At 38.6% G+C, this 144,179-nt stretch overlaps 6 protein-coding genes and 1 non-coding gene across 14 annotated transcripts in view; 1 reads left to right on the top strand and 6 right to left on the bottom strand.

Moving 5' to 3' along the window:
• LOC131937729 (3'-5' RNA helicase YTHDC2) overlaps nucleotides 1–6,154 on the bottom strand; it is a 19,511-nt gene extending 13,357 nt beyond the window's left edge. The window contains exons 1-14 of one of the 5 annotated variants that reach the window (XM_059295339.1): nucleotides 5,943–6,140; nucleotides 5,609–5,795; nucleotides 3,431–3,578; nucleotides 3,241–3,334; nucleotides 2,940–3,130; nucleotides 2,496–2,692; nucleotides 2,191–2,357; nucleotides 1,838–1,940; nucleotides 1,471–1,627; nucleotides 1,244–1,298; nucleotides 1,062–1,114; nucleotides 662–780; nucleotides 387–522; nucleotides 66–258 (exon numbers count right to left, since the gene is read on the bottom strand). In XM_059295339.1, the coding sequence (XP_059151322.1) occupies nucleotides 66–258; nucleotides 387–522; nucleotides 662–780; nucleotides 1,062–1,114; nucleotides 1,244–1,298; nucleotides 1,471–1,627; nucleotides 1,838–1,940; nucleotides 2,191–2,357; nucleotides 2,496–2,692; nucleotides 2,940–3,130; nucleotides 3,241–3,334; nucleotides 3,431–3,560 (1,595 nt within the window). In that variant the 5' untranslated portion in view covers nucleotides 3,561–3,578; nucleotides 5,609–5,795; nucleotides 5,943–6,140. Of the gene's footprint in view, nucleotides 1–65; nucleotides 259–386; nucleotides 523–661; nucleotides 781–1,061; nucleotides 1,115–1,243; nucleotides 1,299–1,470; nucleotides 1,628–1,837; nucleotides 1,941–2,190; nucleotides 2,358–2,495; nucleotides 2,693–2,939; nucleotides 3,131–3,240; nucleotides 3,335–3,430; nucleotides 3,579–4,829; nucleotides 4,906–5,608; nucleotides 5,796–5,942 lie in introns of those variants that run through there. The other 4 variants (XM_059295342.1, XM_059295338.1, XM_059295340.1 and 1 more) reach the window with 4 other exon arrangements.
• Nucleotides 6,155–7,018: 864 nt separating this feature from the next.
• LOC131937746 (exonuclease 3'-5' domain-containing protein 2) lies at nucleotides 7,019–16,153 on the top strand. Of its 3 annotated transcripts, XM_059295365.1 has the most exons (13): nucleotides 7,019–7,063; nucleotides 7,259–7,378; nucleotides 10,647–10,807; nucleotides 10,966–11,114; nucleotides 11,383–11,508; nucleotides 11,714–11,825; nucleotides 12,395–12,587; nucleotides 12,942–13,024; nucleotides 13,110–13,272; nucleotides 14,619–14,784; nucleotides 15,084–15,281; nucleotides 15,507–15,638; nucleotides 15,866–16,153. In XM_059295365.1, exons 2-13 carry the CDS (start codon nucleotides 7,312–7,314, stop codon nucleotides 16,056–16,058), a joined length of 1,743 nt encoding a protein of 580 aa, XP_059151348.1. In that variant the 5' UTR covers nucleotides 7,019–7,063; nucleotides 7,259–7,311; the 3' UTR covers nucleotides 16,059–16,153. The 3 variants fall into 3 exon arrangements, with proteins under 3 accessions (XP_059151348.1, XP_059151347.1, XP_059151349.1); XM_059295364.1 differs by having other exon boundaries at nucleotides 7,028–7,378; XM_059295366.1 differs by lacking the exons at nucleotides 7,019–7,063; nucleotides 7,259–7,378 and adding an exon at nucleotides 9,520–9,929.
• A 952-nt stretch (nucleotides 16,154–17,105) lies between these two features.
• On the bottom strand, nucleotides 17,106–20,595 carry LOC131937742 (uncharacterized). Its single transcript, XM_059295358.1, has 2 exons — nucleotides 20,536–20,595; nucleotides 17,106–19,362 (listed from the first exon to the last, which is right to left on the bottom strand). Exon 2 carries the CDS (start codon nucleotides 19,274–19,276, stop codon nucleotides 17,219–17,221), a length of 2,058 nt encoding a protein of 685 aa, XP_059151341.1. The 5' UTR covers nucleotides 19,277–19,362; nucleotides 20,536–20,595; the 3' UTR covers nucleotides 17,106–17,218.
• A 6,584-nt stretch (nucleotides 20,596–27,179) lies between these two features.
• On the bottom strand, nucleotides 27,180–34,232 carry LOC131937735 (uncharacterized). The gene is made up of 3 exons (XM_059295351.1): nucleotides 34,129–34,232; nucleotides 28,244–29,594; nucleotides 27,180–27,370 (listed from the first exon to the last, which is right to left on the bottom strand). The coding sequence occupies exons 2-3, from the start codon at nucleotides 29,529–29,531 to the stop codon at nucleotides 27,180–27,182; spliced, it is 1,479 nt and encodes a 492-aa protein (XP_059151334.1). The 5' UTR covers nucleotides 29,532–29,594; nucleotides 34,129–34,232.
• Nucleotides 30,954–31,589, bottom strand: LOC131937743 (uncharacterized). Its single transcript, XM_059295359.1, has one exon. It carries the CDS (start codon nucleotides 31,481–31,483, stop codon nucleotides 31,088–31,090), a length of 396 nt encoding a protein of 131 aa, XP_059151342.1. The 5' UTR covers nucleotides 31,484–31,589; the 3' UTR covers nucleotides 30,954–31,087.
• A 40,730-nt stretch (nucleotides 34,233–74,962) lies between the features above and the next one.
• On the bottom strand, nucleotides 74,963–123,462 carry LOC131937744 (transcription factor COE3). Of its 2 annotated transcripts, none has more exons than XM_059295360.1 (16): nucleotides 123,362–123,462; nucleotides 118,700–119,266; nucleotides 115,316–115,475; nucleotides 113,369–113,432; nucleotides 111,811–111,866; nucleotides 111,512–111,585; nucleotides 111,227–111,295; nucleotides 95,179–95,260; nucleotides 94,624–94,744; nucleotides 91,391–91,521; nucleotides 90,177–90,303; nucleotides 81,689–81,777; nucleotides 81,002–81,194; nucleotides 80,374–80,520; nucleotides 80,124–80,168; nucleotides 74,963–77,203 (listed from the first exon to the last, which is right to left on the bottom strand). In XM_059295360.1, the coding sequence occupies exons 2-16, from the start codon at nucleotides 118,882–118,884 to the stop codon at nucleotides 77,094–77,096; spliced, it is 1,653 nt and encodes a 550-aa protein (XP_059151343.1). In that variant the 5' UTR covers nucleotides 118,885–119,266; nucleotides 123,362–123,462; the 3' UTR covers nucleotides 74,963–77,093. The 2 variants fall into 2 exon arrangements, with proteins under 2 accessions (XP_059151343.1, XP_059151344.1); XM_059295361.1 differs by having other exon boundaries at nucleotides 115,322–115,475.
• A 4,573-nt stretch (nucleotides 123,463–128,035) lies between these two features.
• Trnak-cuu (transfer RNA lysine (anticodon CUU)) lies at nucleotides 128,036–128,108 on the bottom strand. The gene has a single exon. It is a non-coding gene; the product is annotated as a tRNA-Lys (tRNA).
• Nucleotides 128,109–144,179: the final 16,071 nt, after the last annotated feature.

Genomic DNA, 144,179 nt, shown 5'->3' with positions numbered 1-144,179 from the left:
AACATTAAATATTACAAATTTTAATTAGTTCGACAAAATAATTTTTTTGATTGTTGAACACTTACAAATAAGCTTCAAGAAGCGCTTCAATATTATTTCTCTCAAATTTTCTAGCAAAGTCCAGTGCAGTCCAGTTATTAGCAGTTTTAAAATTAGCATCTGCACCTAGAGTGAGCAGATGTTCCACCACATTGATAAATCCCCTAGCAGAGGCAATCATTAATGGGGTTGTGCTGGTTTCTGACTGAATATAATCAACTGTAGAAAAAAGTAAGCAGTTGATTTAGTTGCAATACACATGCAATAAACACAGCCAGAAAATTAGTTTAAAAATCATGCTTTAATTATCTAATATTATAACAGATGGTTTAGGAAACTGAACCTACCACTAACATTCTCATTGGAAATCAAATAAAGGATCTGGTGAAACAGCTCTTCGTTGCCAGTCAACCAAACCTCCCGGAGCAGCCTGTCCATCTCCTCAACAACCCATGGTTCAAGGTCTTCTTTTTCTTCACCCAACTTACACAAATAAATCAATTTTAAATGTAACAATTAATTTAATTAAAAAGCAGAGTATATTCTCATTTTAAAAAAAAAGTATTAGTGACTAAAAGAATTAAATGGTATTAAGGGCAATCTGCAGAATCTAAGCCATTACCTCAGCATTATCAGAAGTGGTAACATCAGAGTCTTCTTCTGTTCCACTTCCAGGTGCTGAGTCTGATATAGTTAGCTGCTTAGAGCACCATTCCGTTAACTGCTCTTCTTGATTCTTGACTGAAAAAAGGGAATGAGAAATATTTCAAAGCTGTTTGACACTTCATGAAAAGACAATTTTGTTTAAAAAAAAGTGCAATGAGTTAGATTATTAAAACCTTTTTAAAGCTTTATTTATAATTGAGCAAAATCTTTAATTCATTATAAAAAATTTCAATTGATAAACCAGGTTTGTTGGAGGTTTTTGTAAATCTTTAAGATGCTAAAAACTAAATCATGAACAACACTCAGAGTATTTCACTTTGAGTAACCAGTTTGCATTCTATAAACACCTGACTTACATTTCTGTTTCTTCAATAAATCTTTATCCATCTTTTTATTTCTATATCCAGTCCTGTGGGTAAAATATTTATGTACTTTTATAACAATTATATGAGAAATTGTTTTATTAAGCGATCAATAGCTAAAACGTTGAGCAGCAGCAAATCATTAAATTTGCTGTTTACTAACATGCAATACTAACCACTTTAAAATGTCTTCTAGGAAGAATTCTTCTACTGAGAACAAGCTTCCAGGTACTGATGAGAAAAAATAAAATCTATTTAAAAATAAATAGATAACAAGCAACATAAACCTTACTTATTTCTAAATCAATACTCTTTAGAACTCAAAATCTTATTATAACATTTAAAAATGACGTTTCTCTTATTTTGCTAGCAATAAAAACTAGAAATATTTTTAAAAATCCACCTGCAACAACAGGGCAGTTGTTAAAATATCCTGAAAATAAATCCATATTTAATGTTGCACTCATCAAAATCACATGGAGATTAGGATACTTTGGCAAAGCTTCCTTCAGGCAGAGTAAAAGAAAATCTGAAAATCTATCACGCTCATGTACTTCATCCTAAAAACAAAATTAATAAAAAACATTTAAGCAAATTTAAAAAACTAAGCAAAAATATAAAAACACATTCTTGTTCTCAACTTAAACTTATTAAGTAAAAAATGAATATATTCAATAAATCAAAAAGATACATTTTAGATATTTATTAAACAATCAAATTTACAAGATTAAAAATCTTTAATGAGCAGTAATTTTTTTGTGCATACTAACCACAATAACATGAGTAATATTGCTGAGACAAGAGTCACTTCCCATTAAGGTTCTCAAAAGCACACCAGTGGTGCAAAATGTGAGAACAGTTTTAGCTGAAATTCTAAACAAACATGCAAAAATTTCAAAATTTAGATATATATATATATAACTTTCTAAAATTGATAAAATATCATGATAAAAACTTTACTTATATAATAAAGGTATTTCTTAAATATTATATTAATGTAAATGTAGCTTAAAATGAGGCATAAATAAAAAAAATTATAAATAAAACTGTAGAGAGTTAATATAAATGTATCACTTAAATAACTTGTGAACTGACATCAATGAACTGCTTAAAGAAAACTTACTTGCTCTCCAGCCGTATTTGGTAACCTACTGTATGCCCCAGCCTTTCCCCCCTTTCAAGTGCCACTCTCTCTGCAATACTGACTGCAGCAATTCTCCTAGGTTGTGTACACAAAATTCTACATACTTGTCTCTTGTCACAATAGTCATCCAAAATCAATTGGGGAACCTTGAGACAAAGAAAATAAATCAAATGCTCAACATTTCCAGAAAGTTAAGACTCCTTCATGAATAGAACTTTTATAGTCATTTATAATTATGGTAAGAGATCCATAGTGACTAATACAGTAGAAAAAATTGTAATTACCTGAGTAGTCTTACCGGAACCTGTTTCACCTGCAACTAGGACCACCTGATTGGCATTGATGGTTTCCACAATACTAGAGGCCATGTTATAAACAGGGAGAGATTCTCTAAATTTCTGCAAGTCAGAGGCACCACGCTTTTGGGGAACTTGCGGTACATTGTAAGTTAAGCGGCCAAAATTAGATTTCTCCTTGTCTTCTGTTGATAACAATGCCTTCATAAAAATTGGAGTATACTACAGAATAATTATTTTTAGTCTAGTATTTGGGGGTCCCAACAAAAATGCAATACAGCGTAAAGTTTTTTCCATCTGGAAGTAATTTTGTTAGTGTAAAGTTAATGTAGCAATGCCAGCAAAAAAATGGCTAAAAAAAGTCCTCAGGCAGTTTTTACAAGCACAGTGCCTATGTAGACTTTTGAAATATGTAGAAAATTATAAACTTACTCTCACTAGCATTTGGAGACTGAACCAGAATTGGTGTTAAGTCCTGTTTTTCTTTAGTAGTGACAGGATATTTATTAAGAAGTACATTCACTTGAGATGCGCTATGCAACAGTGTAAACAGATAAGGAAAGGTTTTTGCATTTTTTCCACCTTCCACCTTCTTAACTGTAATGTAGCGATTTTGACCATTTCTGTGAGAGGGAAACGTAAATGACAACATTTTATATTTAGTGAAGTAGTGGGTGAAGTGATAACTTTTGTATTTCACAAAAGCTAGTCCAAAATATGGTTTAACATTTACCCTCTACTCCAGGTCTTCAAATTTCCAAGCTGAGTGCAGTAACGATGGACATAAGCCCTTTCAGTGGTTGACAATGAAGATGGAAAACACAACTCTATATAAATTTAAAAAAGATATTTTATTGAAAAAAAAAAAGTGAAATCTAGATGCCAACATTAGCAGATACAAATTGCTTTATTTCTAATTTTACCTTCTTGTTCTGGATCTAATCTGAACCTCTGAACTGCTAAGTGGATTCCTATTTTCACCTCTTCACCAATGCATACAGCTTCATTAAGTTTAGGACCTCTTTCAGTCCTAGTAGGATCTTTACGAGGCATTTCTCAAAATTTTGTTTTCTGATAGAATGGAAGTCAATGATTACAGTAATGATTGATACAAGTTTACAGTAATTTTTTAAATGCTGTTGGCACCCCATATGCCCTAGCAGCAATCTTAGCACTGACGGTTCGCTGACTGGGCAACCGGCACAGGATATTAGTCTGGGTCTGTACTTCAATCAACAGTCAAAGTACACCACTTCACGTTCACCTCCAGTTGAGCATATTTTATTATAATCTTCTATATATATAATTCTCTTCTTCGAGCCGTTAGAAAATAAGCTGCAAACGCTCTCCCTACCTCCCCACCCCTACATGGTTTTAGTGAGCTGTGTTCACTCTAAATGTTTACAAGCAGAGCCAACGATTTTAAACGTAGGGGGGGGGGGGGGAGGAGGGGGGGAGGGAAGGAAAGGGGGGGGGGGGGTTATGGTCCTTAACGAGCTACTTATAGTGTTTTAAAGAAATATTTTCAATGTCAGCGTTGGTACTGTCGAATTCACAAATTATGAATTATTGAAAATTAGAAACAACTAAATAGCGGCGTATGTTATGCCGCGGGCCGGCTCGTATTTATAAACACAACCGAAACACACAAAAACATTAGGAAAACATTGGGCTTATTTCTTTATGAATTTTTGTTTTAGTTTTTGATAATTTACTTTTGTCAAAACTTGAGAAAAATCCAAATTTGGAATATTGAATGTGCTATGACAATGTTCAAGACGTATGCTGATAATTAAAGTCAATGTGAACTCATGGTGAACCCTCGACCGTGTAGGGATTTTTTTCACGATATTCAATTTGAACGATCCTACTGCTTTTTAATGTTTTTTTTACCTTTTCTAATTAAAACTCACATTCATAAAAAAAAGCTCTAATCTTAGTGTTTTTCTAACGTTTTTGAGTGTTTTGGTTGGGTTGATAATTTAAATACGCTCAACCGGAGGTGAATGTGAAGCAGCGAATAAAATACGCTAAAATAAAGTTTTACCTCGCAATATACTTCTATTAATGCCATAACAATGAGGCAACTTTTTTTTCACATTACTACTATTAGGCTCGGATTATTATACGGTACGCACCCTAAAACGTACAATAGCGGAGATAGATTACCAATGATAATCTATCGTTTTAGGTATGTAAAATTGCCAGCAACTAATAATGTGAAAAACAGGTGACTCTTTAAATTTTAATAATTATTTCACATTTTGAGGAGGATTTATGTTTTGAAAAATACAAAAATGTTTTCTCGTTTCATTTATGTACCTGTTTTTAAACAATTGAATTAAAAATTTTCAGCAATAAATGAAGACTAGCAATGTTTCCAACAGATGCAACCATGCTCATTTACTATTGCAGCCATCTTTGTTTAAGTTTTTTTTTGTAAACTTACAGCGAGATTCAGGGGAAGCCACTCTATTTTTCAAATGGCTGTTGTTTATATAGCAAATCTTGCTAGCAAACACTGCTGTTTAAAGTAAATTTCTGGCCTATAGTGATATATTATTTTAGCCAAAATTGATTTAGGTTTATTATTCATTTATCTATATTTGTGAAGTGACTACTCGGAAGATTTTTCTCCCCAACGTCTCCACTTAGTCTGCAAAAGATAGCTCTGCGCATGCGCAGTGACCTATGGCTAGGCTTAGAATTAGGGCTAGGGATAGGATTAGGGTTAGGATTATGGATAGGATTAGGTTAGGGAAAGGATTAGGTTAAGGAAATGATTAGGGATAGGGTTAGGATTAGGATTAGGGTTGGTGTTAGGCGTTAGGGTTCTGCAGTTGTAAACACACACATGCGCAGTACCATCGAAAACATCGCCGCGATGGCAAGTCGTAGTTTCTCTCCATTGCGCATGCGTATCTTTTTCCGGCTAGCATCGGCCTAATATTTGACACAAATATATCACAATATACTATTATACTTCTATCTATTAAACTTCTTTACTTTAAAGCCTTGACAATGAGGTAACTTTTTTCGTACATTACTAGCCGCAGGCGATTTTACGTACCTAGAACGCTAACAAATATTAATAAGATTACCTAAAAAAATATCTATATATATAATTCTCTTCTGGGAGCCGTTAGAAAACAAGCTGCAAGCGCCTCCTTGCAGTCCCCTCTCTTTCTCTCTATCACTATCACTACCACTCCCACATTGTCTGGTGAGCTGTGGTCACTGCTAAAGTGTTTACAAAGCTAAATGTTTACAAATCGTAGAGCCGGGTTTCTGTCGAATTCACAAATTATGAATTACTGAAAAGTAGAAAATAAAACCACTAAATAGCGACGTATGATACGCTGCGGGTCGGCTCGTATTTAATAAAATTATAAAAATATTATTTGAGACTAAAAAAATAATTGAATTGAGACCTACACGAACAAAATCTACTGGTCACAGCTTGCATATTCTTTTTGTAACGTTGAACAAGCTTAACGACAATCTAAGTCAATTACTATTAGGCCTAATTTCTTTAAATCAATCCGACCCTTGATTGTTTTAAAATTAATGTGTTCGTCTATTAATTCACACTGTGACTGAACTGATTATTTATTTATTATTACTGTTTTCAGTTTCCAAGATCTGGTACATCTAAGTGCTGAAAGAAAAAAAAACAGCAGAGAAGTTTCTTTAACTAAAAAAAAAAACACAAAAAAAAAGCAACCACACGAGCAAATATATAACGAATCTTAGGAATCTTTACTTAACATCCAAAGTCACTCTCTGTCGGAAAAAAACTCTTAAAATTACTCACTCACTCCAACAAATGACCATCATTCTTACAAAAATAAAGTATTTTTTATCATTTTTAAGAAACCCACTTAATATAAAATATACACCACATTTGCCATGTGTCTTTTCTTGACATTACTGTATAATTAAAATTAATTATATCAGTCTTTAATTCTAAAATTTAATATTGAACAATTTTACTTTCTCCCCCATTTCCAACACCCCTCATCAACAATAACATTATATATACATAACTTAATTATTTTTTGAAACAGCAATTTCTTCCTAAAATATCGGAGACGGGCCACCTTTAGTACTATTGGTACTTCTTCTCTTTCAATTTAAAAAAGTATTTTTTAAAATCCTAAAATGCAAGTAGATTCTAAATCTAGATCTATAACATCACAATTTCGGCTTAGGATCCTGCCTCCCCCTTGTCACCAAGACCAAGTCAGCTAAGTCAAACCACCCTCACACCCCAAAAGACTTGGGCGGTTCAGATTGCTTTTCGTTTAAGCGAACCATAATTAACCCCAAGATTCTATATATTACGTTGTTTATTCTCTTCAAACAACATAAGAAATAGATCTAACTGTTTTAATAAATCGTCCATTAATAAAATAGAGCTAATTTGATCTAATTACTAGATTCTAACTAATTAATAAGATACTAGAATCTATTTTTGGTTTCGCATTTTTTAGATTTAGTAATGATCAGATTCGCGTGTTTGCTTACACTCCCCATCCACCCCATCTACTTGCCAAGTAGGATTATGTTTAAACTAGAATTACTCGATCTATACTTACTAGGCCTACAGCCTAGCCTACAGTATATCGACTAGATTCTAGATCTAGATCTAGTTATTCCCACATTACCATTATGCCTACATACTAGATCTACCTACATGATTATTATTTGGTAGATCTAGCGCTAGCCTAAACTGAAATTAATCCATTCAGCAGAACAGATGAGTGTATGATGACCAAGATAAGTCGTCACTAAAAGGAGTAGAATGATGTCAATGTCTCAAAAAAGTGTTAAGTTATCATTTGTCGCTGGTTTAGCCTTGGGATTGGGTTGTAAGTACTAGATCTAAGTAATAAAAGTATTCTTTAGAAATTCTAGAATCTATTCTTTACTATTACTATGCATTAATAAATAATAAATTAATAATAGTTATTAGGGGGGGGGGGGGCTAATTTTAGACTTATGTTATTTTATTTTTTTACTTTTTACTATAGAAATAGATAAGATAGTAGGCTAATAGTAATACATTTAAAATTTAAAGTTGATTGGGCCGAATAAGCCTACCTCATCATACCTGACCTAACGATAGGCCTATTACTAATAACTAATAGGCTAATTAATGACGCCTAATCTATATAAAAATCGATTGTAGGAAAAAAAGTCACAGAAAAAAAAAACACAGGAAAAAAAACAACAGAAAAAAGTCACAGGAAAAAGTCACAATTATATATTGCATCGAATTTTTTAATACTTTTATGTGTTAAATATTCAGCAAATGCAAATCAAATTAGATTAATTAACTGTAATGTAGTGTGTAGGTTGTATATATATATATATATATGATAGTAATATTTATAGTAATCGTGTGTAGGCTTTAATTCCGCTATACATATAATATTTAATAGAATGTTCCAGCCTTTCGGTTTTCATCGTGCCTTTAAAATTAGCGTGAAATGGCATAAAGACGTTGCAAATCTGACTTGCTGTCCTCAACTCACTGCAACAATAGTTCAACCACCTTTTCTGACCACATTCATCACGCTCATTACGTAACAAAGCATAGGATCAAAACAGAAAACCGACACTGTTCAAAGGCTGGCTTTGACGCAAAATTGTCAATGACACACATTATGGACAGACAATGCCGACTTAAGAGAAGCCGGCCAAGGCATGGCCAATGGCAAAAACAAATATGCGAAACACAAGGATGTGCCAAAATTTCTTTTGTAATTAATTTTTCTACAGTGTATTTAACTACATACGTAACAAAAGTTGAGGTTGCTGTGTAAATTACGTCGTATTATTTTTTATGTATTATTGTTATAAACCATAATGCTTTTACGTTTATAAATATGTTACTAAAACAAAAACTACCCACACCAATAAACACCCACAATTTTACACTTCTTAACAATTAAATCAAAATATTTCTTAAAATATTTTTGTGACTTTTCTTCTGTGACTTTTCTTCTGTGACATTTTTCCGATAAAAATTTTCCTTTGTGACTTTTTTTCTGTGACTTTTTTTCCTAGCAAAAACTGACTTTTTTCTGTTTTTTTTCCTGTGACTTTTTTCCGTTCACCATAAAAATCAACCCCTCTTTGACCCCAAAGGATTTGGGCAGTTCAGATTCAGATTGCTTTTCCTTAAAAAAATCATTTAAGCGCATTTTTAAAGATGATAAGGCCTATAATTATAATAAGCACATTTTTAGCTAATTATATTATATATTAGATTGGAGGAGTGGGGTAATGTTACAAATGGTATTTATTGCAAGGGTACAAGAGTATTGAATATGTGTTGTGAAAGGTTTTTGTGTAAATAGAAGATGATTTTATGACGAGCTAAGCAAGAACATAACGTTTTAGTTTAGTATTGCTGTTGCTGGAGAAAAAGGTTAGGCAGTGTTAGTCATTTTGTTTTAGGAACTATGGAGAGGATATCGGCCACTATAATCCTTTACTAAATTGAATCAGGTGTGTTCTCCTATGCCACAGCATATGTGCTAATTGGGGGTGTTTTAATTTTACAACTTACCATTTAATTAACGTAAAGTGCAAAATCAACCTTAAGTTATGATCCTTTACAGAAATTGTAATTTTATCTGAACAAATTGTCCAAATTACTTCCCTTATGAGGTAGGTGATTTACAAAAAATAAAGTTATTTAATTCAAATTGCTGTTTTTGTTAGTGTTTATGCTTGTGTTTATGTTTATATTTATGTTAGTGTTTGTGTTCATGTTTGTGGTTAGGATTAGTTTTTATAATTATATGTTTGTGTTGAGGTGAGAGTTAGGTTTTATGTTTATTTTTGTGGTTGTGGTTGATTTTGGTTAGGTTTATAGTTAACTTTAGGATTATATATATATAAATATATATAAATACCAGGTATATGATGATTGATGAACACATCTTAGTCTGTTACAAGTATTACAGATAAGTTTTTGACAAAAGCCAGTGCAGAGCCTGGCCAGGACAGCAGTTTTTAATACATTTTTAGAACTGTCTGATTGAATCCCTCTTACTCTTAATGTTTTAGGGCTTCAAAGGAAAATCAGATAGAGATGTACTGATATATAGAAAAAAAAGTTGCAGGAAAAAGTCACAAATTTGTATTTGTATGGAATTAATAATAGGCCTACATTTAATGTAATGTTTTCAGAAAGTAAAAATCAACATGCATTCAACTCATATATTAACGATAATGTCAATATTTTAGATTTTGTAAGTAAGTTGTTAGTTGTGTTAGTACAGTTGAATTTATAACACATGTAAAAACAATGATTAATCTTAATTAAGTAACCTGTGTAGGTTTATAATATAATTTGATTGTTTCCAACACTTAATCAGATGTTCCAACTACACAGTTTGTTATTATCAGGTATTTTATAACTAGCATTGAATTTTAACTTAAAATAGGAGTAAGACATAGTTAATATGATTTTTTCTATCCACCTGGTTGCAACAATATTTCAACCATTTTGTAATGAAAATATTTTCTAATTTTAATAATTTCACATACTTTTCCATTGCTCAGTTATGAATAATGAGAGTATATTTCCTAATTTTAAAAAAGATTTTAAAAGTGTCAAGCTGCTCCTATAACAAAAATTGACAATAACAAGTTTTTGGTTCATGTCAGCAATACTGGTCTCTCAACCAATTGAGCTGATGATTTTTGTCAGGATTTCTTCAATAATTAAAAATAGATTCAATCTTTTCTAATATCTTATTACATTATTTTTAATAATAAAAAAGACTTACCTATAGGAAACAAATCAATTCTCTTTGCAATTAATACTTTTTTTTATTCGGTTTTCTTTTACAAAAAATAGAAATTGACTTATTTTATTTTGACATTTTGGTTGATAAGGACCCAAATGTGTATGGCCTTTAGACCATTACATTTGTTAACCTAGCCACCCAATACTGATTTTATTTATATTTGTAACAATTTTGTTAATTCAAACAATTTTAATTCTAGCCATGAAAATATTCAGTCTAAAGATTAGGCAATACCTAGGCTTATAGTTATAGCTTCTAATGTAATCATAATATATTGTATTATAATGTCTAATCATTCTTGCATATTTTGCAGGTAGCTGTTTAGCTGTATGGACAGTTTGGAAATTACTGAAAAAGCAGCATAAGCTACATAAAGACTATTTTGTTACAAAGAAAGATGTGATTATTGTAGATACACAAGACCAGTGGGAGGAAGCTTATTTAAGGCTTAAGAATGATTTAAATTATTGCAAGGTTGCTACATCAGTTTTATATGTTTCTAAAAAATAAAATAAAACTCAGAAGATTTGACTAAACCTTCAAAAACCAAATAATTGTTGAACAGTGTTTATTCACTTATTGTCTATACAATAGTTTTAACTCTTTTTTAAAAAAAATTAAATTTGCTTTAGGTAGTTGGTCTTGACTGTGAGTGGGTGCGGACATGTAAAGTAGCTTGTCTTCAGTTGGCTTGTGCCTCTGGCCCATGTGTAATCATTCGATTATTTAAGCTCAACCCATCTTTTCCACAAACATTGAAATCACTGCTAGCAGATAAAAGGTACCATTTTTTAGAAACAAAAATTATTTTTTCTATATACCTAGTTTATTTGGATTCAATCTTTATCATTTTCACTATATGGTGTCTTGCTGTTGTGTGTTATCTTTTTTGCAATAATTCATATGAATTCTTTCTATCTTTCATCTTGCTGATACTGGTGATAATGCTTTCTTGATTTTATTGTTATATTACCTTTAGAAGCCGAACAGCCTACTTAACTTGTAAAAGATATATATTCTTTATTTTCATTTTACATAAATATTTTCAGCATTTTAAAGATTGGAGTGGCGGTCACAGATGACAGTAAAAAACTGTTGTTTGATTACGGCCTGCAAGTGTCTGGTTGTGTAGATCTTAGAAATATATTGAACAGAGTAAGAGGTGTTTTTAATTGGTAATTTATAATTTTTATCTTCTTATATTTTTAAAAATTAATTGCTAGTGGCTCCATCAACTTTTAGAATGGTCTGGCCATTTATATATTATGGCTTTATTAAAGTCAACTTTAAAGTACATCATTGCTTTTATAACTTACTGTATTTTGTACCCACAATCTGACTTTTCATAACTTATGAATCATGCTTTTATCTTTCATGAAGTCCTTCACAAGGTCTTGGTGGATTAGCTAGGTGCATCTTAGGAGTAGAACTTAGTAAAGATAAAAAAGTTCGCTGTGGTAATTGGGAGTCTGAAATCTATTCTAGAGAACAGGTATTTATCTATTACTCATGTTATATGTTAACTGGTATCAGATAAGAACAAGACATAAAGCCATCTGTATAGGACATAATCCACCAAGTGGAATGACAAGTCCATCATTCTCCCAACTATTGGTCCATAGCCCTCAATAGCCTACATTCTGCCTCATAGTTTAGCCCACATAAAATGTCCCGCTGTTATTCAGACGCCTTTTTTTCACTCATTGCTTTTGGGTAACAATTTACAACACTTGGAGGCAAACTCAATACAACTCACTATCACACAGGTGAACGGAACATTTTAAATAAATATAACACACACCATCCCTCTCCCACCCAAAAGTTTGTAGTGAACTGTAAAGACTAACAAACACTAACAAAAACACATGCTGCACACATTTAAAAAAAAAAGATGCTAGTTAACATATATATTAGATTTATTGTCACCTTAGAATAACAAGCTAGGATCCACCTATATGAAACCCATCACATTTAACCTTATTATTCTAGGGTGATGAAATTATTGAAATGTAAATATTTGCTTGAGGTACTACATGGAATATTTTCTTCCTTGATCATCAGATTAATTATGCAGCTACAGATGCTGCAGTGGCTGTTGACATTTTCCTTACACTAATAATGACAAAGCTCCAAATGACAGAAAAGGTTAAGATTAACACCAACAATGAGGAGGAGGAGGATGCAAATTGTTCAACATTAGTGACTGATCTAGATAGCAGACCTCTGTACAAAGTGAATCAATCATGGGAGAGCAGTAGGTTTATTCTCACTACTGTTTTTTTTTATTATTTAGGAATAGGTTTTAATTGTTTTATATAACAAAAAAGCTAACTGGTTTATCTGAATTGTTTTTAATCACATTTTCAAAAGAAAGTTAAATTGATTCATTTTGTACTTCTCAATTTTTAAAATTTTGTTTTATAATAATGGGAGTCTTGTTTAATATATTTAGTGAAATTAAAGTGTAACATTTTACCACTTCAAAACTTGTTAGATTACAGCATGAGAAAAAATCAAGGATTGTGTAGTTGTTACTGTATCATTTCATATTAGCACTTGGCTTAGACAGTGTTTAACTACATGTAGCCTTTTTGTTCTTTTATTGTAGCTATTCAAAATCCTCAATTTTGGAATACTGCTTCTTCCTTGTGCCAGGGACTAGTAGATAATTATACCTCAACAAACAAATTGGTATGTTGATTCAAAAATAAAAACAAATTGAAAGTTAGAAAATTGAAACTTTTTTTTACAATTAAATGGTTTTGTTTTGTTACAGAGTTCTAGTAATAAAAGTTCAGTAGAGAAGAAAGGCACTAATGCCTACAGCAGTCGCAAAAGACCTTTGTGGGATAACTGTCGGCTGGAGGCGCCTGATGGAACTCTTCTCTGCACATGTGACCTGAAGAAAGCTCAGTGGTATCTGAATAAAAATTTGGGTGGTATGTCAAGGCACTTTATGTATATATGAATTTAAGGGAATCTAATTAAGTTAAAATCATCAATATAAGATATCTTGGCAACTCATGTGATGTCATCATTTAATGATGCTATATCATATTTATACATAGAGCACTTACTTTACTATTGATATATTGATTTAAACTAGCAATTCCATGGTAGTTTAATGGGTAAGCTCACGATATAGCACTGGTTATTATTCTGGGATGGTTTAGCAGTAAAAATTGTAAACAATGGCAGACATTCTACTACACCGTTCTGAAATACATACTGGACGTGCTTTATTTATACCAGAAGTGATGTAAGCCCTAGTTTATTTGGTGCTGAATTTTTAAAATACAAATTCATCGCTATGTTTTTTAAAAATACAGAGCGTTTTAAAACTTAGTAAACACTTTCCTTTTGTAACTACCTGTTTAAATTACTTTATTCGATATTTTATGATAAGTATTTACTTAGATTATACTGGATTTGTTGTTCTACATTCTTTCTTGTAATTATTTCTTGTGTATTGCTAATATTTAATTTAGTTTTAATTTATTTAAAAAAAATTTGAACCATGGCTGGCAGACCAAAATGACACCTTCAATTGTACTGGAGAATGAGGTAATGCCTGTGTGCAACATACCCACAGAAGTTAGGCTTCTGCAAACTCACTCTCAACATTTGAAGGTGCCATACAGTTTTGCAGTGGATTGATTCAAAAATTTTTTTTGTGTACATGGCAATCAACGTTGCACTTCAAATCATTACTAATAAGGTGTTGATGTCATGAGATGGTCGTGTGATGGTTGCAACTACCGCAAGTCTGTAAAAGACAAGTCATTTTTTGTGCACAGCCATCTGTCGCTCCAGAAAATTGTCAGTGTTTACTGTTTTGCACACAGTATGTTACAAATTGTACATCAGGCTGATGTTACAGATAATTTTGTAGTTGACTGGTGCAAATACATGAGAGATGAACATACAAATTTGCTGCAGAGGAATGGCTTAAAAAATCGGCATTTGGATGAACAAGAGCCCATTGTGGTGGAAATTGACTGTCAAAGTTTTTCCATCAGAAATATCGCAGATTTTCTTACTGCTGGTTTATGATGCATCTTTGGAGGCAACAAATAGGAACTCGACTAACAAGAAGTTGAAATATACTTATGGTTTATGAAAAACATGTTCTGCTTATACTAAACCTGCTAACTAGTATAACTATATTTGTATTTCACTAAATGAAACATTTTGCTCTTATGTTAGCATGTGCTATGATTAACTTAAACAAGATACTACCTGATGTAGTTAGTATTTTTAAAAATCTCTCCAATTAAAATCTTAGATGAAGTCTGTAGTGACCCTTTAACAGTGCGTCTTCACTTTGAGCCAGCTAATCGACCACAGTCCAGTGAAAACTATTATCTCCAGGAGAAAGAGAATGTTTGTGCTGTGTGTGGAACAAACAAAGATTATGTGCGCAAATTTGTTGTTCCTTTTGAGTACAGGAAGTGAGTTACGGTTTATCTTTTTACAGTACCTAATATCAATTTTAAGACAATTTTTTAGACTAAGACAACAGTTATTGTTAAAACAAGATGAAAATTTAAAAAAAATACAAAAGACAAACAGGGCTGCTGGTGTAACATCTTTATGCTAACAGCTGAGATATTTTCACATTTTATCATTAGACAAACAGATATTTCCCAAGTGGTCGAAGGATAACTGCTCATATTTTATCATTACACAAACAGATATTTCCCAAGTGGTTTGAAGGACCACTGCTCACATTTTATCATTACACAAACAGATATTTCCCAAGTGGTCTGAAGGATCACTGCTCACACGATGTACTCTTGCTGTGCACGCCCTGTCACAGAGTGAGCTGTAACTATGACTCTGATTTACGGAATCAGCTGGCCCAGGAGTGTGACGCCCCATTAGAGTCAGGACCAACAGCTAAAACTGTTTTAGATCATGACCTTCAAAAGGTCAGATCTGCTGCTAGGTAACTTAATTGCTTGAAACTAAATTATGTAAGCATGTTTATTTTATCCTTTGATTATTGTCTAGCTTCTTCAGCATTTGCTACATTGTTAAGTAAATGACAAAGCAACTTCACTTAGTAAAGGCAAACAGATCACTCATTCAATTTAAGACCTGTATGACAATAATTATTTTGCTTGCTTAATATTTGTCCTATTTTAATTGAACAATTCCATTTCATTTATAGAGCTTTAAAAAAAAGCAAGGAAACCATCCCTGAACACAGAGTTATTGAACTTGAAAATATACTGAAAAAATTTTTTGGTGTTGAAAGTTTAACGGAAGATCTTTTAAATCAGGCAGCAGATATTAACGACAGGTAAGTCTGCTATTTATTTTTCTTATAGTGTGGTTAGTGCAGAGTAACATAAACAGTTGCTGTGTCACGAGCATTTGCTGAAACTAATTTTTTAAAGTTTTTTAAAAAAGAATTAGCCCGAATCTTTATATTTGTCATTCTACTAATTACATCTGTTTTAAATAGCCATATAACATGTTTAGTATTTTATCAGTCCATTTCACTTTTCTGTTTTGAATGATGATCAGATGCACAGTTGATGGATTTGTCCCCCATGGAAAACGAGTGGTCCAGTTCATGTCTGAGAATGGTGGACTTCTACAGTTTCAATCACGATGGCGTCAGCATTTTGTGGACACAATGAACCCACAGTACCTGCCATCTCATTGGTCAGTTGACTACATTCCAGAGAACTGGAATCAAACACAGCAGGCAGATTAGACATCTGTTTTGAATGAATTTCTTTCAAAGCTGTTTACATTCTAGTTCATGCAAAATTAACAGAATTTTTAGATATAAATAAATAATTTGAAGAAGATTTGAGCTTGTTTAAACTGGTGTGTGTAAGAAAAAAACTATCTATTGTAGTCCAGGCATGCCTACACCTGGTGACCAAAAGTAGGATCAGTCATACCAAAAAGAGGAATTTGAAGCAAAAAAAGAGGAACACGCATATGGATGCTACTTTGCCAAGTAGAAAATAAATACTTAAAATAGGTCCCTCAGAAAAAGCCATTATGCCCTATTTATAATGAATAAGTTTAGTTTTATACTAAGTGAATATTTAGTCAGCATCTTGATCTATATATGCTACTGCTAAATTTCATCTCACTTTTAAATTTGAACACCACGCTCTCCGCCCTCCATTGAACTATAATAATTGTAGATGTTACAACAATATTAGATTCAACACAATAGAGAAGTTGATGCTACAACTACAACAATCTGCAACTATTTTGGATTCTTTGCTTTCCAAGCTCATGTGTTCCTGGCTCGAGATGTACTAGAATTGTATTAGTAGTAGGCCATATGAACAACGAATTCTTAAGTTCCTTGTCGTATGGCGGAACAAGATGCCATTTTTTTGTAAAAAAAAGCGGAACTTCTGCTTTTGGCGGGACAGTAGGCATATCTGGTAGTCTCTTCCATTTGATAGATAGTAATTACTAATATACGCTATTGAATTTCACCACTGTTTACCTCTTGTTAACAATCAGTTGTTAAATAAACAGAAGACTTCACTAGCAGCAAAAAAGTGAGATTAAACTGAACCTAATTCTTAAATTAGTGTTAAAAAAAAATAGAAAGGTATACAAATTATGAAAAGAAGGTGTTTAACAAATCGATATTCTCTTCTATACTGGAAATTTAATTGTTAATTACTTTTGTAAATTTAAAATGACATAAGGGTAACATGTCTTTAAATTATCATAAACAAGAAAGGGAAAAAATTCAACATAAATATAAATTTAAAATAAGTTGAAATATTAATATTTAATTCAAGGCTTATTTAGATGAACTTTACTACAAGGCACACATATTTATATGATTGTATTTATGATGACTAATTACATATGTAGCTGTACTTTATTTTTAGTTCTTTACTTGTGTGAATTTCGTGTTGAAGTCTTTGTGTTGGAAGCTGCAAACATTTCTGTCAAATTTTTGGTTGAAGTGTTTTGCATTGTAGTGCTTGCGTGTTTCATGCTGACAGATATAAGTCCATGTGGATCACTGTTAGAATCTTGGTTGCTTGGGCTGTCTTTGGCTAAGTCATTCTTATTCAAATCCCATTGTTGTAGGGAGCTTGTTGAGCTCTGACTTTCTTCTAGCGGAACATCTTTCTTATTTTGATTATCTTGCTCTGTTTGCTTAGAGCTCAGTTTCTTAGCTGTACGACTGTTGGTTGGGATCCAAGAAAACAAAGAGGATTTGATGTCCTGTAGTTTGGGGATGTTGTGTTTCACTGTTTTTAAATTGTTTTTCTTCTCTTTAGTTTTGGCGTGTTTTTTCTTCCCGGTTTTGCCATCAACTTTGTCATTTAGTGACTCTGAGCTTTTGTTCATGTCAGTGTTTGATGTAGCTATGGTCCAGGAGAGAGAACTCTGTTTAGGTTTAGCCTCCTCAGGTGAAGATATATCCGAGTGCTCATCCTTCTCTGTAATCTCATCATATTTCTCTACAATAGGTTTATGCTTATTTCCCTTGGAAGACTTGACAGCACCAGACATCTCTTCAGTCCTTTCATTTATAGTTTTAACTTTTTTGTTTTCATCCTTTTTCTTTACTAGTTCTGTATCTTTAGGAAAATCATTCTTCTGAACTTCATCTTTGGCTATTTTATTATCTTTTTTCTTCTCTACAACTGTATCCCTGGGGACATCATCCCACTGAACTTCATCTTCTACATTTGTATGAAAGCTTGTTACCTGTGTAGGAATCAGTTTGTCCAGGGGGCTTAACTCTGACAATCCAGTTAAGGTTTTCCTCTCATCTGTATGTAAACTTCTAACTGGCGTTGTTGGAGAGCTCCATGCTAGTCTAGGTTTGGATGTGGGAGCAGACACAAAGTCTGGCACCTGCCTGTGCAGCTTGGCATTGTTGCTTGGAAGTTTAATCCTGCGGTCAGGGAATGTGTCATCACAGTGGATACCCTCTGGAGAGATATTCAGCTTTAACACTTGCGTGTCTTCTTTGACGTCACTCAGACTCTGAGCAGTTCCACTCTCCTGTACATTGTTGTTGGTGTGGTCTTCTGTTTCATCACTGACTTCCTCCTCTGAATCACTGGATGTGTCCACGCTTGAGTCAGTTGGCCCCAGGTTTTTCACATGGTAGGTCAGTGGCCTTGGATTACAATCACCTGAGTTGGGTGTGGTCACTACACCTGATGGGGTCAATGTACCCTTGCCATCTACGCTCTCATGTTTATGCAGCATGTCGCCTGAACTTTGACCTTCATCATCTTCGTTATCATCATGCATCTCATCACTGTTGCTAGGCAAGGTGGGGTCCATATCCCCCAGTATTGCCTGTATTTTTACCTTCTTTTGACCCATGTATTTCCTCATCTTGTTTTTAGCTTTTTTAAAAGGGGCGTTCAACTTTTGTAAATGTTTGTGCTTGGTATGAATGTCTATGCTGGTCACCTTTTTCTCCCCTTTACCCTTGGACTTTGCATGTTCATTATTTCTGTCAGGATCTGGTACAGATTCACCTGGCTTAGGATCTTTAAGATCAGGATCACAAAGCTTGATGATATTGTCAGTACTCTGTGATGCCAGCTTGTCATCATTCAAGCTGCTCTCTTGACAATCCTTTGTTTTGTTTTTAACTTTGGTGTCTGAGAGTTCAGCAGTTTTCTCATTAAGATCAAGCTCAGTTGTTTTGTTAAATCCAAGGTCAGTAGTTTTGTCAATGCTAAGGTCAGTAGTTCTGCCGAGGCCCAAGTTTCCAGGTGATTCCAGTAGACCGGTCGGTTGATTTGTTTTACATGTAAACACCTTGTAGGTTCTACGAACTCTGGCTTGGTCATTCTCTTTGGCAGTTGACTTGTGCCTGGCTTCCTTGGTGGCACTCATCTCCACTGTAGGCTGTACTGATGTCTGTGTGGTGGGGTTCATCATTTTGTTATCTGGCAAACTTGACTTGTCGTTCATGGCTTGGAGAAAACAGAAAGCATCCAGTTTTTTTGTGTTATTATCCTTTAGCCTTGAAGCATGGATGTCGCCCAATTTATTCTCATCTGTAAAGAATAAAAAAAGTTTTATAAAAATTAAGATGTGCATGATCATGCATGCTAAAGTCAGCTATAGATTAGGCCAACATTTTCTAACGTCTCAGCTTATATGTCAAGAAGTGGAGGTCAATTAGATCATGATTAGACTCTTAAATTCCATAAGTGTAACCTTTATAATCAATTACTCATGAATAGGACCTAATTGTCAATTACCCATTAATAGGATCTGATTGTCAATTATCCATGTGGAGGACCTGATAGTCAAATATCCACAGATAGGACCTTTTAATTAATTACCCATGAGTAAGACCTTATAGTCAATTATCTATGATTAGGACAAATACACCTTAGATCTAGTTACTACTATTACTTCTAATCAAGTTTATAGTCATAAAGTCAAATATTTAAAATATTTGGGCAGATATCTTACATCAGGTCTCATATATAAAGCCCACTAAATGTCCTTAATAAAACCTACAATAACTTTTAAATAGGATATTAACAAAATAAAAACTTCTTAGAGAAGCACCCATTGGAGTAAATTGATAATGTTATATTATTAAGGACAAGTATAACTCAATGGTTCTGATAAAGTAATTTGGCAATGACCGGTAATTACACAACAAATACTTAACATTGGTCAATAAAGACTTGAACGTCAAGCAGCTACCACTTCCATTGAAATATTAAGACAAGTGGGATTTATCTAGAACCTGTATAAATTGCCTTTTTCATTTTCGGAAATGAAATAGAATCTATTTAATTTAGGTTCATGTTTTACTCTTGTGTGAGAATAAAAAGTTGTTTATAAACTGCAAATCAACACTGTTTTGCACGGAATCAAGATAGCAGACATTTCTCAGTTTCAAAGGTAGGCAACAGTTTTAAGTTTTTTTAATTTATTTGGTTATTTCCCTTTGCCCACTTTTGCTACAAATTGAAAGGCTTATGCCTGTGGTAGTGTTACTTGCCGCCTGTAGGCGAACAATAGACCTTCACAATACATTGTCCTAGATTCATGTTTCGTTTATTAATATTTTTTATAAAGGCGTCTTCAAATTAATATAAAATTGCAAATTCACATGTTTTGTTGTTTTACAGAGCTCACTTAAAATAGCGCGATAGACATTGAATGTTAAAATAAAGTTCAATAAAAATCTATTTTTAATAATTTAATACCTTATAGTTTAGACCATATGTCTGACTGATGCCATCTAAATTTAGAGAGAAACACAAAGGGAATAAAATGGTGTGTTTTCACGAAGAAGCTTTTGGTGCGTGAGGTTAAAAAATTTAAGGGAATTCCCAGTCTAAAAAAGTGGCTAACCCATGAGTTAGTCCTATAGGGCTGGTAAGTAGGCCAATAAACAGTTCTACGGCTCAATAAAACCTGCATGAGCCATAAAACTGTTAATTGACCTACTTACCAGCCTTATAGGAGCCACTTGTTATAATTTATTTGTTTATTTCTTATTCCACTAGAATTTTAAAAATTCTTACCAGATTTATATGCCTTTATTTTTGTGACAATAAAACGATGTGGACATTTTATTCTTCGCAAATTAATTTTTTAACTGCCATAGAGATAGAATGGTTCAATGGTTCATAAATTAGCTGGCGTTAATTAGATTGCCGATTAAAAAAAACTTTGTCCTTATTCTATAAAGAATGTAATCGTAAGGCGATTTTTTTCTTATTTTTTTTTCCTAGCCTCGCGTTCGTGTGTAGCCTAATTTTGTAGCGTTTTCCTTTTTGTAAATTATTTGTGTATAAGTAATTGCAGATATTAGTATTAGACAGCTCGCGAGCTTAAATCTTTTTATAAAAAAAAACTCAGGCTCCGTCATCCCCATAACTTTTCACAGAACCGGCTTACTTGGGTCCAAGGGGCCCGATTAGGTAGACTAGACCAGAGGCGTAGCGACCCTTCCCGGCGCCCGGGGACAAACTTTTCGATTTGCACCCCCCTCAAACTTTCGATCTGCACCCCCCCCCCCCCTCAAACTTTCGATTTTCACCCCCCTCAACCTTTCAATTTATTTTTCCAACTCATTTTGGCGCCCCCTAAGGTCGGCACCCGGGGACATATGCCCCCCCCCCTACGCTACTGGACTAGACTCAAGGTCCCTTGTCCATTTACAGTCAGCCTCAGTGACCAACAAGTAAGACTAAAACCAGGGCCCCATGCCAGTTCACAGAGTGGGTCCTAATGGGACATATTTTAGACTAGAATCAGGGCCCCGTTGTCTGTTCATAAAGTCGGGTTGCATGGACCCCAGTGGCTTATGTTAGGGCCCCATGTCAGTTTACTTAGTCCCCTTTTATTACAAGCATTTATTTCACTTGCTTCCTCTGTCTTCATATATCGAAACGGGCAAGCGAAGTTTCGAGCACTTCTAACTGACCGATTCGCTTCAAACTTGGCACTTGGGTCAAAGACCCAATGACAATGCAATCTGACATCAAATTTGACTTAATTGATGACTAATTAATTTTTTATGAATTAATTAATTTTTTCTCCATTTTCCAAAAGAACAACATAAAAAGTGGGACTTACCTTTGTAACGTAGACGCGATGGCAAAAAAATTAAAAATAACTGCAGCTTTTTCGAATTGCATTTTCAGTGAAACTAAAGACTAGATCTATTTATGACTTGAGCAGTTCTCTTTCTCTTAAACCAGGCATTTCATGGCTTCGGTATGATTCCACAGTCTACGAGGCTACTGCAAGATCTTTTGTTCAGAGTTTCTTCCAGGCACCTCTTCGGGAGGGGGGGGGGACGGGGATTTACATAGAAAATATAAACTTTTAACAGTGTCCACCCCCCCCCCCCCCCCGCGGAAATCTTAGTCCCCCTTCGCCCCTCCACCGGAGAAATAAGTCTGGAAGAAACACTACTTTTGTTCGTTCCATCTTTACTTAATTGACTTCATTAACTATAAAAAAAAATTTTGTCTGTAGGCCTAATTTATATTCTCTTGAAATTTTTTTGTCCCGATGTAATTTTGTTGTTGAGATAACATGTTGGCTTGAGATAATACTATGTCCATGGAGACACATCTTCTTATTCATATGAACATCTCACCGATTTCTAAAAAAAAAAATAACTTGATCTGGCTAGTGTATTGGCTAAGGTGAGTATCAGAGATCCTACCTCCTGCCAAAATCAAGGTTATTGTTTGCGGGTATTGCTATCCTAACCCATGTCCAAACTCTAACCTTACCCTTTATATCGAAACTTTACTAAAAAGCGCCATGTCGAGATTCCAAACAAAAATAAAATAATTTCGATCTCCATTTCCCGTATTACAAATTCTTTACTCTTATAAAATTTTAATTTCTCCTGTCATTTGATCTGGTATTTCTGGGTCATTAGCCTTCCTTCTGATCCAGCAAGTATTGATTGTTTCATAATTTACCACGTACAATAGAGTCGACTTCACCACTCTCCTAGACTAGACTAGATAAGCAAACAACAGCTCGTGTTACTTTTGTTTTTACATGATAATATAGAGATTTTTGTCTACTTCTGGAGACAAAGTTTGTGTCAGATCGATGATTAAGGTCAAGGTCCATTCTAGGAACAGGGGCTAGCGTTATAAGGTACTATGTTTAAAAATAAACCGGTAGTGATCTCCCCTAAACTTTCTCGAATATTCTTATATAAAACAACAGGGGATGGTAACTGGGGATATAGTTATGATTTTTAATCCATTTTAAATACTTAAACTTTTAAAAATAGAATAGAATCTCAGTAAAAAACAATTGCGCACCAAGCGAACGCCTAATAAAGGTGTGTATAATAGTGCGCAATAGTATTAGTACTTAATAAATTTACATTAGTTTTTTGAGAAATCGGAAGTAGCGTAAATTACTACTTCCGGTCAACGGAAATTATTCAAAATTTAACAGAAGGTAGAGAATTAGATCTTTTACTTACATGTGAAATTTCATTTATCTATCTGAAATAGTACTCAAGTTATAGGCTTTTGAAAAATTCAAAGTAGGAAAAGTACCACTTCCGGTTATCCGAAATCGCTCAAAAGTTGATACGGATCTACGATTTTGATAAAATACTTAAATATGAAATTTCATCATTCTAGCTCTAACGGTACTCAAGTTATCGTGTTTACACACGGACAGACACACAGACACAGACAAGATTGCAAAATTATGTTTTTCCTTATCAGTGAGGTGTAAAACGTCGAGATTTGTAAAAATCTCGATTTTTTTTTTGCACGATTACAATACTTTCTCTATACTACGTATATACGAGAAAGTAAAAATACAAGTGCATTATATTTAAAGCACTTCTAAATAGGCAAGATTGACATCCCTTATCAAGTACTGACTAGTAAGGTTTAGGTTTAATTAATAGGTCATTAAGGTCTAGGATAGATAGGCTAAAGTTTGTTGTATGTTATATCTAGGTTATTTAGGAAAACAGGTTATTCTATGTAAGGTTATACACAGGCAAAACTTTGTTCTATGTACGGTCTAAGTTATAGAGGCAAATTTTTTTTTCTCTTCAAGGTCTAGGTTACATAGGAAAAAGTTTGTTCTATGTTAGGTCTAGGTTATATAGGCAGATGTTTCTATATATAAGGTCTAGGTTATATAGGCAGATGTTTCTATATATAAGGTCTAGGTTATATAGGCAAATGTTTCTATATATAAGGTCTAGGTTATATAGGCAAAAGTTTTTTCTATTTAAGGTCTAGGTTATATAGGCAAAAGTTTGTCCTTCGTAAGGTCAGACCTTGTATATAGAAACATTTGCCTATATAACCCAGACCTCACATAGAACACTTTTTCCTCTATAACCCAGACCCTATATATAGAAACATTTGCCTATATAACCTAGACCTAACAGAACAAACTTTTTTCTATATAACCCAGACCTTACATATAACCCAATGTTATATAGGCAAATGTTTCTCCATATAAAGGTCTAGGTTATATAGCCAAACGTCAGACCTTACACAAACATGTATTACAACCAAGATGAGACCTGACCCAATCGATCGCGCGTTCTGTTAGCGTTGGTTTTTACGTCACGAATATGGAGTCGCCCGCTAAATTATTAAAGGGAAGCAACAAAGGGTACGGTCATACAGATCAGCTCATTCATTATGCAACAGTTACGGAACGACACCTGCGAAGAAAGCGGGGCGGAATAGAATCGACATATGTGTTAATTAGCGGGGTCTGGCGCTACAAAGCCCTGCACGCGAACAGCCAGTGTCTACGCAACGCCCTGCCGTATTTTTGACAGTTTGCTGGATGGGAGAATTTTATTTATTCAACATCAGAGGGAAACTGAGAGTCATTGCATGTCTTTGAGTCGTGGTGTTGATGGCTGGTTGTTTTTTTTTACATTTTATAGCAGGCCGGATAAGGTTGCTTGTAGACGGTTGGCGACGATGGTTGTCAGAGGGTGGTTGGTGTTGTATGTTTATTTGACAAAAGCTTTAACTTGATAAATGTAAAAAAAAGTGAACTCTATAACTTCATAAATCTTTTCTTCACGCTGCTTTAGTAATGTGGGGAGGGTATGTCATAGAGGTAAATGGGAACAGAGGCGTAGCGAGAGGGGGGGGGGGGGGGGGCTGAACTTATGTCCCCAATCGCCGACCTTAGGGGGCGCCAAATTAAAAGTTTGAGGGGGGGGGGGTGCAAATCGAAAATTTGTTCCCGGGAAGGGTCGCTATGCCTCTGAATGGGAAAAGGGGCTGGGTAAACATTTTGAAACGTTAAAACGGTTTTGTGGGTTTCCTAAAGGTTTTAAAAAATTATTTCAATGGTTTGTTAGACTATTGCTTCTTGTTTTACATTACAGCAGGTAGTAGGCTACATGCAACACTTTCTAAACACTTAAGTGGGGCATCTCTTCGGGGTGCGAAGCCCCCCCCCCCCCCGAACGAAATTTATATAGAAAATATACACTTTAAACAGTCTACCGACCCCCCGAAAATTTCAAGTGCCCCCCCCCCCCCCCCCCCGAGAAAAAAGCCTGGAAGAAACACTGAACATATTTAGTTGGAATCTTCTGCCACTTCTGGTGTAGTTAGTTCAGGTGGTAGAATTTTTTTTTTCCTACACTCGTCTACTACCTAATCTCCAGCATGCTGTTAATGTTTGAGTTGTCTAGTAGCTGTAATAACAATAGGTAATCTTGGTGTTCAACCGAAGCCAAATATTTCTATAAATTTACCACGAAGACTTGTATGTCTAAATCTTCTCGATGGTGTTGTGAAATTTCGACCCATCTTTCGTTGACCCAACCAAAGTACACATTGTTTACTTACATAACATAACAATGTAAAATGTTAATCCCAGCATCTTAATCAGAGTTCATTTGGTGCTGTTTAATATTTAATACCTGACCTACGAGCATGCCAAGTAAAGTATTCATACGATTTGTCTTATCAACGTTTCTCAATTTAGCCTGCATGTCAAAGTTGTAGTTTGGTCAATGTAGCCTACGTGTCAAAGTTGTACATTAATTAGGTCAATGTTGCCTGATAAGGCTTTTCAGACAGTTTTTAGAAGTAGTGGGGTGGTCAAGTGCCAGAGGTCAGCAACGCTAACATGTAACACAAAAGTCTTTAAGGTTGAGTTCCAGCATTATGTGTGTACAAAGTCACTGAGTTCACCCAGCTTTGATGAGTACCTGAATAAAGTTAGGGATAGTAATAACTAATGAACAGAATGATGACTGCACAATATTTTCTTCACCCAACACAAGTGAAGGCTGCTATTTCACCTGCCTCTCAGTGGTTTCCAAGCTGGAGTGAGTGGCTGAATGGAAAGTTTCTGAGCTGAGATTATCATACCTTAGACTTGAGTGATCCGTCAGTGTAAAATAAACGACTGAAAATGTGTACACAAATTCAAACGTCTCTGCAAACTAACACCATACATAAAAATACACTAGCAACAACAGTTATAAAATAACTAAGCTTTAATATAAAAAAATAGTAGAACAAACACCAATCAACACAATTAAAATTTAAAAAGAAAAACTCTACTGTGTAACTTTCATAGAGTAGATACTTTACAATCTAATAAAAGTGACATTTTGTTTGATGTGACAGTGAACTGGGCTGATCAGACAAGGAACATGTTACACGATTAGAAAGAACATGATGCACGATTAGAAAGAACACGTTGCATGATCAGAAAGAACATGTATGACAAGAAAGAATATGTTGCACGATTAGAAAGAACACGTTGCATGATCAGAAAGAACATGTATGACAAGAAAGAACATGCTGTATGATAAAAAAGAACATGTTGCATGATAAGAAAGAACGTGTTGCACGATTAGAAAGAACATGTTGCACGATAAGAAACAACATGTTGTATGATTAGAAAGAATATGTTGCACGATTTGAAAGAACATGTTGTATGATAAGAAAGAACATGTTGCACGATTAGAAAGAACATGTTGCATGATCTGACAGGGGACCTGTAGCGTGCTAATACATTAGAAACATTTTGTGCAGATAGGTCAAAGGGTACATTTAGCATAAACCAAGGTTAGTCTGTTGACAAAATGTCCAAACAATACAGCTGATAATCTACAATGTCCCAACAAGACTGCTGATAATCTGCAATGCTCCAACAAGACAGCCGATAATCTGCAATCCAGAACATCAAAACGTGTTGCTGAAAACTTGATACTGACACAAATATGACGGCCCCACAAGAGCTCCAGTTAGCGAAGTCTAAAGTATTGTTCACTCTCAAATTTTTTATGTTGCGCATAGAATGAGAAGCGAGCGAAAAAGCTGCACTTCTTTTGTTCCAGCTCAGTCTTCTAGAGAAGTTGACATTTACTGGGGCGTCCCTCTAAAGCAGCAATTTCTGCAGATATTTTCTCATAAGCAGCATCAAAATGTTTGCTGCTACATCCCAAATAATCAAAGTTACTCTCAGTCAACAAGGACTTAGCTTTCAACAGCTGCAACCTCCGGCTAAGTTCTTGGTGTGAAGTGTGATACAATGGCACTGGATTTTTTGTGATCAGAGCCAAGGGTAAACTATAGGACAACAACAAGTTTACCTTTTGCTCTAGTAGTGCTATAGACATGTTTTCTAATGATGGATGCTTTGCTAGAATTGATTTAACTTCATCTTGACTGCACTGAAATATTTGAGCAATACGTTCAGACTTATCGGCACATCCTTCTAGTGCACCAGGCTCATTACACATTTTCTTATAGGCTACATCAAATGCCTTGCTGTTACGTCCCAAATAGTGGAACACTTTTGCATGACTTAAGACCTGATTGTCAGTCAATAAGGACCTATCCTGTAACAGCTCCAACCTCCTGCTAAGTTCCTTGTGTGAAAATAGCAATGGCGTTGGGTTTTCTATGATTAGAGCCAAAGGTAAACTATAGGACAACAACAAGTTTACTTTTTGTTCAAGTAGTGGTACAGACATGTTTTCTAATGATGGATGTTTTGCTAGAATTGATTTAACGTCATCTTGACTGCACTGAAATATTTGAGCAATACGTTCAGATTTATTGGCACATCCTTCTAGTGCATCAAGCTCATCACACATATTCTTGTAGGCGACATCAAATGTGCTGCCACTCTGTACCAAAAAATTAAAAACTTTGTCCTGACTTCTGACAGGATTGTCAGTCAACAAGGAACTAGCCTGTAACAGCTCCAACCTCCTGCTGAGTTCCTCGTGTGAAGTGTGACACAGTGACTTTACATTTTTTGTGATCAGAGACAATGGTAAATTGTAGGACAAAAACAAGTTTACTTTTTGCTCTAGCAGTGGTATAGACATGGTTTCTAATTTTGGATGTTGAGTAATAAGTGAATCAACATCCTTTTGATTGCAACGAAATATTTGCGCAATACGTTCAGATTTATTTGCACATCCTTCTAGTGCATCAAGATCATCACACATGTTCTTGTATCCAATATCAAATTGCTTGACACTCTGTACCAAATAATTAAAAACTTTGTCTTGACTTCTGACAGGATTGTCAGTCAACAAGGACCTAGCCTGTAACAGCTCCAACCTCCTGCTAAGTTCCTCGTGTGAAATGCAGTACAGTGGCTTTACATTTTTTGTGATCAGAGACAAAGGTAAATTGAAGGACAGCAATAAGTTTACTTTTTGCTCTAGCAGCGGTATAGACATGGTTTCCAAACGTGGATGTTGAGCAATAAGTGAATCAACATCCTTTTGATTGCAACGAAATATTTGAGCAATACGTTCAGATTTATTGGCACATCCTTCGAGTGCATCAAGGTCATCACACATATTCTTGTAGGCGACATCAAATGTGCTGCCACTCTGTACCAAAAAATTAAAAACTTTGTCCTGACTTCTGACAGGATTGTCAGTCAACAAGGACCTAGCCTGTAACAGCTCCAACCTCCTGCTGAGTTCCTCGTGTGAAGTTTGATACAGTGACTTTACATTTTTTGTGATCAGAGACAATGGTAAATTGTAAGACAACAACAAGTTTACTTTTTGCTCTAGCAGGGGTATAGACATGGTTTCCAAACGTGGATGTTGAGCAATAAGTGAATCAACATCCTTTTGATTGCAACGAAATATTTGAGCAATACGTTCAGATTTATTGGCACATCCTTCGAGTGCATCAAGCTCATCACACATATTCTTGTAGGCGACATCAAATGTGCTTCCACTCTGTACCAAATAATTAAAAACTTTGTCCTGACTTCTGACAGGATTGTCAGTCAACAAGGACCTAGCCTGTAACAGCTCCAACCTCCTGCTGAGTTCCTCGTGTGAAGTGTGACACAATGGCGCTGGATTTTTTGTGATCAGAGACAAAGGTAAATTGTAGGACAACAGCAAGTTTACTTTTTGCTCTAGCAGTGGTATAGACATGGTTTTTAAACGTGGATGTTTTGTTACTATTAATTCGACAGCTTCTTGACTGCAGTTGAATATTTCTCTAAGTAAAAGTTGATGTTCCTTTGACACTGGGACTGTTTGTTGCACATTGAAACTGTTTTCCTCCTGTTGAGCTCTTGTTTGTGAGCAAAGAGCTTTACTTTGTTGAAATCTGCTATAAACATGTCCTTTAACGGATGGTATGGACGTGCCACACCTAGTCAACAGAAGCACAGGACCGGTTTTTACAACTCCTTTAAAAAGTAATGCAGCCATTATGCTTGAATATGGTTGACAGTCTAGTACTTTTTTTCTAGTGATCTCCTATGATAAAAGGATCTGCAAATGAAGTTTTAAAAGTTTCAAATTATGAACGTTTTTAGTTTCAATTCAAACAAAAATGTAAGGCTGCATCATATATAGTTTAAACAGTGATCTGTAGAATTACTGGTTATATTTAACGTTTTTCTTCTCCCTCCCTCCCTTTCTCTCCATTTATATATATATATATATATATATATATATATATATATATATATATATATATATATATATATATATATATATATATATATGTATATATATATGTGTGTGTGTATGCAAATGAGATTTTTAAATAAATTATTTTCCGGATATATGCTATTATTTCAGTGAAGCGAGTTGGACGACCACCCCCCCCAACTTGCAGATGCCTATTTGTGACGTCTATTCTCCTTTGTAACCCTATACAAGTAAGTTATCGTTTTCTAACAATCATGCCAATACTCTATTTACCTACCGAAATCATTTATGGACCCCATGTAATAGAAGGTTTAGTTGCTTCGTTAAAATTTGTTAGGCAAGAATTAATGGATGGGATTTAGTTTAAAATGTTAACGCCTCATTAAAGTATTAAAAAACTGTGACCTCAAACCTCCGCATGTTAAAAAAAGTTCTAAAAAAAAAAAAAAAAAAAAGAAAAAAAAAAGAAAAAAAAAACCCAACTAACGTCTGAATCCGATGAATTATAAAAAAATAAGAGTGACATTTTCTTTGTGCCAGTGAACGGGGTTAATCAGACAAGGAACATGTTGCACGATCAGCAGAAAGAACATGTTGCACGATTAGAAAGAACATGTTACACGATCAGAAAGAACATGTTACACGATTAGAAAGAACATGTTACACGATTAGAACGAACATGTTACACGATTAGAAAGAATATGTTGCACAAGAAAGAACATGTTGCACGATCAGAAAAAACATGTTACACGATCAGAAAAAACATGTTGCACGATTTGAAAGAACGTGTTGCATGATAAGAAAAAACATGTTGCATGATCTGACAGGGGACCTGTAGCGTGCTAATACATAAGAAACATTTTGTGCAGATAGGTCAAATGGTACATTTAGCATAAACCAACGTTAGTCTGTTGACAAAATGTCCAAACAAGACAGCTGATAATCTACATTGTCCCAATAAGACAGCTGATAATCTGCTATGTCCCAATAAGACAGCTGATAATCTGAATTGTCCCAATAAAACAGCTGATAATCTGAATTGTCCCAATAAAACAGCTGATAATCTGAATTGTCCCAATAAAACAGCTGATAATCTGAATTGTCCCAATAAAACAGCTGATAATCTGAATTGTCCCAATAAAACAGCTGATAATCTGAAATCCAGAACATCAAAACGTGTTGCTGAAAACTTGATACTGACACAAATGTGACGGGCTCCACATGGGCCCCAGTTAGCGAAGTCTAAAGTATTGTTCACTCTCAAAATTTTAAGTTGCAGAGATTGAGAAGCGAGCGAAAAAGCTGCACTTCTTTTGTCCCAGCTCAGTCTTCTAGAGAAGTTGACATTTACTGGGGCGTCCCTCTGAAGCAGCAATTTCTGCAGATATTTTCTCATAAGCAGCATCAAAATGTTTGCTGCTACATCCCAAATAATCAAAGTTACTCTCAGTCAACAAGGACTTAGCTTTCAACAGCTGCAACCTCCGGCTAAGTTCTTGGTGTGAAGTGTGATACAATGGCACTGGATTTTTTGTGATCAGAGCCAAGGGTAAACTATAGGACAACAACAAGTTTACCTTTTGCTCTAGTAGTGCTATAGACATGTTTTCTAATGATGGATGCTTTGCTAGAATTGATTTAACTTCATCTTGACTGCACTGAAATATTTGAGCAATACGTTCAGACTTATCGGCACATCCTTCTAGTGCACCAGGCTCATTACACATTTTCTTATAGGCTACATCAAATGCCTTGCTGTTACGTCCCAAATAGTGGAACACTTTTGCATGACTTAAGACCTGATTGTCAGTCAATAAGGACCTATCCTGTAACAGCTCCAACCTCCGGGTAAGTTCCTTGTGTGAAAACAGCAATGGCGTTGGGTTTTCTATGATTAGAGCCAAAGGTAAACTATAGGACAACAACAAGTTTACTTTTTGCTCAAGTAGTGATAAAGACATGTTTTCTAATGATGGATGTTTTGCTAGAATTGATTTAACGTCATCTTGACTGCACTGAAATATTTGAGCAATACGTTCAGATTTACTGGCACATCCTTCTAGTGCATCAAGCTCATCACACATATTCTTGTAGGCGACATCAAATCTGCTGCTACCCTGTTCCAAAAAATTAAAAACTTTGTCCTGACTTCTGACAGGATTGTCAGTCAACAAGGACCTAGCCTGTAACAGCTCCAACCTCCTGCTGAGTTCCTCGTGTGAAGTGTGACACAGTGACTTTACATTTTTTGTGATCAGAGACAATGGTAAATTGTAGGACAAAAACAAGTTTACTTTTTGCTCTAGCAGTGGTATAGACATGGTTTCTAATTTTGGATGTTGAGTAATAAGTGAATCAACATCCTTTTGATTGCAACGAAATATTTGCGCAATACGTTCAGATTTATTTGCACATCCTTCTAGTGCATCAAGATCATCACACATGTTCTTGTATCCAATATCAAATTGCTTGACACTCCACCCCAAATAATTAAAAACTTTGTCCTGACTTCTGACAGGATTGTCAGTCAACAAGGACCTAGCCTGTAACAGCTCCAACCTCCTGGTAAGTTCCTCGTGTGAAAAGTAGTGGCCTTACATTTTTTGTGATCAGAGACAAAGGTAAATTGAAAGATAACAGCAAGTTTACTTTTTGCTCTAGCAGTGGTATAGACATGTTTTTTAAACGTGGATGTTTTGTTACTATTAATTCGACAGCTTCTTGACTGCAGTTGAATATTTCTCTAAGTAAAAGTTGATGTTCCTTTGACACTGGGACTGTTTGTTGCACATTGAAACTGTTTTCCTCCTGTTGAGCTCTTGTTTGTGAGCAAAGAGCTTTACTTTGTTGAAATCTGCTATAAACCTGTCCTTTAACAGATGGTATGGACGTGCCACACCTAGTCAACAGAAGCACTGGACCGGTTTTTACAACCCCTTTAAAAAGTAATGCAGCCATTACGCTTGAATATGGTTGATAGTCTAGTAAGATATACGGATCTGCAAATGAAGTTTTTTAAGTTTAGAATTATGAACGTTTTTAGTTGCAAATCAAACAAAAAAGTCCGACTGCATCATATACAGTCTAAACAGTGGTATGTAGTGTTAATGGTTATATTTAACACAACAGTTTTCTTCTCCCTCTCTATTTATATATACATATGTATGTGTGTGTGTACAAATGAGATTTTAAATAAATAATTTTCCATGTATATGTTATTATTCCATTGAAGCGAGTTGGACGACCCCCCCCCCCCTCCCCCAACTTGCAGATGCCTATGTGTGACGTCTATTCTACTTTGTAACCCTATACAAGAAAGTTATCGTTATCTAAAAATCATGCCACTTCTTTATTTCTCAACCGAAATCATTTATGGACTTCATGTAATAGAAGGTTAAGTTGCTACATTAAAAGTTATACAGCAAGAATGTATTGATGTAATTTAGTTTAAAAAATGTTTAACACCTCATTAAAATATTAACAAAATGTGACTTCAAACTACCGCATGTAAAAAATGGTTCTAAAAAAAAGGTCAGAACAAAACAAAAAACTACAGAATCTGATAAATTAAAAAAATAAAAAGAGGCAACGGGAGATTTGAGGGGAGGGCGAGTCTGACTAGAGGTGAGACGTCACTAGATCTATGTGACGCGGGGGGGGGGGGGTGAGACGTCACTAGATGTATGTGACTCAGGAGGTGAGACGTCACTAGATCTATGTGAAGCGGGAGGTGAGACGTCACTAGATCTATGTGACTCAGGAGGTGAGACGTCACTAGATCTATGTGACTCAGGAGGTGAGACGTCACTGGGGTAGGAAGAGTCTGACTAGATCTAGTGACGCCGGGCGTGACTAGGGGAGGGAGAGTTTGAATCTAGATTTTTTTTTGTGACGCAGGCGGTAGGACTAAGTGGGCGTCACTGGGAAGGGAGGGAGAGTCTGACTCTAGATCTAGATCTATGAGACGCTGGGTAGGTTGGGGTTGGGAATAAAATTTGCAACAAAACAAAGCTAGGGTCATACACCATACTCACGACTTTATTCTCGCTTCCTGACCTAATCATAAACATGACTGTCGCTGTTTTATTGTCAGAAAAGATCTTGGTATGCTAATGCAGGTCTAGATCAAGATCAAGATTCTAGATCTCTAGATCTTGTTTATGTGCTTGTGGTAGATGTAGTAAAAAATATCTTTTTCACAACGGAACTGACGCAACATGGCGTGATTGTTGCATCAGCGATGACCCAGAACTTAGGTATTAAAAAATAAAATAAAACTAATAAGGTTTAGATCTAGATTCTAGATCTAGATTCTAGATCTAGTTTAAATCTTGTAACATGGAATAACGACAGTTAAAAGTACTGAACTTACCCAGTTAGTGAAGCAGCATCCAGCTATCTCGGCCAATTACTGAAATCTGTGTGTTTATGTTGTACGGCGCAGCTTGTAAAAATGAACAAATATTGTAGACCAGCTAAGGTTGATCGGGACTTTCTAACCGGAAGTTTCTAGTCTTGATCTGCACATGTGTCTGATGCAAGCTCCAGCACAGTTACGTCTTAGTCTCGGGCTATTAATAACATTATTAGAATGGAAATGGGGGTGGGGGGGGGGGGGGGGTATCGTCACGTAGGATTTCTACACACATCTTTAATTTGTTAACCGCAGTCAACACTCGGGCATATATTCCAGTAGCATTTATTGATACCCCCATGGGACTTGAGATGTTTACAGCGGGGGTAGAAAGCTATACTCTGATGATCAATAATCGCCAACTATAGTCATTTGCCCATGAAATTTAAACTGAACCGTTTCGTTTGACTGACATTGATCATAATTGCCTATAATATGATTTCTAGGAAAGACTAGAGTTGGAAACAGAGTTTCTTCCAGGCATCTCTTCGGGGGGGGGGGGGGGGCGAAGCCCCCCCCCCCGAAAATTTTTTACCGCCCCCCCCCCCCCCGAACGAACTGAAATTTATATAATTTATATAGAAAATATATACTTTTAACAGTGTCCGCCCCCCCCCCCCCGAAGAAAGTTTACCGCCCCCCCGAAGATTTCAAGTGCCCCCCCCCCCCCGGAGAAAAAAGTCTGGAAGAAACACTGGTTGGAAACATTAGCAGACCTAACATTCAACTCAACAGAATCCTAAACCATAACTGAAAATCACAAGAATCCGTCCTGGATGGATTAAAGCCTATTGATATTTCATTTAACTGTAAGGTCCAGCCTGATAATTGAGGACATTTTATCAGTAGTGTCTCAGGTGCGTGAGGGAGGGTCGTATCGTGTGTCTCGGGGGTGTCGACAAGGCGACATAGACCATACATATAAACTTTTCTCTGGGGGTGCCGACAAGGCGACATAGACCATACATATAAACTTTACTTCTGGGGTGCCGACAAGGCGACATAGACCATACATATAAACTTTTCTTCTGGGGGTGTCGACAAGGCGACATAGACCATACATATAAACTTTTCTTCTGGGGGTGGCAACAAGGCGACATAGACAATACATATAAACTTTTCTTCTGGGGGCGTGGCACTCTGTGACGTAGCGAGTCACCTGACCTGTTGACGTCATCGCGGCTGGACAGTATAAGTGTGGTGCTTTTTGACGAGATCACGGATAATTACATTTGATTCATTACACTTTACAAGGATCTTACTAGTTTTGTAAATTTGATTCATAACACTTTACATTTATCTCAATAGTTTTGTATATGTGATTCATTAGACTTTACAAAGATCTCAGTTATTTTGTAAATTTAATTAGTCTGATTTGAAAGTTTTTAGTTGAATCCCATCTCCCCCCCCCCCCCCCAGGAGAAAAATGTCTGAAAGAAACCTTTACGCTTAGCAGAGGCGTAGCGACCCTTCCCGGCGCCCGGGGACAAACTTTCGATTTGCACCCCCCCCCTCGAACTTTCGATTTGCACCCCCTCGAACTTTTCATTTGCACCCCCCCCCCCTCAAACTCTCAATTTGACGCCCCCCGTAAGGTCGGCGCCCGGGGACATATGTGTCGTCCCCCCGCCCCCCCCCCTCGCTACGCCTCTGACGTTTAGCAGAATACTAACACCATCGGACAAACACAGCACCGACAATACGAAACGAACAACAAACATCATGGACAATGTATGATAAACATTTCACATAAGTACATGATAGTACAATATAAACAATATGGGACAAACATCGCTGAAATACAGGATAGCACAATAAAAACAACATAGGACAAACGCATCACAGGTAAACGGGGAAAACGCCGAAAATGTTAGACAAACACAACACCAACACAACACCGAAAATGTTAGACATACACAACACCGACAATGTAGGACAAACAACTACAACAGTGTAGGACAAACAACAGCGACAATTTAGGACAAACACAACACCCACAAAGTAGGACAAACACAACAGCGACAATGTAGGACAAACACAACACCGACAATGTAGGACAAACACGGTACAGTTAAAACAGGACAAACACAACAGCGACAATGTAGGACAAACACAACACCGACAATGTAGGACAAACACGGTACAGTTAAAACAGGACACACACAACAGCGACAATGTAGGACAAACACAACACCGACAATGTAGGACAAACACGGTACAGTTAAAACAGGACACACACAACAGCGACAATGTAGGACAAACACAACACTGCCAATGCAGGACAAACACAACACTGCCAATATAGGACAAACCCAGTACAGTGAAAACAGGACAAACACCACAGAGAACGCTCGTAGCCCCCGTTTTTTTTCGGGCCAGCTCGGCCATACAGGGTGAAGCAGCGAGCGAGTGTATTCGGTTATTCGCCAGAACTCATTTTGAATTCTACTCACTTTGTCTGCGGTATTGATTTCTCCATCCCCTGTTCACAGTAGATGAAAAATGCGTAGAAAAGGAGATGAAAGGGTGGCGGGTGGCGTTAGGGGAGGGTGTGGAGGGGGGTGGGGGTGGTGACAGCAGGGTGGGGGAGGGAGGATGTAGGGTGGGGCAGTATCGAGAACGCCAGAACCAAGCAAAACAAAAACAGAGTCAAGTTTTGCAGTACATTTAGTGCGCGTGTTGTTTACATCATACTCAGTTGTGGATGTGTGTGTGTGTATGTGCGCACGTGAGTGTGTACGTACCATATTATGTGTGTGCGTGTGTGTGTGTGTGTCAAGATGTAGCATATCAAGATGTAGTATAATGTCTTTGCATTGGGAATTAATTTCCATAAAAAATACATCGACTTTATATCTGGATTAATTTAATTGACAGTAGTCATTAATAAAATAATGGTACTACAATGAACCCGATATGCATGTTTGGTCAAGCAATGTTACCCCCCACCCCACCCTCAAAAAGATAATTTCAAGACTTCGCACTACCAGATGGGGATTTATCTATAACGGCAACGTGATTGTGTGGTTGCAGTTGTCTTATGTCTAATTAATGCCAGGTACCCATTATAGCTGCGTATGAGAAAGTAAAAAAAAAACAACAACAAATAACATCACATATTTTAAAGACTTGAAATCTTAAAGTGAATATTTTAAAATGGGAGTGTGTGTGTGTGAGAGAGAGAGTGAGAGAAGCTTACACAACAGACCCTAATACAGATATGCTTACATTGTTTTGCTATTAGATCACACAGATGTACAGGGTACGTGAATGTGGCAACTACAAGATTTATTACTTTTACCTCTTAAACAAGACATTAATTTTTAAGAGTTTACACTCGTGTATTTACTAATATTTTTACAGTTTACCCTCGTATTAATTACAGTTTACACGTGTGTATTTACAGTTTACACTCGCATTTTTATACACTAGCGTTTTTACTATTAACACTAGAGTATTTACTGTTCACTATTATTTTTTATAGTTTACATTAGTGTATTTACTATTAGTATATTTTTAGTTTACGCTAGTATTTTTACACTTTACACTAGCATATTTTTACAACTGAAAGTCGCGTTATTTGTTAACGTCCTGTGGTTATTTCTCCTGTTGTAAACAAACGCAGTGTTTTCCCTTGTAAGTGCCGCAGTGAGAATTCTCTCCCTTCTTTTCCTCAATGGGCGTGCCCCTCTCCTTTAAAAAAAAGAGAGAAGGGGGCGTTCCCTAGGGACCCTGACTCACAGCGGAACCGAGCGATGCCGAAATCGATCGAATGCTTTTACCGATTCCTCAACTGAGAACGTCAGAGAGAGCGGGACTTGATTATTTCAGCACCACTTGGATGCGGCCTGCCAACCAGGGCCCGAATCCACCCAAAACTTGCCCCCCACCATTATTGTGTTCTCTTTTAGCGACCGTTTCTCCATGATGCACATTATTCGTGTATGAAAAAATAAAATGTCCTGCCCTTGATCATTACCCTATATCGTCATATTATTCTGTTTGAAGTTATAGTTATGAGCACTTTATGTTCATTGCACTTATAGATAAGTTGTCTTTCTTTAAACGTCATGGCGTATACACAGAAGTATATAAAATGTTTGTGCAATTATATAATTTTTATAGCATTTACAATTCTATAAAAATAGATGGCTTTAAAATGGGGAAGACCCGATTTAGTATGATGAAATTTTAGCCTGAAAATTCATTCATTGAGATGTAAAAGTAATTTTGTAAAACAGTTAATTAAACCCGTTTGTGATAATCTCAATCAAACAAAACAAATTACAAATTAATGACAGCTCCTCCTAATTGTTGGCTTAAATGTGATCATACAACCACCACAACTTCCCAGTGATGTTTTGATGTGACACATTTTAAAGCTCCTTATCTGCAAGAAGCAGAGACTGACTTAAGTAATGGCAATGGAAAATATCTAAATCATGGCAATGGAAAATATATAAATAATGGCAATGGAAAATATTTAATGGCAATTGAAAATATCTAAATAACGGCAACGGAAATATCTAAATAACGGCATTGGAAAATATCTAAATAATGGTAATGAAAATGTCTATTTAATGGCAGTGGAACGTATCTAAGTAATGGCGATGGAAAATATTCAAATGGCTTTCTGTTGGTTGTACATCATGGCAAGTCTTCCCTCTGTAGCTAGAGCTCAGTAGTCAGTTGTTTGGAATTTGATGGTAGCAAATTGTGTTTTATTTTTTAACATTGGGCAGCAAGTGTAGCGAGTAAACCGTCTATCGTTCAGTCTCATACACTAAAAGACCACGGTGTTAGCTCTACAAATTGTTTGTTCTCAATATCTATAGCCATCATGTGAAAAGTAGAACGCACATTATTTAAAAGATTTGGCTTTACGAGAAATGCTGGTTCTCGTTTGTCAGTATGTCTGGGTCTAGTTTGTCAGTATGTCTGGGTCTCGTTTGTCAGTATGTCTGTGTCTCGTTTGTCAGTATGTCTGGGTCTCGTTTGTCAGTATGGGTCTCGTTTGTCAGTATGTCTGGGTCACGTTTGTCCGTATGTCTGGGTCTCGTTTGTCAGTATGTCTGGGTCTCGTTTGTCAGTATGTCCGTTTGTCAGTATGTCTGGGTCTCGTTTGTCAGTTTGTCTAGGTCTCGTTTGTCAGTATGTCTGGGTCTCATTTGTCAGTATGTCCTGGTCTCGTTTGTCAGTATGTCCGTTTGTCAGTATGTCTGGGTCTCGTTTGTCAGTTTGTCTGGTTCTTGTTTGTCAGTAAGTCTGGGTCTCGTTTGTCTGCCATTTAACGCCATTAAATTAAAATTAGTATAATTGTTGTAAAGGGAGAAAAGCGTCTGGAGGCGGTTGCTTCCTCTTGGTGATGCTCGGTGTCCCCCACCACAGTACATGACCCCCACCTTCCCAGAAGTCTCGGTGTCCACACCCCCCCCACACCACGGGTCACCACTACAAGACCCCCACGTTCCCAGAGTTCCCGGTGTCCCCCCCACACACACCACGGGTCACCACTACAAGACCCCCACGTTCCCAGAGTTTCCGGTGTCCCCCCCCTCCCCCACCACGGGTCACCACTACAAGACCCCCACTTTCCCAGAGTTCTCGAGTTTCTATCTCATGTGACATCGAGTGACCACAGGGCAACTGTAACAGAGACCGTGAGACTGTAAACAACATCCCTTAATTGGAGTCTCAATGCTAATCGAGTGTTAAAATTCAAATTTCGTCGCTTGTATGATACATCTAGGGTTCAAATTTGACTTTCATTGACCTGCTATATACATCTCGCGTTAAAATTCAGGTTTCATTGTCATGATACATAGATCTAGCGTCAAAAAATCATAAGATACATAGATCTAGCGTTAAATTTAATATGATACATAGATCTAGCGTTAAAACTCAAGTCTTAGTGACCTGTTAGATAGACCTAGAAGTATACATTAGTTCAGTCCGGAACATTGAAAACTATGTTCATTCTATAGAAAGTCTAGAAAGAGTTCGTAATAAAATATTTATCTCAGACTTACTGTATCTAGAAATACAAGGTATTCTATAGCATGCCGGCATTTCTCATTTTTCCGATGACATTAACAAAAGAACATCTAGCCGAAATAAAGTTGGAGCTAAACTTAACATAAGGTCAGTTTGTGTTGAAAAATGGATCAATTAATGAGTGTAATACAGCTTGAATTAATTTATTCCGCGTGTGAAAACGCGCCGGGCGGCAAGCCCTGGATGCAAATTTGGCCAGCTCTCAACGCCCACTCTTTACATTCACCCCGACGCCCCACGCCCTGACGCCCCACACACGGCACCCGACAGTTTAAGCAGCCACCAACACATTCTGCCACATTGCCTGTCTGAAGTCTGAACCATTGATTGATTTACGGTCAATTGATTCATAGCTATACAACTCAGCTCTATAACCAGCCAAGCCAAAGAAATGGAAATGTTCTTTGAGGTAAAAAAAAAAAAATTGAACACAATCGTAAAGAGTAACGGTGGTGCTGGAGGCGAAGACTGCCATTAAGTCACGTGCTGTGACGCAGGCGACAGTTGGCGAATGTGACAGCGAATACAACAAGCCCCGTGTGATATGTTGCACAATTAAATCCCGGCCTCCACAAGTCAATCGCTGGCCAGATCAGTTGTAGTGTAACGCGCCAATCTTAAGATTACTTCCGATAGCTTTATTCATCCCGCGCCCGGCTGTTTGCAGGCTACGCCGGCATTTCGCGCCGCCGCCGGCTTCCGATTCTTGTTTTATAATTTCACCAAACATTCCGCGCTCCTGCACGGACGTCGCACGTGCCGGACCGGCGTGATGCATGACGGATAACTTGCTCCCGTGTAATGAAGCGATGCCTTGGATCTGTTTTTGAATGAAACGGACTAATTAAAACCGGATGGAGCAATATTCATTAGCGGGCTTGGCTGGAGGGGGACATTGACACTAACGACACAAGCCCATGTATACGGTTATTTTATCAGATGTCCACACCTTCTGGTAGCCTTTACGTCAGGATAAATTGGCATCCGTGCTTCCCCTTTCATCCATGTAATGGTACTGTTGTATATGTGATGTAAACATCATTCTTCTAATGGTACTGTTCTATAATATGTGATGTTAACATCACTTCTATTGGTACTGTGCTATGTGTGATGTAAACATCACTTCTATTGGTACTGTTCTATATGTGATGTAAACATCACTCTTCTAATGGAACTGTTCTATATGTGATGTTAACATCATTCTTTTAATGGTACTGTTCTATGTGTGATGTAAACATAACTCTTCTAATGGCACTGTTCTATATGGGATGTAAACATCACTCACTTATAGTACTGTTCTATATATAATGTAAACACAATCCTTCTAAAAATACATTCCATCTCTATGCCTTAGACTGTATTAGCCTGTCATGTTGTCACACCACGCTATTAGACTGTCTTAGCCTGCCACTGTCATGTTGTCACACCACGCTATTAGACTGTATTAGCCTGTCATGTGTCATGTTGTCACACCACGCTATTAGGCTGTATTAGCCTGCCACTGTCATATTGTCACACCACGCTATTAGACTGTATCAGCCTGCCACTGTCATGTTGTCACACCACGCTATTAGACTGTATTAGCCTGTCATGTTGTCACACCACGCTATTAGACTGTATTAGCCTGTCATGTGTCACACCACGCTATTAGACTGTATTAGCCTGTCATGTGTCACACCACGCTATTAGACTGTATTAGCCTGCCACTGTCATATTGTCACACCACGCTATTAGACTGTATCAGCCTGCCACTGTCATATTGTCACACCACGCTATTAGACTGTATCAGCCTGCCACTGTCATGTTGTCACACCATGCTATTAGACTGTATTAGCCTGCCACTGTCATGTTGTCACACCACGCTATTAGACTGTATTAGCCTGCCACTGTCATGTTGTCACACCACGCTATTAGACTGTATTAGCCTGCCACTGTCATGTTGTCACACCACGCTATTAGACTGTATTAGCCTGTCATGTTGTCACACCACGCTATTAGACTGTATTAGCCTGTCATGTGTCACACCACGCTATTAGACTGTATTAGCCTGTCTCTGACAAGCTGTCATGACACAGCGACACCTTAAAACAATATCACAGCTCACCTGCCGAGTTGCCGCTGTGTTCTCTGACGTTCTCAGCCATTATATCACATCACTTTGAATACTTTGAACGATTTATTTTCATCTTCCCCACCTTCATAACTGGTGGCTTGCTCCCAACACAGCATCAGTCCCTGTCAATCTGTACAATATTGCTTTCAACGACAGCCACTAGTCCACTTTTGTATCCAGCTCCCGAGGATCTTAAATTACTCAGTTGTTAATTTATCCAGATTTTTTTTTAGTAAAACAAAAAGCTTGAAATAATTCTTTTGGAAAATCCCAGTCTAAAAATAGACAAAAGAGAGGAGTGTCAAGTTGAACAAAATGAATGTTAATCTATCAATTTGTTAAGCTTAATGGGTTTTAATTTTGACCTTGAAAGTTAGCTTGACTTGATAAAATCGATACGGAATAATCAAAAAAAAAAAAAGAATTAACATTGCGTGAGTATTTTTAAAAGTTTCATTTATTTAACTCACTAATTTTTCATTTATCTCATGTGGGATGACGTACACGTACACATTGATGATTATATCACATATAGAACTAGCTATTACATTGATGATGTACATATAATAGATAGAACTATACTATTACAATCATGATGCTTATATCATATATAGAACTGTAAAATTACAAGGATGATGTTAATATCACATAAATGACTGCAATGTTATAATGATGATGCTTAAATCACATAAAGAACTGTAATATTACAATGATGATGTTTATATCACATAGAAAAATTTGTAAACCACTGTATCATTCTTTTATTCCTTAACTAAGATAGCCATTCCATTCCATAACAAAGTAGTTTATTCCTTAAATAAGATGGTTTTTCCATAACAAAAATATCATTTCTTAATTAAATAGACCATTCCTTAACTAAGTAGGTTATTCCTTAACTACGTTGGCCACTCTTTAAATGTAGGTTATTCCTTAACTAAGATGGCCATTTTTAAATTAGTGGTACATACACTTACTAGCAGGTCAATTTTTAACCATTCTACATGAACTTGTTGGCCATTCCTTAGGCCTCCCCCCTCCCTAACCCCCCCCCCCCCCCCCCACCACCATATTGATCAGCGCTGTTGACATTCAGCCACGCGACTGTATTTGCTCGCCACAATCCACCGAGTACTCGCCCATAACTCGCCTCTCTGGCTGATGTAATTCCCTAATCGACGCACGAAAAACACACCCCTCCCTCAGCGCTTCCCCTCACCCCCACCCTACCTCACGGACTCGTACCCGGGCACGGGTCAGCCCATCTCGGCTTATGAAGCACGAAACACAATCATTTCAAAACCGTGAAATTCTTTTACGGCCAATTAATGTCCCGGGGACTTTGACTCGAGAAGGCGGGGGCCGGGGAGGACGGGACATTCCTTTCCATTGATATAATACATTAATACCGTTAAGAAGAAAAATGTTTAGGCCGTTTCCGCGAAACCCGGGGTTCGGAGTGTCAATTTCTCCGGCCGGGATGCTATCGGCCTCATAACGGAAATGAGGGTTGAGCGGAGCATCTCCACCACCTCACAGGCTACTTTACTCCCCCAACCACCCCCAACCCCCACCCCCGTTCTAATATCGCGATTATCATTATGCTAAGTGGCCTTTCATAAGAGCCGGCCAAGGCTCTTGCCAAATGCCAGTTCGGGAGAGAAAAAAAATAGAAGAACGTTAACTGCCAATTCGGGAGAAGATGAATTTTTTTTTTACGTTTAGAGAGGGGGTAGGTGACATTAGATGATGGGCTTTGTGAAGGGGAGAGGCGGAGAATGATTTTAATGAAGAAAAACGTGTTGAGGTTTTGACGTATTTGTATGTAAGCCGTGCTCGCGCATACTGCGGGGACCAGGGGGCTCGTTATTAGGGCGCCGAGGTAAATATATTAATATTCGTGTTGACAGAAAGGGGGAGAAGAGAAGGTGGAGAAAGGAGTGGGTTATGTCGGGAGAAATCTGTAAAGTGACGAAGAGAAAGAGAGACAATAATAAAGTACGTTTACTGTTATATTTTATGTTTGTAAGACCACGTTTTTACTTATCGATTTCTTTACTTTTAGTACATTCCACGTCCTATTTGGGACAGAGTGGCCTTGCGGGTAGACTGTTAACCTGAAATTGAGTTCGAATCCGGGTTCAAGTCAGCAGAACGCCATTGAGTCCACCCAGCTCTGATAGGTACCTTACTCACGTAAAGGAAAGTATGGAGGCTATGCATAATGCTAACCACACTATCTCTTCATATGCCGAGGTCACAGAAACAGGTGAATGACTTTACGTGCCCCCGTGGACCGTCAGGTTTAAAAAGAGAACTTACTTTCTGTCCAATATATGTTTTAATGAAATTCTTTAATATTTGCTGTTTTTTTAATTGGCGTTGTACTTTAAAGGTTTCATTGTAAACAGTTTGCCTACTTTAATATAAGAAGTCGTGTAATTCTTTATTGTATTTTGTTTACCTATTTAGAGTTCGCTTTGTATACATTTCATTTCTCCAACGTTTACTTAAATATTTTTTAGCGAATAAATGGTTCACTCAATTAAAAATCAAGATGGAAATCATCAAAAGAAACTATTAATTGATTATTTCTTCAAATAAAAATATTAGAACCAAGATATTTTTAAAAGGAACGAATTCACTTCGATTTGCCGCTGCTAATACGTTTGGTAATTGAATTATTAATTATTGATATGTTTCCATTTACATTTTGTGAAGAAAGGCTTTTTCTAAAAAAAAGTAATATTGCCATTAGAATTATATAGTTGTTTTTTTTTAAACCAAAAGTTAATGGTATCGTTACGGTCTAGATGTGCTACCCTACGTCTGGTCTTGCCATCTTGTGTATGTCTAGATATGCTAGAAGTTTTGTCTAGAGTTGCTACCTTGTTTGTCTATAGATGTGCTACCGTGTGTCTAGATGTACTGATGTCTAGATGTTCTGCCTTATGTCAAGATATGCTAATTTATGTCAAGATATGCTAATTTATGTCAAGATGTGCCACCGTATGTGTGTCAAGATGTGCTACCTTATGTGTGTCAAGATGTGCTACCTTATGTGTGTCAGGATGTGCTACCGTATGTGTGTCAAGATGTGCTACCGTATGTGTGTCAAGATGTGCTACCGTATGTGTGTCAAGATGTGCTACCGTATGTTTGTCAAGATGTGCTACCGTATGTGTGTCAAGATGTGCTACCTTATGTGTGTCAAGATGTGCTACCGTATGTGTGTCAAGATGTGCTACCGTATGTCAAGATGTGCTACCGTATGTCAAAATGTGCTAACTATATCAAAATGTCCTAATTGGTGTGTGTCTAGATGTGTTGCTTAGTGTCAAGATGTGCTACCTGATATCTCAGTGTGCTACCGTGCCTGTGCCTGTTACCTTATGTGTTAAAATGCTACCTTGTGTGTAGCTGTCCCACTCTACCATCAACATGTAGTGATGGAGCCCCATCACTGACTGTATGTCGGCTCTCTACCTCCCCGTCCCTTGCAGCATCGGCACTCGACCGGTGGCTCAGTGCAATGTCGGCTCTCTACCCCGACACCCTCTCTTCTCCTCCCCGACACCCTGACACCCCCGACACCCCACAAGCTTGCGTCTACCTCATTATTTCTCACCACACAATCTTCTGCATCTCACACGGAGCCCGAATGGATGACTTCGGAGTAAGGGCATCTTTGGCTGGGCACGTGCCCCCCAAAAGATGACATCTGTGCTAGCGAGGATTCCATGGGAGATAACACAGTTATTAAATGCGCCCTTGACTCAAGCGCCATAACTCTTTCGGGACAGAGAAGAATTTTTTTTTTCGGGCCGACAAGTCAGTCTGCCAAAGATTACCTCCCTCTTATTCTTCTATTTTGGAAAGGGTAATTAGGAGGGGAGATAAAAAAAAATGGAGGAGTGATAAAGAAGACAGGAGTGGAAAAAATTCTAGTTGGCGTAAAAATATCATGGAGATAGGAACCCTCTCTAACTATGTGCACTCATCTAGAAATATAAATCATATATATATATATATATATATATATATATATATATATATATATATATATATATATATATATATATATATATATATATATATATATATATATATATATATATATATATATATATATATATATATATATATACATGCATATATCCATTATATACATACGGGTCTCCAACAAATTCCCCAAGAACACTTACCCGAACACCGTTTGTCTTAGGCCATTTGCTCAAAAGCCGTTTGCCCAGAGGCCTTTTGGCCTAAAGGCCGTTTGCCCCAATGGATGGGTGCCCGAATGAAACAAAGTGTTTTTTACTCCAAGCATATAGCACTATGATTTAAACAAAAAATAGCCGTTGACTGTCACAAAACTGTAAACCACTGTTATAAGTTAACAATCGTATTTTAAGGGGGGGGGGGTGTTTATAGGGTAGTCTACAGTTGACAGTACGGGGTAAATTGTTTAAAAATAAATCAGTTACTTTCACTTTAAGACTGTTTAACCCCTTACCCCCCCCCCCACACACACAGACACACTACTCCCCACCCCAACTGTACACCCCCCCCCCCCCCCCGTCTCCCCCTTCCACTTGAAGAAAATCCATTAGAACGAAATGAAATTCATTACTTGAACGCCAGTCCCGACCTTATGTGAATGCAACAATCGCCGTGGAAATAGCGGCACTATTCTCCCGTCTTCGTTTTTCAGGTGTCCTTCGTGCAAGTCGATTTTAACCCCCGACTTCCAGCGATTACCTGCCTCCCGTGACAGGATGATGGGTTAAAAATGACCAAGAAGTATCGGCCCGGGTAGTGATGAAAGCCTTTGTACGCGGTATCGATCCTGTCCACCGGGTTTTCCACTCGTTGGGGCGGCCGTCAATAGGTCGGACCATAAAGCCACGACCGGTAACTCCCGATTGTCGTAAGCAGAAGTGAGTGATCATGGACACGGCTCATTCACCGGTGTGCGCGCGACATCAAATAAACGACAGCTCGCTAGCGGAAATGAATCCTGTGGCTATGCCGTTTTTTTTCCCTCTACAGCGGAAGTGGATTGTAGCCAAAAGGAAGGATGCTGGGATTTAGGTGTATGGACACGGGGGGCGATGATTTGTTTAGATTGTAACAAATGAGAACGGAAAATTACGGCAATTTTGTTGAACTAATCGAATACAGGAGTATTTAGTGAAACATAAACATGCTTAATCATTATGAATGAGATTGATATTGTGACTGTAATAAATAACATCAACGGGGTCAATAATTCTGGATGCAAAGCGTTTTTTTTTAATGTAGGGGACAAAAATAGTTACACCATCAAAGGGACATAAATTGATACATGATCAAAGGGACATAAGTTGATACAGTATCAAAGGGACATACATTTCTACATTATCAAAGGGACATAAATTGATACATAATCAAAGGGACATAAACTGATACATTATCAAAGGGACATACGTTGATACACTATCAAAGAAAAATAATTTATTACCTAATCAAATGGACATAGATTGTTACATTATCAAAAAATAATGTATTACACTAACAAAGGGAAATAAATTAATACAACGGGGCTTTCACCATTATAATGATACAGACAGTTATATTATCAAAGAAATAGAGGATAAGTTATTAAGAAATAACACAAAAGATAAATACGTTGATCAAGAAAATGTTTATTTATTTAGCTGAAAAATATTGTGTCTGAATAGTAACTTACAATAGATTCAGCCCTATATGAAACACTAGAATAGAGAGAGAGAGAGAGAGAAAGAGAGAGAGAGAGAAATAGAGAGAGAGAGAGAGGGAGAGAGAGAGAGAGAGAAAGAGAGTCGGAGGTGAGGTAGCTATAGCAGGTAGAGAACCATAAAAGTGATTAAAAAATAAATCACCTCTAGTTTGATTGGTGGTGCCGTATCGACCAGCCTGGCAGGCGTAGAGCAGAAATCAGCAGTACTTGCTTCCCGCGCTAATAGGTGTGCAAACAACGGACCATGCGCAGTCGGGCGTGCAGAATGATGTCGCCACCCCCTCCCCTTCTAGTTCACCTTTTATTCTCTACCTCACCCCACCCCACCCCCAGCCTTAAACAACGACTTGATACAACGTCCCATTACGGCTTTAACCGCTTCAAACACCCCCCCCTCCTCAGTCGATCCCGTGTTAAATTGTCTCATTTTATTCCTCCCCGTGTTTCCATCTCCCTATCCCTATTGTGTTTTCTGTTGATGTGAATGGTAGCGTCAATCACAATACCGCCCTTCACCAACCCCGCACCATTATTTCCCATTTTTTTTAAAAAACTCTTCTCCGTAACATCTGCAAAGGCAGCTAAGTCAACTCATTTCATAGGACTCGCGCCGCGTTCATTGACGATTGTTTTCATTAGAAAACGGGGGACGAACATTTTTCCAGTAATTGTCAATGAACTTGACGTAATGAGATTTTTCCCGCTTGGTGCGCTGCCGGGGAAATAGCTAGTGTTTATTGCTAAGCGCATCGATAATAGGTCGGGAAAGCAGAAGCGAGGCTTGTTACCCGGACAAAAAATATTCTTTAAAAAGGTTTTGAACTAATCTTGACATGGCGCCCGGAGAAGTTGAAGGAAGATTTGTTTACATTGGTCTAGGCTGTGCGCTACTGCGTGTGTCCTATAGTGTAACGGTAGTTCTTGTGGGTGTCGAACAATCGCGAAGCTGATGTGGGACGGGCGATTTGAATAAATCCACCACGTCTTTGTAGACAAATAGTTTGAAGACATGTCTTTTAGTTTCATTGAAACGGAGAAATAGAATGGAAGTATTTACCTTAGATGTCATTCATGAATGACGGTACGATTTTTGGAACGATTTTCATCACTCCCTCCCAATAATCACACACAGTCACACAAGATCAGGAATCCGCCCCCACCCCCCTCACCATCCACCCTATATCTCCCCCTCAGTTGCAATTTTTTTTAAAACGCGATTTACCCCCTAAACTATTTCTTGAGATGTCTCTATAGACCCTACAAGATGCATGGATCAAGTTTTTTGAAGTTATAATTTACAAAAAAGAATGTCCAAAAATTTTAGTTTTAAAATTTACTTTTTAAAACGTAACAGTATGATGGGGCACTTTTGACCCCCCCCCCCCCGTTAACCCTCTCCCCTCGTCACAAAATGTCACTCTAGTCTGCCCCTCCTTCTCTTACCTGGGAGTGTGACGTCATTTATGGACGATCCTTATAACGGGATGAATTCTTTATTTATCAAAACAAAAATGTCTTAGATCTTGTTGACATGAATTTTTTTTCTAAATGTTCCAAATACTGTGTTGAATACTACAAACAAACATAAAAAAACACATGTTGTTAATGCAGTGATATCGTTCATCTTTCAAATGCTGTTGTCTCCATTTGATTACAATCGTATTACAAAGACCCCGACTTATCGGGTGAGCCCTTTTTGCTTTTGACGGATGAAGCAGCACTTTGCAACACTAGACCTCCACCATTGACTCAGCTTTTAGCTATGCCGTGCTAATTACAACTTGTGAAGCAATCGTAAAGCGTCAGGCTCTGAATTTCGCGAGGGTCCTTTGAACTATATATAAAAGAAAAAATATGCAAGTTCGCATTTGACAACAGATAGAAAAATAACAGCAGACGGCGTAAATCAAGGTTGGTGTAAAGTGTGTAAAGCTGGCTGTTATCCCCGTGGCTTAGACCCCCGACACAATTACCCCACTCGTGGAGCAGGCGGCCATTGTTCCCCGACCCCCACCCCACAGTGGCGGCCATTGTTCCCCGACCCCCACCCCACAGCTGTTTGCCGAAACACACGTTCCCTGTTATCTGCTCCTCTCCCGTTGCAAAGGCACGGGCTAAGGTGCCCCCGTCTGACCTCTCACCTCTGAACTTCGCGCTTTCTGATTGGCTTGTTCATTAACCCTGCAAGGTCGACGGAGTTGACCTGTGACTGATTAAAAGATGGAGGCTTGCGATGAAGCGGTTTATCACTCGGCCATCGAAGACCATGCGAGCCGGGGTTATAATGGAGTTTCATAGAGTCTTACAAGGAGATAATACAATTCGATTTTTTTGCCGTCCGCCAGTGTTCAGCAGACGTAGTACCATGATTGGTATCGATCCTCCCAGCCCGGCAGTGCTGTCTACAAATATTGTCAGAAAGTTCCAGAATTAATTGTTTTATATCTGACAGAGATTTTTACCCTGGACAAAGAAAGACATGATTGGAGTCGCGGATCAAACCGAGCAGCTATCATGTATTTACATTTGAATCATTAATTAAAGGAATTACGTATAAAAAGACGGTATTAAACTTGTTTCTAACGTAGAGCAAAAATTTCGAATCGAGTTTCTTAAGCTTCACCAAGTGATGGCATTACGTCTACTTTGTTCTAAAAACTACTATATAATTCTAGGCATTGAAACTAAACTAGACTTTGACCAGACTTTAGGAGCAAATAACTGTAGACATTCCTATACATATATACATCATTTATTTTTCCAACCCATTTTGGCGCCCCCTAAGGTCGGCGCCCGGGGACATATGTTCCCCCCGCGCCCCCCTCGCTACGCCTCTGGCATACATACACACATACATATTAATGTCACTCAATATAAACATGTTACATACTTTATTAAAAAATTAAAAATAATTTAACAAAGACAAGATAGCTTATATATACTCTAATAGATAAACTACAAAGTTCAAATTATTTCATCTGAAAACTTGGCCTTTTAAAAGAAAAAGTTCTAACTAATCATGGTGAAAAAAAAAACAATGAATAAAAGTTTCACGTGTTCTATGGGGTATCAATTATTGGCTCATGAACACACGTGTATAATTAGTATGTTAGCATCTCACCCTCGGCTCACTCCCGTGGGGGGGGGGGGAGGTCGAGGGGTAGGGGTGTGATGGGGAGGTGGGGCGGGGAGGTGGGGGGGCGGTCCCTGAAATCAGAGCTAGAAGAGAAACTTGGTAAATCAAGCAACAAAGTTCGCACTTTATCTTAGAAATGTAACTTGTTAATTTGCTAATAAACCTTAAAACTCGCCACTTCATTCTCGTCAAGATGGCCTTAGTTATTTATAGTGTTTTAATCTTTCAATGTGCAGAGAAAAATATCCCCGCCTTCCCTCCCAACATCTGCCCTAAGGCAGCGAGCAATATTAATATTTCGTCTTCATTATTATTCAAATATTGGAACCCGCCATCTTGCGGACGTTTTATTGTCTCTTCAATGTCTCGAAACGAGAACTGGAGAATCAAGTACAATTACCGTCCACCAAGGGAGCTAAATCAGGTTGTCGCTGTGAGACGATTCCCCCCCTTGGAGACCGATGAAAAGGAACAATTTCGTTATCCTCTCCTCGCGGTGGCCGTTATTGGGCGTTAGAAACAAAATGACGGCACTTTCCGTGTCGTGTCCTGTGTTTTTGCCCGAGATCCCCACTGAACGTCCCATCCCGTCCCCGGGGAGTGCCGGCATAAGCAGGAGAGGTAAGCTTTTTTTTTCTCTCCCTAATTGCTCTCAAGCGAAATGCTCTCCCTTGCATTAAGATACATCCCCGTGACCTTAACATTGGATGGATGGAGAAGATTGGAGGGGTGGGGGTGGGGTGGGTGGGAGTATTCTTACAGGTTCGAACTGTCTTCTTTATAAGGGTATAATCCAATGCTTTTAGATGGCGAAAGGCAATGAGCAGCTAGGGAGGGGACGGGAAGGTGGGCTGGGTAGAGGGGTTTTAATAGGCTTTGAGAAATAGCTTCCACGCATGTTCAGATTACAAGAGAAGCTTCTAAGAACAAAAAGACAGAAATACAAGGACGACAATGCTTCTTCAAATTGTAGAGTATTTTCCCCACCCCCTTATATGTAGGAAAATATTTTTCTTTTCTCGAAAAAAGACATTATATGATTTTAAAGTTTTATTATGTGTTTTATTTTGGATTCAGAATCAAAGCTGTCATATAGCACAGAAAAAAAGCTGTCATGTAAGACAGAAACAAAGCTGTCATGTAATACAGAAACAAAGCTGTCATGTAAGACAGAAACAAAGCTGTCATGTAAGACATAGTGATGGTACCTCCGTTAACCCTAAATCTCGTTGGACTCCCCAACATACTGTCCATAGGGTAGATGAAGTAGAGTTTATCTGTTCCTTTCCAAATAGAAGTGAGCTTTCAGCTAAACCAAAACTAACGATTATAAAAACTCATTTTAAAGGCAAAATATAAACGATTGATATTCTTATTCTTGTTTCGTTACTTGACAAAGTATATAATGGTGTAGGACTACAACTAATTTAAGCAAAGAACTCGTGAAACACTAGCTCACAATGCTTGAAGTTCTGTGTTTTGCAGTACATCGTCTTTATGTAGACACACAGGATCTGTAGCAGTCAAAACATTCTCTGACCACCACTTGACCACCGTCTTATTTATTATCCCGTCTATCACGTGATGTTCACGCTGGACACGACACCATGCCCAGATTTCCGTGTCCAAATAGACGGTTCCCTCTTCCTTGCTGTTGTTTGCTGGCGGCTCATCTCAAACAAACCCACTAGCGCTCACTTCGACATGTGCGTGGCTGCAAAACACGGTCAACTGACCAAACCACGTGATGCCCGTGTTCTTTAATCGTGTACAAAGCTGTTCACTAGAAATTTGTTTTTTTTTCATATCGCCGCAGCTATTTGCTTTAAAATTAATATTTTAAAAAATATTCAAGTAGAAAGGCGAATCTAGGGGGTGCATAGTTGGGCTAAGCCCCACTCCAACGAAAAACATGTTGTTACGTAGATGGGCCACGTACACAAAACTAGAATAAAATCGCCGTGTTATGTTTTGTTTTTACTTTCATCTTTCTGAGACTCCCCAACTCTAAGACGTAGGATATGGCCTCTTGGTTACTAGGTGGGCTCTGTTGTGTTGGCCACTTCACATATAGGCTACGTTGTGAAGTGAACATAATTGTTTAAAGTATCTTCCAAATACATATTCATGTATAAATATAAGATATGCACAATTTTAGTTGTATCATATTTTACCATTTATAAATTTAGTCGAAGTCCTAAAATTTCACCTTTCTCAAAAAAGCTTCACCAAAAAATCCAACCAGCTATTCGCCCTCTAAACAAACAAAACATCGCTTTCAAATCAATTAACGTAATCGTGTTCAGACAAAGATTAATGACTATTTAAAATTCATTGACACAAACCCTTAAAGAGCCTACCCGACCTAACCAGATTGTCCACGGCACCGGCCACTAATGCCACGTTTTAGCACTCACACACACACACACTCACACACACGACGTCTGCGGCACTCACCCAGTGGGGGGACCGGCAAGCATATTTCCCTTCTGCTGTGCTGTGTTTGGTGAGCAAACACGGCGGTGTTGTCGATAAGTGGTCAGCAAGTATCGGAGTCTGGTGCCCGGGGATATGGTGTTGTATGTGTTTGTGTATCTGTGTGAGGGTGGGGGGGGTAGTGACAAATGGAGAACAGTGGATGGGGGTAGTTGTGTATAGGGAGAGGGAGTCTGGGATGTGGGGGTTGTTTGTGTGGGATGTGGGGTTGTTTGTGTTGACTGATACCATTTTCATGGGTTAACTGACTCCGATGTGTTGTGTCATTTAACAAAAAGTTGAGTAAAAGAGTTACTTAGGTGAATGTTTAAGTACTTAATTTTCAAATGTTGCAGAACGCTATCTAAGGTATAGTTAAATAATTGGTGGACGAATGAATTTGTGTGTGTAGGGGGGGGGGGCATAATTAGGCAAAGCGAAGCAACAAAGTGGGCATAACTAAACAGTTGAATAATTTAATTGTGTTTGTGATGATAAAATGTGATGTCTGCTGTTTGCCAGCGCAAACTTACTTCAAGCCGCCTACGGCCCTACTTCCTGGCATACAACCCTCCTTCAAGCCGTGTACGGCCCTGCTGTCCGGAAATAAAACCCTTCTTCAAACCACACACGGCCCCGCTCCGAACATTTGAGACGGAATGAGTTCATTGACGCGTCTAATCAATGCTTGACTCGTCTGATGAAGTGAAAAATAAAATGATTACTCCCTTCCTTCCTTACACCCTGGCAACTTCCGTCTCACCCCGCCCCTCACAACAAACAGGCAATAGCACGCCACATGCCCTCTCACGGCATTAAACTCAACAACCGACTGAAAAATTTAGACTCGCTTTTTACCATTTTCTTTTGTTTTCTTAAAACAATGATCCCACTTTTTATTTTTTTTCTTGGTTTATAAAAAAAACTATTTTGAGCAGCTCGAAAAAAAAACAAAAAACAACAAAGCTATTACAACATTAGAATCACAGAATAGTGAGAAAAACCTGAAGAGAAAAAAACGCTCCATGAAAAAACAATACCGACTAACATTATTTTCCTACATGTATGGATTAGAATAAAGTTTAGGGGTAGGGTCGGGATTAATGATAGGTTATTTCTAAGATATAAATTAGGGTTTGGTTTAGTGTTTAGATTAGAGTAGAGATGCCACGAGCTTTGATACACCAACTTTCATGCAAGTACTAAATGTTATTTACCTCTAGAAAGCTTTGATGACGGCATACTCCTTGAACCAGACGACGAAGCTTATTTTCTTATCCTCGACACCTTTCCCCAACATATTAACACCGGCGGCACGCTTACACCCGGGGATGAACTTAACACAACGGACCCTCTGCCTGGGGACTCACGCGCAATACCTGCTACAGATCCCCTATGTTATCCTTGCATCTCCACGGAGATAAGGAAATCAGCAAAGCGTTCCACACTTTATCGTAGGTAATCGTTGCACCCCCTAGTGCTTTCGGAAATGATTAAAACACTGCTCTTGATCTCCCTTTATATATATATATATATATATATATATATATATATATATATATATATATATATATATTGCATATATATATAGGCCTATCTAATATTCAGGAACTACACACATGTATACGGTATACCTTTGTGTCCTTGGCGAAGAGATAACTCTCTAATGTCAGGTGAGATAACCCGACATGACAATAGTAATGTGCGGACATGCTTATGATGAGTTTAGCGTATCTGACGGAGCAGATGTTTTTCTATGCCATTCCTCCACGGCGTCGATCCCGATGTCATTAAGTAGCGATCACAGACATCCAAACACTCGGAGTTATTTATAGGTTCCTGCTTTAGGCTGAGGCTCTGACGGTCTCAGTTTTTGAATTAACAAAGTTGTGGTTCAACTAAATGACAAAACTCATCAATGCTTTAAACTAAACACACAAAATTGTCACCTCGCATCCAACAATGTGAGATGTTGTTTATACCTATGAACCAGTGCAGTCAATATACAGGCTCGGCTATTTACCATGTTTCTTGATACGATGTATTCTCTGGGTTAATTCCATTGTGCAGATTGCACTTCACTCCCAATGTTTTATTTTGTTTTAGTCCCCAGAACTGTATTAATTTCTCTAAACGCATTTCTCAATCAAACCTCTCCTGCTATAAATCTTACACACTAATAAACACAATGACATATACAAAGTAGAATAATCACGTAGGATGATCTCACTGTTGCGCGGCTATGATGACGTCAACGATATGCGCCTCTGATGTCATCGATACATTCCCTTTATAGTGGAATCGTGTTCACACATCGTGTTAATGGAATCTGTTGAGTCTTCATTAGCACTAGAAGTTTTGAGTGGGTTTTTTTTAAATGTATAATTAGTTGACTTGTGACAGTATCGCTAGTACGATGAAATACGCTAACGCAGAAACCTTCATTTATCTGATTATTCAAAGAAAAAAAAAACGAATGAATTTTAAATTAAGTTAGAAAAAATCTAATTTGGTATGACTAGATATTAATTACAGTTTTTTATTTCCTGTTTTAAACCAATTTTTTTTTACTAAAACGAGGTATCGCGATAGTGGAAAGTCGCCAGTATTACATATGAATAAAACAGGGGAGTTTTGCACTGATCTGAAATAAGATCCCCGGCTACCTTATCTCGTCCTACGGCGGAGAACTCCCTGACCCTCGCCCGTGTCCTCGGGGTATACTCTGTGATAGTGTACCGAGCCACCCCGCTCTCCGCTCAGATAAATGTACACGTACTTAAGTAAGCCAGAAAGGAGGGGAGAGAATCACGTCAAACCTTCTGGGAATTCTACTGCTTGCCAGTAAACTTAAAATACAGACTGTAATAAAGATCGTTTTTAAATATATAAAAAAGACGTTTGATCAAAACGTAAGAAATTCCAAAGAGAATTTTTTATTGAATTGTTTTAATCCTATTTGTATTACAGTATCAACGTTGTAAAAAAAATGTTCTAGATTACTTGTGGAAATTTAGTTTTGAAACTGTATTTGTGTAGGGTACTGGGCTGTTCTAGAGTAATCGGATAATCCCATCCAGTCTCATTATTTGTTGGTCAGTCTGTCTCAGTCCGGTTTGCACTCATACTTTAAATTATTTGTTTGCAGCATCAAAACATACACAAATGTTTAAAAATGTGTGAGGCATCAGAACTCACAATCATGTTACAAAATTGTCTTTCAACTTAATGAAATTTAAGGTAAAAAACTACCAAAAAAAAAAAAAAAAACTACAATAAAAACAATTGACGGGTGTACGCCACACAATCATTGTGTGTAGGGATAACATTAATAACGGTACAAGTACTAGTTTCCATTGCCCGTCAATTTAACGGGTTTCTGCTAGTACATACGCAACGTTGCATTATTATTAATCGAATACACATTGTCTAAATAATTTTTATTCTAGCAATCCATTAGTCCTGTGGAGTAATACAATTACGTTTTTATTGTACACTTTATTTATAAATGACACCCCCCCCTCCTTCCGCACCTTTTTTGGTGTTATTAGCCGATGTGCTTTTTATTGCTAATTACTCTCTCATATTATTTCAGCCATCATTCGAATCACTCTCATTACCACATGACAGCCAGTGTTTTTTTTATCATGTGACATTACTGGCCGTATCGTGGGTTTCGTTGTCTCTTATCACTGGTCTAAGGTAATTGGGCAGTAGCGGGCTGAACGGTGGCGATGTCGATAAGCTTTTGGCCCATCTCCAGCGGAAAGGTCAACGAATACTGGCAGGGTGGGCAGGGTGGGCAGGATGGGCAGGGTGGGCAGGGTGGGTAGGATGGGCAGGGTGGGTAGGATGGGCAGGGTGGGTAGGATGGGCAGGGTGGGCAGGATGGGCAGGGTGGGCAGGGTGGGCAGGGTGGGCATGGTTGGCAGGTGGGCAGGTGGGCAGAGTGGGCAGGGTGGGCAGGGTGAGCAGGGTGGGCATGGTTGGCAGGTGGGCAGGTGGGCAGGGTGGGCAGGGTGGGCAGGGTGAGCAGGGTGGGCAGGATGGGCAGGATGGGCAGCCATTCTGGCGACTGGAATCAAAAGTTACAGTGTACAGTGTAGCTGACATGGGTCCTGTGGTCTAATTCAGGCTGGTGTACTTTAGAGTTGTCCTACTTGAGGCTGATGTAGAGTTGTCCCACTTGGGCTGGTGTACTATAGAGTTGTCCCACTTGAGGCTGATGTAGAGTTGTCCTACTTGAGGCTGATGTAGAGTTGTCCCATTTGAGACTGTTGTACTACAGAAATTGCAACTCTTATTCGTGCACTCATATTCACTATCTATCCTATTAAGATGATTTTTGCTAAATTGAAATTTTTCCTATCCTTTAATAATGTTCCCCTTCCGACCTAGAAATCCTATGGGCAGATTAAAGTAGAACGCATGTTTCCTTATATCGGTCAATGAAGGAATGGTGTGGATCAGAGTTGGTTGGACACAGGGAAGTCCTACAGTCATATTTTCGAACCGTGATCCGAACTAGCAGCCAAGCGCTCTACCATTCGACCACTCCGTCCCAGAATTATCATATAAAGATAATTTTTAGCTATCCTATAAACTGATTTTTTGGCTATCCCACGAAGAAGATTTTTTATCTATCCAGTAAAAATAATTTTTGAGGTAACCGATTAAACTATTTTAATCTATTTTATAAAAACTGTCTTTGAGCTGAACTATAAAGACGATTTTTTTAGCCCAAATGTACTAAACATTAACTCTTTATGACCGCTATTTATCTTGGTATTACAGCTTTTTGTATCGTGCACGCGTCACGATAAAAGAAAATAACACCAATGTTCCTACACAAATAAAAACACCAAGACTCCACTCACTTTGACACCCACGTCCATACCCCAACAAAAACACCACGACGCCACAAAAACTGGTTCACCCGTGCCCCTACCCCAACAAAAACACCATGACATCAACGGTATCCCCCACGTCCATACACCAACAAAAACACCACGACGCCACAAAAAATGGTTCACCCATGCCCCTACCCCAACAAAAACACCACGACATCAACGGCATCACCCACGTCCATACACCAACAAAAACACCACGACGTCACAAAAATGGTTCACCTATGCCCCTACCCCAACAAAAACACCACGACATCAACGATATCACCCACGTCCTTACCCCAACAAACACACCACGACGCCACAAAAAATGGTTCACCCATGCCCCTACCCCAACAAAAACACCACGACATCAACGGCATCACCCACGTCCATACACCAACAAAAACACCATGACTCCACATAAAACGGCATCACCCACGTCCCTACCCCACTATAAAACACCGCAACTCACCATAAACCGGTGTCGCCCGTGTTCAATATCCAAAATTAAATTACTCTTTTCCACGGCCGACTGCACACCAGCACAACCCAAATTGTAATGGAGACACTCCTCCCTCTTCCATTAGATAATTTAGGATTATTAGACAAAGCATTCCCTTTTTTCCTTTCAACTTTAACCGTTGACAAATTCATTCCCAACTAGCTCGGTTGCCGCCCCCTCAGTTTGTGTTTTAGGCCCATAAAACAGATGGCGGGTGCTTTTGTATACAAACCCGGCGTCGCCGTTAAAGCTTTTTTTGGCTGTCCCCATATCACAGGCAAGTACGGAACACAACCCAGTTTTTTTTTTATTGTTTGGGTCGGTGGAGAAATGATGGGATAGGGGTGGGGATGGGGGTGGGGTAGGGGATGCTGAGTACTAAATGGGATACGGATGTCGATGTGTGGATGAGGGGGGGGGATGTTGTTGATAGCTTTGATGGTATTGGTGTGGAAATATTAGTATGAGGCAGAGGCGTAGCGATCCCTTCCGGCGCCCAGCGCGAACTATTAGATCTGCACCCCCATTTATACAGTTATTTACATGGCAAAACAGCGCCCCTCCCCTATTAGGAAAGGTCGGGGGCGCTTTTTACCATTCACTGTCACTCAAAGGTTTGTATGTTGGTGTCACACGGTTGATGTTGAAGCCCATTAAGCCAAAGAACAGTCTACTTTCTCAACTTCATTGTGTTTAATTAAATAATGCAGCTCTAAATTTCCTACCCCGTTCGGCGCCCCCCTAGTCTTGGCGCCAGGGGCGGTCGCACCACCCGCCCTCCCCTAGCAACGCCTCTGGATGAGTGGGCTAGTATTGGATGGGTTATGGATGGAAATGTGTTGATGATGGGGTAGGTTAGTACTAGTTGTTGGGATAGAGATGGAAATGTGTTGATGATGGGTTAGGATAGTACTAGTGGTTGGGATAGGGATAGAAATGTGTTAATGATGGGGTAGGGATAGAATGTGTTAGTAAATTAGTACTACCGGTTGGGATAGAAATGGAAATGTTGAGGATAGGGTAGGATAGTACTATTGGTTGGGATAGAGATGGAAATGTGTTGAGGATGGGGTAGGATAATACTACCGGTTGGGATAGGGATGACAATGAGTGGTGGGGGTAGTGTACCGGTAAGGGGTGGGACGGGCGTTTGCACGGGTTTTTGATCAAAGTTCTAGCCGGTTCCATTAAATATTGACGCCAGGGAGTTAATCACTGATGCCCCGATGACAAGGATCCACGCTGGGGTCTGTAAACATATTGGCCATGTCCAATTGGTACCGTCGCGCATGACGTCACAGTATTAGTGCCATATCTCTCTGCTACCCGCACATGAAACCACGCAAGTTATCTCTGACAATTAATCTACTACCCGGTTACTTTTTTTTCTACTCTATTACATTTCCATTACATTAGGCCTACTGTGTTTCTTGTATTTGAATAACAACATGTTGTCAATTAGGATGGGATTTAGCGGGTTATGTTATGGTGGTAGGTCATGACGCTCGTCCTATAAAAACTGATATTCAAGTCGCAAACAACGGATAAAGTCCACTTCATCTACTCGAATTGACCGTTAATTCCACTAGATGACCATTCAAATATTTTGTATCACAATTTTTAATCAGCCTAAATAAATAAACAGAATTCTACAGAGGATGTAGAATGCATCCAGCTTTAAAGAGTACCGAACATAGAGATTAGAAATAATATAAATTAGAAAAAAAAACAGGGAATACCAAGAACTAGTATGTTTACCTACCATCTTAATATTAACAAACTATCTCAATGTTAACCTATTAACATGCTAACAAACTATCTCGATGTATTGGCTAAGAGATTTTTTAAATTATTTTTTTTATCGCGTTTTCTTTCCTACTGGAAATGGTTTTCCATTCAATTTTTAAAAATCAATTTTTCTCTCCTTTTTTAAAAACTATTCTGAAAAATTGAAAACAACCTGAAAATCTGCTTCTCGACAGAAAAATGATTAGACTTAAAAAAAATATAAAAATTACTTATGGTATTAAAAAAAAATACAATTGTACTATGTACTAGTTTATAGAATCTAATGAACGACAGTTCCTCATCTAACTTTTTTTTTTTTACTTATTTGTGTATCCATCAAACTATGGACGTCGTCCCTGTGTGTGCGCCAAAGTGTGGACAGTCGTCCCCACACACGCGCCCCACCCACCGCCCAATTCTCCTATTGTCTCCCCACCCCACATGACAAACGAGACCATTAACAAGTTGATCAGTCATTTTCTCTCAGTCTATTAATAACTCCAGTTTGTCACCACCGTCGCTTTTAAATGCATTTATTCTGGGCCCAGAACCGGGGCTAGCGATACGGGTGGGGTGGGGTGTGATGGGTGGGGTTGGGGGTGGGGGTGGGGGCTTAGGCCTGGTCCATCTCAGTCTGTCGCCCTACTGCAGGACTCAGCGGCCCAGTATAAACATCTTTTTCATAAGTCATATTTTAACTTCTTTAAATTTAAAGTCATATTTTAGCAACGTGCACAATCTTTCTATCACAAATAGATTCAATTGTTCATTTTCTACATTAATACGTCATACATAGGCGTACAACCGACATACATTGTTAGGTCATAAATTAAAATAAAATAAAATTCAGTCCTAACTTAACCAACCACTTTTCTTGTCATATTTTAACCAACTACTTTTCTTAAATTTTTACAAAACGATTGTCTTAATTCGTATTTTAACCAACCACTCTTTAAAAGTAATCGTGTAAAAAAAACATAGTTTAACCACCCACTTTTCCTCAGTCATCGCCTGCATGTATCAACTTTCCATCAGTCAGCTGTTATCCTAGCGAGATGACTGACCTTTCATCCCGCTGACTTTTTTCGAGTCATTAAAATTTCCTCCCTAGTCCGGCTCTGACGCGTGGAGTCACTAAGACTCCAGTTTAAGCCCGGACCGTCTCAAACCCGTCTGATCATCCAGGGCCGGCTCTGGTGGGGGCTAGTGCCGGCTGGGAGAGGGACCTTTGATATTAACGGTCCCCATAATTAGCCCCGGATCTGATTAGACAAGGTCCGCCTGCCGCCATCTGCCCCAGTATTTGCTGTCAAGGCTTCCAGACACAGGCTCAAGTTTTCTCTACATCAAAAACCAGTTTGGAGTCGGGTCTCGCTGGCTTGTTTTTTTTGTTCAACTCGAGACTCAAAGCACCCACGTGATCAGAACCGTTATGTGACTATTTAACGAAACAAAACTCCCAGAATTGTTCCAAAAGTAAATGTTCCGGAAAGTTCTTCCGATGTTTGTTTTTCTACTTTAAAAAAACCCAGTTTCATCTGATAATAATAAAAGTAATTAAATCGTATTTAGCTAATTTTTTTTTTTTGGTTTCTTTGTGTAAAATACATGTACTAATATCTCTATCATTCGGTCAAATGAGCATATGCCACTTATAGAAAAAGTTCTTTATGCCTCTATCTTTCCATAAATATGCAAATATTACGGTATTATGTGGGTCACTGTACCAATAGAAACACAACATAAGACTGAATAAAAAACCAAATTACTTGAAAAAAAGTGGGTTAAATTAATTACACCGGTCGATAGAGACAGTTATTTTAATCAAATAACGGTTGCTTGAAAAAGACCTATCTGTGTGCGGATCCATAGTTCAGGATTGGTGATTTTTTAAAAATATATCCTCAAGTTGAAATTAATTACTTCGGTAGTTAGTTCAGATAGATGGATAGTTTGATTTTTTCAGCCCAGTGGTTTGAATGGGATGTGTAGTCAGCCTAGTTTTACCTGAGCAGTTGGTACCACGAACGTCTGGAAACTGCTCTGGCCACAGGTGCTTCATCTTTCCTTGCTTTGAGCGACGATGTACAGTTTGCTGCAACCAATCAACGACTGAAATCTACTTGACACTAAAAGTTTAGATTGATACAAGTATGGAGTACGGCCAAGTTAAGTACATTACTTAAATACATGCTGGTGTAAAAAAGTGGGAGACTAGGAACTACAAGCACACTAGCAGTAGCATCATTTATAGACATAATTGTTTTTACATCATCCAAACGTTTTATAAACAAGTCTGTACGAAAGAATTCAATTTAAAAAAAATGTGCATTGATTGAATTAGGTCAACTAACAAATAAATCAAAACCAGGCGGACTTGAGTTTCAATAAAAATATAGGCCTACATATAAATAGATGTACACCTACATGCATACCTACACCTACACCTACAACCACACCTATATGTACACCTACACCTACACCTACACCTACGCCTGCACCTACGCCTACGCCTACACCTACACCTACACCTACGCCTACATCTACATCTAAGTCTACATCTATACCTATACCTACACCTACACCTGCACCCTCACCCACGCCTACGTTTACGTATACGTCTACATCTACGTATATGTCCATGCCTACGTTTACACCTACGCGTACGCGTACACGCACACGTACACATATGTATATGTTTATATCCAACAACCATGGCATTAAACAAACATCAGTAGCCTCAACTCTACCCTGACATTCCTGCAATGAACTAAATGCGACGGAGACAGCCAATCAATGTGTAGGCACTCTTATAATATTGACCGGAAATGCTAACCAAAATCCCCTTGTGACTGGCGGCAAACATCATGGCACACCAGTTTTTGCGACGTCACGTCCGGTGCGGTGGTCGTCCATACGGCTGTCGGTCTGTGGCCCTGGGAAAGTGGGTAAGGGGGGGGGGGCGATGAGCCATATTAATAAAATATCATCATTACACCACAATAAGCCCCCAAATGAAAACAAGACATGAAATAAAAATCAATGCCCAATAGACAGAGTTCGCTAATTGTTTTACTTAAACAAACGGATAGCAATTTGGCACCGACATGAACCAGCGATGGGGGATATGCCGGGGAACAATGTTTGCCTCCGAGTCTGGGAGTACTGGAGCCCGTCCCCTGAGGTGAGCCCGCTAATAGAGTGATCAAGAGACCGTTGTGTAGTCGGCTCTCTAGGGGGAGCGCCAGGGATGGAGAGAGTGAAAGAGAGAGAGAGAAAAAAAGAAAATGTTTAAAAAAATAAAAAAAAGGATGGGATTGACTGATCATCCGCGCCGTGTGTACGAACCGGCGAACGGTGTCTACATTACTCCATTAACAGGAAGCTGGAAGGTAGCAGTGCGCGGAGAATATGCGCGGAATGCTCCAGGGTATACGCCGTTTATTTAACCCCTAGTTGGAAACACGGGAGAAAGGAGAAAAAAAAAATGATGTAAAAAATTTCAAACATTTGGTCTGGGTTTCTTGTAACGATCTCAGGTATGCCTTGAGCGAATGAGGGCGATAGTGAATCTTCTGATTTCTTGTAACGATCACATGCGTACCTTGAGGGGGGGGGGGGGGTGAGATCGAATGGTCTGATTTCTTGTGAAGATCACAGGTATGCCTGGAGGGGGTGTGGGGGTGAGAGTTGTACGGTTGGGTGGGCAGGGACAGAGATCTCTGGACGATCTATGCTGGAGCTGGAGCGAATGGCGGTGATAGCGTAGGTCTCAAGTACCCAGCGATTGTGCCGGGTTGTGATACCGGGTCTACTGGGTGCGCCACTATTGGATAAGTCGTGACAATGCTAATGCGTTTGGTCACGGATATAGTGGCACTCTTTTTTCCACATGGACACATACACGTTCACCCGCTTGCACACACACTTACTCTATGACTACCTTCCAACTAATCTTCTAAATAGATGCTAGGAACACCTTTCAATGTATTTAAAAATAGCTAAAGACCACCATCCAAGTGATCTATTTATACCTATACCTAAAGACCACCATTCACGTGATTTATTTATACCTAATGATCACCAATCAACTAATCTCACATACATACATTACGACCACCATTTTAGTGATATCACATACATACATTACGACAACCATACAACTGATCTCACATACATACATTACGACAACCATACAACTGATATCACATACATACATTACGACCACTATACAACTGATATCACATATACATCAGGACAACCACGTCAGTGATCCCCACTGTAACATGAACACCCCTACTCCAGGGACCTGCCACATCTATTTGAGGACCACCATCTCTAACACCACACAGCCAAGCTGAAACGCCCCAGTCGAATGTTCTAGACAAGGCCCGTCAAGTTCTAGAACAAACACCACGGGGGACGGGGCTAGAACACGACAGGACCGTCACGTGACCGCCATCACCACATCGTCAGGCAAACGTTCAGGTTAAAATTGAAACATCAGCTGCAGGCCGACCGAGAAATTTTTTCGGTTAGCGGCGAAGTGATTTGAGACAAGTCAAAACAATGTAGTCGTGTAAATAATGGCCGGTCTTTTAGGGAAGGAAAACATTTGGCTGACATAGAGGTGCGGGCTAGTTCTGGTTCAACGAGTTGTTTGTAGAGAGACTTGACATTGTCTTTAAAACGTTTCTTCTACTGTATCTCTACTTAACATGTTAAAACACTGAGAAAACTCGAATCAGCCTTATCGTAAAAAGTTAGTTTTCAATAAACATTATTTTTGGCATTTTAAAAAAAAAATAGAAATGTTCATCTAACATTTTCATCTGCAATCTATTCCTTAGCACTGCCAAAGTTACGTCCCCTGACCTACAACTTAAATAAATTGCATGGACTACAGTATCTAATGCTGAAAAAATGATGACATGAAATTAAACATTTCGCCTTTTAACGAAACAAACACAAATACTAATTTAACGCAAACATTTATTTTACTATTTTGAATAAAAAAAATGTATATGAAAAAGTTGATTATCTTTATAATTTGAAAAGTAGACTTTTAATTTTTTTAATCATAGCATCGTTTAATTACTATATAATTTTATATCTGAAATATTGGGTTAATGACTTATTCCATTTGACACTGGGTTTAGATTATGAAATATGAGCTTTGTATCGCTAACTGTGTCGCAAGATGGTATCTCGAACGTTGCCCTCGCTAGAAAAAGGAAAAAAAAACTATTGTGCACTTTGAATGTGAGGAATGGTACTTTCAGAGCCATCAGTAAAAGCTGAAGAGTTCCAATGACAATCGCTTCAGCAACGCAGACCTGCAATTTTTTTTTGGGTTTAATTTCTATTCTTCCGCGGACGGCGGATCGACAAAGCGGGCCGTGCCTGCCAGTGAGGACATTAGGACTAAACAGGACTGTGAGCGCCGTGCGACATCTGGCTTGCTGCACGGGATGAATGGGAAAACCCGTTAGGTTTAACTACCACAAACATCAAATCGCAATCGATGGTGGCGAAGGTGCGAATTGGTGCGAAGTGGTGCATGCGATCTGATGGTGAATGGAGAGCATTTGGGAGTTGTTGTCTAAAAAGTTGTATGACGGCTGGTTGTTTTTGATGGTGCAGTATAGTGCATTAGAATTCAATCTGTAAAAAGAATTAATATTTTCGGAAAGCCCTAACTACAAACCATACAGTCAACTATCAAAATTTTACGAAAGTACGCTAATTGCATACATAAAAAAAATTCATAAAAAACGTTTTAATAACAAGCTTTTATGTAATGATGCACTAAAAAGTAGAAAATAAATTATAGACTACTATTTAAATAACTATAAAGAAAAGCGTGGGTCACTTTAGTATCTATTGGATACCTTTATACCTTTACTAATGTTAAGGAAGACACCCACGCTTTTCTTTATAGTTATTTAAATAGTAGTCTATAATTTATTTTCTACTTTTTAGTGCATCATTACATAAAAGCTTGTTATTAAAACGTTTTTTATGAATTTTTTTTTCAGTACTTTACATGTTTTATTTACAATAGAGTTACATGACTAAAAACCATTGCGCGCCTACTGAACATCACGTTCAGTAGGCGCGCAATGGTTTTTGAACGCAGCCATTACGTGATGGCGCAGCTATTGAAGGTGATGACGCGTGTGGTGTGGTTGGCTAGACATGCCTACTAATTCGGTCCAAATTTTAATTAATTCATTAAAAATCAATTAGGCATCCAATTAAGTCAAATTTAGTTTCAGATTGCATTGTCTTCATGTCTTGACCCACGTGCCAAATGTGAATCGTATCGGTCAAATAGAACTGTCCGAATTTTCACTCCTGCGTTTCCGTCTAGACTGACGACAGAGGAAGTGAGTTAAATAAAAGCTTGTAAAAAAAATATAGGCATTGTTTAAAATAAATTGTTTATTTGATAAAGTCTAGATTAAGTTTTGATTTAGGAGTTTGTTAAAAGATTTATTCAACTGTCAGAATTAGAGTTGAAAGTGGTGGTGTTTAGAGAAAGGAGTAGATGTAGCACAGATACAGAGTCAGTCATGTCACTCCCCACTCAAGTACCGGTATTGCATATATGGTAGGGATTTGATTTTAACCGTCATGTCACTTATCTCTCAAGTACCGGTATGGTATATATGGCAGGGATTTTATTTTAACAAATCCTGCTCAGATAGGCTCAATGCGGAGTCCTACTAGAAGTAAAAAAACTTTCAAATATAGCTAGACTCGATAATTGTAAATATAGCTAGACTCGACACTTGTTCGTTTCATTTACATTCTACCTAACAGCAAACAACGATTGTGGAAGTTCAACAGTTAAGTTCGCTTTGTATCAGAAACATAGATTAACAGTGGGAGATCACGCTTTTTTTCGTATGCTAATAAAATGAATTGCATACATGAAAATTCCAGAAAAAAACCGTTAGAGCACTATTAGACAGGTTTCTGATACTTGCATGCGCGCGCATCGCGTGGCTTCTATATGCGTGCACATCACACATTTGTAGTCAAGAGTTATCGTCTCATCAAACGACACGAAAAACGGACGAAAATAGACGACCGCGTTGATAATTTTAGAAACCGAGAGGACGCCCAGAGAAATGGACAGCGGGCTAATCTAACGGTACCCTCCTCAAATTCTTACATCTGGAATCGAGCTAGGAGATCAAAGGGGTGAGGCTGGAACTTCATAAATCTGCCTCGACTTGCATGCCTTTTGAGTGGCGGGCGAGACAATAGTATTGTGTTCAGCCTTGACAGATGGTAGCCTTAGCCAGCGGTAGCTGGAGCTAGTGGTAGTTCTGGCAACGAGTGCAGGGTGTCTGCGAGACAAAGGGCCCACCGCGGCCTGCCTGGGCCGGGCGCTGTTGACGGGGACAATGAAACCAGCCAGGCGTTTAAAGTTCCGTGAGTCGAGCAGGGTCTGGGGGACGGGCCGCGGTGATACGCTGGGTCTGATACACGATCTGACGGGCAGGACCGCGGGCTGGGGGCCGCGCATCTGGATACATTTAATGCCACCTCGGTGCCGTGGATAAAAAATACAACAGGGGTAGTCACATGACTCGCTTAACAATTGGCTCGTTTAATGAATGCATCAAAAGTAACAGAATGGGTTGTCGAACTTTGGATAAAAACATGTAGCCGCGATGTAAATTAATACTAATTAATTGGACATTTTTATAATATTGTAGTTTAATTGAAATTCAATCTACTTAAAAACAAATGTTAATTTATATTTTCTTTTTGCGTTCGTTTCGCAACTGTAACTTTGTCAAAGGCTGAGTTTTTAGAGCCCGTATATCTACAGCATACTCTACTAACAGATGGTCTGCTTTAGAACACTCTTCGGTTAAATTTGTTTGAAATATTTCAAAGTTTAATGGGAGAGATTAAAAATGTAGCAAATAAGTGACTTATATTCTAACTTGATTATATTAAAAATAATTACAGTTGTTTTGAAGGTTAAGAAATTATGGTATAACTTTAATGCTAATTATAAAATTAGAGTTTGGACTTGCGTATTGTATGTATTTAAAATTGATAAATGTGTTCCTAAAATAAACTTGATACGTTATTATTCGGCGCCTGAACAAAAATATATAAAAAAGAAAGAATGTAGAGTAAATCTCGTTCCTCTGAAGATTTCCAGTGTTGTAAAAATTTATTCTTTGATACGGGATTGTTTTTACATAAGTAAACGATATTTACAATAGATTTTATACTGGTATGTTGGTCATACCACAGCATATAAAATTTCTTGGTCACACTGTTACACTGACGCGAACATTCACAAACAAATTATCTAAATCTAATCCAAACTTGATCCTAAACCTAACTAGTCATGCAACCCACCAAACACTAAAGTATCATGGGGTCGTGGAATAATCAAAATCATCAATTTAGTACAAGATCCTTCAGTTAATTAATTAAATGACTTTATTTCTACTAATCAGTGCGCTAAACGCTGAGGCATTGAGCTGGGGTCGAAGGTCACTGTGTTAAGGACTTGAGATGGCGCTCGGGGTATTTCCCTCGATGAACTGGGTGCAATTAATTACCTCGGTCGCCCATCATTTAGTCCGCCCAGTAGTCCAGTCTTTGCCTTCGTAAATTGAAAAACAAAATTAGTCGCCATTAAAGTTTTAATGTTATTAAAATGGTTTTATACTTCTGAAAGTAATCATCTGTAAATGTACCAATTTAACATTATCCAAAAAATGAAGGTATTTAGTAAACTTAATTAATCACCAACAAACTTTTCTAAAGCTTTTGAATTTTGAAATGTTTTTACCCACCAAGCGAAACTTTATGAAATGTTTTCTGTACTGACTGGAGTTATTTTTATAGTAAAGTCAGTGAGGGCACTTGCCTCAGGCATTATTTCCCTTGGTGCGGTGTAACATATTTTGTATGGTGGAAAACTACGAGAGTTTTTTTTATGCGTTGGTTTTTTTTTTTAATTTTTTTTTACAAGTCTGAAGCTTGACTGTATATTTTTGCGGGTGTGAATAAAAGTTGATTTTAAATACTGGATGGTCTATGGTTAGAGCGGACTGAGGCAAGCCTTTCAAGTTTAATATTAAACTGCCGGGACTCTGTGAGTAGGGCATATATTTGGTGGATGTTAGGGCACTAGTTAGATGGGCATATGTTTGGTGGATGTTAGGGCACTAGTTAGATGGGCATATGTTTGGTGGATGTTAGGGCACTAGTTAGATGGGCGTATGTTTGGTGGATGTTAGGGCACTAGTTAGATGGGCATAAGTTTTGTGGATGTTAGGGCACTAGTTAGATGGGCATAAGTTTGGTGGATGTTAGGGCACTAGTTAGATGGGCATAAGTTTGGTGGATGTTAGGGCACTAGTTAGATGGGCATAAGTTTGGTGGATGTTAGGGCACTAGTTAGATGGGAATATGTTTTGTGGAAGGCCAAGTACCAGCTAGAATGACATATACTTGGTGGAATACGTTAATATTAACTAATGAAGTCAGCTTTAAAGTTTTGCCTTAACAATAGTGAGTGTAGTCAAGAGAGAATGTTCAACTCAAGGCGAAACTAGACATCAAATTTTTGTACGGAACTTTGATCTCATGTTAAAAAATAATAAGCCAGAAACATTTAGAAATTATATTAAGATCTTCAAATAATTCGAGAAGAAAATAAAAAATTATTTAAAAAAAATTAAAACACTATACTTAAATAATAAACAAGATTAAACTACTATTACAAATAACAGCTCGATATTTTTTAATCAAAACACAGCACGAGTTTATTATCTGAATTAATTAAGATTATCCTTCTCGCTGGTAGATTCAAACAACATTTTTTTTCAATACTCCGCCTTCAACTGTTCAATACAGTCCAACCAACCCATGCCAATTTCTAAGGGAAAAGTTGTGCCGCACGCACGCAGAAATGCCATTCATTAACGCTGTATTGTTCTGTAGCGCAACAGCGAGCATTGTAAAGTGCTTCATTATAATCAGCTTGAATTCAAATTGTATGGCCCACTGCTTCATTTCAGATTAAAATATTTTTAGAGTTTTTTTTTTTCCTTTTTAATTTAAGATTAATTTTATAATGACCCCTGCCCCCGAAATAGATAATTATATTTTTAGGTACTTCAGAAAAAAGAGTCGGTTCTTTTTCTGTGTGTGATTATTTTTACCTACCCTAGTTAAATGTCGTGATCCTTTATTGAACACAATGTAGCATTGGATTCATACATTCAACAGAAGAAAGGGCAGTGATATTAATCACACATATTATAAATATACATTTACATAAGGATGTAATTTACTATTACAAATAAGAGATATACGTGATATAAGTGGTATATAGGTAATAACAAGTATATATATATATATATATATATATATATATATATATATATATATATATATATATATATATATATATATATATATATATATATATATATATATATATACCCTTACTTGCATTTAAAGAAAGCAAGATACACGATTATAGGCGTCAAGATCTTGACAAGACAGTTATACCTGTGTATAACTGGTTAATATAAAAAAAATTCATGTGTGTCGCCTAAAGTGGGAGGGGTGGGAAAAGTGAGTAACACAAGACAGGTTAAACACGACCTTCAAAAGTGGGAGAACATGATCATAAAAAGCAGGGGCGTTTCGGCTATTGGTCTACGTCAGCCGTGAGAGAAATGAGATCTGGGTACGAAGAAAAGATAATGGAAGCTAGGGGAGTGAGATCAATGGAGCGTGAAACAGTAGACATTTAATTAGGGTGGTGACCTATCGGTTTAATGATAATCGCAGGGACAGTGTGACGCGCGGAAGACTAAAAAAAAAAAGCAATGCATTCTGTGGGAAATTATTGATTGTTTCGCATTTCAAACTACCTTGTGATGTTTTTTAAAAGGGAATTAACTTTTGAAAATAAAAGCTAGGATTTGGTGATAGGGGAGGCAAAAATATAAAGGGAGGTAAAATGTCAGATTATTGCAAAAAAAAAATAGAATAAAATAAAAACGTATGCTTAAAGTTAAAGTTTCTTCTCAATTCACGACATAGCCTCGACCTCCAACCCCCATTTCTCTTCTCGTAGACACGAGAGATTAGCGCGATTCTCGTGTGTCGCTATTAATAATGCAATTACGACTTTAGCCTGACGTCATTCAAGTTTGTGGAAAAAATAAACGCCACGTTTGAGGTATGTTGTAAAAAATTGTAATTTTTAAAAATTAACATGGAGAAGAATCTATGCACGCTCCGATTTCATACCGGGGCATCTTTCATTGACATCCGTACTTGACATGTGTGTCATTTTTTTTTCTCTAGCAATCTTTGGTTATAATTCATTCATTTTTTTTACAATTTTGAATTAATTGCGATATGCATTCGTTTGCTTTTTTTTTAAATTAAAAAAAATCTGATCTTGGAGTTGACCAATCAGAAGGGAGATAAGCATGGAAAGAAAATGGCGGAGAATTGTTGAAGGCCAGTGTTCTTTTTTTTTTTGTTCTTGATATTCCACGTTTTTTACACAATTATTTCCTTTGTTTTTATACGTTTGAATATATTATATCAAGTTATATACATTATATCAAATTATATTATTATTTATAGCAGAGTATAAAAAGATGTTTGATGTATTGACCCTCTACATTAATATTGTAAAACACTAATTACGAGATTAGAAATATTATACTGGAGCTATTTAATTACATTGTAAATTGTAGGACCGAGAGAATATGTTTTTAACACATACACGTTATTTTACAGTAATTTATGTAGAGGTCCATGGAAAAATATTCACATAGGTCTGACTATTCCAAGGTACTTTACTAGTCTATACTGTGTTGTATTGAATAAACTGGTATGCTTTTAATATAATTTACGTGTCTTAACAATACTAAAACGTACGTTTTGTTCTGCCGGGGAGAAAACAAACACGGAACAGTTAATGAAAATACCTCAGGACTGAGTTGCCCAAATAGCCTTGCCCTAGTCCTAGTGCACGACTTAGTAAGACGACAGGTCAACTGCAAATATTACCATTATATTCCTTGGTTATTTTGGATTTACCAATGCGTTTAGTTAAAGAAATACAATATTAGTTTAACATTTTTGTTTTTGGTAAGTTTTTAAAATTCCCCAGTTTTTCATTAAATCTAGGTCTATTGTTTTTTAACTTTTAGTTTTGAAGCGTCTGTGTTATCTGCCAAGTTTTTATGCTGGACTGTGTTGACCAATACTTAGAAATGTTGCTGACCATCCCTTGCTTCTGTCCAATGAGAAGATGACCCCTGCGACCAAAATATTTCTGACCCCATTGATACCCCAAAAGATATCCTTAAAAAATCCTAAATTACGTTCTGAGGATACAACAGATACATGATCCCACAGGACATGAAGCTGCTACGTATAATTCAGTAGGCCCTGAAGTTATCTGGGTTTCGCTAGATTAAAATTATCAAACTTGCTTTATGTAGACAGGCAAGCTTGTGTGTCGATCAGTAAATACAAACCATTATCAGAAAAAATCCAGATATATCAAGGTAGTTTCTACATCCTTTGGTACAATTTAGACAAAAATAGACTAACTTCCAGCCACGATCTTGCATCATTAAGTAGTACATCATCACCAACATGACAGACGCAACAAAAATCACATTAAATAATTTTAAATAATGAACTCAGTTTTGTATTTTAAAAATTTTATTTCATAAAAATTTTATTGTATTCACTTGTGCCAGTTTCAACCTGGCTACTCCCTCATTTCAAATCACGTGCAGACTCTACACAGAACACAGTCAAGTACACAGTCAAGTACACAGTCAAGTACACAATCACGTACACAATCAAGTACATTATCACCTACACAAGTACATCCATTCTTTTATTATCTCAGCTTTAGTTTGCCATCGTGTTAGACCATGACGGAAGAAAAACATGAATGTACATAATGAATATGTGTTTATTTTAAAGCATGAAACAGTTCTTCATTTGACAACTCACCCATAATTTATCACAATTTTCTTACACACCCAGGCAGTCATACGGTCATCTCAAAACGTGCATAAACCCGCTAACACCCCACCCCTTTTATTTTACAAAATTAGCAAACTAATTGTTAAAAAAACATTCAGCTGTTTAAAAAAACATTCAGCTGTATTGAATGTGGTTAGATCTATATCTTTTCGAAAAGAAAATTGCAAATAATGATATTGCAGTATATAGGGTCGTTTTTGCATTCTGATAGACATAACCTTCAGTTTCAAATCACTTTCTAAATGTGACTATTCAACTCAACGCTCTAAAAGTGACCACACAACTCAACGCCCTAAATGTGACCATATACGACATCTTCTAAATGTGACCTTACATAAAACCCTTAATGCTACCCGTAATATCCTGGAAATCAGTACCGATGTTTTCTAAACTTAACGAACCATTCGTTCCTCCACTCAGTTCTAAATTGCTTTTAAAGTTTCGACAAAGATTTTTTTTTTACGCAAAATTGATTAGGGAAATTTTTTTTTTACTGTTATAAAGTGGAAGAAAAACTATCTATTACTGGAAACATTTTGCTTCTGTTAAACTGACTTGATCGACTGTATAATAAAACAATAATAACTATGAAATGATACCAGACACTAAACCAGGGACTAAAGACTAACAGGGGAGGGAAATGGGAAGGGAATGGTCTACTATAAAACACTTTTTAAAAAAGTAAACTTTAACCTTGGCAGTAGCTTGGCATGATGTTATTTTGTGATGGTTATCCAATTAATATAAACCTACAACGTATTTTATTCGCTTATCTTTGCCGTTCGTCAAGACATTGGGAACAGAAAGTCTTTAATTTAGTTGAATGACATTCATCAGCTTTGTGTATGCGTTATAAGACTAGGAAAATCTATTTCCGGGTATGGTTGTATTGCTTACTTTTACCATTAACCTACATAGCTCTTCTTACCCCCCCCCCCCCCACTTCCCACAACCCACCACCATTTTCATAACAACAACTAAAATACTATTTTAATTTTTCTTTTTACAGAGTAATTTAAAAAAAGCACAACATCATTATTCACGCTTTGAGCCCTTGCAACTTAGTTGCGTTCTATTCCATACACCCCCAAACCTTTACCTCTTTGTCTCTCTACCTCTCTCTCTTTCACTCGCTTTCTCTCTCTCTACCTCTCTGTCTCTCTCTCTCTCGTGACACAGAAAACGTCACACAAAAAACCCAATGTGACGTCATATCTCGTGTCACGTTTCCATAAATATTTACATATGCATTTAATTGATCAGCATCATCGAATATCTTCAAAAAATGTTAATTACACACGTTTTATGCATGAACTTATGAGTATTATAGTTTACATTATGTTTGGTTTGTATGCACAGTATTATACATTATGATTATAAACAATATCATTTTTTAATTAGAGTACGACATTTAATTTAATGTACAAATAGAAATAATTATAATTATAATAAAGATATTAGTACGATTTTATTTTAAAAAAATAATGTAAAATAATACTCGCTTCTTGTTAAGTCTGACTAGACGAGAAAATCAATGCTAAAACTAAACGAGTGGTATCATGTGATCGCTTCACTACTCACGTTTTAACTGCACAGGCGCACAGGCCCGCACACATACACACATACAAAATGTAATTACATTTTACTTTCCTTGTATTGGAGAACCGTGTTTCGACTGTTTAACAGCAGTAACAATGCATGGGAAGAATCAAAGTAGGTTAGACATTTGTTAGGATTAAGCTAGAAAGTTACATTCATGTCATAGTTCTAGGGTATCTATGACCAGCTTCGACGCTCTTAAATATTACCTTTAACCAATGTATGTATGTAAACTAACTTTCTAAGCTTGTATGTCTTCGCGATAAAGCCATTTTTTCTGAACTCTCCAAACTAGCCCATCCTCATATAAAACCAATTGCCTGCACTTTCTAAACTAGCACATCTTCATATAAAACCAGTTGTTTGCACTTCTAAGCTAACCCATCTTGAGATAAAGCTAATAATCTGAAGCGCTATTCACAAACTAATAAGGTTTTAAACAAATAGATAATGCAATGCAGTCAAGCCTTAACCGTTAGTAAAAAATACAATCAAAACTTATGCACCAGGTTTCGCTATAGATTGTACACATATTAAAAATGTTGGCATGTTTTAGAGGCCAATAAAATAAAACAGCGTTGTGAAACTCATCAAGATTGATTTTTTAAAATACTTCCAGCTCCTTCTGTTTTATAGCTGCATTATCCGACACAATAATACACTCCAGTACATCCAATAACAATGTCACTTTCCTGTTACGGAGTATTCGCTTGTGAAGAATGAAGACTCCAATGCACAGAAACACAGAAACAACACCACACATTTCACGACAGCAACAAAGGATGTCAATCTTTGGGTTGATATTTCTAAATCTCGACATCTAGGAGTCAATACCCAGAGGCTAGACTATCTAGTCGAAATATAGATGAAGTCAAGTTCTTGAAAGCAAAACGACACATGAACGAAGTCGACATTTTGAAGACGTCGACATGTAGAATTTAAGTAGTAAAGCCGCAGGTAAGATCCTCCAGTATAATGTAGGATATTTGTTTTCTTCAGTTCATGTAGTATACCAGCATCAAACAGAAACGAATAACGCAAATATTTCTCAACAGAGGCATGTTTTCAATGATAAAAAAAAACAACACAAAATAAGGTTTTGTCATTGAAATTATTGATGAGAAGATATTGTCATACACCCAGGGCTGCATATTGACTAGATGTCAGTATTTTGACTAGATGTCAGTATATTGACTAGATGTCAGTATTTTTAGGGTGTTTGTGTGTTCTTGAAAGCCTGTATTTTTTATGCCTTTATTTTGTTGACTTCACATGACCAGGCTTCAAATGGTTTGTAATCAATACTGATGGGCGATTGGGAATTCAAATCTCCGAGGTTAGCCACTTCCCCCACGGTCAAGGTCGCTGTGTTGTGTTGACCTGGGGTCGCTCTGTACTTTCCTGTGTCCAACTCACGCACGTCAATCTCCGCAGGACAACGCCGTTGTCATGGAGACCTCTAGAAACAAACGATTTCTCCCGTGCCCCGTGTAAGTAAAGAGTCACGTGATCTCCCCTAAAGTCCAGATTTACTTGGCTGGGGAGACTATGGAGCCGCCATAGGCCGACTGGGTGCCACAAGTTGGAAGGCCGAAAGGATTTACACTGGAGAATGGGGAGCCGACTATTCCACCCATACCTGAAAATAAACAAAAAAATAAATCTCATCAAACAACGATAAACCCGGTTATATAAATCTAATTTAAAATTCCTTGATCTTAAGACCATGGCTGTTTAGATAATTTGATAAAGCTGTAAATTAAATAATCCAAGTTAACCCGGGTGTGAGGTTAAGATGAATTCATAACCAAACTTAACTTGGACGCTGATAAATCAACATCCCCCTAATCAAAAGATCAACACGCAAAAATAATTTAATCATATGCGACAGTTCCAGAAAAATTGTGTTCCACTTTATAAAGCAGTGTTGATTTTATAATCCAGCCTGTGCATGCATTAACGATGTGTTAAAAAATCGATATCAGGTTTATTTTCCACTCTCGAAAAATCTTTTTTTCGTTTTTTTTTGTCCCACTCTTCACAGTCTGAAGTTTACTATCACAACAATGCTGAGATGCATCCTGTGTGATGACGGCAGCAAGGATCGACCCCAGTCCATACACTAACAAGTCCAATTAGTTTTAATTTTTAAAGCTACAGTTTTTTGTTATTTGGTTAGAAGTGATGTTTTTAAGTTATAAGTCGTGGGGAGATAGAGTGAGAGGTGTTGTGGTTTGTGTGGTGATGTGTGCTGGTGTTTGGATGTGGTGATGCGTAGAGTAGTTAGGTGCAGTTATGCTCCAGGTAAGGGGTATTTGGTGGTGGTTGTGGTTGTGGTGATGTATGCAGTGTGTTGATAAATAGAGCAGTTAGGTGGTAAATGGTTGTTGATGGTGTTGGCGTGTGGTTGTGCTGGTGTGTGGTTGTGGTTATGTGTGGGTGTGTTGATAAGTAGAGTAGGTAAGTTTAGTCATGATTGTGGTAAAAGATTGTTGATTATGTTGGCGTGTGGTTGTGTTGGTGTGTGGTTGTGGTTATGTGTGGGTGTTGATAAGTGGAGCGGTGAAGTTGTGGAAGGAGCTTGTTTTGGTGGTTTTAATATGTTTTTGTTTTAGTTGTGTGAGCTGGTGTTTAAGATTGTGTGTGTTTAGTTTGTGTGTGTGTGTGAGGATTGTGAAGGAAGTGTGGTTGAGGATGTGTATTGCTGTCAGAGTCAGGTGCGGATGGTAGGTTGGATGGTTGTTTGGTGCGGATGGTAGGTTGGATTGTTGTTTGGTGTGGATGGTAGGTTGGATGGTTGTTTGGTGTGGATGGTAGGTTGGATGGCTGTTTGGTGCGGATGGTAGGTTTGGATGGTTGGTTATGAGTTTAGTGTGGATGGTAGGTTTGGATGGTTGGTTATGAGTTTAGTGTGGATGGTAGGTTTGGATGGTTGGTTATGAGTTTAGTGTGGATGGTAGGTTTGGATGGTTGGTTATGAGTTTAGTGTGGATGGTAGGTTTGGATGGTTGGTTATGAGTTTAGTGTGGATGGTAGGTTTGGATGGTGGTATGTCTGGTGGGGGTGTTTTGAATGGACTATGTAAAACAAGTTTTCAGATTGACGTGGATTATCTGGATGATGGATATGGGGTGGTATTGGTGTAATCATTTTGGATCGCTAATACGAGAAGGTTGAGTGTCGTGTATTGATCGTGTCTGTTAAATATTTAACACCAAGGCTAATACCCTTATGTCAATGCTAGTTTGGTTTGGTTTTTCTGACATCAGTTAATGCGGCTTTGGCGATGTTCTAATGCGGTGAATTATCTAAGTCTCGAGTTCAATGTTTGCAATTCTAATACATATTTTTTAGATGTTACTTCTTGTAGCATGTTGAAATAATTTCACCAGTAGTGTCTACAAATCAAAGTTGTTGATTTCGACTATTAAAAGTAAAAAAAAAAGAAAGGTTTACAACACACATGTTACCCATGCAAAATTATAATGGAAATAGGCAAACAGATTCTTGCAGTGTTTTTTTTTTTAACTTTTCTATTTTATCAATGGTCTTTCAATTATTTGTTGCTACATATTTATCAGTTATATTAGTTAATTTGTTTTTGACATGTAAAATAATTAAATCTAATCACAGTAACAGAAATAGAAGGAATGGTTCATAGAGTAGCGTTGACGCATGCAAAAAGTTGATAGACAACAACAAAAAACGGTGTCCATGCAAATAGTTGATAAAATGAAAACATACACTGAGTTCCCATCTAACACGAGTTAAACGGGGCCGACGTCATCCAGCCTCCATGGTGGCCCTGGTAGCCCGCCATCAGGGGAGGGGGGCTGAACCCGGGCCTGTAGTACACAGGGGCGAAGGCGCTCTTCTGCTTACCGCTGTGGGGGAAGGAGAAGATACCCTGCCCGTGTGCCGTGGACACTGCAGCAGGGACGGAGGTTAGACCCGAGGGGTGGATAGAGTTGGGGGGCACCGAAGGGGAGGTGTGGGGCGGAACTGCAAAAATTGTAAAATGAAAATAATAGAAGAGTACAAAAATAGAAAGCGAAAAGCAAATAATAAAGAAAACCATGAGCTATAAAAGTACAATTAAATAACGAATCTAAACGTTGTTTAAAAACCATTGAACCAGCCAAAGTCATAACATGCTATTTTTTTAAAACAGTTATTTAAATAATTTATCGTTAAATTATTTGTGTAGTTAACCAAGATTTATATTTAATGAATTCTCAAATTAATTGTTTTAGCATTTAATGTAAATAAATTTGAGCCTAATTGATTTGAAAATAATTCATTTTAAAAAATTGATTTTAATTCTAAAAATATCAATTTAAACCGATTTTATTCTCATATTTTTATTGTATTTGTAATTTGTTTTGTCACACAGATAAAACTATAAATCTTTATTTTCTAACGATCGACTTTGATTGGTTTATTTGCCTATATCTTTTATAGCGTGAATAAGCGGACTGTCAAAGTGCACATATAGAAAGAAATGACAATAAAAATTGCAAGGGGTAGCTACAAAACAAGTGAATGATCACGTGACTTACCAGCACCAATCCGGCTAGCCTCGTCTCGCAGGAAGTGGTCTAAACCTGGAAAATTAAATACAAAACTTTTAGTAAATCTCTTTAAACTTAGAAGTGTCTTATTTAACCCTAGATCCTTGGAATTGGAGTTTGATACAGCCATGATTTTATGTAGCTGTTACTGTTATATCAGTGACTTAGTTTACTTTAGGTGGCCGAACCTGTGTAGTTTATCAGATATGATAAAATGTATGAAACCATCCTGACTTACCCATATTTCCAAGTGGACCCGGCCCACTATGGTAACCGTTCATAGTTGGCGCTGCTCCGTAGCCCCCATTGACGCTGTGGGGGGTGGAACCATTGGACCCGTACCCTCTTGGTGAAACACTTGAGCTTTGAGATCTGTTGTAGCCCGCTGTTTAAAGAAACAAATTGTGAATCTCTCAGTAGAAAACATTGCGAGTTATACCCGTATTCTTTAATAGACTCTAGTTTATTAAGGGGTGTTAGGTTATTGGTAATCAACTTAATACCAACATAACTGGCTAATTTCAACATTACCCATCAACCTAACCCAAACACTAACCCAAGTCCTACCGTGTCTTTAACCCTAATTTTTGAACCTACATCTAAACATAATATCACATTACTACTATCAACCTAACCCACCTATTTTCAGAGGAGTCTATTTTGATACACCGGTAACACGAATACTCCTTGTAATGGGGCTGGTAAGTAGGTCACCAACCAGTTCTATGGCTCATGCAGGTTTTATTGAGCCGTAGAAATGGTTGGTAATCTACTTACCAGCCCTATTCTACTGTTTAACTGACATGAAGGTAACTTAAACACAGCGAAAGACGCGTCAACTGAGACAGGTACATGTCAACACTTACCTTCATCCCACTGACCGTTGACCCCAGTGTCACCAACACTGACAGCCAGCTGACTGGGGTAGGCGTTAAACCCTGACATGGCCGGGTTGTTCATGGCCGGGGACCGGGGGGTGGGGAGGGAAAGCTGGTTGGGGTTTCTAGGCATGCTGTACAAGGCCTCGGCTAAGTCTGCTGCCCTCTTGAGGATGATTTCCTGGTGGAGGTACACGAGGATTAGGAACGGGGGTCACGTGATGTGATATATATATATATATATATATATATATATATATATATATATATATATATATATATATATATATATATATATATATATATATATATATATATATATATATATATATATATATATATATATATATATATATATATATATATATATATATATATATATATATATATATATATATATATATATATATATATATATATATATATATATATATATATTGTCATGTATATATACTTATATATATATAAATATATATATAGGCCTATACATATATTTAAGTATATATATATATATATATAAGACAGTGTAAATATTATTCCTAAAATAATTTGACAAAAGCTAATGATCAAATATAATCTCTGACTAAAGACTAGCTACACACATACGTAAGAGAGAAAAGAGGAGAGCGAAGCCGGAAGAATAAAAGCCGGTCACGGCATGACGACCTGACTTACTTTGGGTAATCTCTCCGGGTCCCCTGGGTGTCTGGGGACGAGCTTCATCAGTCTCTGGAACCCGTAGTCAATGGTAGGTTCTGTTAATGCTGGGGAGGGGGAGATAAAAATAGACATTATATATGACGTACTGTGCGCTCCATTAACGCTGGCGGGGGAGGGGGGAGATACAGATACGCATAACAATGGACATTCTATGATACATCGACAATGGACAATATTCTTTGGTAGGTATTGCATAAATCTCAAAGTAATCATTGTTGACGAAAATACTTCTTTTCAGCTAATTTAACCGTTAAATGTATTTGTAACTTAATAACACATGCTAATTCGTCATTAGTTTGTGTTACGAAAACCAACTGGTCTATTAAAATAATCTGGATTAAATTTACGTAGTTAGATGATTTGAAAAAAAATGGATAGAAAAAACAAACACACACGCTAGATTTGATACCTGAAATGTTCTTGAAAGAACAGTATAGAGTAAAGTAAAACACAAAATTAATTTGTGTGATTGTATTATGTTGACTGACTCGAAAATTAATGCGCCAAGTCGTATGCCCTAACGCTAGTCTTAACTCTGATAATAAAGCCTTAACATAACTAATGTACCATGTTTAAGTTTTGAGTTTCAAAATCCCGCAGATGAATCGAAAACTTCGAGGCTTCAGTGGAATGGACAGATCGTGAGATGAAAGAACAGACAGACGATATTCAAAAGCCGGATTAAAAAAAAACACACAAGGCATCCAACTCATATGATATTAATGACAACCTTTTAAAAAGCACTCATCGAATATCCAAACAAAGATCGGGTTACGATTTCATTTCATTTCCACCCGCAAAGACCTGCTTTCTGGAGCGTCGCTACAAGACAAGGGGGGGGGGATAATAAAGAACAGTTAAAGGTTTATTCTTCCCCGGTTTTCTTCTCTTTTTTTTTTCTAATGAAGAAAGACAACCCATTTTAAGGCGATGGCAAGAAATTGCGTGCCGTCCCTTTTTTCTAATTACCAAAAACTCGCTTGGATGAAACGACCCCCAAGTAACGTTGATGGGCAAATGGGTTCTCCGCGAGGTGGGGAAAGCGTTGGCGCGACTACAAATCAATCGAAAGGGTTCTCTTTTTTTAGCGCCCATCCCGCCCGCTCCCCCTCGGTCTCCTGGCTCGGAAAAAACACCGATACCCCCGCGTCTATTAACCCCTCATTGACGTAAAGCACCCAGATACTCGCAGAAAGCCGGTCCCCGGGCCGGACCGAGAGCCTCAGTTCAACCCGACTGGATTAAACGGCTCAAGTTTCCGACACTTCTCGTGTCCCGGCATCAGAGATCTCCCTCTGGCGGTTCTGGAACTCTAGCCTCGGCTTCGTCTGCTTCTTCGTTGTTGGGTGGGCTGGATCTGTAGGAGCTAAACGAGCTGTACTCGGGGGTGGGCCTAGTTCTGTCGGAGCTAAGCTAGATGTATTTTGGGTTGACCTCGGGAGCTAAACAAGATGTATTTTGGATGGACCTGGATCTGTCGGAGCTAAACTAATTGTACTCGGGGGTGGACCTGGATCTGTAGGAGCTAAACAAGATGTATTTTGGGTTGACCTCGGGAGCTAAACAAGATGTATTTTGGGTTGACCTCGGGAGCTAAACAAGATGTATTTTGGGTTGACCTCGGGAGCTAAACAAGATGTATTTTGGGTTGACCTCGGGAGCTAAACAAGATGTATTTTGGGTGACCTGGATCTGTAGGAGCTAAACGAGCTGTACTCGTGGGTGGACCTGGATCTGTAGGAGCTAAACAAGATATACTTTGGGCCTGGATCTGAGGGAGCTAAATCAGCTGTACCCTTGGTGGATCTAGATCTGTATGAGCTAAACAATCTGTACTCTAGGGTGAATTAGGATCTGTTGGAGCCAAAAAGATACTGTACTTTGGGATGAACCTGCATCTGTGTGAGCTACACTATCAGCCAATCCGGCTACGTCTTTTGAAAATAAGCCGCGCCTGTGAGCTTTGTGATTCCCTAATCTGACTCTTAGCCTGACTCGTAACCTGACCCCTTGACTCCTAAGCTGACCCCTCGACTAAACCCTCGCCTGATCCCTAATCCATCATTACAACAGCCACGGTTTTAAAACCGAACGAACCCTTCCCTAGAATGTCACCAGGCACACAATCCTATTATGAAAAACCCGAGAACCGTTGTAGCGTCAACATTGAACTGAGTTCACTTCTATTGTAACACCCATCTCATACATAATGCAGTCTAGTTACTACCGCCAAATAATAATAGAATAGAATAATCAATACGGCAGGATAAACACTCAAGAAAGGTCCAGATCTATCGCGTCATTGTGTCGGTGTATGGTCAATGGCCTGGTTATTAAAATCTCTGATGGCTAGGGGGTTCGAGATTATTTGACAAACATGGCAACATAGTGTTGGCTACTAGTACTAGTGTGTTAGAGGCTATTTTTTTTTCTGGGCACTGCAACTTGAGTCAAGTTACTGATACAGACATGCAGATCAAGAGGTGTGGAGGCGGGGGGAGATAGGAAACTGTCGTGTTAGTGCTAGTGTTGGTGTTGGTGGTACTGTTGGTGGTACTGCTAGTGGTACTGTTTGTGGTACTGTTGGTGGTACTGCTAGTGGTACTGTTTGTGGTACTGCTAGTGGTACTGTTGGTGGTACTGTTGGTGGTACTGTTGGTGGTACTGCTAGTGGTACTGTTGGTGGTACTGTTGGTGGTACTGTTGGTGGTAATTCTAGTGGTACTGCTAGTGGTACCGTTGGTGGTACTGCTGGTGGTACTGTTGGTGGTACTGCTAGTGGTACTGTTGGTGGTACTGCTAGTGGTACTGTTGGTGGTACTTCTAGTGGTACTGTTAGTGGTACTCTAGTGGTACTGTTGGTGTTACTGCTAGTGGTACTGTTTGTTGTACTGCTAGTGGTACTGTTGGTGGTACTTCTAGTGGTACTGCTGGTGCTACTGTTGGTGGTACTGCTAGTGGTGCCGTTGGTGGTACTGCTAGTGGTACTGTTGGTGGTACTGTTGGTGGTACTGTTGGTGGTACTGCTAGTGGTACTGTTGGTGGTACTGCTAGTCGTACTGTTGGTGGTACTGCTAGTGGAACTGTTGGTGGTACTGTTAGTGGTACTGCTAGTGGTACTGTTGGTGGTACTGCTAGTGGTACTGTTGGTGGTAATTCTAGTGGTACTGCTAGTGGTACCGTTGGTGGTACTGCTAGTGGTACTGTTGGTGGTACTGCTAGTGGTACTGTTGGTGGTACTGCTAGTGGTACTGTTGGTGGTACTTCTAGTGGTACTGTTGGTGGTACTCTAGTGGTACTGTTGGTGTTACTGCTAGTGGTACTGTTTGTGGTACTGCTAGTGGTACTGTTGGTGGTACTTCTAGTGGTACTGTTGGTGGTACTGTTGGTGGTACTGTTGGTGGTACTGCTAGTGGTACTGTTGGTGGTACTGCTAGTGGTACTGTTGGTGGTACTGCTAGTCGTACTGTTGGTGGTACTGCTAGTGGAACTGTTGGTGGTACTGCTAGTCGTACTGTTGGTGGTACTGCTAGTGGTACTGTTGGTGGTACTGCTAGTGGTACTGCTAGTGGTACTGTTGGTGGTACTGCTAGTGGTACTGTTGGTGGTACTGTTGGTGGTACTGTTGGTGGTACTGCTAGTGGTACTGTTGGTGGTACTGCTAGTGGTATTGTTGGTGGTACTGCTAGTGGTACTGCTAGTGGTACTGTTGGTGGTACTGTTAGTGGTAACGTTGGTGGTACTGCTAGTGGTACTGTTGGTGGTACTGCTAGTGGTACTGCTAGTGGTACTGTTAGTGGTACTGCTAGTGGTACTGTTGGTGGTACTGCTAGTGGTACTGTTGGTGGTACTGCTAGTGGTACTGCTAGTGGTACTGTTAGTGGTACTGCTAGTGGTACTGTTGGTGGTACTGTTGGTGGTACTGCTAGTGGTACTGTTGGTGGTACTGCTAGTGGTACTGTTTGTGGTACTGCTAGTGGTACTGTTGGTGGTACTGCTAGTGGTACTGTTGGTGATACTGCTAGTGGTACTGTTGGTGGTACTGCTAGTGGTACTGTTGGTGGTACTGCTAGTGGTACTGTTGGTGATACTGCTAGTGGTACTGTTGGTGGTACTGCTAGTGGTACTGTTGGTGATACTGCTAGTGGTACTGTTGGTGGTACTGCTAGTGGTACTGTTGGTGGTACTGCTAGTGGTACTGTTGGTGGTACTGCTAGTGGTACTGTTGGTGGTACTGCTAGTGGTACTGTTGGTGGTACTGCTAGTGGTACTGTTGGTGGTACTACTAGTGGTACTGCTAGTGGTACTGTTGGTGGTACTGTTAGTGGTACTGCTAGTGGTACTGTTGGTGGTACTGCTAGTGGTACCGTTGGTGGTACTGCTAGTGGTACTGCTAGTGGTACTGCTAGTGGTACTGCTAGTGGTACCGTTGGTGGTACTGCTAGTGGTACTGTTGGTGGTACTGCTAGTGGTACTGTTGGTGGTACTGCTAGTGGTACTGTTGGTGGTACTGCTAGTGGTACTGTTGGTGGTACTGCTAGTGGTACTGTTGGTGGTACTACTAGTGGTACTGCTAGTGGTACTGTTGGTGGTACTGTTAGTGGTACTGCTAGTGGTACTGTTGGTGGTACTGCTAGTGGTACCGTTGGTGGTACTGCTAGTGGTACTGCTAGTGGTACTGCTAGTGGTACTGCTAGTGGTACTGTTAGTGGTACCGTTGGTGGTACTGCTAGTGGTACTGTTGGTGGTACTGCTAGTGGTACTGTTGGTGGTACTGCAAATGGTACCGTTCAGCGAGTAACAGAATCGGTGCTGTGGATATTGGAGGCGACTAGTGACTATAATAGAATGTATTCACACTCTCCACAGCGACACGATCTTCCCTTATTGATCACTAGATTGTCTATCATCTCCTGCCGCCCCCACCCCCCCCCCCACCTCAAAGATTGTATGTCATCCCCAGCCCCCCACATCCCCACCTCAAAATTGTCTGTCATTCCAAGCCCACCTCCCCCATCCCCAAAAGATTGTCATCCCCACCCGTCTCCGAGCCCTCCCTCCATCCCCATCCGGCACCTCTTCCATCATGTCGGGCGTCTGTCGCGGTTTGGCCGGCAAACGTTGGGTATCTAGATCACATATCGTGTTGGTTCGCTCTATGTGGGGGTGGGGGTGTGGGGGGTGTGGGGGTTTGGGGGGGGGGGGGGGGGGGTAGGAGAGAACAAGTGAGGCTAATTTATCCTGTCTCTGGTCTTCCCTACTTTCGCTATTTGTGTTTGTATCGACACAGAGAGTGTATGTATCAACACAGAGAGTATGTACCAACACAGAGAGTGTATGTATCAACACAGATAGTGTATGCTGCTGTTTTTATGTTTCTTTGTAGTAGGCGTTTTTTATGATACAATCCATCCAGTATCATTTTTACATATTTTACAATGAAAAAAAAAAAGAAAATAACGCGTTTGTTTACAAAACCTTTGCATTAAAACACAGTAATTTTATAATTTGACATTTGAAGTGAAAGCAACTGTTTAGTGGTGGGTTTTTTTTTTTGTCTATTGTAGCTTAATGCGTCATTTAAAATTTTTTCAAATGCAGAAATAGTCTAGCATTCCGGAAGTTTCCGATACACGTATAAACACTTCCGGTTTGGAAGTTTCGTTTTGACAACACCTCATACCAGTTTTGGGATCCAATTTTCTCTCCGTCGCAAATTTTATCTTTCCATCGTTTTTTAATTTCTTTTCTCTCCATCTCTTCACCCTTCCATGTTCAATTTCCATGACCACCCCCCCCCCCCACCAGTAACTCCCCCTCCCCTCAGAACAGCCAATTCAAGAAAAAAAATGTTTTTAAGTTTGTGTGTCAACGGATCCTGTCGTCAGAATGCCAGTATCTCCCCACCCCCTGTCCCCCTTGCCCTCCCCTCATCAACCCCCTAACCGGAAAATTAACTTCTATTCCCTCTCAGTAGCGACCCACAATTTTACTTTAAATTCAACAGAAACACGACAGGGGACCAATCTTTTTCTACTCTATACTTTCTAATCACTTGTTTTATTTGATAAAACAATAGTTAATTAGTCTTTCAAATCATGTATTTTATTTTAATTGAGAAATAAATTGCGAAAATGTTTTAGAGTTAAAATTTGATTAGCCTAGAGCGTAATTATCGTTTTTTTAAAGTCAAAGTTGAATCGATGACATCACAGTTTACATTTGTTACTTTGTAACACGGCTGCGTACATTGAAATCAATCAGTATTGATTCGACATTTGGTTCAATAATACCCTTGTATACACGCCTATATTTCTTCAACAATCAATGCTTGGTTTCTTTATATTTAGTCCCTCTTTCGCACCTACAAACTAGGTGTCGGAGGGTTAAAACGGAGCCGAGCTTTGTTTGTTTTGGACATGATAGAGGCCCAATTAGGTGTGGGAAGTTGTGAATTTTAGAACGGATCCCGTGAGCTCACACTAAGAGAACAAGTCGGTGTTTTACTACTTCACAGCAAGTGGCGTCACGGGAGAGAGAGCAGCTAGCAGGCAGAGAGTCACACACACCCATAGAGCAGCAGAAGAAGAGTCAATGAACAGTGTATCCAAGATATCCTAACAATACTGCAATATTTTGTCCCCGCAGGCAGGATACCTTAAAGCACACAACTCGAACAAAAAAAAACCTGTCTTTTGACTAGCGATTCCTTAACTGTCACGTAACAAACCTACACTACTTGAAAGATAAAAAACCAACTGTTCATTTTTTTTATACGACACAAACGTGATGCCTTTCAGGAATATAACGGGTAATCCCGAATTAAGTTTCCAGTAAAAAATAAAACAACATAGAACCTTCTAGCTAAAAGTTTTGTTTTTTTTCAAACGGAAAAGTTAAAAAAAAATTATGAAGTCATTCATTATTCACATCGTCTCTTTGTTCGGCTACACATCCATGCCGTCCTTATGAATCGTGAAAGCTGGTTTCAATACATTAGCCGTAAAGCTTGGTTAGACAAGGCTACCGACAATCAACACAGGCGATGTTGTAACAGAAATAGTTGACCAGACAGGGGACTATCAACACAGGCGATGTTGTAACAGAAATAGTTGACCAGACAGGGGACTATCAACACAGGCGATGTTGTAACAGAAATAGTTGGCGAGACAAGGCATCAGGCGATGTTGTAACAGAAACAGTTTAGAAAAGTGAGGGCAGGAAAGTAAATATATCTAGCTTTTGAGTTAAATGTAAAGATATTTACATACATTTCAGATCTTGAACAAATATAAATGTTACTTTTCTTGTTAATCAAACATTTCAAATTCTATTAAATCTTTTGTTTTCTGAGTTGATATTTAAAAAAAAAGGGATATTGTCGCATTTACACACCACAGCACAAAAAGAAACATCTCTTCGGGGGGTGAGGGGCCCGAAGAGAGTCTACCCCCCCCCCCTGGGATTTTTAGTCCCCCCCCCCTACACCCCCGAGAAAAAAGTCTGGAAGAAACCTGACGGTGACCTTGAGCATATGTGCACTAAACATGACTCACACTAAACTACAAAGGTCGCCATCTTCACTGCACCCATCAGACGACACAGTAAGCCGCCCAGTTTGACGTGTCTTATAAATCCCGCCTGTCCCCCCCCCCCCCCCCCCCCCAGTTCTAATTGATATCTAAGCCTCGTCCTGCTATTACTCGCCGTCTTCTATTGCAGTTCCAATCTGCAGCATCCTAAAGTCTTGACCCTGGTCCAGCGGGTAATGGTTCCCAAAGGGCGGACCGGGGAGTTCTATGGTAGCAGAGAGTGGGGGAACGGCTGGATCAATACACTCCGGCCCGACGGAAATGATAATATACTGCGCTGTATAATATTCAGGCGTTAGGTCTAGTTTAGCGACCAAAGCTTTACTATTCAGGTCTTTGGTCTAGTTTAGCGACCAAAGGCTGTACTATTCATTCCTTGGGTCTAGTTTAGCGACATAAGGCTTTACTAATCAGGCGTTTGGTCTAGTTTAGCGACCAAAGCTTTACTATTCATGCCTTAGATCTAGTTTAACGACCAAAGACTATCATATTCAGGCCTTTGGTCTAGTTAAGCGATCAAAAGTTTTACTATTCAGACCTTAGGTCTAGTTTAGCGACCAAAGACTATCAAACTCTAGACCAGAATTTGTCAGTACCAGTATGTCCAATTTTGTCTGATATTGTATCTATGATTTGTAAACCTCAAACTTTAGAATTTTGTTTTCAGTAGCTGATTATTGTGAGAGTAGACTCGACTTTGTATGGCATCGCACACTATTCTTTTTGTATGCTATTTTAGTGTGTATTGCTATGAAGAAACTTGTTCAGTATGACACAGTGTGATTTGGGTTTCTGACCTTTCTTTGGTTCTGTACCTTAACCTATTACACCATCTACTGTCTAGCACTCACCTGTATACACGAATCTTCCTGGCGCCCCCTTACAGAACTGTTTTGATTTATAAGATAAAGTTACTTCCACAACTCCAGGAATATGTCTGGGTGGGGTTTGAACCCGAATCGCGTGGGATGTAATTAACTGAAAAAACAAATAAGTGAGATGTAATTAACTGCAAAAACAAATAAGTGAGATGTAATCAACTGCAAAATATATAAGTACAAAAAGATTGTAATATGGATAATAAAAACACATAAACCCCTTTGGTTTTGAAGAATATTTTTCCCCTCTATATAAGGCATACAACCCTTATTTATTTAATACATTAGTCCTAATAAATCAAGCGAGGTGTTGAGTCTGTGAGGGGTGTGAGGGGAGGTGGGGGAGCTTTAATGTCGTTTACCGACAACCACTGGGAGATCGATACGGCCAGATGCTGGCACCAGGGTGGGGGAGGGGTGGGGGAGGGGCGGGGGAGGGGTGGCAAGGCATTAAATTTATTACGTGTCCTAGTTTCTTTTGGCTGAGTTTCGTTAACTGTCGTGTTTGATTCATGGGCTCAACTCGCCCAATCGCATGTCGTCAAGGGGAGCAACTGGCCGAGTTCTGGTAGCAATGGAATTTCATTGTTTTAGTTTTAATGAGGTGGTGGGTTGGGCTTCAGCAGTAGATGCCGCGTTAGTCGTCTAAAAACTGTTCCCGGTTAAATAACTATAACCATCAGTTCAAAAAAAAACTGTAACTCTTTAATCCAAATGTCTATAACTCCAAAACAAAAAAGTATAACAGTTTATACGTCTTACACCATAAGGAAAAAAAATTGCAGCAAATTTTTCAAAACCCCCATAAACGAACTCAAATTATATTTCGGTTGTGTTTCCTTTTTTTTTTTACTGATATTAATACTAAAATAGTTTTAAATTGATAATTGACTTTTATGGATGTATGAAACAAAACTTATAAATTTTAAGGTTTGTAATTCTAATTGTTATACTTTTTAAAATTAAAACCGATTTGAACCATTTTTGTTTAATAAAATATATGGATTCTGGGCTAATTACTAACTACTTAGGTAACATTTTTAAAAGTAATAGGGCTGGTAAGTAGGTCACCAACCAGTCATATGGCTCATTCAGGTTTTATTGAGCCGTAGAACTGGTTGATGACCTACTTACCAGCCCTATTCCAGTACCTGCAATTAACGACTATTTAAAAGGTGAGTACTCACCTCACTCCACACCAGCATGGTGCCAAACACAACCTGCAGACCATCAAAGAAGTTGTCGCCGATGAGGATGACCGTTGTCCCGCCTGTAGTCCAGCCCTCGCTCGGACAGATGGCCTTGATGCAGGGGGTGGCTGAGAGGATACCCGGATAAACAAGGCGACAGTTGTAGAACGATTTTATACACATGGGGGGGGGTCGGGGTGGAGGGGGGTCGGGGTAGGAAGGGGGGGGGGGTCAAGATATAAATAAATCATGGCACACTTGATACAAGCTTGGTACACATTTTGTAAACACTGGTTACACACTTGGTACACACTTGGTACACACTTGTTACACACTAGCTACACACTTGGTACACACTTGTTACACACTAGCTACACACTTGGTACACACTTGTTACACACTAGCTACACACTTGGTACACACTTGTTACACACTAGCTACACACTTGGTACACACTAGCTACACACTTGGTACACACTTGGTACACACTAGCTACACACCTAGTACACACTAGATACACACTTGGTACACACTAGCTACACACTAGCTACACACTTGGTACACACGAGCTACACACTTGGTACACACTAGCTACACACTTGGTACACACTAGCTACACACTTGGTACACACTTGGTACACACTAGCTACACACTTGGTACACACTTGGTACACACTAGCTACACACTTGGTACACACTAGATACACACTTGGTACACACTAGCTACACACTTGGTACACACTTGGTACACACTTGGTACACACCTGGTACACATTAGTTACACACTAGCTACACACTTGGTACACACTAGCTACACACTTGGTACACACTAGCTACACACTTGGTACACACTAGCTACACACTTGGTACACACTAGCTACACACTTGGTACACACTTGGTACACACTAGCTACACACCTAGTACACACTAGATACACACTTATTACACACTAGCTACACACTTAGTACACACTAGTTACACACTTGGCACACACTAGCTACACACTTGTTATACACTAGCTACACTAAACAGATTCTTTTACACTCTTGCACTTTTGGTACACACTTTCTCTTTCTGTCATCAATGGCATATTTTTTTTTATTGATTCTAACTCCTAAATTTTGGGGGGAAAAATTCTAATTGGAATTCGAAAGGCTAATTAGGTTATATAAAGCCTCGTACATACAGTAAATCAAATCTGTGATAAAATCATTCCCAACATCCAAAGCATTTCAAATTTCATCTCAATATCCCTCTCAGGAAACATTCTAATTTAATTATACATTCATTCTAACAATGTTATACGCAGCATTTATATCATGTATATCTCGAATATAAAGTTATTAATATTCTTACACCAGTATAAAAAAATAAGCGAACATGTTTTATTTTTTAGTCTGAAAAATATTTCATTTTGAGAAAATGCAAGAAATGTTTCTTTTATATGCCTACATTTTTTTAACATCCGTCTGTATATACATAATTTTTTTTTTTTACATAGACATACATTTAGATTAGAATGTACACTTCAATAAATCACCGAATATTCGAAGAATTTTCAATAAAACTTCAGCGATATTATTTGTGCTGTGAGATTTTTTTCCCCACTACTTTTATAGCTTTAACCGTACGCTGCACTATACCCGTAATGCAAATATTGCTCGGTGCAGTAATAATAGATGAACCTAGAATCCGGTTATAGAATAAAAACAATGCGCTCCGGAAGTAATAGAAGCGGACTGAGCTGGAATATTTTAAATCAAAGCCATGAAAATTAGGTCAATCGGTGATGTAAAAAGCAGAAGGGATAATGGCCTAAAAATGATAGAATATTTAGTCTATTTTAATTGAACATTAAGGTATTGAACGTATGTTCAACGAACTCGCATTTACATTTTTTTAGGATAAGATATTTGCTAACAGCAAAGGTTTTTGACTGCTAACGTTGATGCCAGATAAAATGACCAGACAAAAAGCCAAATAATTTCTTGTTTACGAAGCTCTGTTTCATTGAATCTATTATGTTTTCCTATCAAGAAAAGACGCTGATGTCTAATTGACAAAAATCACAAACTCGTTTATACATAGAATATTGATAATCCCATCTTAAACTTTTCTTGACATTAAACTTCCACTCTATTAATTCATCAGGTTTTTTGTGTTACGCCACAACTGACTGTCGTTAAGCGTCTAATTGATCGAACATTCATGCGTTGCCTTACATCAAAACCCAAAAAAACAATTGACATAAAAGATCGATTATTTTCTACCATGGATTTATAATTAACCTACTAATTATTATTTCAGCAACTAAACACAATACTTTTTCTTTACATTTCTTAGGATTCTGTGGCTTTTTCGTTGAAATGTTTTAAGTATTTTCCGTCTCAATGGCTTGCACACATTTAAGTATAGCTGTATCCGGGATGTTCTTGGCATATACCCCTCACCATCTCCATCTATCCATACACCCACATACACCCACATACACCCACATACACTTACATACACTCACATACACCCCCTCCCCCGCACACCCCGCCATCTCATGACTAAGCTATGAACCTGCCTGACACCCACGCATACAACCGCACGTAACCTCACGGCTGGAGGAACATCAAACATGCGTGTCGTATACTTGCCCCTGTCCCACGCGCCTCTACCAATAATTACTCCACGAACAGCCACCCGAGACTTTCAAAAACCAGTTTCTGAGACTCAATTTTCTTGGGCCCAGATACCAGACACGGCGGCAATGTTTGCTGACCCCTTCCCCCACCCCCACCAACCAGGCACCAACTTCTAAGACTCATCTCCTTCAGTGGGGTCCAGACGTCTAGCACGGCGGCCATGTTTGCTGACCCCCACCCCCACCCCACCCCCACATGTGACCAGGTACCAACTTCTAAGACTCACCTCCTTCAGTGGGGTCCAGACGTCTAGCACGGCGGCCATGTTTGCTGACCCCCCCCCCCCTCCCCCCACCCCACCCCCACATGTGACCAGGTACCAACTTCTAAGACTCACCTCCTTCAGAGGGGTCCAGACTTCTAGCACGGCGGCCATGTTTGTTGACCCCCCACCCCCACCCAACCCCCACCAACCAGGCACCAACATCTAAGACTCACCTCCTTCAGTGGGGTCCAGGCGGCCATGTTTGCTGACCCCCCCCCCCACCCTACCCCACCCCACCCCCACATGTGACCAGGTACCAACTTCTAAGACTCACCTCCTTCAGTGGGATCCAGGCGCCTAGCACGGCGGCCATGTTTGGAGTTGTTGTGTACAAACATGTTGTCAGATACAGCGAGCAAGGGGCCGTCTATGGCTGTGGACGTGGAGATGGCGACCTGCGGAGATCAAATGATCAATTGTGTGACGCAAATAGAAAGGGATCAATCACTTACACACTTTCTCTAAGTTAACTGTGGTGATTAAAATATTATTTTGGCCCTTTTAATGGGGAAAATGAATGCGTAAAGAGGTATATAGAATAATTAAGATATAGAATTAATTGTTAACAGAAAAAAAGAGTATAATCCTACAAAGAAGAATCGACCAATGGTCGACAAAAGAATCGAGAAGTGGAATCGAAAAAAAATTAAAACAAGTATTATTGTCCAAAAAAAGATTTGAGATGAAGCATCGTGTCCAGGATATGTCAGGTAGCAACATAGACGGAAGTAGAAAGAATTGAAATCTACCAACACCGGCAGTCATCACGTGGTCAGCATAAGGCAGGTAGCACACAGTAAAACGTTATTTTACAGGTAAAACAACTAACCTGAAACCGCCTCATGTCCCTGGGATTGCCAGCATTCTTCAGACAGTTCTGGTTGCATTTCATGAAAAATTTGAGAAAAAATCTGGGGGGAAAAGTATTTTTTATTGTTTAGTGGCACTGCTAAAAACTTGTGCTGGTGATGTAGGCTATATATATCGAGTTTGTTAGGCCATAACTACCAACATTTGTTGCGGGGGAAAATAGGGTTCATTATCAGCATGGAAGAGTAAGTATTTTAATAAAAAAAAGCACATTGGCCTTTAGTCTTCAAAGTAAGGTAATTTATTTTTAAAGAGGTGAAAATAATATTTTCAAAAAAGTATTGCTTTAAAAAAAATAGTTTATCACGCATATCATGGCGAACAGGGTTTTTGTAACTTGATTATTTTAACACCAATGGTTAATAACGACGCCTTTATATTTAATATAGCATTCTACGTCATAAAGACAATTACATATTATGTACAAATAGAAAATTAACAATAAGTACGTCAAAAAAAAAGAATACATGATATATTGTTGATATTTGTTATTTTGTGAATTAATACATGTAATGTTAATAAGTGGTTTTATGTTGTATTTAGATCACATCGCACACATGTTGTAAATACTACATCATAATGGTGATTGTGACTCCTTTATCTTGTTATCCATCATGACTCAATCTAATTGACTTATTTTCCCGTTCCTATTTTAAGACTTCCATCCTATTTACTCACACAAATCTCACGATGGATTATAAAGCTTTTATCAATAAAAAAAATTTCTTTAAAAAAAAAACCAGACAAAAATAAGGTTTTTCCTCCTCTGTTCTTATAACTTGGCAAAATCCTAACTATCCCAACCTCTAGCTTAATCCTGTAACCATAGCCTAGGCCCCGGGCAGCAAGCGCCATTTATGAAAAGCCGTGAATTATTGAGTAGGTTTTTCCTGTAAATTATAAATGAAGTCAGGGAGTTTTACGTTCTCGTCCCGCCTGCTATAGAGAAAGGGATATTGGCTGGAGCTAGGCTTGTTTTAGAGGTCACGATTTCATTGTGTGCCTGCTCAACGTAACGTGGGGCACTCACTCATTTCTGACTGATGCTGTTCGCAGTTTGCTCCCTTTGTGTGTTGATCAGTATATATATATATATATATATATATATATATATATATATATATATATATATATATTTATATATATATAAGACTAGTACAGACACATTATTAGTGTATATACATATATTTCCCTCACACACACGTACTTAAATAGACATAGAGAGAACGTGAAGCAATGTGTTTAGCAATGGTAGCTAAAGTTGAGTACCGAAAGAGGATGATCAAACAGTAGTTAACCAGTATTTGAATAGGGTTTGAGCTAATGGATTATTTCTGACGTGCTCGCGGAGTACTATCCTGCCTGATGAAGTAGTCCTTTGGTATCCTGGCGTATGAATACGGTCTTTGTGTGTTGGTGGCAGCTAGGCACGTATGGTGGCGCTGTTAGTTGGGGAGGTCCTAGCTCTATCATTTAAAGATTTCAAATTATTTTAGACTAATGGACTTTATGAAAAATTTTACATTTGAAATACGGGCTATTTTAGTCAGCGTATCGGAGTTATAGCGTTGGCGTTGATGAAAAATACTGTTCAAAAAATGAATATTGTATAGTTTCTTATCAACTGTTCTGAAATTTGTGTAAACTCATATATGAGAATATGAGTACATAGTTTCCAGCCTTGACCTCGGCTTGTATGTAAATCCCACCACCGCCCCCATCCTTCTCTAAAACACAACCAACCAAACGTGCTGTGTGACGTCACAGTAAACCTTGTCTTACATTCATTACTCGCCCTCCCGTATTGATCACCCCGTGCAACTCGTCAACGCTTACTCGCCTCAGTCACGTGGTTGGTCTGTGCGATTCACCGTCAATTAATTCCTCGCATTGTTCTCTCCCTTGCCATTAAGAATGATGAGTCTCTCGTAGGACTCCGTCTTCATTTACACCCGTCTATCCCCTGCCCCACTGATGTAGCGGCGTTTCCCCTCTCGGCCCGTCGTGGTACAGGTTGGGTCACTTTAACATGCGTCTGTCATTACAGCTGTCGCACGTGCGGTCCATTATTGTCGTAGTGGTCGTCTGTTCCACGGCACATAGTAGCGATGAGCACTTAAGTGTTGAAGGTATATATATATATATATTTATATACATTAGCCTATTTAATGCAGCTATTTGAGTATATGAAATAACTACTTGATTAGGTTTGTGTAATTATATCATAATATGCACAAGCTCAATTAGTTCTGGATGAAATAAAAACATAATTTAATCAGGGGAGGAAAAAAATAATTATTTTATATCTCACATGAACAATCCGATGGGGGGGGGGGGGGGGGGGGGCTCATAAAATTAGGAAAAGCTGACGCCATATTGTCCAAACGATTGCCATTGAATAAAATAAGATGAATGTTTTTAATCGTCTGCGGCCAACAATTCCCACCCCGGGCCGTAGTTTTATGGGGTAACTTTTAGCGTCAGGCCGTATTGGCACTTGGTGGAGGGGGAGGTGGGGAGATGAGCCAGTGCCAAGCAGTTTATCAATAGAAATGGCCGGCTCCCTCCTCGCCCCCCTACGGCTTCACACTTGCCGAATTAGCAAACCCATATCATTTTCTCGGTCCCTGTTGCGTGTCCATCTTGCGGGATCTCTCATCAAACAATGACCAACGCGTAACGTCCAATGTTGGCCGAGCTCACGTGATACTCACCCCGGTCCCCGCACGCTTGGAGCGGCCTGCCCCCCCCCCCCCTCAACATCAACGGTAATCTAACCATCTCCTCCCGCCTTTGTTTTGACAGCCGCACACTGCCACCTATTGGGACTTATCTTGTTCAAACCAGGGGAAATTACTCTCTAAGGAGGGGACGCAACTCTATTTCTCTCAGCGTGACGGCGCGTCCGGCCACCTTGACCCTTATATCGTTTACTGTCAGACAACCGAGTGCACCGTTCAAAGGCAGGCGCCCCCCTCTAGGTACAGACCTATTAGCCCATATTCCCCTCACCAAAACACTGACGTTAGACCTTACCCCATGACCGAATACACAGCAGGATACAAGGGCAATGGCTGAATTACTGCCCCACAATGCAATACTTTTGCGATATTTCACGTCAGTTTTGGTACTCTTTATTCTCACACCAAGATGGGACTCCCATTTCCCAGAACGTTTCATCCAAATGTGTCTTCTAGTCATTTGTAATCTAATGAATTTATAGTCTCTAAACAAGATGCCCAGTTTGATAGTCTGAGGCTAACGATGCTGCACGCAAAGTATTTAATGTGAGCCATTTCATTATAACTATTGACATTAAAGACGAGTGGTTGATTATCTTTAGGAGCGTTTATTTTACTTACTATATAATTTTGTATTATATATATATGTGTGTAATATACGCCTATATAATATTATATATATATATATATATGTTTTATATATATATATATATATATATATATGTATGTATGTATGTATACATATATAGTATACATATACAGTATATATACATATATATAGGCCCCTATATATATATATATATATATATATATATATATATATATATATATATATATATATATATGTATATATATATATATATATATATATATATATATATATGTATATATATATATATATATATATATATATATATATATATATATATATATATATATATATATATATATATATATATATATATATATATATATATATAGGCGATCGAATATAGGATGTATTATAAATGTATCCCAAACGTCTGCTAGAGCTATGAATCCATTTTTCTAATTGCTAGCTCAAGTAAAACAAACCCACGTCAGACTCCTGTCTCCCTCCCCCCCCCCTATCCCCTGCCCCACGCATCGCCACCTAGCTACAAAGTGCTCTATGACAGATTGGCAACTCGGGGAGCGAGCAGCCCCGAGGCGTACGTTCTGCTTCACGTGCATTCGCTCACTCGTTACCGGTCGTCAAGAGGGCAGGGGGTGGGAAAGTTTTTTTTTCCCTCCATCGATGAACATCCGTTCTGAGGAAAAACGCACTTCATTAAAACTCGCTTATTCCCTCCTTATTGCCTCACCCCCAGTAATTCGGTGACGACGCCGACTCAGCTAACTTCAAATTTCTTTCCCCGTGTTTTCCCAACGCTGTTTATTTTGTCATTTTTAGCTTGTTTTTCGTTCGTTAATTGTCGTCGAAATTGTTTGTTTTTGCGCGTTTGATAGCGCCGCAACGCGTATCCCGCTCAGTAATAGAAAACTAATTTACTCTAATAGTCCGATCATTTAGATGGTCTAATTATCTTAACCTGGGGGTTCGGGACTGCTCTTTAAAATAATTTAATGCTCATATTTTAATTATTCAAGTATAATTGAAACATGGAGTTGATGCCAATAAATCTAAAAATAAATATTAAAGTAGAGACACTCGTGAATGGTGTGGGTGTCTAAAACATCAGGCAAATTCGCACTTTATAACGCGATAATAAAGGATCTAATTTATAAATTAATGTAAATGCTATTTAAACCTTTTTCATTATCATATGTGTTTCATTTAAATCTGAGCCTGAATTTGTTTTTGAGGCAGGTTTTCAAAGTGAACCTTTCAAGTTCTCTTCAACACAGAAAGTTAATTTTTTTTTAAAGTTTAAAAAAAAAAGAACTGATTAAAAAAACTATCTTGAGAATTTATTTGTTTTGACTTTCCCATGAGAAAATAAAATTTTAACAACTTTGACAAGGGCGGGGATGGGATTCCAATTATCCCAGATCTCTTCATACAGATCCTCTTGGCCGGGCCGGCGGGCAGACGGCTGTGAACACGGCTCTCTCCACAGTGTACCCAGACATCGTCATGCCTTGGTGCTTCACTTACCCCCCTCACACCCTCATTTCCACCCTACACCCACCCACCCCACTCATACACTCCCACCCTACCACTTTACTCAACCAAACTTTAAAAAAAAAAAAAACTCGATTCTTCTCTGTGAGGTTCGCTCTAGCACCGCTCTTTAAAGCACCTGTTGTGGAAGCTCTGGCTAAGACATTGAGCTGGGAATCTTATCTACGCCAACGTTGCCAGCCTCTTTATACACCGGGATTGATTTAACTTTAAGAATGAAACAGCTTCAATTAAAATTCGATGTACTAACTTAAGTTTCTAGCACATTTTTTTTACTACTACTTCTCCTTTTTCTGACTTTCCTTTACTCGCTAACATAACACGGAGCGCCGTTCCTAGTTTTTATTTTGACTTGAAATTTTATTTCCTTCGTTATGGTTCGATTGGGTTATGTGTGAAAAACATATGTAACGTATGTATGAAGTGTTTCAGTTCCTGCGGCAGGTGCACCCTGTGGTTTGACGGCTGTTGTGGAGTTGTTGAGCTGAGTCGAAACTCTGTGGGAAATATACGCGTCAGGGAGTCAGAAAAAAGATACACTCAGCATCCAACGGGCGGGGATTACACGAAATAAAATTACTCTGAGAAAAATAATACTAATAATAGCCGAAAGCGCATCAAAAAGAAAAATTCCCAAAGATTTTCCTTAATTTTAAAATAAAAGTACGATTTTCCCCATTCTTTATTTTTAGATTTCAATGACGTAGTACACGGAGCGTTCCCCGTACCGGGAAAATCCGATCGGCTGATACATTTGCCATGATCGCTGTTGGTTGAATCAAGCCATCTTCACAAGTCTAAAGAGAAAGTTCATAAATTCAACTCCCAGTTTTTTATTGCAGATTTCGTCGCGTTGTTGAGTGATCCGACGGCGAACTTTGGTCGCAACGTCAAATGTTGCGTGCATAAATATTAAGTGTGTTTTTGATATGCTCGGTTTTTTACGCATAATGTCTAAAGCATGGCGCTGTTAAGAAAATAAACCCATGCTGATCTAACATTTTTAAGTGGACGACTTTCATCATTTCGACAAGTATGTTTGGGGGTGGTGTGGGCGGGGGTGGGGGCGCGGGGGGTGTAATGGCTAGGAAAGTGTTGAGCAGGTAAAAACAGCCAAGATCTGTTCGCCTATAAACCGTATCTCCTGGGTAAACCCCTAAAAAAGTCGGGCCTACCTCTGATCGTTCTAGCCCGCCCTTTGGAAACAGCAAAGAAAATAAACACGCCATCGCGAAACACGCACGCAAATGTAACGAGTTTATAATCGAGCCAAGAAAAAAGTTTGGCAAAAACTATGAAAAAAAAACTATGAATATGATTTAGACCTATTTTTTTAAAAAAAAATTATGTGTTTATCTTTCGCCTAATTATTTCTTATTTATTTAATAAATTAAAAGAACGTATTAAGAAAAACAAACCTAGATAAGAATAACTCAGTCATGACATTACATGTTTCACGCGCATGTGCATATAATTTATGGGAATAAAAAAATAAAGACATGTAGAAGTCATTAGAAAAATAATATGATATTTAACAATTTGAAAAATTGGCTTTTTGAGAATTTTTTTCACAACACGGAAATAGCTTCTATGGTTGTTTCCCATCTATTTCTTAAATTGGGTTTTAATGTTAGTGGTCTCCCCTTTTATAGATGGATAAATACCGTATGCCTTAGCTGTCACATAACATTTTTGTCTGGCATATGTCACACCATCATGGTCACACTGTCAGGCTCTGTTTAGTACGTGATATTGAACAAATAAATATACACTATGTACAGTTACACGTATAATAAGCTGGATTCGATCACTGAATTTGTCTTCTGATCAGCTATATCTGATCGTGCATTCGATCACTGAATTTGTATTCTGATCAGCTATATCTGATCGTGCATTCGATCACTGAATTTGTATTCTGATCAGCTATATCTGATCGTGCATTCGATCACTGAATTTGTATTCTGATCAGCTATATCTGATCGTGCATTCGATCACTGAATTTGTATTCTGATCAGCTATATCTGATCGTGCATTCGATCACTGAATTTGTATTCTGATCAGCTATATCTGATCGTGCATTCGATCACTGAATTTGTATTCTGATCAGCTATATCTGATCGTGCATTCGATCACTGAATTTGTATTCTGATCAGCTATATCTGATCGTGCATTCGATTATTGAATTTGTTTCGCATCACTGCATGTTTGAGTGAGTTCGAATCAGCAAATTCGCATTAATTATTCATTGAACTTTTTTTTGGATTGTTTGCTGATATATTTACCTCAGACTTTATATATTTTTTATTTTTTGGATGCTGGACTTTTTTTTTCCGTTTGTACGTTTTTTAAATTGAATTTCATAATGAGTAGGTCTAATGAATATTCAAATTATTTTCAACACAGCTTTTAGATGATTGAGGCGTTAGTTAGACAAGTTTTTGTAACAATTTAAAATTTAAAAAAAAATGTAAATCCTTCGTATAGATCCAGATAGCAGTGCCCTGCTCTGGGGTCTGTTAGTGCTATTATGACAGCCCTGCATGTGAACTTTGCGGGGAGTGAGTCTTCATTAATTAATGTACTAATTACGTTTCATGTTCCCTGCGATCAGAGGAGCGCACGTGAAACAGTGGACAATAGCCTGTGTGAGCAACCAGTCGGGCTAGAGCATGCGTGTAGTTAATGGATTGTTTCGGTTTTTGGAGAGCACTAAACGCAGGGAATAACACGTCCATGGGGGGTGGGTTAGGCTGGGACAACGGGTGCTATGTTGTGTAAACTTGAGTGGTGGGGTGATAACATCAAACGTAATGGACGCCACTTGCAGTCGTGCATGAAGATACGAGGTGAGGACAGGGACGGGGTAATGAGATTGGTAGACAGTGGAAATTTGGTGGCCACTCCAATTGCGGCGGTGATTACACGAAAGGCTCGCAGTGAATGTACTTTTCGACGCGATCGTCATGAGCAATAACAATAGGACCGTTGCCGCGGCAACCGTTAATTAATGCAGATCTAAACAACACGTGAAAATAGAACACTTAGACGAAGATGCAATCAGGATATTCACAACAATATTCAAACCATTTAGGATGTTGGAATTAAGTAAACAACACGAGGAAAACAAAGTGACTGAAATAGGAATGATTACGTCAGAGAAAATTAAGCCAGAATAGGAAACAGTTTTTAAAAATCAATCACCTTCAATATGAGTTTTTTTTAAAAGTTAACGCATAAAATCTAATTTAATGAACTTAAATAATTTGATATATTGTGATTGTAATTTACGTCCGTGTGTGTGTATAACGTGAACAGAACACAAACATTAACATATGCTAATAATTTCTAATGACCACGAAATAGAGCATTTGTCCAAAGCTTCTAAAAAAAGAAAAAAAAACAGAATAAGCGTATATGCTAAAAGCTTCTAAATAAAAAAAAACAGAATATTTGTCGAAAGCTTCTAAACTAGGACCAAAAAACAATATATGCTAAAATATTTTTTTAATAAAGACTAAGAAACATAACATATGTCCAAGGTTTCTCAACAAAGCCCGTGAGATGAAATAGCCCTAACACGGCGATGAAACAATGACATGTGTTGTCATAGGAAACCAGAACCGATTGGATTACGATTAGCGCTAATGCCATAATACCGTTTGTAAACTGGAGCCAAATTAGTGCCAACTCATCTGTACCCGGCTGGTACCGTCTGTTTAATTAGCGAGGGTAGTATCTGTTTAATTAGCGAGGGTAGTGTCTGTTTAATTAGCTAGGGTAGTGTCTGTTTAATTAGCGAGGGTAGTGTCTGTTTAATTAGCTAGGGTAGTGTCTGTTTAATTAGCGAGGGTAGTGTCTGTTTGATTAGCGAGGGTAGTGTCTGTTTAGCGAGGCGAATCGGAAAGTATCTGGTCTGTCACAACTTCCGGCTGACGTGTGTTGCTGGGTCACGTGACACAAAAGAATAAAAATGTCCAGTGTTCCAGTTTACTACTTAGAGGCAACACGATATTAAAACCTCTGAAACTCTAAACGGTCTTTGAGGGTTTTTTTAAAGGGGGGAATAAAGTGCAAAGTTACAATGAAAATTAAAATAAAAAATAATAAAAGAGGTTGGGGAGTGTGTAGAATGAGGGATAGTTGCCAGATTTTTTAAAACATCGAATGCTCTTTCTGTTTTAAAACTAATATTTAGAATGACTGATTAAACTTTAAGATAGTTAAAGTATATATCTACATTAACGAGGTGCGAGGTTTTTTTTTCCTACCCCGCTTTCCCCCCCCCCCTTCTCACCTACACCCAGAGTTTCCCTTCACATCTATCTTCCCCCTCCCTCCTCCCCAGCTCACCTAGTTTCAATCACCCCCCTCCCACTCACATCTAGTATCAAACATTAACCTTTCCCCACCCACCCAAACCTGTATCAAACATCCCCCACTCACACCTAGTATCAAACACCCAACCCCCACCCACACATGTATCAAACATCCCCCACTCACACCTAGTATCAAACACTCCACCCCCACCAGCACCTGTATCAAACATCCCCCCACCCACACCTGTATCCAACATCTCCACCCCTACTCCCACCTGTATCCAACACCCCCCCCCCCCCCCACCCATACCTGTATCCAACATCTCCCCCACCCCACCACGGGAGACGCTCAGCCCTGTAGGTCCGGAGTTCAAAGGTAAGCAGACCCCAGCAGCTACAAACACGCAGACACCTCCAGGCAGCTCACGGCGTAATGAGCCTGACCTCTGACCCAACGTAAACATAGGGGCTGTCGGTTCTAGAACAGAGAGACTTGAGATGTCGGCTAGAGTTATTCCCCTGTCTCACGTTTAGACCCTTGCGTCAAATCTTGGTGTGAAAACAAAAAACTTAACCCAAATATTTGATTTTAACCTGGCTTATATTTTGTTGTTAAATTAAAATTATATCCAAAATAAAGCTAAGTCAATATTTTATAATTTACAAGAATGCTATTGTAATCACATAGACTAGATTAAACTAATCCTCGAAACATCTCCAAATCATTATTCTACATGGAAAACCAAGTATCTTTAAACCTTAAAGACTTATTTTAAACAGATTTGGTGTCAGAAAAAAAAGCAATTTTTCCCCCAAAGTATTAAAATATTATACTGTATCTTTCTAAACTTTGGCTCTGAAGCCCCAACATTAAAATCTAAACTTTAGCTCCAAGTTCCCGCCCCGCCCAATCCATCTCTGTAGACCCAACATTAAAATTTCACGACTCTGTACTAGCGAAAGTCCCGAAAATTAAATTCCGGTAACTTTTCGACACTTAAAATTTATTTGAAATATCACGGCATAAGAAACTACATTTGGAAACATTCGCATGAAGTCAAATCAATCAATGCCCAACACTTTCAAATATTTTTTTTTTTACACTACACGTAGGAGATACAGTGTAACTTTGACTTGGATTTTCTTTCTTACTCGAATAAAAGTCTAGTCTATGCTACAAGATCAGGTAGAACATAATACAACAAACACCGGCAAGTTGAATATAGGCCACATCTCCATCCTATACCCAGCAACTCCATATAGCTGTCACCCCTAACCATAGTTTCTGTTTATTTCATCTTTTCTATTTATTTATACATATAGTCTTCAGCATGGTGTTAGGGTGTAAAGGGGGGGAGGGGGAGCATGATTTCTTTATTTTCAAAAGATTCGATGCCATCAAATTTTATTTTCATTGCCGTGTTATGGGATCACGGCAAGTCGGTCTATACGGAGGCTGCTAGAGAGAGGAAGCTTGTCTACACGGAGGCTGGTAGTGGGAGCAAGCTTGTCTACACGGAGTCTGGTAGTGGGAGCAAGCTTGTCTACACGGAGGTTGCTAGCGAGAGGAACCTAGTCTACACGGAGGATGGTAGTGGCTCGTATTTAGACGATAAACAGCCGGTCCCCAGTGGGTTTAAAATAAGAATAAATATTGCGGAAACTTTTTCCAGGCGGGGACCAACATTTTATTTTTATATCAACTCGCCGAGGTCTTGTCAAGATGCTAACAAACTAAAAGGTTAGGTTTGGTGACTGTTACCTCACATGTACAAATATACACACCGACAGACACACCGATTATATATATATATATATATATATATATATATATATATATATATATATATATATATATATATATATATATATATATATATGTATATATATATATATATATGTATATATGTATGGTGTGGGTATTTGAGTGTGCATAACGATTGAGTTGTACAACCGCTGCAATAAAAACAAAGTTTCGAACTCGATCTTTCTGTATTTTGCCACAAACCGCTTCTGCCGCACCAACCAGGAAACGGTTAGCTGTACCATCCAGGAAACGGTTAGCTGTAGCAGCCAGGAAACGGTTAGCTGTAGCAACCAGGAAACGGTTAGCTGTACCATCCAGGAAACGGTTAACCACACCATCCAGGAAACGGTTAGCCGCACCATCCAGGAAACGGTTAGCCGCACCATCCAGGAAACTGTTAGCCGCACCATCCAGGAAACGGTTAACCACACCATCCAGGAAACGGTTAGCCGCACCATCCAGGAAACGGTTAGCCGTACCATCCAGGAAACGGTTAGCTGTACAACCAGGAAACGGTTAGCCACACCATCCAGGAAACGGTTAGCTGTACAACCAGGAAACGGTTAGCCGCACCATCCAGGAAACTGTTAGCCACACCATCCAGGAAAAGGTTAGCCGCACCAACCAGGAAACGGTTAAACACACCAACCAGGAAACGGTTAGCTGTACCAACCAGGAAACGGTTAGCCGCAAAACGAATACTCAAACAACTCGTCAGGGTTGACATTTCGGTGCCAGGCCCGTCCCCTCCCCGCCCGTGGGTCTACCGGCCCCGACCAAACAAACGCCGGTGGCCATGCCGGAGCTATTGGTGAGCTAATGTGTGCCAGCCATTCGGGTAGGTGTGTTGTCATCACCCCAGCCCGGCTAGACCTGCAGGATGGAAGCGATCAATACGGTGCCGCAACCGACTGGTTTTTTTTCAAACTTTCGGCAAACATGAAAGAGTAGGGGCTGAGTCGGGCTCTAATGTAAATAAAGAATTCTCTACGTGTCCACCCCCATATCCCTACCCTCAACATTTTCTTTTCTAGACACTAAATATTTCATTGTGTTCAAAAAGTTAGGAAATAGGAAGTGGTGATCTACTATAGTTGTGTCAAAGTTTGTAGTGTAAACTTGACCTATATGCTTCTAGGTAGAAATGGCTTACAGCCTGGATTTTGTTATACAACAACAACCGGGGATTACCCCCCGCCCCCCCCCCCACACACACACACACATTTGGTGTCTTGTCTAAGGGTACATCTGCAGACGAGGTTTGATTTGTACATATTTTATCAAATGAAATGGTTAACTTCCTAATATATAAAGGTCCAAATCTGCCATCGTGCCTACATTACTTTAGTAAAAAAAAAAACACGGATAAAATAAAACAAAAATAAACGGTAGGAGAAATAGCCTAAATAGGTACTTTAACGAAACATACTGACCAAATTGTATGACAAGGTAAAATGACCATCTTTGGATTTACAAAATATCTACGCTGTCCTAGAATGAGACTGACAATGAAATTTGTCAAACATTATCTGACGGTTAGATCAAACGATCCCAGGGGTGAGGACGTCCCCCCCCCCCCTTTCATTCTCCTTGCGCGCTGGCGTGTATCTACACGTACGCTGACGGTATTTGTGTTTGAGCAACTGTGTGAATGACCCGCTATCATCACTCACTTGCTCCTCTGATCACGTGGCCTCCGGGGAGAACACCTGATTGGATAATCAGCCCGTCAAGGTGCCGCTTGGCGAGCTAATGGATCGTACGTTCGACGTTCGAACAACATTCGCGCCACCTTCTCAAAAAGCGCACGGCTGCGGTGCCATGTACGTACGGGCAGTGTGAGCAGTGGAAAAACACGGGATGCGGTTACACGTGCTAACACCTACGACCACAGCGATTGGCTGCCCTTTCAGAGAACGTCCCTCAGTGGGTTGTAGACATCCGCAGGATAGTGTGCATCTAGAGCATCTCTAGGCCCATCCACATCAGAAGTAATCACAATATTCTATTGTTTGATTTCATCTAAGAATATACACATTCGTATATATATAAATAAATAAATAAATATATATATATATATATATATATATATATATATATATATATATATATATATATATATATATATATATATATATATATATATATATATATATATATATATATATATATATATATTCTAATATTCTTGCTTCCCATTAAACCCAACCACGTAGCAGAACTTGGCATTCTTGCAACTCTTGGACGAGAGGTCTGCTATGTCCTAAATACATGACATAATTACTGTTCCATCCCCGCATGTGCATTGAATAGCAGAGATCTGCGTGCTTACAGTGAGCGTGTTTTTTTTGCAGATAGAACCCCATGCCAGAACTCCATGCTAGAGCTCCATGAAAGCAGGAAAAATTACATCTCATAATGACAATTGTTGGGGCGTCAGCGGGGAATGTTGGGGGAGAAACAAAGGTCTTTGTTGGACAATATGGAGACCGCGCGTGACTCCACAACGAGACTCATTGTTTCGTAATATTTGATCTCTCGGTTCCAACTTTTAATCTAGCGCTCGTCAATCTAGAGGGTGCGGGGTGAATTCGGGAGTAGGCGTACCACCCACGACCCCACAACCTCACAATCCCATCACCCGTCCATCTTGTTACTCTCGATCCAAACATCCAACTATGCCACTACACCCACCACCCCATACGATCCAAACATCCAACTATGCCACTACACCCACCAACCCATATAATCCCAACATCCTACTATGCCACTACACCCACCACCCTATACGATCCCAACATCCCACCATTCCACTACACCCACCACCCTATACGATCCAAACATCCAACTATGCCACTACACCCACCACCCTATACGATCCCAACATCCCACCATTCCACTACACCCACCACCCTATACGATCCAAACATCCAACTATGCCACTACACCCACCACCCTATACGATCCCAACATCCCACCATTCCACTACACCCACCACCCTATACGATCCAAACATCCAACTATGCCACTACACCCACCACCCTATACGATCCCAACATCCCACCATTCCACTACACCCACCACCCTATACGATCCCAACATCCCACCATTCCACTACACCCACCACCCCATACAATCCCAACATCCTATACCACTACGCTATCAACCCACAATCCCAACATCATACAATCCCATCCTGTCTGATCTAAACATCCTACAATAATACCAAGCCATAACCCTACCATGTTACCACCCCCACAATCCCGACGATTACCCTCGACCCCTAAACTGACCCCTAAACTGACCCTTAAACTGACCCCCGTATCAAGCCTACAGATCGCCAGCTGTCCGTGGCCACACTTTGTAGCGTACGTTCACAGCCTTAACCAGAACAACTGGGGGAGGGGAGGGAGGAGGTGATCATCAAAATTTCATGGGCCAAATGTTGGCATCGATTTTAAAGACTCCAATAGAATAGTGTGAAGGTTAGCCAACACACTCCAGTAGTGTGAAGGTTAGCCAACACACTCCAGTAGTGTGAAGGTTAGCCAACACACTCCAGTAGTGTGAAGCTTAGCACACACACTCGTATAGTTTGAAGCCAACACACTTTGGTAGTGGGAAGGTTAGCCAACACACTTCAATATTGGATGTTTCCAGAAGAAAAGTAAAGTAAAAACAGGTTATTGATACAGTGATATTGAGGAATGAAGAAGTTTGTTTTAGCTCCTCCGTCTTAGCTCCATATTAGCTCTGACTTCTCCCCGATATTTCACCCACGCCTCACATTTCGCTTTAACATTTCTTACATAAACTCTTCACGTGTCAACTATCCCACCCCCCTCCCCTCCCGGACCCCCCTCCCCTCCCTCCCACCAGCATCGAAGTGTTTCCAACTCTGGCCCAGCCGTAGAAACAGTTTACGCCACGCCTGATTAGTTACCGGTCCCGTCACGGTCTGCGGGTTGTTTAAACCCCGGTTCAAGTTGGCTTTCACCGCCGTCAGAATAATCAAGACGTTTTAAACCTGGCGTGCACGTACTTAAATTTTAAATTGATTTCAGAAAAACTCCTTCCCATTTTTATACTCACCCACCCCCACATTTCCACCATCCCCACCCCAACTCCCACGTCATTCCAATAGTTGTTTTCTTACCCCCACCCCTATTTCTCTCACCCCCAACCCCACCCAGGTAAAAAAAAAAAAACTCTTGTAATGCACGACTTAAAATGTTTTTAAAAAATTAACACGATCAAATTATCCCGTTGTTAAAACATGCCTGTGATCTCTCCTGCCACGCGCTAATTAACAATGTCAATTACACTCAACCTATGACGCATTTTCTCATTTGGGTAATGGGACTTTATAAATGATTCTCATTTCCTTCAATATCTGGTGCTGCTGTTGTTTCTCAAACCGAAATAGCACCACCGAGGGAGTTATGTTTGGGACGAGAAGTGACACATTGACGTCTGTATGTGGTTTATATTTAAGTCAAGTTTAAAGTACTTGAACCTTATCGACAATAACTGTTATAAAAGAACATACGTATAAACAACACAAGGACTGTACTTCAGTGTATATGCACTGTATACTAATTACTTCTTATAATTACAGTTGTACTAGTAAACGTTTTATTTGTGGGTAGTCCAGTAGTGGGATATTGTAAGTCATAAAGAAGTAATGTTTTGCTAGTAAAAGTAGTATTGCTATCCTAGCCGTGATTGTAAACATTATCCCGACCCTGTTCCTGATCTTTACCCTGATCCTTACACAGAAAACCGTTAAAACCATCATTCTACCTTACCAACAGCGTTGTAAAAAAAAAAAAAAAAAACACTTCAAATAAATGTGAAATAAAGATAACTAACTAAAAATATTTTTGAGTGAGTAGATAATGATGACGTATTAGTATTGATTGAAATCGATACACTACTTAAAATACAACAGCTGTCACGTGACGAGTGACGTCACTTACCTGTCGATGATCACCGGATCTGACGGCGTTTCGTTCCGGTTGCCGCAGCTTTTTTTTTCACAGCACCGACTGGGGAGTAAACAAATATATGGGGTCAAGGTGGGGTCAGGGTTACTAAAGGGGGGACAAGGTCACTAAGGTGGGGTTGAAGGTCACTAGTGATGGACTATGGAGTAACATCTGCGGTTATGTTTGTCTTAATTAGCTACTCTAATTAAAGTAATCAAAGATTGGGTTGGGGGTATGCGTGGGTTAAAGAAAGGTAAGCTAACACTTTGAACATACCTGCACATGATTTCATGTGTGAGTAGAACTCGGCACATTTCTGGGTTTTTGTCTTGACCTTCGTACACAATAGCCTGTGAGCGAGAGAGTGAGTAACATAATTACACGTGTACACAGATATCCTATGGATGTGATGATTAGTATCATAATTACTAGTGGAGTTTTTTTTTTTGCTTTACAAATATAGATCATAAAGCCGCTGTTGTACTTGTGTATATGCATTTCACAGCTGTATACAGTATGTATGTGCATACCATATAGGCCTAACTAAATTATTCTTGTATGTTATATCTACTCACCTGTTTAGTTACAGAGTCTATAAGACGTATGTACATATCTTGTTCCTGACGAAGGCCTGATACAATATAGGAAAAGTTATTATTATAGACATGTAGTGTAACTTTTTAAATAGTGTTTAGATTATACTTGGAATGTTCTCGTGATTAATATATGTTCAGTATTGTTTAGTTCCAGGCTTCCATAGAAAATATTTCTTTACTACTATTCTTAACAGATCTATATTTAGATATTTTTTTCTTATATATAACTCTCCGTTCCTTTTGTATTTTTATTTCAATTCTAGACCTCTCAACCTGGGTACCAAACACACCAATGCCATTAAACCCATTAGCAATTACTGGTCCAAATAGGGGGCGTGTCTGCTGGCCAAGTTTAAGAAATAAAGAAGGGATCGCCAGTCTCCCTGGCTGGTCAAAGCCCCCACCCTAACCCCCCACCCTGATCCCCACCCCTCGCATTACAGACAGCTGCACTGTTTGTCCTTTTGTTCTACAAGATATTGCTCTCTAAAGACGAGCCACGGAACCTTTGAGGGTAATAACAGGCTGGACCCTAGCCACTCATTTTAGAAAGTGGGACTGGGGGGGGGATGAGTGGTGGAGGTTGAGTTGTTGTAGTTCAACGTAAACAATCGACACTGTTACTCTCTCAAGCTGCTATTATTTTTGAACAGCTAAAACCGTAATTGCAATATTAATCTGACAAAAGTTTTTTGTTTAGAGGAGTGAATAATTAGAATATTAACTTTAATGTAACTATTTCAGGTGGAAAACAACATCAACCACCAACCACAGCAACCTCCCCCCCCCCCCAACCAACACACACACACACACAAACACACAGCGGTAGTAATAATTTTTAAAAAAATTCCAAATATAACTTCCCAATATAATTAAAAATATTCAATATCTAGTGTAGATTTAAATTTAAAACCAACTTGCATGTTGTGTTTAAATGACCAATAAGCCAGTGTATTTAAAGAAATTAATGAATTCAAACAATTATTGAAATTAATAAAGGAGGGAATCAATACATTAATAAAAGAAGTAAGGTGATGTTTTCAAGAAACACAGGCAGTGTTTCTTCCAGACTTTTTTCTCCGGGGGGGGGGGGGGGCACTTGAAATTTTCGGGGGGGGGGGCGGTAGACTTTCTTCGGGGGGGGGGGGGGCGGACACTGTTAAAAGTATATATTTTTTATATACATTATATAAATTTCATTTCGTTCGGGGGGGGGGGGGGGGTGGTAAAAAATTTTCGGGGGGGGGGGGGGCCGAAAAGATGCCTGGAAGAAACTCTGAACACAGGGCGTATAAACACTTTGTATTCCAGAAAGGCAGGGAGTTTAAATTACATTAGAAAAAGTTAGGGGTTTCAAATTTAATCCAGGAAAGAAGGAAGAATGAAGGTAATGTTTTCAAGAAAGAATGGTGTATGTAGACAGCGTATTCCAGAAAAGAGAGAGTATTGAGAAGTTTCCAGAAAAAGAAATGAGTATGGAGGCAACGTATTCTAGAAGAGAAAGGGGGAATGGAGCATATTCCAGAACCGAACGTACCATTAGCATAGAGAAGCTGGACCCTGTAATGTATTCCATTGTTTGTCTTCTGGCCGTCATTCTCCTGTAATATGGATGCCAATCAATATTTGCTTCGATCTTTTAAATGCATTGAGACGTGTGAAAAACTACGATGCTTGTGAAAATATCAGATTAAACTGATATTTGACAAAGTAATTATTTATACGTGCTCACATTTTAAAACATATCCAAATTGAAATCAGTCCGGAAAAAATGTTGTGCTGGTTACTTTTTTTTTTAAAGTCTCAGTAGAGACTAAGGCGTCAATAAACACATTGTAAACAAAGGAGATCATGTGACAAGTGGTTTAAAAATACATGCAACGCGTCTACGGGTTCGTGCATTTGTCCGCAGACATACATGGACAACACACACATACATACATACACACATGCAGAATTTCAAAAACACACACATACCCGCTCTTACATGAAAATAACACACACATATATATATATATATTATATATATATTATATATATATATATATATATATATATATATATATATATATATATATATATATATATATATATATATATATGTATATATATATGTATATATATATATATATTTACTTATTTAGTTATTTATTTAGGCTATATATATATATATATATATATATATATATATATATATATATATATATATATATATATATATATATATATATATATATATATATATATATATATATATATATATATATGCGTGTATGTATTTATCTGTGCGTGTTTTATGTGTGTCGTTGCTTCCATTTAGAGTTCAAACTTTTTTTTTAGCTCTATTCATTTCTCTCATCGCCAGCCACACCCGCACTCACCCCCCCCCCCCACACACACACATTCTCACACACCCGTCGTCCTATCCCCAACTGTAATTAATCTTCTCCCACAAGGTTAGCTGAAGAGTTCTACAAAGAACCAGAATCAGAAAAAAAAACCTCCTTAGACAGCTCCCTAACACACCCCAAGCACAGAAGCTCAAACCAATCGATTCCTAGGCCACCATCGATCTGTAACAAGTGATTCAATTAGCCCACGTTTATCTAATAAACGCCGGCAATTAGTTGCTTTATGAGCCCAGTTCAAACCTGGAAGCGTTTAAACTGGCGCCCCCAGACGCCGGGGCTAAACGGCGCCCCAGGGCACAGGCGCCTTGGTGATTTTCAGGGCGAGGGCGTCTTAAACGGTCATCACTCTCGTCCGTAACTCTCTGTTTCTCTCTTTTTCTCTCTCTCTTTCACACACACACACACACACACATACATACATACACACAACACCTGCACGTATAGAGACTAACCGGAACACACACACACACACACACACGAACTCACACAATCATTCACATACATACAAAAACACACTCAACGCACTGATTTACATCAAATCAAGACATTTAACGCTACATTTTTGTTAATTTCAAGCGATGGCTAATATATTAAAACATCAGTGTAGGTTGTTTTTACAAGAAATGTCAAGTCGGTGTGTTTACGCTTGCCTTGACATATTTATGGAATGACAAGTGTGACGTCATCACGAGTTTCGCAATGGCGTGCGGCCATTGTACTCTCGTCACCAGCAAAATCTCATTTTGTAAACACTTTTAAAAGGCCATCTTTAGGGGGTTTAAGTGCAACGTATTTTCAAGTTGTGATGTATGTTGTCATGTATGCATGTATCAGATAAAGTATACGATGTCATATTATTGTGAAGGTATACTGTAAATGTAAGTGTATGATGCCATATTGATGTTTGGGTATGTTGTAGAGAAAATATGTAACGTCATGTTATGTGCGTATGTTGTAGATCAAATGTGACGTCATATTACGTGGGTATGTCGTAGATAAATATGTGACGTCATGATATGTGGGTATGTCGTAGATGTGACGTTAGTCCGTAAAGAAAACAAGAAAGCACGTACCCCTACCTGCTCCTTCTCGACAAAGTCGACGAAGGTCGTTCTCTCCACCTCCACGGGCTGACCTTGACGGTCGTAGAGCGCCAACACAAAGTGGAAGAAGTTGCTCTTTCTCAGGTTGCTGGGTGGTTGCTTCTCAAAGTGGGCGCGGCTCAACCCCATGCTGGACATAGGGAGACAAAAATATACGTTAGTTGGGGCAGAGAGATAAAAGTATACTTTACTTGGAAGCAGGGAGATAAAAGTATACGTTAGTTGGGCTCAGAGAGACAAAAGTATATGTTAGTTGGGAGGAGAGAGACTAAAGTATACTTTACTTGGAAGCAGGGAGATAAAAGTATACGTTAGTTGGGCTCAGAGAGACAAAAGTATACGTTAGTTGGGAGGAGAGAGACTAAAGTATACTTTACTTGGAAGCAGGGAGATAAAAGTATACGTTAGTTGGGCTCAGAGAGACAACAGTATACTTTAGTTCGGAGCAGGGAGACAAAAGTATACGTTAGTTGGGAGGAGAGAGACTAAAGTATACTTTACTTGGAAGCAGGGAGATAAAAGTATACGTTAGTTGGGCTCAGAGAGACAACAGTATACTTTAGTTGGGAGCAGGGAGACAAAAGTATACTTTAGTTGGGAGCAGGGAGACAAAAGTATACTTTAGTTGGGGGCAGAGAGATAAAAGTATACGTTAGTTGGGGGCAGGGAGACAGAAGTATACGTTAGTTGGGGGCAGAGAGATAAAAGTATACGTTAGTTGGGAGCAGAGAGATAAAAGTATACGTTAGTTGGGACAGAGAGACAACAGTATACTTTAGTTGGGAGCAGGGAGATTATAGTATAATTTACCTAGATACAAAATTATACGTTTAATGAGTAGCATTGGGATTCGATCCTACAACAAAAGGGATAACCAGATAGCGAAGGTGCTTGACTACCTACTCAACAAGAGCTGGAAGAAGATGGGAAAAGGGGAGGGAGGGGTGAGGTAACAGCATCAGAGACTTTGCCAGAATATGCGCCATCGTTGTATGTAGCAAAATGTCAATACAACATACTCAGACTTGGTAGTATTCTTCACTTCTGTGATAGCATACACCCTTTACATTTGTCTTCCAACAAACAAAGATTGTACATTTAATGACAAGTTGATATGTTCACTTTGAAAAAAAAACTTCTCTCATAATTTAACGGATTTCAAAAATATAATACCCAATACTTTTAGCCTACTTTGGTTTTGAATCATTAAAGTCAGATTTAAAAACAAAACCTTAAATATTTTGTAACCAGCATCAAATTGTACTGTTAAAATTTTAACATCGTGAATAGAGAGATTAGATTTTAACAAGGCACTTTTATTTTGTGACCCCGTAGTTCTAGCTCGTTTTATTTTGAAATGAAACACGAACTTGGAACTATTGTCACGTGATCGGCGCAACATGAGACTTGGATATGCTCTCACTTGAAAGAGATTTCTCCCAGGGGGACGTCCGAGATCTGTTTTTACATTATCTGTGAGAATTTTTTGTATCTGCTGTGGAATGTCGTGTACGTATGGAATCTGCCTGTAGTGTTTGTCTATATTTGTTGTTGTATCTATATCTGTTGTATTTGTATTTTTGTTGTATCTGCATCTGTTGTATTTGTTGTTGTATCTGTTGTATTTTTTGTTGTATCAGTATCTATTTTTATATTTGTTGTCGTATCTGTATTAGTTATAAAATCTGAACATGTTGTATCTATAGTTGTTGTTGTATCTGTATCCATTCATTGTATGTGTGTTTGTATATTTGTATCTGTTGTTAATATGTATCGTTGTTGTATATATATATATATATAATGTTTATCTGTATCTGTTGTATACGTGTGTTGCTGTATGTGCATCTGCTGTTGTATGCGTCTGTGGTTGTATTTTATTCGCTGTTGTGTCTGTTGTGTTATCTGTATTTGTTTATCTGTATCTGTTGTTGTATATGTGTTTTATCTGTATTTTTTATACGTGTGAACACATATGCATATGTTCCTTCGTAGTGAAGTTAGTGTGGGAAAAATGTAGGCCCTACATTAGATTTAATTCTAAAGTGGAGTGGGGAGGGAAGGGAGTGTAAGAATGAATTTCGAATGTTTTATATTGTAATTAAAATACATGTTGAAATACTTCATTAAATGTAATCGATATGGGCGATGGCTTTGTTAGGTTGGGCGTTATCGCTGTGTTGAGAGTGTTTGGGACCTAATGGCTAGTGTATTTTCTGTGGGGTCAGTATTTGGGGTCGCATGATAACGCTTTTGGGTCATGTGGTCAGTGTCTAGAGTCCATGGGTCATGGGTCAGCGTCTAATGGCGCTGGTTCCTTGCATTGTTTCTGGCGCTCAGAATTTTGGGTCACTCCATGGTCAGTTTATGGATCAACGGTTCAGTGATTATTGTCGCAGGGTCAGTATATGGGTCAGTGGTTAAATACCAGTGACTTGTAGTCAGTATGTGACATCACGTGGTCATTGCCTATGTGTCTTATTTAGTACATATATTGAGGCGTCTATGTTAAATATCGAACAATGAAAACAGCTTTAATGTACTTAACATTTATACATAAATATGTTGAGCTCAAAAATCTAACCTTGTAATAAAACGCTATTAGAGAAATTGCTTTGGTTATTATTTTTAAAAAAAATAAACAGTTTCTGTTTCAAACGTCAAAAAAGCAGTAAGGATTCTTAAAAATATGCTTTAGATTAATTAGTTTTGCAGCATATTAAAATCTAGAATAACCCGTTCAAGGAATGTCGTGTTTTATTTCTCATGCTAACTGCATTGAAATACAACACCCAATTGGAATATGTCGCTTATTTTAAAACGTGAAAGATTGCTTTTTTTTATCTTACTAATAACAATTGTAAATTTTAATCATTTAACTACAGTCTATAGTAACTCGACTATTTATTTATTGCTGTGCAAAGTTTTCTTATAATTAAGTTAATACACGAACTGTGTTATAGCCCTTTAGACAAACCCCACATAGAATTTACATATTTACAACAGGTAAGTGAATCTAAACGTCGTCTGTCATGATATTGTATAGAATAAGGGTTGTGCGAGCAGCACTTTTCTCACTCGCACTGACACTTCTAATTGTTGCCGGGTTCAAAATAAAGCTGAGTCGGCTCATTAGTTTTCGGAAATTTGATAATCGAAACTTTGGTATGTTTGGTATTCGAACCTTAAACTCTCGGAATAGTGATTCGCAATTAGCTTAAAACTATGTGGTTTTAAGTTTGATGGCGAAAGCAAGCGACTTAACTGACCGAACCCGGCTACACAACAGTGGGTTAGGATTAGGATTAGCATAAAACTATGTGTGTCTAAGTTTGATGAGAGAAAGTAAGGACTTACTTGACCGACCCCGGGTCCACAACAGTGGGTTGCATCCAGTTTCGGATGCTGGACAGCTGACCGCTTAGAGCCTCTTCCTTCATGGGGGAGGGGACGCGCTGGCTGGGGTGCTGCGGGTGGTGCAGTGGATGCTGTGGGTGGTGGATGTGGTGGAGGTGGTGGTGATCTTCCGTCAGGTCGAACATTAAAAAATCCCCGAGGGAGATCCGAGGTGAGGAAAAATTTCTGTGACGTCACGGGCGTGACCTCGGCTCAGAGTAGTGTCTTACGTAACATCGAGCAGTGACCTTGAGAAGTGACCCCTCGGGACCTTGAACTTTGAACTTGTAAACACCAATCAAAAAACTAGTTATACCATAGTGTTCTTTTCTTCAATCTTGTCACTTTGGTGAAATGTTATTACAAGGGAAAAATAACTTGGTATAATCCAATGTTTTCACAGATTCTTCCCATAGTAGGCTTGTCCAAAGTTGTAACTAGTTTGTTATAATGTCCATATTAACTCATTAACTACACACAAATCACAAGATTTTCAGCACAAAGTCTATATTGTATTGAACTATAGATCTAAAAGGTGAGAAACAATACAACTATCAACGTGAATCTAGAACTTTCCATTTCTAATTCCTTTACAGGCATTCGAAGCTCCATCACATGACTCAGATTTAGCTAACGGCAATTTAAACACAACTAATCTTGTCATACTACCCCAGCTTAAGATAACATTAGTTAATGACCGCTGGTATAATCAACGATTATCAAAATACGGTCTTATTTTAATAAGTTATTAATATCCGTATTAAAAACAGGTATTTGATTAATGTTTTTAGGAGCGTTTAATCTTTAACATCAACATCATCCTTAAATCACAACATCAAAAAAATGTGTAATATTTGGTAAAGTATTCTGAGGCCCTATCCCTAAACCCCAGTGTTTCTTCCAGACTTTTTTCTCCGGCGGGGGGGGGGGGGGGGGGGGCACTTGAAATTTTCGGGGGGGGGGGGGGGTAAACTTTCTTTTATATAAATTTCATTTCGTTCGGGGGGGGGGGGGGGGGCGGTAAAAAAAATTCGGGGAGCCACCCCCCTTCCCCCCGAAGAGATGCCCTAAAGAAACTCTGCTAAACCCTATTCTGTTGTACAGACACAAGCGACTGTTATGTAGTGCTAGTAGACCTATACAGTCCTCTCATGAGAAATAGCTAACTAGAATTTAAGAGTGAGTTTAGTACGTCACCCAATGTGAAGGCCACAAGATGCATGTCATATTTTTACTTGACTTTTAGTTGTACTGCTCAGGGGCGTAGCGAGGGGGGGGGGGCGGGGGGTGCGGACCGCACCGGGTGACACCATTTAGGGGGGTGACACCAAGGCAAAAAATAGCAAAATATATAGAGAAAAACTCGAGGGGGGGTTCCAAATCGAAACTTTGAGGAGGGTGCAAATCGAAAATTTGAAAGTTTGTCCCTGAGAAGGGTCTCTATGCCTCTGGGGGGGGGGGGGGGTGACACCATTAAGTGCCGCACCGGGTGACACCCGACCTCGCTACGCCACTGGTACTGCTATATTAACTACAAAAGAATACCTTCTAGTTAGAGCCATATAATAATACATATTAAAACATTATCTTTAAAAGTGTGAAGATTACCCGTTGATAAAATAAAAGGAGGGTTCATTTAAAAAGCAGAAAATTAAATTCACTTTGTACAAAATTTGAATGCCCGCTAATTATTGTACAAGTCACAACTCTCTTATTAAAAAGGTCTATTTAATTTATTTATAACACTCACCTTGACCTTCAACAATGCTAAAAGCTTTTTTTTATTGTTATCTATTTATTATCTTCAGAAGGCCTACACTTTAATGGCATCATTTTATTTTTATTTACTATATTAAATTTTTTAAAAACTTTTATTGCCGTTTTCAGTAAGAGGCTGAAAATGATATTTGTATTTACCTAGCTAACCATGTGATTTTTAATTCTGGGAATGTTTTATTCATTTATGATTTACTGTAAGTTAAGGTCTATATAATGTTTCACTAGCTGTAAGTTTAGCCCTACATACACGCAATTTATAATCACAAAAAGTTTGTAAATTTATTTAGATTAGCTTGAGCTGAGAATGAAATTTTATCAATTGCCTGAGTTCGCAGGATAATACAAAATACAAACCATTCAGATCTGATTTTTAAAATACCAGAAATATTACAAATGTGTTAGTGCTGACGGTACCTAAATCGTGTGAACTCAATAGATGCAGAACTTTAACATAAAATATCGGCACCACTGTGTGATCTCTTGTACAATTTTATAGAACCGTTTTATATGTCAATTTTTAAAACTGTAAATCACATTTGATATCAGTTTAATAGAACGACTATGAATAATGCCGAAACCATATTGAAATCCCTTAACAGACGGTAGCCATTGATAAAAAGTAAAGTTCCTCTTTCAGACCTCCCGATTTAGTTGGCATAAAAGTATATATTGAGTAGCCAAACATAACGCCATCTACTGAAAAAAAATTGAAAGAGATGTTTAGGTTTGAATTATACGATGGCTAAAGAAACGTCTAGAAACACTGTTCAATACGCGATTGGAAACTTCTAGAAACAGCAATTAGAAATGTCTTAAGAAATGCCTCAAGGTAGGAAATGTCGAGAACGACATCGCAGGTCAGCTGAAGAAATGTCCATAAATACAACCAGCTAAAGTGGGAAGAAAAGTCTAGAACGACAGCTACATACCCGTCCGTCGAAGAAAATTGAAATGATCAAACAAATCTTCAATTATAGCATTAAATTTTAATAAACTTCCGTTAACCATAAAATTAAAAAAAACCTACAGCTAATTCTAACTTTAAAATCCAATGAATCTACTGCTGACCCTAAACATACTGTTAACCCTAAACATTAAAATCCAGCAACCTACTGCTAAGTGCTAACCCTAACATCCAGCAAACCTACCGTTAATCCTAACATCCAACAAACCTACTGCTAACCCAAACATCCAATAAACCTACTGATAACCCTTACATCCAACAAACCTACTGATAACCCTTACATCCAATAAACCTACTGCCAAAACAAACATCCAAAAAACCTACTGCAACGCTAACATCCAACAAACCTACTAATTACCCTAATATCCAAGAAATCTACTACTAACCCTAACATCCAACAAAGCTACTGATAATCCTAACATCCAATAAAAATACAGTTAACCCTAACATCCAATAAACCTACCGTTAACCCTAAACCACCAGCTCACAATCCCTCTCAACAACTAATCCTAACCTCCCAAGTATCCGTGTCGACGCGGGGGTTAACGGAGATTACTTAATGCGGTCCGGGGAGTGGGGGAGTGCCCGGGGGTCGTTTCACGAGGGTTTCTGTTTCATTTCTCCCGTGCGCTCTAGTCACACCGTCACGCATGATCGGGCCGGGTCAATGGACATCGATAGACTGCGGGGTTTCTAGCGATCATTTGACTCGAATCACAATGACACTTTAAAAAAAAAATCACTCTTTAATTAATTCATTAATTAACGATGCTGCTAAATAAACCAATACATCCGCCTTTATGCAGTGAAAAAAATAGCCTTACGTTGATTGGAACTATTCAAAATATAACTAATAACAATACAAAAAATGTTTACTGTTATTTTAATAGTTGTTTTCTAGACCTCTGCGGTGAGTTAAAATGTCGAAGAGATATTGTGTAGACTTATATTGTTACAAATCACAGTCGCTGTCTTTGATAGAGTTTTATAATTACATATTTTGTACAGGTTGGTGCTTGATGGTGTTTTGTTATGTTCAATAGAAAAATTTGATCCTTTTTACATTTTTGTGAAAATATTTTCTTTGATTCAAGTTATCGGCTTTGAAATCAGTCGTTAAGGATAATTAATTTAATTAATAATAGAATCGGGAACTAAAATATGAGCTTGTAACAAGAATGCTACATTACTCATTAAAGGCAATATCGATGCTGTTTGAAATATTAGCGCAACATGGATTCTTAAAAAAAAAAAACACTTCATCGGTAATAAAGATATCATATCTTCTATAATTGATCATTAAAATACGACATGAAACAACGGCAAGAAAAATACTACTTGACTTAGTGACGGCAAGTATGATGCTGCTTCTTATGTTGTCGGCAATAAGGATGTTACATGACCTATGGCAGCGTAAAGAAAAATAGATGACCTATCAGTGACAAGAAGGTTCTTGACCTATCGGCGGCAAGAAGGAAGCTACATGACCTAATAGTGGCAATTAAAATACAACTTGAAACAACAGTAAGAAGGATGGTATAAGACCTATCGGCGGCATGTAAGATAGTATATGACCTACTGCGGCAAGTAGAATGGTATCTGACCTACGGCGGCAATTAGGATGGTACATGACCTACTGCGGCAAGTAGGATGGTACATGACATACAGCGACAATAACAAAGCTACATGACCTAAGAGTGACACTGTTATTTTAACTGTCAAAGTTTAAACTTATGCATGTGACTAGCCGTTACGGATGACAAAATGCGGTTTGTACAATTAAAAAAAACTTGGTCTCCAAATCACATCAAAAGAAAACTGCACACACACGAAAGCCAGGAGCGGAGCGGTGATTAGAAAACATGTTAAATTTCTCTCACTGGGGTGTTGATAGCGTCCTTTTTCCTATGGGCTCCAGTAGCTGGCCAAATCTCCTATCTCCTATGGCCTGCTAAACTCCCCTCGCTGGGCACACTGAGACACGGACATGGGACTGTGGGAGAAACTCTCTCGGGTACGTCTTTTGTTGCTTTCCTCACTCCCCGCCAATCCCCTCCCTACCCTGGAGACAACCAGTCCCACGAGGTAACGGCCACCGCGGAGCTCGAGCCGCCGACCAATGGGAGATGCTGAAACGGCTGCACGCGATAAGCCGACGCCCCCCGACTCCCGGGACGAGGCCTGTCACGTGAACCACAGACCAATCACCGATGAGGTCGGGCGTGGGGGGCGGCGGTTCCAGCGTGCCCGGTGCCACTTGAGTGTGAGCTGTAATTGATACAGAAAACGCACAGGGGCTGCCGGGAAGGTAGAAGTAAATAAGCGAGTACAAACAAACGTGGTGTGGGGGGTCGGGGGGTGAGGGACGGGGATCAGGGAACCAACCGTCGGGCTTGTGGGTGGGGCCAAGGGGAAGAACTCCTATCGTGTCTCTGCTTAAAGAGGTGCCAGACGTCTTCGGAACCCAGTCCGTGCCTCGACCCGTGGCCGGGCTGAGACGGCCGGGCAGGGTGGAGGGTGGTGGAGGAGGAAGTCGTGTCCCACCACGTGAGATCTTCCAACTTGAGCCAGAGGGCTGAAACTCACGGTGTAAACCTGGGACATACCGGACCCTCATAGCCAGTGTTAATTTCACAGCCCCCCCCCCCCCCCCCCCGAAGCACGTCACCCCCCCCCCCTCCCCCCCCCCCACACACACACCACCTAAATAAACAATATATACTTTTAGCAATGTCCCTGTCTTCCCCACCCCCCTCCCAAGCAAAAATTCTGAAAGAAACACTTTCTCATAACACCACGTGGTGCCGCTACGTCTGTTCGTTATTTTAAAAAACTTCAAGTTTAGGACATTGCCCTTCAGACAACTTCCACAAGAAATGCAAAACCAAAACTTTTTATCGATTAACCATACCATATGAATGATTTAAAAACTATACCTGAAAGTCTAATTACAACACCTTCATATAAACCTATAATCCTAATAACTCTAATATTAACCTTACCATATAAACCTATAATCCTAATAACTCTAATATTAACCTTACCACTAAAGTAACCAATGACTAGCATCTGATGTACTTAAGCTGATGGCGATGACGTCATCTCCGTTTCCGATGGTGTCACCCTGATCCTAATCAATTAAATCTTTTTTTAAAGTTGTTAAAACTAAATGGTAAAATCAAAATTTCTATTTAAAATAGCTTAATTTTCGCTTAGATGTCACCCCCTTGACTGTTATTAAACTAAATGATAAAATCAAAACTTCTATTTATAATAGCTTTTTTCCGTGTAGGTGTCACCCCCTAGGCTGGTGCTACCTGGTTCAGCCAGCACCCCTTGCACACACCTCGTGACGCCACTGCCATAAGCGAGTATCTATTACAAAAAACTAACAGTTTTATTGTCAGAGAAACACTGACACAATACGGTATCATTTTATTTTTTTTGCGAAAGGTGGGGCCTACATTTTGGGCCCTAAACCAAATGTCCCTCGTGTTTTAAGGGCTTTGAAAATCTCCATCCACGATTACATCCAAAAGATTATATTGTTTGAGAGTATGAATGTAAACACGAACAGAAAACTTAATACTAAATCTAGGTTCTTCGCATAAAGAAACTCCACGTCATTTGTTTTAGGACATCATCTCATCCAGTTGATGCAACTTTGTCAACAAGATCCGCCCAGTGGTGATGTGGGTTTCGAACCTCCATCTGACATGTTCTGTTATCTACAGGCTGAGATATGACTTGTATCGTGTAATCATCGAAATCAAAACATTACCTTAACTCTACCAGACCCTAACACTAAACCAAACTCTTATTTCAATTTTTACATTAAACATTTCTCCGTCTTCGCCTAACAAGACAAAACTCAAACGACAGTGAACTGTTTCTATGACTATGTTATGGCTGTGTTGTAGACATCAAATGTTGGATAAATACAAAGGTTGTTTTAAACTTTAAAAAAAAGTGTCCGTTATTTTCACATAAAGTATTTTAGAAAGAATGCTAAGTCAACATTGGTTCAGTTGTTTACCACCACGGACATAAAGGGTTAAGTTATATGGGCGTTTATCATCACGTACATAAAGGGTTAAGTTAAAGCAGAACAATGGAATTAGTTGAGATAGTCTAATTGTTTGAACTTCTGAATTAAGTTTAATTTAATACCATTAGCCCGTAATCCACCTCATTGATCATTAACAGTCGAATATGAAAAATATTTTAGTTATAAAATTACAATAAAAGATTGTTTTTGTTTTGAACCAAAACCTGCACATCACCTGACTGTACAAAGACGTCTTGCTCTAAACTCTAAAAGTTAGACAACATTTCCCCTTCTGTTAGTTCTTCTATTCCATCTGCAACGCGGGTTTTATAAATTAACAAAAAATAAAGCAACTAAAAATCATTTATTGAGAAAGCGTTAGAAATCTCGTAGAAACTAAACGTAAATGACCTTTATATAAACATTTCATTCACTGATACGTTTGTTCTACAAACTAAATTCAAAAGACCTTTAAAATATTAACTTTATAATGACAGTATCATTTTTACCCAAGTTGTAGCTTCTCATTGGCTGTTGAATGGCAACCGGCATTAGACGCTAAACCCGCATTGTGACAGGGTCGAACATACTTTTATAAAATGTGATAATTAAAAAAAAAGTGATTAATAATAAGTTGTTTACATTCTGTTCAAGTTTATTTTTAACGTTGTAAATTATAAAGTCTTGAAAAGTTCCAGGCCTCCACATTTCAAAAACTTGTAACAAAATTCGCCAGAGAAATTCCAGAAACTCTCAATTACCTACTCCCTGACATATTAACTTTCATTGAAAAGAGACACCATGACGTCATCAAATCAATCTACTTCTAATTAACATCTCCCGTTAATATTAAACAGAGCCAGTTTCATGGCTAAATTAGCCGTAATGGGATAACAACAAGCTTCCTATAACGCGCATTCCACAACTGTCCCGGACAGCCTCTCCATCATAACGCCGACATTGATCCCTGAAGGTAAAAAAATTAAACGCCCACCCGGCAAATAGCCCAAGATCAACGTTATGGAAGAAAGCTAATGAAAACACGGGCCAGTTTTTGGTGGGTGTTAGAAATAATAGCAGGCCGTGAGGTGGGGCGAGGGTGGTTAATTGTCCGTGACGTTAATTTGTTGGTTTTTGTTCCTGCTAGGGAGTGGTCGAATTAGATATAGCCATAATGTAAATATGACCAAATTAGATGCACCATAATGTAAATATGACCAAATTAGAGCAATGGTAATGTAAATATGACCAAATTAGAGCAATGGTAAAGTAAATATGACCAAATTAGATGCACCATAATGTAAATATGACCAAATTAGATGCACCAAAATGTAAATACGACCAAATAAGAATCACCAAAATGTAAATATGACAAAAGTAGACGCACCACCATTTAAATATGACAAAAGTAGAGGCGGCCACAATGTAAATATGACCAAATTAGAGTCAGCCATATTATAAATATGACCAAATTAAAGGCAAAATATTATTTTGTAGCAATTCCAAGACTTGAATAGTCATACAAACCGCGCTTAATGTATGGTCAGGCTTAAGCTCGGGATTAGGCTTAGTGTAGACCAAAAAAATATTTAAAAAAAACCGACAGAAGTACCAACGTGAAGTCGACTATCAATTTAAATTATTTTAGTTGTTGTTGTGGCTATATCTATTTGTTGTTGTTGTTGTTGTTACTGTAGTTGTTTATAGTCAAAAGTGAAAAAAAAAACAATTTAAAAAATATGAAGTAGTCAAGCTTCAGACATCTATTTCATTAGGTATGAAATAGTCAAACTGTAGACAACTGGATATTATGTATGGAATAGTTAGACTTTTAAACTAGTTCATACGTCAAACTTTAAACAGCTACTTTATTCGTATGGAAGAGTATAACGTTAGAAATCTAGTTAAGTATATGTATATATGAAATAGTCAAAGAATCTCACAACAAAAGAAATATGGTTGTACATGAACTGTTGTGAACGTGAAAAAGTAACTTCGCCCATTTGTTATTTCCATTCCTAATAATTTTTTCGCGTCAAGAAGCGACCATCACCAGTGGGTTCTACTAATCATACCATCAGTTCATCAGAGATGCCGGCCCGTGTCAGAATTTTTGACAACTATTTCTTTTAATTAACACTTGAACAAGGAAATGAACGCACGAACAGCAGACGACGGGAAACGGCGCATCTGCGACTAAAAATATTAATGAGATCACTTCCGTTTTTTTTGTCTTGGGGGAATAAGACTGGAAGAAAAAAAAAAGGGGGGGGGGGGGGGTAGTGATAGACTGGTAGTTTTTTTACTTACATGTTTTGTTGTGAGAGTAAGCGACGTCTAGCAAGGGACGCGATTACAAAGTCATTTCAAATGTTGGAGTAACGTATTGAGGTCATTATGAAATGAGTTAAGCTCAATTAAAGTTGAATTTAATCGGTTTTCCCGTTTTATCTATGTGCACCTAGATTCGTTAGACATCTATATGATGTAAAAATAAAAAATTAATCGCCCAACGTGGGGCTCGAACCCACGACCCTGAGATTAAGAGTCTCATGCTCTACCGACTGAGCTATCCGGGCCTACACATCATCAATCATGAAATTTAAGAAAATTTCTCAGTGTTGTCAGACTAGATCTTTTTGTTTATGTAGAGCAGATCAGTGTTTCTTTCAGACTTTCTACTCGGGGAGGGGAGGGGGAGGAGGGGAAGAGAAGGGCACTTGAAGCTTGAGGGCGGACTAAATTTTCTCCAAAAAAAAAAAAAAAAATCCAACTCCTGTAAACAATTTCGAAGTCGAAGTTACACAACACCTCTGTATCTGATTCCACTACCGTAAAGTTTACAATACACGACATGCAAAGAGTCATCGTCATTAACCTTTAGCCCTTAGTAAATGTCACTAGCTGAATAATTTGGTCCCGTCTTGATGAGGGTACCGACGCCAGCATGAATAATATTTGGGATAAGTAAGGTCAGAAACCATATCGACTGTTGGCCACATTATTCAGTCGATTTTTTAAAGGCCAGTGCGGCACTCACATATTTCATAACATTATGTTAGCATCTGTAATAATGGCATGGATGGACATAGGAATCTACGAAAATAGTGTGTGCCTAGTTATGTAATGGGATGATTTTTAAATTTATTTCAGTGGCTATAATATTCGTTTAATTGATTCTTCTGAAACGGTGTGAAGGTAAATTACGTCTTCGTTATCGATGTCAAAAGTAATTTATGTACTAATCCAAACCTTTAAATCCTACGAGAGCCCTAATCCTAACTCTATTCTGAACACTAAACAGATATTATACTTCCATTAACAACATAACACCCCTATTTATGGGAGTCTTTTGTCGGAGTCCCCTTTAAGTAAACCATCCGTAGCGCGCCATACTGTTCTCCCGTGCTTACAGTGTCCTTACATCAACACTCGTCCGTTACTGTACCTCACGTCTGCTGATGGACAAAGGTCTTTTGACACGCCTTTAGGTCAGTGACTGGACACAGCACCCACGACACACAACACCTGACCACGCCCTAAGCACGCGACCGTGCGCTTCCTGACCGCACCTTTACCTGTGATATTATTGACCCAGGTAAAATAAACAGCATCGGGAGACTGAATACCTGTTGTTAACAAAGTGTCAAGATGGGAGGACTAAGTTTTTGTTGCTGTTCTACTAGATGGTGTCAGTGGTCACAAAGTTAGTGTAGACTAGGTCGGTTAGCCGAAGGTAATTGTGTGCCGGTGGTCTAAGGTAGGGTAGATTGGGTCAGTTAGATGAATATAAGTGTGTGACACACGCCAGTGTTTGTAAACATGGTGTCAAGTGGACAGTAGAAGACTTGGTGTCAAGTTGTTGTGGGGTTTAACGGTGTGACCGGTGATTGGATTAGTGGGGCCTCGAGTTGGGTATAGACAGTTGGTGTTGTTTTAGTGTTGCAAGTTGTTGGAGTCACGACACTCTTGTGTATTATGTCACTGGTGGGTGACTACTAAGAGATATTCTTACATATAGTATTAGCAGACATACAGAATACAGAGACAGTATACAGACACAAAGACAGCCGAGATAAAGACAGCGATATTTCAAGACAACCAAAATACAGACAGTAAACAGATAGACAGCTGACATACAGACATACAGACAGCAGAGTCACAGGCAGCCGACATACAGGTAGCAGACACGAAGACAGCGGAAATAATGATAACGGACATACGGAGAGCAAAAAATAAGTTGGCGGGCACAAAGGCAGAAATAATAAAGATCGCAGACATAGTGAAAGCCGACACAAAGTCATCAGAAATAAAGAGAGTGGACATGAAGATAGTGGACATGAAGACAGCAGACATGAAGACAGTGGACACGAAGACAGTGGACATGAAGATAGTGGACATGAAGACAGTGGACATGAAGACAGTGGACATGAAGATAGTGGACATGAAGACAGTGGACATCAAGACAGTTAGCATGAAGACAGTGGACATGAAGACAGTGGACATGAAGATAGTGGACATGAAGACAGTGGACATGAAGACAGTGGACATGAAGACAGTGGACATGAAGACAGTGGACATGAAGACAGTGGACATGAAGATAGTGGACATGAAGACAGTGGACATGAAGACAGTGGACATGAAGACAGTGGACATGAAGATAGTGGACATGAAGACAGTGGACATGAAGATAGTGGACATGAAGACAGTGGACATGAAGACAGTGGACATGAAGATAGTGGACATGAAGACAGTGGACAAGAAGACAGTGGACATGAAGACAGTGGACATGAAGACAGTGGACATGAAGATAGTGGACATGAAGACAGTGGACATGAAGACAGTGGACATGAAGATAGTGGACATGAAGATAGTGGACATGAAGATAGTGGACATGAAGACAATGGACATGAAGACAGTGGACATGAAGACAGTGGACATGAAGACAGTGGACATGAAGACAGTGGACATGAAGACAGTGGACATCAAGACAGTTAGCATGAAGACAGTGGACATGAAGATAGTGGACATGAAGATAGTGGACATGAAGACAATGGACATGAAGACAGTGGACATGAAGACAGTGGACATGAAGACAGTGGACATGAAGACAGTGGACATGAAGATAGTGGACATCAAGACAGTTAGCATGAAGACAGTGGACATGAAGATAGTGGACATGAAGATAGTGGACATGAAGACAGTGGACATGAAGACAGTGGACATGAAGACAGTGGACATGAAGACAGTGGACATGAAGACAGTGGACATCAAGACAGTTAGCATGAAGACAGTGGACATGAAGACAGTGGACATGAAGATAGTGGACATGAAGACAGTGGACATGAAGACAATGGACATGAAGACAGTGGACATGAAGACAGTGGACATGAAGACAATGGACATGAAGACAGTGGACATGAAGATAGTGAACATGAAGACAGTGGACCTAACGACAACATAAACTGCTCTAGACACTAGACCAGCCACAAGTTGACCTACCAGTGTTGACATCGATCTGAAACACGAGACCCCAGGCTAAGTAATTAATTACCACCAGTGTGTTGTTTCAGTCGGAATGTTTACAAATAATTAATAATTGGAGTCATAAAAAAATTATTTGTAATTAAGACAGCCTTTATAAATGAGTCTCGCCTTTATGGGAGGAAGGGTCAATGAATGGGTATAGTTGTATCAGGAAGGGGCGTGGTGTGTGTGTGGGGGGGGGGGGGGGATAAGGAGGGGGCTGTAAAAAACATTACATCACCTTTATTTAAAATATCCATAAACCTACGACTAGGGTTGACTAAAGAGCTAAATTACGTAAATTTGATGAACAATTCTACTGCTTCTGAAGAATATACACACCATAAACTGCAGGCTGTCGTGTAGCTTACGTTGGATTTTGTTTTAAGCTGCAGCATAAACACCGTTAATAAGCCAAATACTTTCACAGATTTTTTAAAGAGTCTAGTAGGCCTAGTCTGATTTTTAAAACTAAATCAAATTAACAGTATCAAAATGATTCAATCAGACATTTTCCTTAGAGCACGTAACGAGATGGAAACATTGTTTTTAGAGAATCTGTTAACAAAATAAACATTTTTTGTGATATTCAATAAACAACTTAAGCGTAAGAAGGTCTCAATTTTTCGTGAAAACCTCATTGCCTTGATAGATTAGCTCGTCATGTGAGATTATGTAAAGGGAGGTAATACTTGTAACAGTTTCCCTTACATATTTATGACTGTATATGTTAGACTAACAAGGAATATTAATTTCTCTAACCGTTTATCAACCAGACATCCATATATTCGACAGTCGCACACCGCAGGCATGTTAGTCTGTCATAGCCTGCATGCTTTATGTCATCTGTGACGTCATGCTACTGCTGGATGTCATACTCTCAACCACTGTTGATGTTCTCCACATGACATCCGGTTCTCTACACTACCATACATCTTATTTCCTAGTCAAGCCCATGGCGCATACAGCATCCACACACCCATAGAGATTATTGCTCCATTATGTTAAACCAGAAATCGCGTTACTGATCTTCGATCCTTATTCCGATCTGCAGACTAACTCATTTCTATTTGTCGTCCCATGCGAGGCTAACTCGATTACTCCCGACTCGAAATAATTTCTTTTTCCCTGCCACGGGCCGCCGGTGGGGGAGCGAAAGGGTTAGCATAGACCACGGCCTAGTGATGGCCCAGGCCACCCCCCCTCGAGGGACAGATGATCGTTTTTCTGTGAGTGACCCCTCCATCGCCCTCTCCCGCGTCCATCCTGCTACCAGGGGCGTCTCCAGGGTTTGGCCGGCACCGTATACCAAATGCATCGCTTTCCGCCGGGAATGGAAGCTTTGCTCTATAACAAGGCTAATTTCCCAACAGCTATTGACGTTATTCGATTTACGGCCATTTCCTCGTCAGCTGGGGGGCAAGAGGTTGTGGAGTTTCGCCCCTGGATCAGAGCCAGTTGCGGGGAATTTGGTTAACAGAGCAAACTATTTGCCGGAAACATGCGTCTCCGTGTGTCTGGAAATTGACTTTAACCAGCACGACCAGACAGGCGACAGTTCAACGATACGGAACCGCATCCCCCCCCCCCCCCTTTTCCATCCCTCCCCGTTTAAACAAACGGACCGTTTTGCTAGTAAATCGAATTTTTTTTTTCAGGGGGTAGGGGAAGTAATACAGATAAAACTGGCCAGTAATTAGCTTAAGTGCCTTTGAAATTATCTTTAAAAAATTGCATCGTTAAAATTTGCCGCTTTATTCGCGAAAACAGGGATCAGGGGTGGGGAGGCGTGGGGTCGTGTTGCGTGGGGGAGGGGAGGGTTGGGTTAACGCAGTCAGTGGTGTGTATTGTTGTGCCGTGTCAGTGACGCTAATTGGCCAACAGATCCGCCATTACGCTGACGTTAATTCATTTGTCACACACACGACCCCCCCCCCGTCCAGCTCTAGTGTTTCCCGCGCTATCAGCGACTGGTTGTGTGAGGCACCCTACCGCAGGTCCAGTAGAACAAAAACCCTCATTCTCAAACTCTCGCATGCTACCCCAAATCCATTAAAACAAAACCCCTCATTCTCAAATTAAACCAACAGTGTTGCTAATTTTTCTACATGCCTGGGCCTGAACATTCATAGAGGAAAAGTAAAGTTCTCAAAGTCAATGCATCAAACAGCACCCCTATAACATTGGCAGAAGAAGCCCTTAGAGAAATGGATAGATTCACCTACTTTGGAAGTATTGTTGATAAGCAGGGTGGGACAGAAGCAGACATAAAAATAAGGACGGGCAAGGCAAGAGCAGTCTTCAACCAACTAAAAAATGTTTGGGGTTCTGGAGATTTAACCCTTGGAATAAAAATCCGGATCTAGTAAAACCTGGAGCTGTCATGGAGAATAACTGCTATAAATAAGAAGAAAATATAATTATTTATAAACGCATGCCTCAGAAAGATCCTGCGAATTCGCTGGCCTAAAACCATCAGAAGTGGTGTTCTATGGCAGCGGACAAATCAACTGCCAGTTGAAGTAGAGATCCTCCAGAGAAAATGGAAATGGATTGGCCACACACTCAGGAAGCCTGTATCCAGCATAACAAGACAGGCCCTCACCTGGACTCCTCAGGGCAGGAGGAGGAGAGGCCAGGGCCTAGGGCGCCATCCCTAAGAGGGCGCAAAATGTTTAAACGCTATTATCAAAAAGTACCTAATATAAAGGAGTAGCGATCTATTTCGGCACCCAGGACGAACTATCAATTTTGTACCTCACCCCACAATTAGGTCTATATAGGCCTATTCGCGATGGTGAAAATGCAACCCCACCTCCCTAATTTGGGCGCTTTTTACCAGTCACTTTGCCTTTTTAATTTGGTGTCACATAATTGATGTAAAAAATATGTTCGTAATTTAAATTTCAAAAATTTCAAACGGTTATCTAATTTTAATAAGGCTTGTAAGTCTCGTTTTTTCTGACTTTGAATTAGAAATCTGTCCTGGTGTATAGAGTTTTGTAGTGACGGGGTGTTCAAAGTATTGTACTTGTTTGGTAAGTTTTGATGAATCGTTTAGATTTGGGAGTAACCGTGGAAGGCTGTTGCTGATATGGTTTCGTAGGTATAAAGTATCGAAGTGTTAAAGTATCATAATTTTTATTCAGCTGTTTTGTAGTTGAATGTCTAGTGGAATCTGTTTGGTAGTAGAGAAATGAGGATGCAGGTGATGATGTATCGTTGTTCTGGAGTTCGGGAGTATTGATTCTTGTGGTATTAAGGTATCGAATTATATTGACTGTTAAAGTGTAGTAGCACGTCCAGTGAAATCGTTGTTGATTGGGAGTACAGTTTGTAGAGCTTGATGAAGTTAAACGAGTTGGTGTCGTAGTTCTGGAGCATCGAGTCTAGTTATGTTTAGGTATCAAAGTTTGATATGTGTTGTGAATGTAGTAGAGTACATCGAGTAGTCGAGTTTATTGTAAGCTAGATGATTTCAGTTCAGTACGGAACACACTACAAAGAAAGGTCGGCGCTTTCGAGTTGAAAAATATTTAGTTTTGTAGGAATCTATATTACCACTCTATTTAAAAAGTATTAATATATAATATTAAAAAGGATTGAATTTACAACTAACCGTAACTTTATTTTTTCAAATTATATTTTTTGGTATTTAATCAACAATTCTAGCAATGTCTAAAACAGTTACCCGTATTTGATTTTTTTTTAAAGACGTCCGTTTATTTTGGGGATTTAAAATCTAATATATAAAGCTCAGTTCTGTAACGTGTGGCAAAAAACAAAAAAGTTTGTCGTTGACACTTCTACGGATTTAAGTGTTAGATTTTTTATCGTGCTCAAAGTCTAAATTTACGAGTCAAAAAATTACCATTGAAAGTCTTTAAAAACAATTTTCATTCTATTTACTTAGAAGAATAATTTTCAATTATGAACGCGACATAAAATTTTTAAAAAGTGTATCGACGTTTATAAAATTTCTAAAATTGTGTCGGAAATGTATTGACTGCACAGTTACTTCCCTTTAATGAAAAATCAATCCTTAAGAAGAGAGAATTAACATTTTATTACTTTGTTTTTGGTGTTAAGAAAAAAAAAATAATTACACAATTAGCGGGGATTGATTAAGTGCAATGTCGTTAGGTATTTTTAACACTGCCTTTTATTTATTCTATACACTGAACATACTGTTCAATAATTATTTTTTTTTTTTTAAATCAATAACATTTAATAAGCCAGGTCCTACAAATCATATACGTTTATTTCTTTCCATTTACGGATAAGCTTGGAGTATTATCATTTTTGTTCACTAAATTGAAACAGGCGCGTCCGCCGGCGCCCCTGCACGGTTTGATTTGGCACCCTGGGCTATCATGTGAGCGCTATGCTGCATAATTTTGTTTTAAACAGTGCGATAGACTATGGATAAGAAAGGTTACTATAGTCTTTAAGTGAATCAAATCCGGGCGTCCTCCGGCACCCCGACAGGGTGCTATTTGGCGCCCCGGGCCTTCCGGTGTACGCTATGGTATCTACGTTCGCGTGAGTTCAAAAGACTATAAATAAGTTATGCACTATAGGCGTTTACTAAGTTCAATCAGGCGGTGACGTCATGGTGCGTCCTCTGGCGCCCAGACAGGGTGCTTTTTGGGGTCCCGGGCCTCCCGTGTTCGGTTTCGCGCCTACGTTCATTAAAGTGAGTGCAAAAGACTATGAATAAGTTGGGGTACTATAGTCGTTTATTAAGCTGAAGTAGGCGATTCAGCCCCGTGAGCACTTTGCGTTTATATTCGCGTTAGTGTTTTCTTTGTGTTTAGGTTGGGTTTGCGTTAGTGGTTGCGTTTTGATTTGGTTCGTTTTTGTTCTTTCTTTTTTCGTTTTCGTTTGTGTTTTATTTTCATTGGGTTTGTGTTTGTATTTGTGTTTGAGGTTGGTTTTGCGTTTGGATTTGGTTTGTTTTCGTTTGTTTTTTCTTTTGTGTTTTTTTTCTTTGGGTTTGTGGTTGGTTTTGCGTTTGTATTTGGTTTGTTTTCGTTTGCTTTTTCGTTGGTTTTTTTCTTTGGGTTTGTGTTTGTGGTTGGTTTTGTGTTTGGATTTGGTTTGTTTTCGTTTGCTTTTTTCTTTGTGTTCGTATTGGTGTTTGTGGTTGTGGTTGGTTTGTTGTAAGTTTTTGTTTTCGTTTGTATTTGTAATTGTGTTAGCGTTATGTTTGCGTTTTGTTGTTTTGGTTTTGGTTGGTTGTGGTTTGGGTGGGAAATGCCGGGTTTATGATGATTACTAAACACACAGGTGATGGTCTTTAACAGAAGGGTTTTTCACAGAAGCCAGAGCAGGGCCTGGCCGGGACGGCTAGTTTTATATAAATTCTACGTTTTGTGACATGTAACGATGAAAAAAAAATGTGTAATCAAAATTGAATAGAAGTATGTTATGATAAAACTACCAGTTTTTAGTCTTTCAAACAAAACCTACAGTTAATTATTCAATTGGTAAAGTATATTGTTTTCACAAGTTTACATAGCTAATAAAAAAGATTTGTTATAATTATTACGTAATGAAATTTATAGCGTTTTATTGTGTTTTTCAAACATGTCATAGTTACACTTAGTTAATTTAGCTATTCTTGTGAAAGTTAATTCCCTTGAATACAATTTTGTTATATGGATTTTCAAATGGGAGATAATTCGTTGCTTAATTTTACATTCTGGGCAGCTAAAAATAAAAGTATTCTGGGCAGCTAAAATTAAAAAAGTTTCAGGCAGCTAACTTTGACAATCTGTAAAATGAATCCTGAAGATTCAAACAATGTTAATTTATTAAATCAACCAAATATAATTTTACTTTTGGTTGTGTGTACGATCTCTTACATTCACGGCAAGCAAGTGAAGATACCAGCCTTAGGTTGGGGTTAATGCTCTATCCCTGGTTTGTGATTCACAATGTTTAAATAAACACAATATAAGTGTACCTCCAACAAGCTAAATCTAACACCTACATTAAAACTTCAGTCCTAGAATTAAACGCACCCATCTTAACCACAAGCGAGCTAACGAGGTTAGATCAAGTATGTGTTAAAAAATCTATTTGATAAAAAGAACCGAAACAAAAAAAATTCTATTTCCAGAAACCGCATTGAACTTTGGACCCATGTCTTTCGGGGTTTTTCCCCTTGATAGCAGCATTTAATTGTAAATCTGTTTCCACTTTTCCGTTAGCTGGGGACACTCGTATATCTTTACACACAACTTGAGCGAGCACGCGCTGGCCGACTACAAAACCCCAGGTAAAAACAAAAAAAAAAAGGTGAAAAACTAGTCATCAATTGTCCTTTCTAATCTCCTTCGCTTTCCCCTCTACCCCAAGCGAAAAACAATCATTTCCGACAACTCTCATCAAAGCACACTGTTATTTCCCACTCCGCAGGAAAGGACGGGCGGAATTCCTTGCGGGAAATGCTCTGAGCGCTCAGACTATTCTTCTCCTCGGCGAAATGTGGTAGCCATTGGTGGTGTTACGTTTAGGGAGTAGCGATTCACTCCGCGGAGAAAAAAAAATCCGGCTCTTGTCGGGAAAACTTCACAGGGGCAAATGTCGCTCTACGCGGCTAAAACGGGGTAAGAGCAGGAATAAAAGTTTCTATTTTTTTTACACAAACTCTCCTGGTTCTAGAGGTTTTATTTTAGTCTTTTAATAAATAAAAATGTTATATATAAACACACACACACACACACACATATATATATATATATATATATATATATATATATATATATATATATATATATATATATATATATATATATATATATATATATATATACAAATAATAGTCCTTAAGTAGTTGATTAAAAAAATATAAATTTAGTAAAAGCTAAGAAATTAAAAAAAAAATTAAGAGTGTAACTATTAGTTCAATTCCTTATCTATTTTTAAATCATGTACCGTTGGTCCGCTTTTCTTTTTTTTTAAAACCCCCAAACTTTTAATTAACTAATTAAATTCATCGACCCAAGAGTTTGATGGTCCCCCGCTTAAACAAAACACGAAGGGTACGGCTATTTGGCCGGGCCGGGTCCGAACGTGGTTCGCATTACGCGAACAGTGCACAAAGACAAACAGCGGTGCGTGAGGGATGCAGACACGACGGCGCACTCACGCTCCGTGTCCTTTAGTCGCGATGCTTACCGCATGTGCCGGGGTTCGCCTCCATTATTTGCCCTTCTTTTGATGTAGCTTGCCTTTAACACATGGTGGTCGTCCCGAAGAGGTCACACCCGCTATAGAGGGACTTGCTTTTCTTTTATAGATAGTTTAGTTATTCACAGCAATCTGTTAGACCCCCCCCCCCCCTACCCTACCACCCAACCCCCCCTCCGCCTATAAAAACACGAATATTCTATTCTAGCCAAGATAGGGTGTTAGAATAGGAAGAAGGGGAAAAAAAATTCTACGAATGCTTACTGCCAGACGATTAACTTGACTTAGATCGTCTGGAGTATTCTGGCTTGTCTCGCCCAAGTCCCAATAGTGACAGAGTCGCGAGATCTCGCGAGAACTTAGCGTCGTGCGTGAAGGTAAACAGAGATCTATGGCGTATTAATAATGGCGAGTGGAATGGCTCCCTTCAAGTCTTTCACTGATCTTTCAGTCTTATGTTTTTTCTGGGTTTTTTTTCTTCTTGAGTTATGTGTTCAGTGCGATGTTGGATAGAAAAACCGATGTGGCTATTTGTAGATGATCTGGCCAATAGGATGGACAGACAAACAGACAGACAGACATACAGACAGACAGACAGACACGCGTAAGCATCTGAAATAAAAGAGTTGTGATCGTAAGCGGGTCTAGCCGGACATAGAGAGAGAAAGGCGTGCTTGGTATATACAATTTATTTTGTAAGGGGCAGAGTTTCTTTCATGCATCAATTAGAGTGGAAATGCCCCCCCCCCCCCCACCCCGAACGATATTGGAGTCATAAAGAAATTATATACTTTTACCAGTGCCCCCTCCCCCTTGGAAAATTTAGTCAGCCCCCTTCCTTCCCCCTAAAGTTTCTAGCACTCCCTCCCCGCCACAGGAGATAAAAGTTCGAAAGAAACACTGGTGGGGGTAGGCTAAATCCCCATGTCCCATCAAGAGATCTACCCATAATTATAGCCTACATATATTTTTGAAATATAATGGACAAAATATTAATCCAAAATATAAAGATAAGTAGTGTGAAAATATTTAAGTATTTTTAATTGGCCTACATTTTTCCGATTTTCCCACACATTTGGGGTTTGGGGTGAACTTGCCTAGCCAACCCCTAGATCTAGCTATATTAGTGATACAAAGCCATTAAACAAGACAATACATAAAAGGATCTCTATCTCTATTTTCATGCCTGACTGTTCAAGCAGATCTTCCCAATTTCTTCAATGCTAGCAGCTAGCTTGTTCTACAGAAGGACACTGTTTCATGTTTTTGATCTTACTCTATGTTGAAGCATATTAGTCTATTAGAGGTGTCGCACTCAAATGTTTACTTTCGGAGAAATTCGGTACATTTTAGCTATAACAAACACATATCCTTCGCTTAAATGGTATTTTTTGTTTTACAAAAAAATAGAACAAATAAGAATTAGAATGTATTTGTAATCAAGAAATACTGCAATTATTTATTAAATTGTTTAAATTTAATTCTTAAAAAAAAATCTTGCTTGCCCTAAACGTTTAGACAATCTATATAAAGTCTTATCCAAATAAATCTTGCTGCCCTAAACGTTTAGACAATAGTAGTATATTAGGTCCCTTTTGGAGCGAATGGGTGAGCAGGAGCAGGAGGTGGAGCAGGAGCAGGAGCAAAGGATATATAGTAAAATACTCCCCCAGCCTGGGACAATGACATATAGTAAAATACTCCCACCACCAGGCGCAGCCTGCCGCAGCCTGGGACAATGAGATATAGTAAAATACTCCCTGGGGGAGGTGGAGGTACACCGACATATAGCAAAATACTCACCCATCTGGGTGAGGGTGGGTGAGCAGGTGGCGCAGCCTGGGACAACGAGATATAGGAAAATACTCACCCACCTGGGTGAAGGTGGGTGAGGGTGGGTGAGCAGCCTGGGACAATGAGATATAGTAAAATACTCACCCACCCTAGGGTGGGTGAGCAGGTGGGGGAGTAGGTCAGTAGGTCACCACCGGTGACCTTGTGACGTAATTAGTAACATTATGACGTAATCATTGACCTAGTTACGTAATTTTAATGTATTTTTTAATTAGTTTTAATGAGTTTTTAAATTTTTAATTAATTTTTGACCTAGTTACGTAATTTTATAATTTTAATTTTATTTTATAATTAGTTTGAATTTTTATTATCGAGTTACGTAATTTAATTACTTTGATTGTTTAATTTGTTTGTTTACTTGTTGTTTAATTTAATTACTTTGTTTATATTGTGTAATTTTTATTAACGAGTTACGTAATTTTAATTTTTAAATTTTTTTCAAATTTTTAAATTTTTTAAAATTATTAATTTAATTTGATTATTTGTTTACTTTTTTAATTATTTTTATTTTGTTTATTTTTAATTTTATTTTATTTTATAATTAGTTAAATTATTATTAACTAGTTACGTAATTTGATTTTAATTACTTTTGTTTATTTATTTATTTGATATATTTCTTTTCTTTGTTGTTTAATTTGTTGGTTTGTTTATTTACTTGTATGTATGTTTAATAGTAAACGGATAGGAGTGTTGGTGGATGAGAGGGGAAGTAATGATGGGGTTTGAGGGTAGGGGTGCGTTAGCGTGTACTTTGTGAATAACATACATTAACAACACCTGTTACTCGCTAATGGCACCCGGCACGTATCGATTCACCAGCAAAGTTTTTCTTTTTGTGAGGGACCGTACACTGTCCGAGTTAATTTTGGTCACACCCACTGGACCATCATCAACTTGATAGCCCACCTAATTAAATTTTTTGACACCCGTCATTGATTTATGTGGGTTCGCGAAGCGATCCCACCGGGAGGTATGGTAATTAACGCGAAGCCAGCGTTAAGTGTGGGAACATCTGTTACCACGTTAATCGATTTTACCGATCGCGTTGTTAGCTCCGCGAAGTACATAGGTCATTATGCAACAGCTGTTGTGCGACAGCTGGTGGTGTAATTAGGCCGATCAACCGGACATTACCTTGTTGGTTTTCTAGTACGCGTATGCTACACGTATATACACACACACAAACACACACACACACACACACACACTAAAATTAGAACAAAAGTCTTCTTATATTTTATTTGTTTATTAACGTTTTTCCAATTCATCAAAGGCTTTTAAAATTTCATCCTGTAAACTTAATAGGCGCTCAAAGCAGACGCGACTCATACTAACACCAGAATTTGTAGGAAAATTAAGATCGGTCCCATCTATAAGCTCTCTAAGATTTAAAGTGTTTTTGTTCATGAATTGGCTGACAATCGCCAATTTAAATCCGGTGTGATTCATCGTTCGTATTTCCGTCACTTTATTGTTACCTCTGGCCACAAGTATCCAATCTTCATTAGACATCTTGAAATAATCTTTTATAATTAGTTCCAATAATTTGAAGTGTTAAACGTAATATAATACGATCATTAATATATTGACGATTCGCTAACGCCGAAAAGGGTTGTAATATAACTTTTAAATTTGCACCGCGCGTTTAATCGAAAGAGCTAAGTAGTTAACCGCAAAGCTACCGTTAAGTGTGGCGACAGATGTTACCAAGCGGGTGGTGGTAAGGTGGTGGTAAGGTGGTGGTGGTGGTGGTGGTGGTGGTGGTGGTGGTAAGGTGGTTGATTTTTTAATTAGTTTAATTTTTTAAATTTTAATTATTTTAATTTATTATTTGTTTGAAATTGAGATACATGTACACACACACACACACACACATACGCGCGCGCGCGCGAAATTCATACTAGGTCGATAAAGGCGGAGAGAACTTATAGGTATTCATTATCATGGTGACAACAAAAGCGATCCTTATTTTATTTACATGAAAGCGTGTTTTCCAAAAAGTGTCGCCATACCGTTGTCATTTTCGCAGCGGGGTTTATTTTAAGTGCACCTCGTGCACGTTTGTTTACATTTTAAAAGACGTGTCCCGTGTCTTCCCCACATGTCTTCCCTAATAGAGAAACGAGAGGAAAGACAACTGTTCTAAAATTAGAACAGCCTTGTTTACAGCCACGAGTAGCGTCCCTTGTGAAAAAACTCGCGTCAGAATCCTTAACTAAACATTCAATTTCTTTAACAAGTTAAAAAATAATTTAGGAAGACAAGGGTTAACAACATTAGACGCCACCGTTTTTGTTTCCTGTGACGACAAGGCACAATACACTTTTGTATTTTATGTCTCAAGTAGAGGGGTGGGATATTTTTTCTTTGTAAGAGTCTTGTAAACAATAGGTAGAGGAAGCGATTACTAGGTAAGAGGGGAGAGATCGTGACTTGCATCGCGATATTTGAAAACATGGCGATGTTTAACCTCAATCAAAAAAGGCAATGAACCTAGAAGGAAGACGAATATATATCTTAGTCTTGCAGCAGATTACCTTCCCATGTTCGCTTTAGTATTACAGTTTTCATCAAACTTCTTTTTGACTTGAACGTCTTTAATTTTTAAGAAAGTTTACTTATACATAATTCATTACGTCTAATGACAATTTTTTATTTTTACCACTCAATGTATTTTGTTTTTCTATATCTTACATTGTCATCTTAATTTTTGATCACCTTAGTAAAAATTTGCTTAAGATTATAAACTTCAAGTTTTAAAAAAACAACAACGTCGTGTCAAATGACACACCGTTTAAAATGTCTACATTTAAAGTTCACCAAAATAATGACGTAAAAACTAAATATGATATGACATTAGCATACATATCATTCAATCTAATCACTCTAAAGTACAAATCAATAATTTTTATTGATTAAGGGGCTGGGTGAGTTATTTTTATCACTATTCGCCCTTCCCCTTCCCTTTGTCCACAACCCTTTTCCCCTTCTCCCATCCAACCTTGCGTCATCACACTAACCTCAATACCAACCGCTAGATACACAGACCATAACACTACCCATTCTATTCCATTTAAGAGACAAAGGCTGTATGACAATCCTAAAGACAAATATTTATTCAACTAATATCACAACCCCTAGACACTACTCCAACAGACTGGGCTATGTAACTTGTAGACGCCACTCCTCGTTGAATATCTCTTGCACCCTACCTACATCGACAACTTTGTCCGCCGCCCTCACCCCCGTCCCTAAACACCCGCTTGATAAACAGACCGTACCTCTACCCACACTATTACTTGTACAGACAAAGTAACAGACAAACATTTATCCCCCTTCGTTTACTGTCACAAGTGACAACGTTCCCATCCAACTCCGAAACATACTTCACCGAATTTCGAAACCAGCCTCGTTGAAAACTCCCCTGACCCTAGTTTAACTTTGCCTCACCAATTCCAAAACAGTCCTGTACCAAACATCAATGTACCAATTTTGTTGAAAACAAAGACCGTCCCACTCTAGTGTAAACTCTACCCCGACCAACTCCGAAACAGAGATGGTCCCCGTTTGAAACCTGCCTCGGTGAAAACAAAAACCATCCCACTCTAGACTCGGCCACTAACACTTCCAAAACATGCCTGTACTAACTTTGAAACCACCCTCGGTGAAAACTTCACCGACCCTAGTATGGACTCTACGCCTACCGATTCCAAAACATGCATGTTCCGAGTTCAAAACCAACCTTCACCGACACTAGTATGAACTCGGCTACCAACAATTCCAAAACATGCATGTTCCGAGTTCAAAACCAACCTTCACCGACACTAGTATGAACTCGGCTACCAACAATTCCCAAACATGCATGTACCAACTTTCCAACCTGCCTCAGTGCTAACAAAATTCCCCGACCCTAGTATGAACTCGACTGCCAACAATTCCTAAACATCCCTGTACCAACTTTGTAACCTGCCTCGGTGAAAACTTCACCGACCTTAGTATGGACTCTACGCCTACCGATTCCAAAACATGCATGTTCCGAGTTCAAAACCAAACTTCACCGACACTAGTATGAA

The sequence above is a fragment of the Physella acuta genome, unplaced genomic scaffold, assembly GCF_028476545.2.
Source record: "Physella acuta isolate Inbredline_101_S28 unplaced genomic scaffold, ASM2847654v3 ptg000220l, whole genome shotgun sequence".
In the NCBI taxonomy this organism is placed as follows: domain Eukaryota; kingdom Metazoa; phylum Mollusca; class Gastropoda; family Physidae; genus Physella; species Physella acuta.
This window is presented reverse-complemented; position numbering and strand designations above follow the sequence as displayed.

What these genes read in the sequence shown, in the direction of transcription:
- LOC131937735 (XM_059295351.1), bottom strand. Translation starts at nt 29,531, where the DNA reads ATGGCTGCATTACTTTTTAAAGGAGTTGTAAAAACCGGTCCTGTGCTT. An exon ending in ATGTGCAAATAAATCTGAAC is followed by an intron (nt 27,371 to 28,243) that starts GTATTGCGCAAA and finishes CAAAAAATCCAG; the next exon opens with TGCCATTGTATCACACTTCA.
- LOC131937742 (XM_059295358.1), bottom strand. Translation starts at nt 19,276, where the DNA reads ATGAACGACAAGTCAAGTTTGCCAGATAACAAAATGATGAACCCCACC.
- LOC131937744 (XM_059295360.1), bottom strand. Translation starts at nt 118,884, where the DNA reads ATGTTCGACCTGACGGAAGATCACCACCACCTCCACCACATCCACCAC. An exon ending in TAGACTCTGTAACTAAACAG is followed by an intron (nt 111,586 to 111,810) that starts GTGAGTAGATAT and finishes TCTCGCTCACAG; the next exon opens with GCTATTGTGTACGAAGGTCA. An exon ending in CAACGGTCAGTGGGATGAAG is followed by an intron (nt 80,521 to 81,001) that starts GTAAGTGTTGAC and finishes TTCTTTAAACAG; the next exon opens with CGGGCTACAACAGATCTCAA.
- LOC131937743 (XM_059295359.1), bottom strand. Translation starts at nt 31,483, where the DNA reads ATGTGTAATGAGCCTGGTGCACTAGAAGGATGTGCCGATAAGTCTGAA.
- LOC131937746 (XM_059295365.1), top strand. Translation starts at nt 7,312, where the DNA reads ATGATGTCAATGTCTCAAAAAAGTGTTAAGTTATCATTTGTCGCTGGT. An exon ending in ATACCTCAACAAACAAATTG is followed by an intron (nt 13,025 to 13,109) that starts GTATGTTGATTC and finishes GTTTTGTTACAG; the next exon opens with AGTTCTAGTAATAAAAGTTC. An exon ending in AAGGTCAGATCTGCTGCTAG is followed by an intron (nt 15,282 to 15,506) that starts GTAACTTAATTG and finishes TTTCATTTATAG; the next exon opens with AGCTTTAAAAAAAAGCAAGG.